Here is a 121,896-nt window from a genome sequence, read left to right as displayed (position 1 = left end):
TGCTCCGTCAGTCGACCCGAGTCACAAGCGAATATTTTCAGAGAGGAGAGAATCTAACAACATACCAGATCGGCGCTATTTTGGCCTGCACTACCACAGTTTGCCGTTAAATTTATATTTGGCAAGGTGGAAACTGCTTTTAAATGTGTCTTTGTGTTATCAACAAAATTGCAAAACATTTTGAACCCATAGATTTTAAGCAGTTTAACACTTGTAGCATCAACGGGGTCAAAACTTACGCGAAGCAAAAAGGGTGTCAAAAAATTTGGAAAAACAACTTCAACCGGCTGTATCTCGGCGATAACTCAACTGATTTGGATGATTCTTGTTGCATTCCGGAAGAATGTCAAGAATCACCTACAACAGGGTAGATCCAAAACAGATGCGTCTACCCTAAGTTACAATGAAAGAGGCATTTCCAACTTTTTCAAGGATTCAAAGAGCCGGTGAAGTTGCATTTCCAACTTTTTTGACGCCGTTGGGGCTACAAGTGTTGAAAACTGAGCAAAACAAAGCCGATCGCAAACTATTTAGACTCAGCGACTGAGCGACATAACGCAATCGGTCTCTCTGAACCATTCGCTGTACTACCCTAATGGAGTGAGAATGAGAGCATAGAGAGAGTATTTAGTAGCGATTGGTGTGGAAGTGACAAACGGTAGAAAAAGGGTCAGAGCAATTTTTCGTCGCGTTTGAAATGTGATCGCGAGTGAATGAGTCTTTTGGGAGCAATCAGTACCCTAGCTTGAAAAGTCATTTTACTTTGCTTTTCTTTTTTTAAATTACATAATATAATTACATAGTACATAATATTTCTTCAAATGAAGTTAAATTTAAATTATTTCTGTGATTTTCAAGCTCATAAAATATTGTGTGTTCAAGGACTGTGGGTGGTGTGATATTAAATAAAAACCGCTCGATATATCGACAATTTCCAAAATAACATTTTATTCTCCTAATACAATCGATTCTTCTAGCTCTTATACTGGTTTCTCTACGGAGAATGATCGTCACAACTACAAGGTTCTTTGATACTTTGACCAGATTGAATTATTGATTTACTTTTTCTTCTTTGCGGTTTTGACACAAACACCTTTTTCCTAATTCCACATCGACTTGGTTGATAGCTTGGTTATGCACTATTTTATTTCTTTTAATATTGATTTCGAGAGTAAATAAAAAATCTTTCAAAATCGCTTATTTCACCTCGACGACCGCCGTCGCAGCTCCTCCCTCGTTGGTGGCGTGCATGGCGGCCTCGATGTGTTCCTGCAGGGTGGCCTCACCACTCAGCGTGGGATGTCGGTAGCCCTCGAGGAAGTAACAGGTCAGTCCACGTGACTCGGTAAACTCCTTTGGCATACAGGAGGGATCGCGGGGATTCAGTTGGAACTCATAGCCCGGATGTTTGATGAGCCAATCCTTGGTCGTGGGGCTGATGTTGACCTTGCAGGCCTCACTGCCGGACTCGAACTTGTTGGCGATGGTGACGTTGTGGCCAAACAGGCAGTATCGGGGCATTTTTCTGCCGACGACTCCGGCGAGGACCGTTCCGGTGTGGAGTCCGATGCGCATCTGGATGTGCTGTCCGTCGTGGGTGTTGTACAGCGAACAGGTTTCGATCATCCGCAGGGCCATCCAGGCCACCTTGTGGGCGTCGTAGATGCTGGCCCGGTGCAGACCACTGGCCACACAGTACGCATCGCCGATGGTTTCGACCTTGTACACGTCGAAAAAGCCGCACAGTTCGTCAAAGTGCTTGTACAGACTCTCCAGCATGTTGATGACCATGAAGGGGGTAGCTCGCGAGCAGATGCTGGTGAATCCGACAATGTCGCTGAACAGCATCGTAACGTCCGGGTAGGTCTTGGCGTCAATCTGCGCTCCCAGCCAGAGCCGCTCGGCGATCTCCTCCGGGAACATCAACTGCAGCAGGTTGACGTTCTTCTTTCGCTCCTTGGTGACGGCAACGTTCGCTTCTTCGATGGAACTCTTCAGCTTGTCCATTCGACGTCGCAAACCATCCTGGGCGCGAGCCTGCTCTCCAACCAGAATGACCTCGCGAGTTGCGTCGTGCAGCGGGATGTCCGAAATGAAGAGTCCGTTGCAGGTCAACCCTTCCAATCCGTCCAAAAACGGTGATCCCATGAACAGCAACGAGTTGGACTCTGGGCAAAATACCATCTGACCCTTTATCTCCAGCCCCTTGGCGAAAAAGTCCGGCCGACCGGGGGGAGCTCGCAGTGCAATCATGAACGGAGTATTCGTACGGCGTACAATCTCGCGGAACTTTAGCGACAGTCCACGTGGACGCTTGAACCGAAAGTACGTACAAGCCGACAGTCCGCTCGTGGCCATGTAGTTCTTAAACAGCCGACTAAACCCCTGACCAACCTGAACCAAGTTCAAGTTCTCATCCATTATGAAATGCCACGGAAAAGCCTTGCAGAAGAAGTCGTTGTCCATCTTCAAGTCGTGCACATCCGAAGAAACACTCTCCCTCAACATAGATTTGCTGTCCGGAACCAACGGCGAAACCTGCTCCTCCAAGTAGTCAATCTTGAACAGATAACGATACCGCGGCACGTCCCCATCGATCGGTTCCATCTCGATCTGCGGCTCGTAGCCAAACAGCTGCCGACTCAACGCCCTCAGACATCCGAGCAGCAGCCAAGCCAGCACCGGACGCTCGGAGGTGAAGATCAGCTCTCCCTCGCCGGCGCAAACGAAGCCCGTGTCGGTAATGTCCTCCTCCTGCAGCTTCAGCACGTCGTACACGCCGTCCAGCGACCCAAGGAACTCCTGCAGGTTCGAGCCGAGACACTTGAAGGCACGCTCGATGAGGCCCACGCACGAGGTGTGGATGATCTCCTCGCCGAGCAGGACCAGGATGTCGTACGCGGAGGCGTCTGCTTAAAAGGGGAACGAGAAGGAATTACATTTTCAAGTGTTTTTTTATGTGGAGTTGAAAATATTCTATAGAACTTTTTTTCTGAAATAAATGTTGTATAAACTATATCTGATCATATCATTCTATTTCAGTGACTCATTCAAAACCAAAAAGGTGAATAATTTTATACCGTAAACCGGGGTGACTTTGATAGGATTTCAATTTGATTTGGAATATTTTCCACCAGGTAAGGTTATTCTCAAGATTATTATTTTTAAAACATGTACTGGGGTAGGCCACACAAAGTCCATGCACTATTTTGGAAAAACAGTTTTTTCAATAGTGTTTAGAAAAATAGTTACGTTAAAAATTCTTAGTTTAAATTCTGGGGTGACTTTGATAGTCATAGTTTTTCTTGTTAAAATCATATTTAAATTGTTCTAATTTTATTTGTACGTTAAATATATCATCACTAAAGTAGTTGATAAAGATTTTAGGAAAAAAAATCAATATTTATACTTAGTTAACTAAGTTTATAAGCTTTTAAGCGAAATACATATAAATTTTGGGTAAAATTGTTAAAAAGTCGGAACTTTGCCTGAAATTTGTTCAACTGAAATTGCCTATAAATTTAGAAAAAAAATTAATTGTGTTCCAAAAACACACATTATTTATTATTTACAAACTTATTTAACCTTTTCCTAGTGGAAAATTGTCCAAAGAATCCGAAAATGCATTCCGTTTTCCGATTCGAAATTATGTTCATTGAGAAAATCAAGACACTTTGAGAAGTTTAAAATAATGACTTTCATCGACATTTTTTAAATTATAGAAAACTAACAATTTAAACTACTCAACATTTTATGAAAACTTCTTCTTGAGGTATTTTGAACACTTCTCTACCACGGTCAGTATGATTCTTAACAATTCCGTACGTATTTTAATTGTACTCTTCATTTTGCGGAAAAATCTCAAACCTATCAAAGTCACCCCGGCTATCAAAGTCACCCCGTTTTACGGTACCTTATTATATTTATAAAAAAAAATATTGAACCTCGCTAAATTACCCCGACGGTTGTTTGGGGACTGTCCGTTTCCGATTTTCATAATTCTGCAATATATATTCCTTCTTCATAATAAACAACTACTCTCACCATTTGCAGTGTAACAAATCAAAATATAGAATTGTATTTTTTTGGTTTTATGTTTAAAAAATTTGTGTTGCCAAAAACGAAACGTAAATTTGTTTTGTCAAAATTCAAAGTGTTCAAACAGTAGAAAACAGTTTAGAATGCATTTTCCAGAAATTTATTTGTTCCTTCAAACATATTTTGAATATTTGTAATATTTCCATGAACAAAACTGCAAAAAGTTTATTTTTTGCTAGAAATGTTTCATTAGAACTTTTGTTTGCAAAGCTCAGCTATAAATGCTTCTACATATTATGTACAAATGATATGATAAATCAATGATTCAATTTAATTCGGTTTTATTGGTGAATAATCAAGATACAATCAGTTCTTTTGCAATTCATAACAGAGTTTTGGAGTTCCTTTCAGCTGTGTGTTGCATCATAATCCATTTTGGAACAGTTATTTCTAAAACTAAGGCACTAACAAGGCACTAACAAGAGCAAGAAAAATTTAAAAAAAACTTGCTAAAAAGATAAATCAATGATAAAGAATATTTTTCCGATCTGTGGTTCCAAAATTTAAAATTTACAAATTGTTTAGAAGTGCCAGATTTTATTTTGTTGTATTTTTATTCATAAATAAATTGAATGCATTGTATTTAAAATAGTTTTGTTTTGAAGATAATTAGTTTTGTATATATAAATTGATATATTCTGCAGTAATTTGTATAACTTGAAATAAAATCTGGCTTAAGGCTTTGGAAGGCATCATTCCAGATCGGCCGTTTGGCGGCCATGTTTGTTTTATAAAAAATATTCAAATCTTGATTCAGAATGTTTCAATCAAAACATTGGTTTCTTAGTGTTGTTTGTAGAAGCATTCTACATATCGTGATTATTTTTTCATTTCAATTTACTATTTCTGGACCCTGTATTCAGAATCATCATTGACAGTCATTGCTCCAAAAGTGAAGACACCTTCTACGACCTTAATTAATATGATAACAGTCAACTTAATGGTCTGGTTGATACTGGTCCACTGTTCTTTCCGAGGGGGTGGATGGTCTGGGGGTGTGTTTGATTGGGCGGATTTTTGTTGGGTGAGGGGTTTAATGTGTGGCCGAGGGTCATTGTGTGGGCTGTTTATGTATTGAGAGTGCTTATGTATTTTTTGGTGGGGTTCTTTTCGCTTTTATGTGTTTGGGTGGAGTTTTGCATTTGGGTCGTGGGTATTGAGGTATGATGGGGTGTGTTTGTTCTTTATTTTGAAATGCTTGATAAGCGGATATCTTTAATTGTACTTGCTGGATTATATGGTTTTTCTGCATTGGGGTTGCGGTCGGGAATGTTTAGTGATTTGTAAATTTTTGTTCTTCACGGCGGAGGGGGGATTGCAGGCGTGGGTGGGGGTCCACTTAGGGGTCATGTTTCGGTCGTTAGGGGTCAGTTATTTATGCCTTGGTTATAGGGGGGTGGGTTGGTTTTATAACACTTTTCGAAATTGCTCTTGTTTTTGTGGGTGGTGGGGGACTGTGTTTGTCCAACGGGGGCGCGTGAGGGGGGGGTGGGTTGGGGAGGTTGTGCGTGACTCGTTAAGGGCATACCCCTTTGTATGGGACGTCGTTTGGACCTCACCAATCTGCCTGAAATTTTCAGGGGTTGTTTGTACATATAAAACTAACATCTGGCCAAAATATGAGCACTCTAGGTCAACGGGAAGTGGGGTAAATCGGTACACAAAGTTTGAAGGTTCAAAAGCGTCAAAAATCTTAAAAAGGCTATAACTTGAGCAAAATTCAATTTAATTTCCAAATATTAAAAATGCATCTGAAAGGGCATAAAAAATGCAACAAAATGCAGGGTAGAGCATCCAAATTGGTTAATTCTAAAGGGAGTTATTGGCATTTTAGTGAAAAAATAGCATAATTTTCAAACTCAAATAAAAAAGTGTTCCATCCAGATATCAACTCGGTTCGACCTGCAGCTTATAAGATACATCTGGGACTACCATTTGAGACTGAGAACGCTTTGGGTAAGGCAGTTTAACATATTAAATAGACACTTTTACTTTTAGTGAATTTTTTGGTTGTACATTTTTGCTCGGGGGACCCCTTAGATCCCATTTTTTGGTGATAATTTTATGATATTCGTGTTCCTGAGATAATTTCACATCAGAAACATGCATAAAAATGTTTGTTTCCATCCATTTTAACCCTTTAAAAAATGAAAGTTAAAAAAATTAATAAGCTGCATTTTTTCTGGTGTCATCTAGTATCCTTGGAAACGAACTTGATTTTCAATAAATGTGAATCGAATTTTTTTTTAACTTTCATTTTTTAAAGGGTTAAAATGGATGGAAACAAACATTTTTATGCATGTTTCTGATGTGAAATTATCTCAGGAACACGAATATCATAAAATTATCACCAAAAAATGGGATCTAAGGGGTCCCCCGAGCAAAAATTTACAACCAGAAAATTCACTAAAAGTAAAAGTGCCTATTTAATACTGCCTAACCCAAAGCGTTCTTAGTCTCAGATGGTAGTCTCAGATGTCCCCTACAAGCTGCAGTTCGAACCGAGTTGAAGTTGAGTTGGATGGAACACCTTTTTATTTGAGTTTGAAAATTATGCTATTTTTTCACTAAAATGCCAATAACTCCCTTTAGAATTAACCAATTTGGATGTTCTACCCTGCATTTTGTTGCATTTTTTAAGCCCTTTCAGATGCATTTTGAATTTTGAAATTAAATTGAATTTTGCCCAAGTTATAGCCTTTTTAAGATTTTTGACGCTTTTGAACCTTCAAACTTTGTGTACCGATTTACCCCTCTTCCCGTTGACCTAGAGTGCTCATATTTTGGCCAGATGCTAGTTTTATATGTACAAACAACCCCTGAAAATTTCAGGCAGATTGGTGAGGTCGATGCGAGATGGGTATGCTTTGCTCGTGGACTCGCCTTTAAACATGATTGAAAGTTTACCAAGGTTCAAAGAAAATCTTTTCTAGCGAATATGATTGACTGATAAAAGGCCATCTGAGTATGCTTTGATCTCGTTTTTCACTGCAAAGTTCTAAATAACTTAACAAAAACTAATAAAATGGTTTGCATTAAAATAAAAGTTGGTAGAATAATTTGCAATGTAACTAGAGAAGTAGTTTTTCTTGTAAATTGAATAATTGAAAATAACGAGGATTTTTTTAAATGCTTTAAAAGTCGGTTTACTCAATTAAATCGAAAAAGAATATCGTCTGAATTTCCGGCTTCTTTTTACAAGTAAACTTAGAGCATCGCATTTTTTATTCTAAGATTTTGGGTGTAAATAAGGACGTTGTAAATATTGTTGAAGTTTATGTCGCCCTTGAATATCGGCCCGAAAATATTTGAAAAAAAAACTTTAAATTGTCAATGGAATGTTCACTCAACTAAACCACTGTTAAATGCAGTTTCCTGTGTTGATAATCTTTTTCAGCATGATTGAATCAAATAAAAATGTTTTGATTTTTTGTTAAATTTCAATATTCCGTAAACCACGTGGACACTTTATTGAAACCTCAGTCACTTTTTCACTGTTTTGCTTGTTTTTCACATTTTCTGCTAGAGAAGAATGTGTTATGTTATGGGATCTTCCTGAAACATCAATTTTTGCATAAGGGTTTAATAACAGTTTATGTTATTATAACAAAATTTGTTATTGGTCTGATATTGGTTGAAAGCTAAAACAACTTTGGAATAACATTTTTTGTTATGAAAGAATAACTCCAACTGTTATTGGGATGATCGGATTAGTTGTTAAAATAACACAAAATAATAACAAAGATTTGCTCGAAGAATAACTGAAAATGTTATTAGTCTGTTATTACAAAAACAATCCAATAACAAAAAAATCATAACGACGAATAACAAATTTTGTTATAAATAACATAAAATGTTATTGGCCTAGTGTTTTCAAATATCAAAAAATGTTATTCCCAAGTTATTTCCGTCTGCTCGGGTTACCAATGTTCTTAAAGATCAAAAATTGGTTGTAAAATTGATTTTTGGCGAGTTTTAAGATCGAAGCCCGTCTAGAGGCGGGGTTAGGTTATAGAGGGTTAGTGCGTCCATACCGGGAATTCCCGGGACAAAATTCCCGGGATTTTTCCAAAACCGGAAATTCCCGAATCCCGGGATTTTTTTTATATTTTGAATTTCCCGGGAAACGGGAAAAAATATTTTTTGAATCCTGGGAATTCCCGGGATCCCGGGATTTTTTTGAAAAGGTCATAAAATCTATATTTTTGTTATGTTTTTAAGCTTAAAATCATAGAATTACTTAATACCACTAACTGGTGATAATATTATGCTCACCATCGATCTGGTTCAAGTTATCCTGCACATCAGCCAAATAATCATAGTGTGGATAGATGGATAATGAGTTTCGATCCGTTTTCCTGTAATTATCAAAATAAACGATCCGACTCCATTAATGAATGTTTACCAACATTGGAGGGGGAATGCACACACTTACAATTTAGCCAAACCAGGCCACCTGTTGCTGTACTTGTCAATCAGCGACATCAACGCTTCGTAAACATCCTCGTTCTGCACGTCGTCGTGAGAAATTCCGAAGTGGACCCGAAGTTGATTTCCCGAGGAAGAGGGAAAATCCCAAAGAAGAAGAAGAAGAAGAAGGGAAAGGTCAGCGCTCATCGATTGGGAGGGAAAAAGATGGCGGCCACAGAGTGTGAAAAAGCTCCGGCAAACCTACCGAGGGCGCCGTCAGCAGCTGGATGGCCGCGTTCAGCTGGGACAGCGTGAGGGCATCGTCCGGGATTTCGCTCAGCTCCTCGTCCAGGTTCCAGCTGTGGGCGTCCGCGATCGAGGGCTGCCGCTGGAAGGACCCCGTCGGCGGAGCGTGTCTCGTAAAGGGGCAGGTCATGGCGGAGAAATGCTGCTGCTGGTGCTGGCGGGTGAAAAATTTCGGATCGGATTAGGTCACCAACTAGCACTTGTGGGAGTTCCACTTGAATTTGGGGTTTTTTTGATAGAAATATTCACTTTAGAGTAGGGTGAAACCTTAAGACACAATTTGAAACACTTGCACCTAATTCACCTTATCAGTTTGATCGGCACCCGAAGCAGTGCAGTCGCGGGAGATGTTCTTTTTACTGCAAAACTTATTCTACTGGGATATACTGCCCACCAGGACGAGAATGGAGCAGCAAACGACGAAGTAACAGAGTATCGATTCACATAGTATGGATGAAGCTTTTTAACAAAACAAGATTGTTGAATTTCATTTGATATTTTATCTTTATGAACTACAGTCCAAATTTGGTAACATTAAAAAAATATAAAAAGTTCATTCCGAAAAAAGCACAAAATCTTTCTCCTAAAAATCTAAATCATTTGATTCGTGTTCAATCGAACTCCCTGAGAAAATACCTATGGAGTTATTCTTTAGGATTTTTTTTCAATTTTTTTTCGATATTCTAACATTCCCTATGTCAAAAGAATCCACTTACATAACTAGTTGAGTAATTCTCGCTGAAAGTGGACCACTATTTACACAAGGTGCTAAAAAATCAAAAGCAATGTACTTTTCCAGTAGCCCCCACCAAGTTATGAATGAAACCATGTTTGGTTGGTTGAATTTGTCCTCACATCGGCGCCACGAAGCTAAAACATTTTTTTAAATTGATAATTTTTTGACTTAGGCGCGTCTACAAAATTGCTAATAACTTTGCAAAACTTCAACAAACCCTTGATGTTTAGGGGTGTTTTGGAAAGGAAATGAGCAGAGCTTTCGAATGAAGCTTCGAATGTCAGAAAAATACCGTTCTATACATTTTTTAGCCACAAAACACCAATGTATTTTTAAAAGTCATTTTTGAAGGCCGGCGCCCCGCTTTATCGAAAAACTGACAAATCCATTCGAAAGCTGAGACGATTTCACATAAAGGACCAATAAATCTAAGGTGAAGGTGGTGCTGAAAAGACAGAATGCGTAACGTGATTTTCGAAAGCTCCCCACTGCTCCCCACTAATACATCTGCACTACAGCTGTAAACATAAACAAAGTAGAAGGATATGTTCAAGCTCAAGCGTGACATATTTTTTGCTGCTGAAGTGAATTATTATGAAACATTTTGGATCTGTTGATGTTGATGTTTTAGATGAAAAATTAAGTGCTTCGCACTTTTTTCTTCGTAGACTAAACGATGGGCGGCCAAAAGAGGCCTTTTTTGTTTTCCACGTGATGAAAAATTGTGTCAAAAGTGGGTGGAATTTCGTGAATCAGAAGAGCAACCGAATGGAAGTTCCGAGATTATGTTTCTTTGATGTGTAGTGATAATATCGGAGTATCCAATATTATTTGGAAAGTACTATTGATAGTTATTGATAATTCGTCGCTAACATTTAAAAAAGCGTCATAAACATAGATTTTGTAGACATAGCGATTATAAAATTTATCTGAAATTTGATTCCAGATCCGAATTCAGCGACCAAAATAATTATAAGAAACCATACTCTGGCCTCCAGAACATTTGCCGCATGTAAATAATAGGCCGTGCTTGTTAATTCCGAGAAATTTGTAAAATTGGCACTTTTTTTTCTCACTAAAATTAAAATATCTTGGCACTGGAGTATCGAAATTACGTTTTCTTTTAGAGAAAAATGTTCGTGGTGAAATTTCCTACATGCTACATTCATTAGTTCTACTGAAAAAAAGTCCACCCAATTGTAAATAAGCATTTTACAAAAAAAAAATTCAATTGCCTGGAAGAACCCAAAAACATGAATATTGGTCAATTATCGAAAGTCAATTTTGATCCTTGGACAATAAACTATCATTTAAAAAGTGAGCACCTATGTTTTTTGACAAAACCTTAAAATGAGGCAAGCAAATTGCAACATTTTGGGTGCCCGAAATGCGAACGGAGCGCTGCGCTCGCAGAATCAAAATAAGATTAAAAAAGATAGGAGGAACATACACCTTAGATTTATTGGTCCGTTATGTGAAATCGTCTCAGCTTTCGAATGGATTTGTCAGTTTTTCGATAAAGCGGGGCGCCGGCCTTCAAAAATTACTTTTAAAAATACATTGGTGTTTTGTGGCTAAAAAATGTATGGAACGGTATTTTTCTGACAAGTTCATTCGAAAGCTCTGCTCATTTCCTTTCCAAAACACCCCTAAACATCAAGGGTTTGTTGAAGTTTTGCAAAGTTATTAGCAATTTTGTAGACGCGCCTAAGTCAAAAAATTACCAATTTAAAAAAATGTTTTAGCTTCGTAGCGCCGAGGTAAGGACAAATTCAACCAACCAAACATGGTTTCATTCATAACTTGGTGGGGGCTATTGGAAAAGTACATTGCTTTTGATTTTTTAGCACCTTGTGTAAATACCCAAGCAACACACTTTGTCAGATAAATGTATTTCCTAACTGGTTGTATAACCGATCGGCCTCGTTACCACAACTTGTTCTACAACTCCTGTGCATTGGAAAAAGCGCACTTTTTTCTGTTGTATAACTTGCCAGAATAAGATGCAAGTTATCAGAGTAAGTTGTACAAATGTATTTGACAACACTGTGCTAGCTAACAAGAGATTCAACGAAAAAAAAGGGGGCGTGGTTAACGGCTGTGCTGTCAAATCAAATCGCACACTGAAAAGGAAAGATAGATTGAAAACAGTTGTCTAACCGTTACCCAACTTACATGTAAACAAACGTTTCTTATTAGAATTTCAATCAACGACGAAGCTAATAAAAAAAAAGTACGCTTGTTTCTGCCAGATTTATCGAAAATAATTCGAAATTGAATTTAAAAAAGGAAAAACAATCATGGCACGCAGTCTACCTGTGATTAGTGTGAAATTCCCTGCATGGCGAACTTTAAGATTTTCCTTTTTTGATGAACTTCGTCTTTCCCAAGATTCGATCCGATGACTTCGACGATTTGTTGTTATCTCCACGGCAGGTCCAGGCGCGCTTCCACATCTCTCCACAAGGCTTCATAGTAAACAAGCTGGCCCAAACGTCAATAAGAAGGCTGCTGTCTGTTTTGTTAGCTAAAGAACTCAACTCCAACGAAGGCTGTCATTGGAATTGAAGTTATATAAGTTTGTTTCAAGTCAGTTTTTATAACTCCATTATGTAACTTTGTTATAACAAACCGTTACAACTGTCATTTCGATTACCGTACCACGGAGTAAAATTGAAAATTGGTGTGATTTTAATTTGTTGTTTTCTCTATCATGAACTCCGTAAGCTGATATTTTTTGTAGCTTTTACCGGCGATATGTTTATAAATAATCGGTCAACAATTAAAATTATTGCAATCTTTGATAAATAAACATTATTGAAACTCTAAATACCTCACGTACAAATTTACACCACCTAACAACACGCAATGTCAAGTTGAATATGTTTGTTGATTATCAGTTATATAACCTATTCTATAACATTTGTGTAACAAAGCGAGTAAACCTAAAGTTAATTATAGAATGGTAGGCCACGCCCATTTTTCAGAAGATGCCGTCACATGACAATGTTAGATAAGCAGTGTAACAAACAGTGCAATTCAGAAAAAATAGAAACAAGGAAAAAATAATAACTTTTTAAAAAAAATTAAAATTGAATTCCCAACATACGCATTTTTTCGAAAAAAAATATTAGGGGACCTAAAATGATATCTTTTGTGAACGAAAAGCAGACAATTTTCTACAACTATTCTCTTTTGAATTTGTTGATCGGACTGCTGGTTTAAATTAAGTGAAAAAAGAGTTTTTTTTTCAGTTTAATCTGCCCTTTTTTTCAACAAGCGATATCTCGAAAACTTTTGGTTTGATTTTTCATGTAAGAAAGTGAAACTTTCATGAAATTTTCTGTCGAAATTTAAATTCAAGATTAACTTTTTGAAAGGGCTTATATATTTATTTTGAACATTTTCAAATGTTTGTATAGATTTTAGAATTTAGAAATATTTTTTAGCGAAAAGGGGCAGAAAATCACACAATTTTTTTAATTGAAAATCGAACCAATAGTTCCCGAGATATAGCTAGTTGAACAATGGAGGTTACACTGAGTACACCAATTAGATGACACTGAGATAAACTCTTTTTCACAAAATTTAAGCTGTAATTCAGCAACAAGCAGTCCGATCTACTAAAAGGAAAATATTAGTTTTCTCCGCTCTTCAATTATTTTACAGCGGTGCTTTTCTTTCAATTTTTTTAAATTAAAAAAAATCAGATCAAATTTTGTAGGGACAACCCCCCTCTCCCCCCCCCCCCAAAAATTCATTAAAAGATTACACAAAAATTGCAAAAAAATAAAATAAACTTTTTAAATAGTTTTCATGATTCGAAATAAAGTTTTAAATCATTGTTTTTTTTTCAGTCGAATCATTAATCCAAATAGGAACATTAAAATTAATTACTTATCAAACAAAAAGTGAATAAAAGTTGTTGAAATTTACAAATACTCAATTTGCATAAGTCTTGGGGTTAAATTAATTATTTGAGACAGATATTTTCTCTAAAATCTATAATCTATGATCCTATAATTAAAACAATTGATCAGAAATTAATTGATGATTGAGGATAAAAATAGAGATTTTATTATATTTTTTTGGAGTTGCATAGCTGTGTGCCTTAATATTATCTAAATTTAGCTTTAAATTTTTGTATTCCATTGTTTAAACTTTAAAACCATATAAAAATGTCAAAATTCACGTTTGGAATATTGCTTTTAACTATTTTATGGAACATAAAGCATACATTTGATTATTTACCGTAAATCTGGGTTTTATTTCATTTTTGGAATATTTTCCAACTGATAAGGGTTTTCTCAAGACTTTAATTTTTAAAACACGTACTGGGGTAGACCACACAAGGTCTATGCACTTTAAAAAAAAGTTTTTTCAATAGTGTTTAAAAAAAAAGTTGCGTTGAAAATTCTTATTTTGAATTCGAATTCGAAGCACGAATTACAAGTTTTCACATTTTACATGAAATTTGTTCAACTGAAATTGCCTATAAATTTGGAGATTTTTGTTAATTGTGTTCAATAACACATATTATTTACCATTTACAAACTTATGTATCCTTCTCCTACCCGGACAGACGGTAATAACAAAATTCATGCCATTTCAATAACAAATACTGCTAAAATAACAGAAAATGTTATGGAATCTTCTTGAAAAATCCATTTTTGCATAAGGGTTTAATAACAGTTTAAGTTATAATAACAAAATTTGTTATTGGTCTGATATTGGTTGAAAGCCAAAACAACTTTGGAATAAATTTTTTTGTTATGAAAGAACCCAAGTAACATTTTTTCCAGAAGTTCTACAAGAGCTCTTCAAGATAGCTACAGCATAGCAGTTTGGACCGCGGTAGGATAAAATTCTCTTCAAAACTTCTTCAGGAGTTTGGAAGAGTACTTGAAGAGAATTTTATCCTACCGCGGTCCAAACTGCTATGCTGTAGCTATCTTGAAGAGCTCTTGTAGAACTCCTGGGAAAAAATGTTACTTGGGAATAAATCCAACTGTTATTGAGATGATCGGATTAGTTGTTAAAATAACAAAAAATAATAACAAAGATTTGTTCGAAGAATAACTAAAAGTGTTATTAGTCTGTTATTACAATAACAATCCAAAAACAAAAAAAAATCATAACGACGAATAACAAATCTTTTTATAAATAACATAAATGTTATTGGCCTAGTATTTTCAAATATCAAAAAATGTTATTCCCACGTTATTTCTGTCTGCTCGGGTAGTGGAAAATTGTCCAAAGAATCCGAAAATGTATTCCGTTTTCCGATTCAAAACCATGTTCATTGAGAAAATCATGACACTTTGAGAAGTTTAAAATAATGACTTTCATCAACATTTTCTTAACTATAGTTAGGCCGTTGCAAATATTTTTCAAAGTTTATGTCGTACGGAATGGTTTAGAAAGTCAAAGTTTATACGTACGGAATGGTTTAGAATCATACTGACCGTGGTAGAGAAGTGTTCAAAATACCTCAAGAAGAACTTTTCATAAAATTTTGAAAAGTTTTAGAAGTTAGTTAACTGTAGTTAAAAATATGTTGATTAAAGTCAATTTATATGTATTTTGTTAAAAAGCTTATAAACTTAGTTAACTAAGTATAAACATTGATTTTTTTTGTTAAACACTATATCAGCTACTTTAGTGATAGTACATTTAACGTACAAATAAAGTTTGAACATCTTAAATATGATTTTAACAAGAAAAACTATGACTATCAAAGTCACCCCAGAAATTAAACTATGAATTTTTAACGTATCTATTTTTCTAAACACTATTGAAAAAAACTTTTTTTTCCAAAATAGTGCATGGACTTTGTGTGGCCTACCCCAGTACATGTTTTAAAAATAATAGTCTTTTGAAAAACCTTACCTGTTGGAAAATATTCAGAAAACAAATTGAAATCCTATCAAAGTCACCCTGGTTTACGGTACTTTGAACATTTCTCTACCACGATCTGTATCTGTCTGTACCAATCCGTACGTATTTTATTTGTACTCTTCATTTTGCGGAAAAAAATCAAACCTATATAGTCACCCCGTTTTACGGTATTTCAAATAAAGTATTCCTTAAAGTTAAATAAGTTTTTAGAGTGAGAACCTTTCTTGTAAATATATTAAGATGCAGCCCAGACTCGATTCTAGACTGTATTTCTAATCAAACTTCAATACTCTTCCGTAAAGAAAATCATCAGTAAAAATATTAGGTTTGTTCCGGGTCCGAACAAAAACCGAGTCTGCGCGGTTCTCGTATTTACTTGTACTCTCCTATCGGAATGTTTACATTTGTTCGTTTATTTCTGTGTAAATTCTGTTGAAAATATGTTGTTTTGTCTATTGACACAACAAATTCAACTATTTAACAGTTATAATTTTTCAAGTATTTATTTATTCTATGTTACTATTCAAGTTGCAAATTACATAAAAATAATAAACAAATGCGGACTAAGTAGCTAGTCATAACAAATTCATTTATAAAATAGTTCATTATCATAACCCCCCGATGTTTGGGACTAACGACCTTGCGTCACCACCGCCACTCCTTCTCACCCCTCAACAAAACAGCTTTATTTACATTGTTTTTCCAGCTTTCAGTTGGCCTACATTTTCCCGAATCGGCTGTTGGTGCTGCTGCGCACGAATATGCACCCCACAAATACAGCCGCAAAAAGTTCATTCAACCACCCACACATGAACCGTCTCACATTCAAGTCCTGCTCGACGTCGGGACGAAACACGGGACCTACGACACAGGACAAAAGTTGCTCAGACGTTGTTTCGTCAACAGCGTTGTGTTTGGTTCTACCTGAAGTCGATACAATCTAATCCAAGTCCATAAATTCCTTCAAAGTGATTGGAAACGAAGAAATTCTTCTTCAAATTAGTCCACGCCAACGAACTTCAGCAAAAGCCTTGCATAATGACGACTTAGAAAGCCCAAATTAGGTGCAAATTGAATCGATTTGTGGACGGCAAAAGGTGTTTTCTCTCTCCTCGCCTTGTTGGATACCTTAAGGTTGAAGAAGATAGTGTACAGTGACGGGAGTGAACATTTGAGTGCAATTTGTATGGAATTGTTGTCGGAAAGGGTGGTGGTGCAATGGAGACGCACGGTGAGTTGTCAAGGGGTGTCACGTGAATTGAAGACGAGGGGGGAGTGCATTTTTCCGTTGATGGTTTTTGTGGTTTGGGCACTAAACGATGCTGTCAGCAGAGTTCGACAGGTGCAATTTGAATTTGATGATATCGTTAAGTGGGGCAAATTGAAATCTTTAGTTATAGGAATTCTAATGCTGGTAATACAAGAATGTTGTGGTGGTTTGAGTACAGGAACCAGACATAAAAAGCAATAAAGATTAAACATTTTTAAAAAGATTTTTTTTGAGTTGAGGAACAGTGAAGATTATGTTTAGCCAATCCTTTTTCGAAATACAATAATTGATTGAAGATGTTTTTTTCAAGAGTGATTTGGCTCAAACCAGAATTAGAGAAATCATATTCCGATGTAAAATTAGACCGCATGGACCTGAGGCCAGAATGCGGGCCACCGGAATATTCTGAATTTTGGAAAGCTCATCAGATGTTTTAAAAAATGAGCTGTTTCATTACGTTTTTCAATTAATCGAATTGCAAAACTGAATCCTGAAACTTTGGGAAAAGTTGTTCGATCCGCATCCGAAATGATATTTGACAAACAAAATAAACAATTCGTGAAACATCAAACTTCTTGGTTTAGTTAAATATTCAATATTAAAATATTTGTTTCGGATATTTCAGTAAATTTTACGAAACATATCCAAAATTGGTGATCAACCTATGATTTTTTGAAAATAATTTATTTTATTTTGTGCATTGACCGAATGTACTGGGAACTTATTTTTGTGTAAATGAGTCTCTGCCAACTCACATGGAATCTTAACAAGTTTCCCGGCCCTCTTCGATTTGCGTAAAACTTTGTCCAAGGCGGTGTTTACCCGGGCAGACGGAAATAACAAAATTCATGTAATTTCAATAACAAATACTGTTAAAATAAAAGAAAATGTAATGGAATCTTCTTGAAAAATCAATTTTTGCATAAGAGTTTAATAACAGTTAATGTTATCATAAAAAAATTTGTTATTGGTCTGATATTGGTTGAAAGCCAAAACAACTTTGTAATAACATTTTTTGTTATGGAAAAATACCTCCAACTGTTATTGGGATGATCGGATTAGTTGTTAAAATAACACAAAACAATAACAGAGATTTGTTCGAAGAATAACTAAAAGTGTTATTAGTCTGTTATTACAATAACAATCCAATAACTCAAAATTCATAACGACGAATAACAAATCTTGTTATAAATAACATAAAACGTTATTGGCCTAGTATTTTCAAATATCAACAAATGTTATTTCCGTCTGCTCGTGTAATCATTTCTTTTGACCGTCCTAGAGTCATTTGGATGACACACAGGGATGATTTGTCTTTGTACCCGAGCAGACGGAAATATCTTGGGAATAGCATATTTGAAAATACTAGGCCAATAATAATTCCCGCTCTCGACGGTCCCTTCAATATCGACAACGAGAGGGTCCACTGTAATATAACAGGATTTGTTATTCGTCGTTCTGATTTTTTTTTGTTATTGGATTGTTATTGTAATAAGGCAGCAAAAAAATAAAAAAAATATATAAAAATTTAAATTACAAGCCTAGGTTTCAACATTTGGATGAAAAAAGTGTTTTAAAATGCATTTTACACGCGTCCAGTTGCTTTCCAATCATAAGTTTTCAAAATATCGATATAACGACGGAATTTTTTTTTCGCGAGAAAAAAAAATGTCGTGGTACTGTACACTGGTATTTCATGAAAATTAAACATGTTTTCAAAGGAGTTCAAACATGGTAAATATGATTATAAACGCAGGAAAACGCATTTAAACTGGGTTTCAGTTGATTAAACTTTAATTTTCATTAAAAAATTTAAGTTTTTCGAAAAAATAAAAAATTGTCTAAGCGACATTGAAGTTTGGACGTCTGAAAAAAGAAACAGGAAAATTGTAGTTTTCTAAGTCTCAAACATTCCCACATTTTCTAATGCCAAAATCTCAACAATTAATGGTCCTACTTTCAATGTTGAATAACATTTCATGATCTTTTCGAAAAAAATATTTTGATAATTTGGGAATCAAGACTAACATTTCTAGAGGGCCATACATTCAATATTACGCCCATTTGAAATGTTTGTCTTGATTCTATAAGTTTCGGGTTTTTGTCCCATAAAACATCTCGAAAATGGAATAATACGGATTTTAGGAAATTGAGATTTTGTGAAAAAAAGTTAATAAAAAAAATCGCAATTGTTCCGTGTTTCTATTTTTTGAATAGTCCTCATCAGTGCTGAAAATGTCAAGGGTCTTGACGCGAAAATCGGTGACGCTGACACGAATTTTTCAGATCCAGTCACTGAACCGCAAAACCGTGACATAAACAAACCCGGCGCAGTCGTGAGTGCCCTAGTTCATTGAGCAGCTGCAATGCGAGGCAGTAGTCGACCAACGCTCATTCGACGTTGCACGCACACACATAAAGAAACAAGTTTTTACACAAAAAGATTGTATTTATACTTGGAAATGTATTTTTGAATATATGTTATGGTTGTTTGAAGTGTTTTTCACAGTCTTGAACCATTCAATTGTTTAAAAACAGTCAAAATAGTGTTTAAAGAGGATTTTACGAGTCAGTCATATGACACGAATTGAGTGAGTGTAGCTCATTTTTTCACGTCTCGCATTCTCCAGCAGCCGACCGGCACGAGTCAGGCGGCAGTGGTTGAACGGACACAGTAGGCTTACAGTCACATGCTAGCAGTGAACTGACATTTTGGTTTGCTTCATGTGTACGCTGGGTTGGAAACTTTTTGCAGGCCTGGTCCTCATCACTATCTACGATTTTACCCAAGACACCAAATTGATCAGAAAATTTCTTCGAAAGTTACAGACTTTCGAATATTTACGTACCATTTTTGAATGGACATCTGCCAAAATTGTATGGAGACTTGTATGGGTGAACCAATGACACAAAATGGCTTCTTTGGTCATAGGGAAGTTCCCTACAAAGTTTGAGCCAAATAAAAAAAATCAAATAAAATCCATTTCCATTTTTTTTTAATTTTGATCCCTGATCACAAATTTTAAAAGACATATTTTTTTTGTAAATTCCAGCCTAATAAGTAGTGATTTTGAAATGTGATGTCCAAGGGACTCTAATAATAATCATTTTTTTGTTTCTTTATATTTTAGTAATTCAGGAACTAAAAGACTTCATTTGAATGTTTCACAGACGATTTTTTTTTCTGAAAAATATATTTTCAGACATTGGCACTTTTGGGCATTATTTTATTCAAAATCGATTATTTATTCACAAAATTGAATAAAAAACTGCATCAACTTGAACACAAAAAGTGCTAAGTGACAATAACTTAGAAACAATACATTTAAAAAATGTAAAAAACTTTTCGGTTGAAACACTGATTTTACCTATAAAACAATTCTGTAACCATGTTTTCCGCTTGAATTTTGATTTCACAATACACAATTTTTAAAGTCACTGGAATCAGCCTCAAGCTAAATTTATTGGTTTGGTATTTCATATATGTTTTCCTTTAGTATAGTTGTATATGGCTTACTGCAGTTTGAACCACTTTTCAATTATTTTGTATACACAAATTACCAGCTTTTGTAAACATGCTTAATTTTGGTCTAAACAAGGTTATTTAAAGTGTTTAAATATTTTACATACTAAACTTGTTATATTTTGAACAAAAACGTTCAGGCTTTATGTGAAATTGCTGTAACTGATAGAAAATTAATAGTTTGGATGAATAAGAAACATTTTGCTTAAGATTTCTTCAAAATGTTGAAAGGAGGTTCATGTTACCCCTAACATTTTGAAAATACTGTTTAAAATATTTTTTAAACGCTTGGCATGACTCGATGAGTTCATCTGATTAAATACCCTTATCAGCCAAACATAGTTGAAAGTTTAAGCTCTCAATTCATGCAAAAAGTTTATAGTTTTGTGATAAATTAAGAAAGTTATGTGCGATACAAAAAAAAGGTACCAGGTCTCCAAGTTCAAGTTGTTTTCTTTGACTTTTTTTATTATTGAACTTTAAACTACTCTAATTAGATTAGATTAGAGATTAGATTGAACTTTAAACTACTCTGAAATATTTAGAATATTTTAAATTTAAGATGGAGGCTAAAGTGGTGATGCGATATTGAAAAAATGCAGTTGTTTATTTAAAAGGCAATCAACCATTCAAATTTGCCTAAGATGGGGACGCAGAACTCGAATGTGATGTAAAAACTAAGAAAATAAATAAGTAAGAAAAAAGTGTTGATGACTCGATTATCCGAAGACCCGTACAAATATTCGGATAATCGAAGCTTCGGATAATCAAGTCTGGGATGCATCAAAAGTTTTTTTTTTAAGATATTGTCGTATTATATATCACTTATTATTATCAATAAAACTTGATAAATGTTGGATATGTTGGAACAATTTTCAAAACAGAGTTTATAATTTTATGAGTTTCAAATATAATTTTGGAAGACACTTTTTGCCATTTTTTTGCTGAGCTTGGGAAAATTATGAAAAAGTTAATTAAAATTCATTGTAATTTATTACATTTAATTTATTTTTTTTCAACTTTTTGCCTCTGAAACCCACGCTGACATTTGCGATTACCGATTCAGCAGCAGTACACGGCGATGATAAGCAAAGCGCCAAGCCAAGCTCTCAGCTCAACAGCCAGCATTATTTCCCATTCTCATCAATTCTCAGTTTGCTAGTAAGCTCGCTTCTCACGAACGTCGACATCGCGGTCGCGGTTTGCCTTCTCTTGTTACAGTTTCATTTTACACGTTGCACTGTTCGGTTCGCGTTCTCCAATCCGGATGAGTTTGCTGTTTCTGTTGTTTTCTTCTCTCTCCTCATACATCGAAGGCAGAATAGCTTGTACGGCTTTTTGGTGTTAAGAACAAAGCGTTTTTTAAATGTGTTAAGAACCGGTTCAGAATGAAGATGCTGATTTGTGTGCTGTTATCAATTAAAGTTATTGTCCCATTACGCTTGAAACTGCTTGTAGATGTGTGAATTACAGCACGCAATTCCAAACAGTTTATTTATCGTATCAGCTTCATCATTCATCCGCCGCTGCCAAGTTTGCTCTTCCAATTCTCGCAAACTTTTTTTTTCTTCAAAATAAATAATTCGGTGAAGGCAAATAGGCGTTTCACGTGTGGTCTAAAAATACTTTGCACAAATTGATCACCTCGTGGGACGGGTATCAAACGTTCTCTCTTTCTCTCTAAAATCAACAGAAATTGTGGCAGTTTCAAAACAGTTGAATCGGTAATCGGTTACCTCCATAGGACAAGCTCCACCAACTAATCTATGGTAGAAGTCCAGCTGAACCGGCAGCAGTGATAATGGCGCGCGCTGATATAGGAACAATCGTAAGTGAAGGTTTTTTTTTGTTCGAATTCGGGGTTGGGCTTAAGAAATTGGGATTATTTGTTTGATAAACGGAGAGCGAAAATTGTAAAATGGAATAAACATGTGCTGATAATAAGCTGAGAGTGGCAAAGGTCGCTCGCTCGGTTGTTATCTCAGCTCTTTCAACTTCAACCGATAGGGAGATTTGTGATAACTGATTTGAAATTATCTGAAATTGGAGACAATCGTTTTACAATATCGTTTTTTTTTTCATACCATAGTAAAGAGTTTTTTTAGAAGGTCCTATAAGCTATTGTCTTTCATATGTTCATCCCAAGTAACATTTTAGGCTTTATCAAAGCTGTCACAACCGCTATAAAACCTATCAACCAAAACCAACATTAAAACCACTAAGTCGTAACAGCCTCCCCAGAACCCCGATAAAACTCTGTTATAACCCAGAAGGACCTCCGCAAAAGGTTGTCACGGCCTATTTATAAAACCCAAATAGGAGTTCGCGGCTTTACAACTGAATCCTAACAACATCCTCAAAGCCTTGATAAAACCATTGTTAAAACATAGTCAGGAGTTATGGAAAAATGACATTTCATACGTCTTCAAACGTCTTCAAACGGTTTTATTTTGGCCAAAAATAAGTTTTTGTCTTGCCGAATGATAAAATGGAGATGGTTTGCAAAAATGGCGATGATAAATAATAGATATTGGAGGTACAGTCATCCCACATATTCGGAACACCCACAAATTTGGAACACTTTTGTGATAATTTCGCAATAGCATGCCAAATGCATCTTTTCTGTCGACCCTACTATTTTAGGACCTTTATTTGGACATTCTCTTCTCTGGTAAAAGTAGTACTTTTTGAACAACAAACTTCATTTCAAGACTATTTTATCCTGAGCAGCACAATACTGCCTCCAAATTGCCTGTTCCATAATTGTGGGTTGTTATTGTGCCTCCCACAATTGTGGAACACCTGAATTTAACTGAAAAATTCACAAAAAAAGTTATCAGACCATTCATAAAACATAACTAAGCTTGAGTTTCGTTGGTTTCAGGGCGTGTAGTCATTATTTTGTAAAAATTATGTACTCATGGAGAGAATCAAAGTTTGTTTACATCCGTAAGAAAAAAGTGTTCCGAATTTGTGGAATTCAGGGTTCAAAGTTTTTCTTCAAAAACATGATATAAAAGTTATAATTTACAGTTGTTCGATACAGCATTTAAAAGATCGCAAGAGAAGCTTTCAAATGAAGGTAAAAGCGAATCATTAAGTTCAATTATCGATTTGCTATGATTTTTTGAACATTGGCCGATCTGTAAACTGTTCCGCATATGAGGGATGACTGTAATCAAAATAATTTGAAAGCCTATTTCTCGCAATTGGTGGCTCAAATTCAGCTGCGGTTGAAATCTTTGTGGGGTCCGAGACGAGAACTCATTTTTAAAATCTTTCTTAAATTGGCTTAATCCCTCAATATCAGGTTAAATTTTCAATGAATTTGCTTAGAATACATATTTTTTTGATAATGTAGTAAGTTTCAATGCATAAATAAAAAAAATACCCCTTTTTTAAGTACTCAAATTTTCATAATTTGCTATATGGATATCAAACGAATCGAAATTTTACATGCATTTTTACTGTTTTAGAGTTTTTTTTTTTAATAAAATACAAAAAAAAACAAAAAAATACCGTATTTTCTCGAAAATACTCAAATTTTTATCATTCGCAATCTTCGTATCAAACAATTCGAATTTTTGCATGCATTTTCACTGTTCTAGAGTTTTTTGAATGAAATACTTAAATTTTCACAAAATACCGTATTTTTTCGAAAATACTAAAATTTCTATACTTCGCAATAAGGGTGTCAAAAAAATCGAAATTTTGCATGCTTTTTAGAGTTTCGAGTTTTTCTGAGTATTTCATTAAAAAAAAACTCCAAAACAGTGATATGCAGGTAAAATTTCGCTTTGTTTGATACCCATATTGAAAATTATGAAAATTTTAGTACTTTCGAAAAAAACGGTATTTTGTGAAAATTTTAGTATTTCATTCAAAAAACTTCGAAAAAGAGATAATACATGCGAAATTTCGAATTGTTTGATGCATATTGCGAATTATATAAATTTGAGTATTTTTTGAAAGAAATCGGTATTTTGTGAAAATTTTAGTTTTTCGGTAAAACACTCTAAAACAATAAAATGCAAGCAAAATTTTGAATCGTAAAAATTTTAGTATTTTCGAGAAAATATGGTATTTTTTGAATATTCAAGTATTTCATTCAAAAAACTCTTCAACAGTAAAAATGCATGCAAAATTTCAAATCGTTTGATACCCATATTGCGGCTAGAAAAATTAGAGTATTTTCGAGAAAATACGGTATTTTGTGAAAAGTTTAGTATTTCATTCAAAAACTTTTAAAATAGTGAAAATGCAAGCAAAATTTAAATCGTTTGGTACCCATATTGCGAATAATAAAAATTTGAGTATTTTCGAGAAAATACGGTATTTTTGAAAATTTATGTATTTCATTCAAAAACTCGTACACAGTAAAAATGCATGCAAAAATTCAAATCGTTTATTGCGAATAATAAAAATTTGTATTTTGTAAAAAAGTTTAATATTTCATACAAAAACTTTTAAAACAGTGAAAATGCATGTAAAAATTCTAATCGTTTGATACCCATATTGCGAATTATATAAATTTGAGTATTTTTTGAGAAAATACGGTATTTTGTGAAAATTTTAGTATTTCGTTAAAAAACTCGAAAACAGTGAAAATGCAAGCAAAATTTTAAATCGTTTGATACCCATATTGCGAATTATAAAAATTTGAGTATTTTCGAGAAAATACGGTATTTTTAGAAAATTTAAGTATTTCATTCAAAAAACTCTAAAACAGTGAAAATGCATGCAAGATTTCGAATTGTACCATATTTCAAGAATCAATTTAATTAGTTTTGTTTTGTCCTGAAATATTTCTGCTAAAACTTGTTTCTTCTTTTACAACCACTAGATCATTTCTAAAGTTTTTTTTTTTTTTGAATAGGTTTTTTAAACATATGAAAGACAATAGTTTATAGGAACTTTTTTTTTAAACTCTAGATTTTGTACATTTTTGGGCTCTTCTGGACAACTGTTACTGCCCATGATCGCAAAAATGTCCCATATGCATTTTCATCGTTTTTGAGTTAATTATGCAGTTAAGTTCAAAATCGTGTAATCTTTCAGAAAAGCCTATAACATCCAGTACTTTGTTCTAGAAATCAGGAGAAAATCCAGTTTTTTCGCGAAAGCTTAACACGTAACCTTATGTGTGGGACAAACTTCAAATGCGTTTTTCTCAGCTTGCTGTTTTTGCATATGGGACATTTATGCGAACATGGGCAGTGTAGAGCTTGTCAAAATGAACATTTTTATTCTTAAACAACGAATTTTGAACAAGTCTATCAAAAGTAATGGGCAAAAAAGTTTTAAATTGAGATGAAATGATTTAAACAAAAAAAACCTCCGAAGTATTTTTAGCAGATGTACTTTAGAATGTGTTCTTTAAGATGCTTTAAAAAGCGAGGTCAAACTCCACCACCGTTTCAAGTTATTCACATTTCAAAATGGCGTATTTTTCGTCGTGTTTTGGTTATAACTTTCGTTAAAAAGGTCCTCTACAAATATCTAGAAGACACCCACTCGCTACGACATAAGCCTGAGTTGATAAATTCATAAAACTCATTTTTTCATACACATCTTAAACTAAATCATAAAAATGGATCTGAAAACTTCCCGTTTAAAGATAGAGCTTTGTGCTCTTGAGCAAAGTTGCTAACAATTTTTCTGAAGACACCAAAGCGCTATCTCGTCATCCCGCCAAAATAAAAAATTCTGAACCAACCTAAAATTTGGATCACCCTAATGTCTCTATTGACACTGATCATTTGTCTTCAAGACACCAACGTGTGGCCGCTCAATTTGGTCACGCTAGATTTAAGTTTCGGACCACTGTGCAGTGACACAAAATGGCTTCTTTGGTCATTGGGCCTTCCCCCCATAAAGTTTGATCCAAATAATAATAATAATAATAAAAAACAAACAAAACCCATTTCCGGTTTTGAGAGAGAATTGCTCATTACCTTTATTAATTTAAATTCTTTCCCCAGGCCAAGTTCGCCATCCCTCGGATGCTCGCGTTCTTCGTGACGGTAACGCTCTACTTCACCCTAATCGGTAAAACCGAACGCAGCACGGTCACCTCCACCATCCTGAAATGCCTCCCGATCGTGACGCTATGGATGTTCGTCCTGATGAGCGACTTCGAGCTGAAACGATCCCACCGCTACAAGCTGCTCATTTTGGCCGGGCTGGTCGCTTCCTGCGCCGGAGATTTGCTGCTCAACTATGACCTGTTCGAGGCCGGAATGGGCGCCTTCGGGGTGGCCCAGATCTTCTACGTGTCGGCGTTCGGATTCCGGCCGCTGCGACCCTGGGTGGGACTTCCGCTGTACGGCTTCGCCATCGCTGCCGTGGCCATCATGTTCCACAATCTGCCGACGCTGATCAAAATCTGTCTTCCGATTTACGGTGCCCTGCTGGTCACCATGTGCTGGCGATCGCTGGCCAGAATTGATTGCTTTAAGGTATTATGAGTTGTTTCCGTTTGACAGTTGCTTACCTTCGCATTGAACTTTATGGGTGCCAATGTAAACAATGCTGAAGGTAAGCAACTGTCAAACGCAGGGTTGGGATGAATTTCAACTCTTAAAACTAAACATTTCCAATCTTTCCAGAACATCCTGCGCGTGGCTTGCGGCCTCGGCAGCGTCCTGTTCGTCATCTCCGACAGTATTATCGCGATCGACAAGTTCTACACGCCGGTGGCCAACGCTCAGACGGCCATCATGGTCACGTACTACGTGGCCCAGTTCGGGATCGCGCTCAGTGTGATCGAGCAGTCCGTCACTGCCAGTGGCGGTGCCGCGGCCCCCAAAACTGCCAACTCCTCCAAGCAACGCCAAAACGGTACGAAACAAAAGAAGAGTGCCTAAGACAGGGGGCACCTAGCGATCATTGGATTGGTTCATTGTTCCTTGCCTCTATTGGGTCACAAAAGCCACACGAGCATTACACAAATACAGACGCGCATCTTGCAACAGAAACATCAATCCATCTGTGTGCGTGTGATCGTTCCGCGATCGACAGTGAAGACAGCATGTTGCATCCACCAATACATCTTTAGTGGGATATTGAACATTACCTGTAGCAACTAGAGAACTCTTCGAAATTTATTATTTTATTTTTTGTTTCTTATTAGACGAAGACGAAGTAGACAAACATGATATTGAGCAGGTGTGATTTGCGAAACTGTAAAAAAAAACAAAAACCTTATTAGACTGTGATTCTATATCTTCCCTCGAAACCTTGAGGATCATTCACCCGATGTGGAAACAAACAACAATTGGCAAAGTGCAACGCAGCAAAAATCACCAACAACTTGAAACGGTTTGAAATTTTTAGAAAACAGATTGGTAGCACACAACACAACGATTTCAACGTCACCTTATGTAGAGCAGAATGAATAAAAACCTACCTTTTACCCGATCCTCTTAACTAATCAACTAAAACTTATTACAATGTAGAACTTGAGACTGTGTAGAACTGTTGTTTAGTGGTTTAGAACTATTTTACTCTTGAAAAATACAATTTAATTGTTCATGAATAGTGCGGATTGTTTTAAATGAATAATGATGACAACTCCAATGAACAATTATTTCGAGACAACTTAATTTCAACCGACTTTGATCATAGTATTTAAGTATTTAAGTATTTAAGTATTTAAGCATTTAAGTATTTAAGTATTTAAGTATTTAAGTATTTAAGTATTTAAGTATTTAAGTATTTAAGTATTTAAGTATTTAAGTATTTAAGTATTTAAGTATTTAAGTATTTAAGTATTTAAGTATTTAAGTATTTAAGTATTTAAGTATTTAAGTATTTAAGTATTTAAGTATTTAAGTATTTAAGTATTTAAGTATTTAAGTATTTAAGTATTTAAGTATTTAAGTATTTAAGTATTTAAGTATTTAAGTATTTAAGTCTTTAAGTATTTAAGTATTTAAGTATTTATGTATTTAAGTATTTAAGAATTTAAGTATTTAAGTATTTAAGTATTTAAGTATTTAAGTATTTAAGTATTGAAGTATTTAAGTATTTAAGTATTTAAGTATTTAAGTATTTAAGTATTTAAGTATTTAAGTATTTAAGTATTTAAGTATTTTGAAATCTTGGAATTTTAGGATTTTAGAATTTTAGAATTTAACGAATTTTACAAATTTTACGAATTTTACGAATTTAACAAATTTTACCGAATTTTACCGAATTTTACGAATTTTAACGAATTTTACCGAATTTTAGGAATATTACGAACTTAATGAATTTTACGAATTTTACCAATTTTACAAATTTAACGAATTTTACGAATTTTACGAACTTTAAAAATTTTACGAACTTTACGAATTTTACGAATTTTATGAATTTTACGAATTTTAGGAATTTTACGTATTTTACAAATTTTACGAATTTGTCGTACTTTACAAATTTTACGAACTTTAAAAAATTTATGAATTTTACGAATTTTAGGAATTTTACAAACTATACAAATTTTACGAACTTTACAAATTTTACGAAATTTATGAATTTTACGAAGTTTACGAATTTTAGGAATTTTAATAAAATTTTACGAATTTTAATTAAATTTTACAATTTTTTTCAATTTTGTGATTTTTTTCAAATTTTACGATATTTTTCAAATTTTATTTTGTTTTTTCAAATTAGGCCGTTGCAAATATTTTTCAAAGTTTATGTCGAATTTGCGAATTTTACGAATTTTACGAACTTTACAAATTTTACGAACTTTACGAATTTTATGAATTTTACGAATTTTAGGAATTTTACGTATTTTACAAATTTTACGAATTTTACGTAATTTACGAATTTTACGTACTTTACAAATTTTACGAACTTAAAGAATTTTATGAATTTTACGAATTTTACAAACTTTACAAATTTTACGAACTTTACAAATTTTACGAATTTTATGAATTTTACGAAGTTTACGAATTTTAGGAATTTTAATAAAATTTTACGAATTTTAATTAAATTTTACAATTTTTTTCAAATTTGTGATTTTTTTCAAAATTATCCATTTTTTTTAAAGTTTTACGATATTTTTCAAATTTTAATTTTTTTTTTTTCAGATGAGGCCGTTGCAAATATTTTTCAAAGTTTATGTCGCAACCACCCCCCCCCCCTCCCCTTTAAAAATGGCCTGAATAATCAGGGGGCAAAAAAAAATTTTTTTCGAAAAACTTCTTAATTTTAATGAAAATTAAAGTTTAATCAACTGAAAACCAGTTAAAATGCATTTTCCCGCGTTTATAATCATATTTAGCATGTTTGAACTCCTTTGAAAACATTTTAAAATTTCATGAAATACCAATGTACAGTCCCACGAAAAGTTTTTTTTTTACGAATGTTACAAATGTTACGAATTTTACAAATTTTACAAATTTTACAAATTTTACAAATTTTACAAATTTTACAAATTTTACAAATTTTACAAATTTTACAAATTTTACAAATTTTACAAATTTTACAAATTTTTCAAATTTTACAAATTTTACAAATTTTACAAATTTTACAAATTTTACAAATTTTACAAATTTTTCAAAATTTTCACAATATTTTTGAATTTTGTTGAATATTTTAGAATATTTTTTAATTTGGTTCAATATTTCTGAATATTTTTAATATTTTTGAATATTTTTGAATATTTTTGAATATTTTTGAATATTTTTGAATATTTTTGAATATTTTTGAATATTTTTGAATATTTTTGAATATTTTTGGATATTTTTAAATATTTTTGAATATATTAGAATAAAAAAAAATATCATCATAATTTTTGATTGAGTGCAATAATTAAAAAAAAAAAAGTACAAAGAAACATTGCAATGGGCAACGGGTGAAAAACGGATCTTTTAATGCCGTCAGTTTCTGCCTATCGAAAGTATCATTTTTAATTTAAAAAAATTACGAGGAATCGATTAATGGTACTCTCATTAGCGGCTAATGACGGGAAGTGGTCCATTTTATCCCATTTTGCCTATTTTAGGGTGTTTTTCTCAAATATCTTCAACTGCCGTAGTTTTTATGTAGAAAATCGTGAGGAATCGATTTGTGACATTTTCATTGGCGGCAAATGACGGCAAGGGCCCATTTTGCCCCATTTACCCCATTTTATGTGTTTTTCGTCAATATCTTTACTTGACGTTGTTTTTACACTTTGAAAGTATACTATTTTATGTAAAAAATCACGAGAAATCGATTGGTGACACTCTCAATGGCGTTGATTTGCAATAACGTCAAGGAAACTAAAAAAAATATATTAAAAGAAATGTTTTTTTTTTCTATGACAGTTCATTTATTTATCTAAAATCTATTTCATTCCTATTAGAAATGCACAATTAAAAAAACTAAAATCAATACTTTCTAAAAACTACACATTTTTCTTACTTAAACTAATCGCTCTGAAGGAACATACCTATATCTGCCGGAGATAAATTCTTTTTTTTCTACACAATTTAGCTACACTCGCGCAAAACTTTACTAAGATTACACATAAAGTTTCTGTAATTGGAAGATTTGTGTGTTGGAAGATCGCAATCAATTGCTCTATGAATGATTAAAACTAAACTTATGCCTAATTTTGCAAATAAAAACACGTTCATAACCTCTTAGAGAGGTTCATGATCAATAACAAATGCCTTTTATAAACTCTGTTTTTTCTGATATCAGGTTAAAATGATAATTTTTGTAATACTTAACACGTTCTCTCACACTCGCTCTTAAATGACAGTATATTCGACAATATATTGGCACATGTTTGTTTCGATTTTGAGGATGTTTTAAAGGAAGTAAACTGAACACTTGGAGATCGTAAATCCGTTGAAGGTCAATTTTACCTCCTGGAATACTAGCAAAATACTGCCACTCTCAGGGAAGACTCAGCCGGGTTTGGAAGACTTCATTCTTGAAGATTGTTTTTTTTTTCGTTGTAAAAATAGCTGCCCTCTTCCAGTCTTGTAACTTCAGTACGATTATTTGTTTCCTTTCCAAAAAAAAAGTTCACCCAACTCCCCCCAACTAATCGGTCACGCCCAGATGGACCAGCTGCTGCATGCACCGCTGCATGTACTGCGGGTCGGGAAACATCGAGTACTGCGTCTTGTGCTCGACGCTGTTCCACAGGACCACGTCCTCCCGGCCGGTGGTGGCCGACCGGCCGATCGAAAACAGCAGCCGCCGGTCGAACGCGATCTTCAGGTAGCGCAAGATCTTCCGCCCCAGGATGCCGTCCGGCAGGAAGCAGGTGCGGGGGAAGCCCACCGCGAAGAAGGCCCGGCCCGGGTGGGGATGTTCCTGGTTTTGGATGCCGGAAGCGATGCTACGATGGGAGATCATTAGTTCATGATTGAAATCATAAATGATTGTGAAAATCTTACTTGTACGTTATTTGGATTGTGTTCTGGCCTTCGTGGCCGGGAAGACTTCTTGGAATGACGATCCAGGACATGGTTCCGGGGGGTTGATCGCCGATTTTCTCCCCGTACACGGACATGCAGATCGGACACTCGATGTAAAGGCTCTAAAATTACAAAATCAAGAATCATTTATCAAAAATTCAACATTCGTCAATCGTCAAAAACCCACCTTCTGATTCTCCTTCTGTTGGCCCAGGATGAGCTCGTTCAGGCAGTTTAGGTGCATCAGATGTTGGCACCGGGATAGGGATACCGTCGGGTTGTGGCCGTTGTGGCGCAGCTCCTCCATGCACATCGGACAGGGCTGGGCGTGTGGCCATTGGGGAGGTTCGACGACGCGGACGAAGCGCGAGATCATGTCGCTGGCGGGGTCGACACCTGGAAAGAAGGAATTGAATTATTGGTTTAGGTTGTGTTGGCTTCAGTTTTGATCGAAGAATAAATCTAGAGTTTTTTTTATTAGGTCCTATAAACATATGAAAGACAATAGTTTATTGGTCCTTTTAAAAAAAAAACTCTGGAAATCTTTATCGTAGTTTTAAATTTGTAATGTTCTTTTACAAATAAATGTTACATTCATAGAACTTTGGGAAAAAAGTCGTTCAAAAACCTCGAAACTTTTTCGGTAAATCTTATATCAAATTCGAAAAGTTTACAGAACTTAAGAAATTGAATCCACGAAGAATATGTTCCAGAATAATTTTGGAATTCAATTGGGACTACAGAGTAAAATTCCCACCCATTTCGCTAGCATTTGACATGGTCATCACCACGGGTCCATATTTTCGGTTCAAGGATCAGAAATCACGACACGCTAGCTGCCAGCGTGTTCGTCGATTGCTTCACCCAGCGAATTAAATACTTCGTGAATTTCTTTGCCTACTCCGTCCGTCGACCCTAGTCACACAAAACATTCAAAATATTTTTGATAACATTGATTTTAAGCTAATAAATGATCAAAACAAACCCGAAAGCAGACTATTTGGCCTCTCTGAGCCATTCGCTGTACTACCTGATTGGGGTGAGAGGGAGAGCAAAGACAGAGTATTCAGTAGCGATTGGTGTGGTAGTGACAAACGATAGGAACTTATCAGACCAGTTTTGCTTCGTGTCCGATTTGTGCTCGCAAGTGAAGGCGTCGATTTTGAGCAGGCCCTGGTTTCACAGCACAATCAAAAATATCTGAGAACGAAGATTTTAACACTGTGCCCTAAGGCTACGCCCATAGAATAACGGAACCAACTAACAAAATTTAATCTTATGTAAGATGAATCTTATGTAAGAACGCCATTTTGTGTAGCTTTCAAATTCTCACCTTTTGACTTTCGCAGATCCCCAAAATTCGATTTCAATCCTGAGATATTCAATAAAAATCTAAAAAACTCCGTACATTGTTGTCACTTTTTTTTATTCAATAAAAATCTAAAAAACTCCGTACATTGTTGTCACTTTTTTTATCTTGACACCCCTTGAAAATTGCTGCAAGTGCGACAACTGGCCAAACGGAGTTTACATTTCGAATACATATTCGAATTCAAGGAAAAAAAAATATCTCAATTTAACAAAATAATCAATAAAACAAAATAGCATACAAATGTATCAAGAATGGATTTGTGAGAACCCTTTTTTTATTTGATAAATAATCAACAAAACTGCACAGTATGTCAAATGTCAGAACCCTAACCGGTGCTATTAAAATTGTATATCAGCAATTACATTACATTTTTAAACATTTTCTTCAAATTGTAACAAAATTTCAGTTATTTTTACTTTGGGGCACTTGAAAGACGTGTAGATGAACAATCTTAAGCAATTTTAAAACTGATTTTTCGTAAGTAGGTCGAATACCGATGCAAAAAAGGCTTTGTTTACCATTGGCTCTTACGTTTTTTTAAAAACTAATCCGAGATTTCTAGAGTAATTTTCGAAACAATCTATGCGCCATGGGTTTCCTATGTACATAGGACCTTTTGAAAAAAGAAGCATGATTTGAAAAGAGCATAAACCGAAAAAAAAGGTTTCCGGCTCGATCAACATTTTTGTGGAGATTCCTTGGCCAACATAATGAGACCCGTATTTTTTTTTTTTTAGCCTTTGGGGTGGCCTACACTGCGTTAGGGTGGTCATTTTCGTATATTTTTACAAAAAAAAAAACATTTTTTTCAAAAAAAAAAACCAAAACTCCTCACTATTTGAGCCGATTTGAGCTGTCTTGGACATAAATAAAAGGTAATTACACAGTAAAAATTTGTAAAAATTTGGAAGGTTGAATATTACCTCTTTATGATGTAATTTTACCTCAATTTCGACTGAAGAAGTGACATTACACCAGGAAAGTGGTAAAATTGGGTCCTAAAATGAAGCTTAGATTGCTGATATTATTGTTTACAGCGATAAAGCTTATTTTTCTGAGTACAATGACCTTTTGTACGACAACAAAGAGTTTAAAATAGATTTTTAAATCAATTTGGAAAAATTAACCTCGCGGTCCTTCTAGACAGAAAAGTTCCTACTTGACAGCTCGTTCCAAGGGAACCATAGTTGATCCATCGAAAAAATGTTGTCTTGACAAAAAAAAATGCATTAAAATGAAAAAAAGTGATCAGAAATGGTTTTTAATCGTGTTTTTTACGGTTGTACATAAAAATTGACATAGGGCTTTAGTACCCAATTACACATTTTCATAGGCGAAATTACACATTGTTTCTGACGTAAAAGATGTACCTCTTCCCAAATGTAATATTGGCATGTTTTTTTGCTGTGTTAGCCTCTCGAGAAAAATAGTTTCGAGTCTCAAAAATCAAGCCTAACATTTAAAAAAAGGCTTGCAAAGGCAAAATTTTCGGAATTGAAAGACGCAACTTTCAGTACCTACCCAAAAAAATATAGGTCATCTCTGAAATTGTGCTATGTAAAATTTCCCGAGGAATCCTATAAAACGGTCACGGTCAAAACGGTATTCTAAGTTTGCATACGATTTTTTTAAAAGTAATGCTTGATTTTTGAGACTCGAAACTATTTTTTCTTGAAAAACCAACTAATTCACTTCACTTGCGTCCATGATAGCAAAAATCCGTTAAAATGGCGCGGAGTTATGATTTGTTTTAAATGTGGTTTTGCCACCCTTGGTCACCCTAATGGCCAAACAAAAAAATACGGGTCTAATTATTTTGGCCAAGGAACCCCCCCAAAAAGTTTTTGAGCCCGATCGGAGAACTTTTTTTCGATTTATGCTCATTTTAAATGGAATTGCTGATATAAAACATTGAATAAAATGTTTATCTGTTTTGTATGTTAGATTTAAGATGTGGGTCTCTTTCGATCAAAATTGCCGATTTACTGTGTCAATCCAAATTTGTTAGTGAAAAATACATTTTAGAAGCAATAATCGATCGCTAAAGTTTTGATCAGCAAACATAGATGTTAGAATCAATAGAGTCTTCTGGGTCGAATTGGGACAGTCTGTATTTAAACATGTTTCTAAACAATATTTTGATTTTTGTTTTGAGTTTCGATTTTAACACAAGAGAACAACACAATTACCTAGTAAATAAATTTTCTATTTTTCAGCTTTTAGGTGCTCTAAAATCGTCCGGCCTTATTCAAAATTTAGTGAATGTGTTCATGTCTATTTTAAAAAAAAAAAATGGTCATAAAAGTTTTTGTCTTTCATATATTTATAGAACCTTTTCTAATAAAAACTCTGGATTTGTAAAATTCTTCCACAAGCTATACTGCCGTTCTACGCATAATTGTCCCATGTTCAAAAAAGTGCAACTGAGAAAAACGCGATTGAAATTTTTCAATCGATTTCTGTGTTTCTACGCATAATTGTCCCGTGGGTTCCTATTCGCCCCAATTGTCCCTAATCGCCCAGTTAGCAGTTTATCACTCTTAGTTGTTGTCCTCTTGCTAAACAACTGGTAAACATGACATAATGATTCGTAAAACTATGGATTCCGTGATAGAAAATACTTGGTGGGACAATTATGCGTAGAAATGCAACGATGGGACAAACAGACTTGGTGTTGTTTTCACTGAGTTTCCGAACAAAGTACCTAATTTTATGTGTTTTTCTGAAAGTATACGTCAAACTAAATTCAAAAATGACAAAAAGTCAAAATCGTCCAAAAATGACATGGGACAATTATGCGTAGAACGGCAGTATAGTGATGGTCGTTATACCCTCGTTAACCTCTGATATTTAGGTGCAGGAATTATCAAACGATAGCTTTTTCTCATTTACAAAACTTTTGTGTACATTTCATGAGAATTTTATAATCATATGGAAATGCAAAAATTTAAATAATATTATTTTAGCATAGATTTGAATCTATCAGCTGCCACAACAAATCGTGGAAGATGTGGCATTGAAAAACTTTGGAGACTAATTTCAACGACATCCGTCCCGTTACTCACCCACAATCGCGCCGGGAATGTTCTGCTGCGACGACACCGACGAGCCCGCCCCCGCCGTCGTAAACACATCGTCACTTCCCATCGAACAGTCCAGCAGATCCGACACCGACCCCAGCGTGGTGCTCTTCCTGCTGTTGCTATCCTTGCTCTCGTGACTCAGGTACGTGGACACGGTGTCCACACTGGGCCGCCGGCCCGAGTTGATACTGGACGCGTCCGTCTCGATGAGCGACTCGCCCCGACTGCGGGACTTGCTCCGCTGGCGCTGGAACGACGGCATGGTTCTGCTCTGGTTGGCACTTTGGTGCCGCTGGTGTCGGATCGACTGCTGGTGGAAGTTCTGGGGGTTGTGCTGGAGCGAGGAGGGGGCGTTGGTTGGACTCATCGGGGGGTATTCCTGGAGTTCCTGGTGCTGGTGGTGCTTGCTGGTGCCGAAGATGTTCAGGTTGTGCAGGATTTGGCGGGCCAGGTTGGTCGGGGTCACGGGGACCATGTCGAGTTGCTTGCCGACTTTGAGGGTTTTGGTGGGTCGTTTGGAGGTTGGGTGCGAGGAGTTGGGGTTGCAGAGTACGGGTTGGGACTTGGACTTGGAGTGGAGCGGGGTGGAGGAGGAGGGTTGCGAGCTGGAGCTGCTTGAAGAGGACGAGGAGGGTGGGGGTTGTTGGAGTTGGTTGGGTTTTGGGGGGAGGAGGGGTGCGGAGTTTTGTGGGTTTTGTTGGGTTGACTGTTGGTTGGTGGGGAGTTTGACGAGCGGGTACGGGGCTTGCTGTATCCGTCGTATGCTCCGGAGAGGTCCGTTTTGATGGCGTATTTGGGTGAGGTTCAGGAAGTTGATCGTGTACGGTAGACAGAGGTGGGTCTTGGTGAGGTCGATGGTTTGATCACCCCGTGCCCAGGCCTCTTCGATGACGCACTGGACCTCCATGGTGTAGCTGTGCCAGTCGTTGCCGGAGGATCCGCACCACTCCCACTTGGTGCCCTTGCCGGCGGGCGAGCTGGGCTTGTAGAACCCTCGGCGGACGTTCGTTACGGCAAACTCCTGATCCTCGCAGCACTGGGTCATGGTGCGTACGTTGACGTAGTACTGCTCCAGGGCTGGGTCGGCATCGCTGAGCAGGACTCGGGTCAACTTCTTGCCGTGGGCACGCTCCAGATGCTGGGACACTGCAGGGCTGTACGGTAGCCATTTGGACCCGCGCGACTCAAACTCCCAGACGACCACTGCGTGGCCAGAGTTCGTCATTCCGCTAACCTACTTTCTAGGGCACCCCCTGATTGACTGATTGATCGCCGATATCGATTTATGGCGCACGGCTCTCCACTTCAACTCCAAATTGCTGCCACGGTTCAGCTCAGCTTATCCACTTTGGACATCACCTCCACAACTGGCTTGGCCACGCGCAAGACTCGCGCCGCCTCCAAGATTGGAGCTTATTTTCAACACAGGATGTTCAATATTAGAATTTCTTCGCTGCTGCTGCTGCTGCTCATGCAGATCATCGAGTTCATTCAACCTCCTCTTGATCCTCCTGCTGCCCAGTCCTGGCCTCAACAGATGGAGGAAACGATCGCGCCCACACACACGCAAACCACCTTAAATCGGAGCGCCCCAAACGAGAGCACTTATGATCGGGCGCGATTAACACTCTCTGGTGGGCAATTAAAAACCCCAAATCCACCATTTAATAACCAACCACCCTCACACACACACACCCCCTTCTTCACTGCCCGAACGCCACTGATCACTTTCCGATCTTCACCAAATCATTGCTAATCACCTCACCCACCACAAACTGCACTCGTATTCACCGATCGATCGCTTGACGCATCACCTTATTGCACCCATTTTTGCAATAGTTCAAATCGCGCAAAAATGGCACCCGTCCCAACGCATCGGCAGCCTAATTTTAATTGACTTCTCCGGAATGACGACCAACGAACTGCTGCGGAGCTGAGTTGCGCGAGAGCTCTAACAAAAATCAAGATGGCGAGATTTATTTCTCACCCACCACCACCAACTGGACTGAGTCAAGTTCGTAGTCCAGCAGGTGAGCCGAGCTCTTTCTCACGGCTCACAAAGTTGGTTCACTTGTTTTGTTTGCCCACCACGATCGTGCACAGTGATTGCGATTGATGAGGTGACGAACCATTACACTACTACCACTATGCCTTGCCTTTGGGTGGGATATGTTTTCGTGGAAGCATATAAAAGGGAGAGAGAGCATAAAGTGAGCATACACATAACACACTAACACTGATCGGGTGGTACGGTTCTTTTAAAGAAAGTTTCAGGATTTACTTTTTGATTAGAGGCTTTCTTCAATGCAAAATTAAAAACAAGCATCCGGGTTTTTTTTTGTAAAGGTCTAATAAACTAGATTTTTAATGGTTTTGCCCTTGTTGTTTTTAAATACCCTCATCTGGGCCGAATCGGGACTACAGCCTGAATAGGAACGGTAATTTTAAGAGCGCTTAAAAGCTTGAAATTTGGAAATATATGCACTATTATTAGTAATCTGTGTATGTTCTATCCGAAACCAATCTAATATATTCATATATTGTGCAGTAATAAGGCTAAAACAGCTGTCCCAATTCACTCCATGCGTCCCATTTCGCCCCAGATGACGGTACCGCTTACTTCAGGCGGTTTATAAAATAAATAAAAATGTAAAAAAGATAATTGGCTCATTGGACCTTGTCCTAAACAAAACTTCAAGTATGATAACGGTTTTCAAACTCGAGTAACCGTTTTTTTTCTACTAAATCAATTTAATTGGAACAAACAAATACCACACAATTATTTTATTAAGGAATCAGAAAATGAGTTCTTTCAGCATAATTATGAACAGAAGAGAGTCTTACAAGCTTGGAGTAGTTCAAGATGCAAAATAAACCCCCAGACACCAATTAAAAAAACCAAGTTGACTTTATAGCTGTCGGCCACCATTGCTAGTACCAACCACTAGTATCTTCCTTTTTATCTACAAGGTCTTCGCCGCCCTGGGCGAATGAAAGTATGGCACGGAGCGACGGCGCCGAATACCCATATTTACTCAAAGAATTTTAGAGCGCCCGCAGCGGGATTCGAACCGGCGACCTCTGGATTGTGAATCCAGTGCGCGGTCCGATTGATCCACACGGTTGGGACAACCAAATACTTATTTAAAAAATATTTATATAAAAATAATTTAGACAAATTAAAAAAAAAACAGTCAGTGTCATTCATGTTTCAGCTATCTTAATTTTATTATTTATAGATATTGCTAAAATATCTCAAAAACGAAGTACATCCTAAACGTCATATTCATGAAAAGTAGAATCAGTAAAAAAGGTGTACATAGTACAATTTTGTTTGTTTTCCTTAACTTCAGCAATAAGAAAATTTGATTATTTAAATAAAGTTTAGGCAAAACTTCATAAATAGCATTTTTTACATTCAGTGATAATTCCACAATAGTAGTTTATGCAACAAGTTGCAAAAAGAGGATTTTTTCAGCACGAGTCGTACATTTATCCAACGAGGTTCACCGAGTTGGATAAATACGAAGAGTGCTGAAGAAATCAAGTTTTGCAACGAGTTCCATACAACATTTTTTGCAATTCCGAAAAACACTTATTGAGTGAAATTTTAAGTTAGATTTTCATGTATTTTGTCAATAAATCGTTTTAATCAAAAAAATGTTGAAAAGTGTTACTTTTCGAAACAAGTGCTGAAAAGTTCAACTTTTCAGCACCCATTTCAGTGCTGAAAAGTAGAACTTTTCAGCATTTATTTTGAAAAGTGTTGCTATTCGATTCTGTTATTTTTGGTACAGAAAAGTAGGCTATTTCGTCGTTCAAGAATGACAGGAAAAGTAAGTAGTTTCACGACGGAATTGCAAAAAATAATAATACCTACTGTTGGCGCCTTTCAGCACCGAATACCGGCGACCTGAGGTATTTCACCCCGCGATGCCGCGGGTACCTGGATCATCACACTTTCACCACCTGGCACTGCACTCACGTACGCACTTTAGATCGCCACCTTTCTATCCAACGGCTGGCATCTTCGGATCAACTTGGAGTTGGGGGATTTCGGACGGATTCCAAATAAATTCACTTTTGCCGCACACACAATTTTATTGGGTAAAAGGACGGGGAACAAAACAATTCGCGCAGCCTTTGTTGTGAACGCTCCGATGGTTCTTGGGGTACTATTTTATTGGTTCTTCTTCATGAAGTGCTGACCGTTGGTAAGTCTTGTCTGGTTCTCTCTCAGAGAGATCTAATAGCGTAGTGTAAATAAGATTAGGATTAGGGATGCAATTCACACTTAAATTTGGGTTAGATTAAGGACTAGAATTAGGTATTTACAATTTCTAAATCAAAGGGGAATTATGATCAGCAGCGTGATCACCTTCATTGCAAAATGCTTCTTAAATTTTATATCAAAAATACATAATTCATAAACAAAATATAAAAAATAATCATTTCACATTAAATGCAACTGATGAACATCGTTATTTTAATCAATTTTACAATGATTTAAAAATTACAACTTTTAACTTTCCACGTTGTCTTTTATTTTAGAGTTGAATAATATTCTTCAACAACCTTTTTTGTAATTTTGTAGAATGAAGACATTTTGCTGGAAATGTATAATCAACTCTCTGCACATTATCTTCAACAAATAACTCTAAATCTGAGAGGCAATATTTTTAAATTGGAAACTGCTTCCATAATGCTTGTTAAAAACCTTGAGAAGTGTTTGAATTTAAAAATTAAAGCTCAAATGCAATAACCAGCGATTTATCAATTAAATATTTCAAATTTCACGGCATTTCACGGTATCTAAAAAATTTCACCGCTCTGAAGCAAATTTCGCAGGTTACGCGGAAAAATCACCAGCCCTAGTCAAGATCGAGGGAGGGAATTAGAAAACAAATAAATTTAAATTTTCAACATTTTGAAGCAAAAAAATCACATTTAAAAACATTCTGAAGTGGTGGGTCTCGTGGCGCAGGGGTAGCGGCTTCGGCTGCCGATCCCAATGATGCTATGAGACGCGGGTTCGATTCCCGCCTTATCCACTGAGCTTCTATCGGATGGTGAAGTAAAACGTCGGTCCCGGTTTCTCCTGTCTCGTCAGAGGCGCTGGAGCAGAAATCCCACGTTAGAGGAAGGCCATGCCCCGGGGGGCGTAGTGCCAATAGTTTCGTTTTTCGTTTTTCGAAGCTAAAAAATTACATTAAAAAATATTTAAATATTTTTTTCCCAAAAAATAAAATTTTTAAACTAGTCTGTTTCGATTAAAAATACAAAGTTTTTTTTTGGAAAATACATTTTTTTACAAATTACCGTATTTTTTCGAAAATACTCAAATTTTCAAAATATGCGAACGAAGTGAAATTTGGTTTGCTTTTTCTCATTAATTTTTTTTGAAGCCCTTATTGCAATTTTGGAAAATCTTAGTATTTTCGAAAAAATACGGTAATTTGTGAAATGTTTAGTAATTTCTAAAAGCAACTCTAATAAAGTAAAAAAGCAAGCAAAATTTCGCTTCGTTTGATACCCATATTGCAAATTATGAAAATTTGAGTACTTTCAAAAAATATGGTTTTTTCGATAATTTTTGTCCTTTCAAAAAGAAAACTCTCTAGTTGTGAAAAAGCAAACCAAATTCCGCTTCGTTTAATACCCATATTGGAAATTTTGTAAATTTGAATATTTTCGACAAATACGGTTTTTGAGAAAATTTTAGTTTTCAACATTAAAAAACTCTAATAAAGTTAAAAAGCATACAAAATTTCGCTTCGTTTGTTATCCACACTGCCAATTACAAAAAAATCAATACTTTCGAAAAAATACGGTATATTGTGAACAATTTTGAGTACATATTTTACTTTAAATATTCTGTGAAAGCATTAAAGTTTTAACATGATATGGTTGAATGAATCGATTTTAGAAAGATTAAAAAAATGAGTTATCGTCCATTATCGGCGGTGTTATGAATCTCAGATATTTGGTAACATTTGAGAAGCTTGGCTTTAATAATGACCTATTTATTTCTTCAATTAAAAAAATAAAAGTTATGAAATCTAGTCATGACTTATGATAACCCCGCTACAGAATAAAATTCTCTGTCGAGCCATACTGTAACTGCGACCAATTAAATAAATCTCTTTAACTTTGATTCCAAGGAACTTCTCCTGTTAAAACAAAAAAAAAATCCTCAAAGAAATAAATTAAAATTTAACCGAAAAAATATTAAATAAAATGCCATCTTCACACGAATGTAAAATATATGTTGTTAAAGGGAGCGTTCTTTTATTACGTAACGCAACAAATCGAACTTTTGGACCCACTCCCCCCCTCGTAACAAAATTTCCATACAATTTTTTTGAAAATTTGGCCTCCGACCCCCTTCCCCCCACCTGCGTTACGTTTTAAAAGAATGCTCCCTTAAGAGATTAAACTCGTTTTCTCACTTTTTTCAAGAACTGCTCATGTTTAAAACAATGCAAAACTCTTAAATGTTATTTCAAAATGTTTATAAGCAGTTCACTTTTTTCACGGAACTTCTCATGCATAAAAGAATGCAAAAAGACACAAAAATAAATAAAAACAATATCTTTGAATACTTCAAAGAAATGAATATAATACTCATACACATCATAAAAAAATAACCATTTATTTACAAATTACTCCTCATATTCGTAACAATGCGAAAAAAACTCACAGAAATAAATAAACATGAATTTCTTCACTTCAAAGAATAATTCTTTCATTGTTGTTTGGAAGAATGCAAAATCTCTTTTTTTTTAAATTTGATTTTGAATAAATTATTTGTTTGAAAATTCAATTTTTTTACTGTTCACGTTCAAAAGAATGTAAATTCTCACAGAAATGAACAAAAATCTTCTTTTTGAATAATTCAAATAAGTGGTAATGTTTGAATGATTGTTAAAACTCACGAAATAAATGAACTTTTCTTGTAACTATTGCAACTTCTGATTTATTTTTTAAATTTTGATTTCTGTCAATTTTTGTTATTTCCATTCGCTAAAAAAATGTTTTTTTTGATTTTTTTTTTATTTTCATCAACATCAAATTCGAGTGCTATGACCCATTTTAGTCAAATTTGATTTTGAATGGTTGGTTGCGTATATTTTTTTTTTATATTTCATCACTGATGTTTTGGCCGCCATCTTGGACTTAAAAATTCTTAATCACCTACACTGAAATAAAAAAAAGTACCAAATTCCTAAATTCTAGGAATTTTGGCTCCTTTCCTTATTTAGTAATTGGGTTTTTTGGATTACTTAATAAGAAAAGGAGGCAAAATTCCTAGAATTTAGGAATTTGGTACTTTTTTTTTTATTTCAGTGTAAGGGGTCATACCAAAGTAAGACAACGAAAAAAATAACTTTTTTTCGTTATTCGATTATCCGAAGTGAAATTTTGCGATGGCCTTCGGATTATCGAGTCTGGACTGTAATTATGTTTTGCCTATTTATTTTTTTCATTATTTTGTACATAATTTGTAATGAAAGAATGTATGGGAACAGCATGTAATCCCATCATGCACCTAATGTTGACATATCTACGTTCAATTACAGCACCTTAAGGAAATTTTCAACTGCACGGAGAAAAAAGAGTTCCCAAAATCGTGAACAAGCGTTCATGAAAATGGGAACCTCGAACAAAGTGTTCAAATCTCATGGTACGATTTTGAAAAACGTACCATGAAATTTGAACACTTTGTTCGTGGTTCCCATTTTCATGAACGCTTGTTCACGATTTTGGGAACTCTTTTTTATCCGTGTGAAGTCGAGTGATAAATAACTCAGTCGGAAGTGAGCAAGCAAGTTTCAATCAATAGTTTTGCAAAATAAGTTGCATTGCCCTGCTATGTGAATTCCGTTATTTGTTTAAAAGGACAGAAAATGCACACGCACACACCCTCAAATGCCTCAAACTGTAATGCAATCTGGCTGCATTCATCGCCCGAGGGCAAAACGCAAATCAATGAGAGAGAGCAAAAAGAAGGGTGAGAAGTGAGCATAATTTTTCCCTTCGCGTTCACGTGCACGTGTGCGTGATATGTTTTCTTTTTCGTTGCATTATTGCTGTTCCAGTATCTGTTTTTATGCTTCGTTTACATTTAGCCAGCAGACACCATCATCAGATGAGATTGGTGCATGTGCAGTGCACACGGCAGATGAACAAGTGTTTGCCACTTGCTCTATCTCTCTCTCACTCACTCTCCCCCTTGGGACACATAACTTTACTTTGCTTCTTTTGCAGTTTCAGCTCAATGCGTCCTGTTGGATTCAATCGCTGTGATGATGAGTTTGTGTGGGAATGATGTTTGTTCTATTCGTACGTAAATATTTAAATTTCGAGGGGTTGAAAACGACTATGGTGGAGGGTGTTTTGTATCGTTTTATGTCGTTGCTGCATTTTGAATGATGTTTGAGTAAATGTTCTTGAATCTTAGGGGAATTTATCTTATTGTATTATTTTGTGTGGGAAAATAATTCGCAAGGGACCTAAAGAAATAATGGAATTAACCGTTTTCCCACGATTTTACCATTTTTTTGGTACAGGCAAAAAAAATAAAGTATCGTGGTAAGTCAATTCCAAAACTTTAGAATTTCACGTCACACTGTAAACTGTTTGAAATAATTGCAAAAATGTATTATTTTATTATACAGTTCAGACACGATTATCAGAAGGCCTTGGCTGCCGAAAAAATTCAGTTGTTCTTTTTCCGGCAGAATTCTGCCGAACTCGAAAATCAAAAATAAGTGTAGCCGCTTAATCCGTGAAATTTGCCCTTGGCCCGTGAAATCTGGTCAACACCGAGAAATGCCGCGAAATTCGAAAAATCACTTGAAAAATTGCTCCTCAGTGTTTAGAATATTATTTTTTTCGGTTAAAACAAATCAACAAGTAGAGCATTTTGAAAGCAGCCGTTAAAAAAATTATTAAAAAATTAAAATTTAAAAAATATCTATCGAATCTATTCATAAATTCATAAAAAATATGTATCGAAATGCTGAATTTCACATATAATTCAATAAAAGAAAACACAAAGCAGTTTGAGCTATTTTATTTTTAAATTTCTGTTAAATTTAGTAAAATAACGATGCATAAGTTGCATTGTATAACGTGAGTAAAACTTCAAAAGGATGTGAATATTTGGGTAGAATTTAAGTGTTTTATTCAATTTTAAAATAAAATACATGTTTATAAAAATTGCATTACTATCCATACCAAATGTTTCGAAAACTGTTATAAAACCTAAACTGATTAGAAATTATCAAATATTATAATTCTACTTTTGGTGAATTAATAATGATTTTCGTTTGGAGAAACTTTTGCAAATTCTTGCGATATTAAAATTTTAAACTCTTTCAGATGTAAAACTGGACAAAATTGAACTCATAAAAAAATTGCAACTTATATTATGTGTCAGGGGGTAATATTTTGTAGTTTTGAACTATTGTTAATTCTCAAATAACTTTGCTCTACACAATAATACTACAATAAAATATTTTTGCACTTGTTTCAAGCAGATTTTCGAGTATCGTGAAATTGCCGTGAAATTCCAATGTTTTGTAATTGGCGTACCGCGAAATTTTAATTTTTGAGCCGTGAAAAATCACTAGCCCTAAACAGGGACGGTCGATTGACAATGACAGAATTGGTCTGTCTCCAATATCCGATTTTTTTTAATGTTTAGACACATTCTTTTCATGGTTTTTTAAATTGTCGTTCCAGAGATTTGTTTTTATCAATATTCAAATACACTGAGGAGGGATTTGTTAAATTTCAAAAACAAAATTTCACGGATTACCAGACAGATTTCTAGCTCGAAACTGTGAAGAGATTTAAATTTAGTGTCAAAGAGATTTTTATGTTAATTAAAACGCTAAATTTGATGGCATACAAAAAAATCGGAAAACATATTTCTAGAGTTTCTTTTGAAAAGGTCTCATAAATTATTGTGTTTCATATGTTTATAGGAACTAATAAAAAAACTCTGGATTTTTTTTACAGTACAAACAGGTAAATTATAGCAATGCAACAAGTTGAAAATAGAAGATCTACATTTATCTTAAAATAATCCAATCGATAGAATCAAGAAATGACGAGTTTTACATTAAGTTTCATACAACTTTATGTCGAGCCATTTTGAGAAAAATAATTCGCGACAAAAGAACAAAAGAGTTGCATAATAATTTTAATTTGTCAATCTCAGAACGCAGAATCTTGAAACACCAAAAAATATATGAACAAACTTATTTTTGTTAGGATGCAGTAAACTAGAGCAAAAAGCCAAAGCAAAAATTTATGGCAAAAAAATAAATCAAAAATAGGTATTGCAAAATTTAGAAATTTAGATTTAAATACTAAATCAAATTAAAATTTAAAAACAAAAACATCAAATTAAAAAAATTGAAAATTTTAAAATTTCTTTTATTATATGAATTTAACATTAAAATACAGTTCGTACTAGATGCTCCTCACCAAAGCGTCACTCAGAAAAACAGAAGCATATGTCTAACCCAAAAAATGACTCCAAAAATACTCCAAAGTTATCAAATTTTCTGTTATCTGAGCCTGTGACAAAATGGTAGCCTTTAAGGATTTTTTTCCATTTTGTAAAAGGTCCAAAATTAAAGAAATTTTTTTTTATTTAAGAATTTGTGAAATTAAATTTTTGTTCTTTTGATTGTTCTTAATATTTATTTTTAATTTAGACTTTTTTTCAATTTTAAACTTCTTGAATTTTTTGAATTTTTGGAGCATAACTTTAGGAATCTTGGATCTTTTGAATTGTTGAATCCAAATCTTTAAATTTTTGGTTATTAATTTTTAATCCTATAAAAGTAAAAAATATTTTGAATTTTTTAGTGTCTGAAAATATGAAAATGTTGGAGCTTTCATTTTTGAATGTTTTGATCTTTTGCCTTCCTCACTGAGGTAAGGCTATAATCCTGCTCTAAAAATGAACTTTGTATAAATACGTCGTAGACCCACCTTCATGTATACATATCGACTCAGAATCGAAAACTGAACAAATGTCTGTGTGTATGAGTGTGTGTATGTGTGTGTGTGTATGTGTGTGTGTATGTATGTATGTGACCAACAAACTAGCTCATGTTTCTCGGCACTGGCTGAACCGATTTGACCCGAACCTGTTGCATTCGACTTAGTTTAGGGTCCCATAGATCGAGTTTTATACAGACTGAAGTTTCGATAAGTAGTTCAAAAGTTTTCACATATATCCGGATCTCACTTAAATGTATGTAAACTATGTCCGGATCCACCATCCGACCCATCGTTGGTTAGGTTATCAAAAGACCTTTCCAACGAGTCCAAAACATTGAAGATCTGGCAACCCTGCCTCGAGATATGGCCACTTAAGTGATATTGATGTACTTTTTGGAAGCCGGATCTCACTTAAATGTATGTAAACTATGTCCGGATCCACCATCCGACCCATCGTTGGTTAGATTATCGAAAGACCTTTCCAACGAGTCCAAAACATTGATGATCTGGCAACCCTGTCTCGAGATATGGCCACTTAAGTGATATTTATGTACTTTTTTATTCCGGATCTAAAAAATAGATGAAATTTGTGTGCAACCATTGTTGGTAATGAGTGAGGAAGGCTCCAACCACATAGGTGGATTAAGTTAGTTTTTATTTTTAAGCCAAGAATGTCGAAATTTAGAAAAAAAACATATTTGAGATTTGAGCAAAGTACGCCCACCGGTACATACCACAATTATCATTTTTGTTACTTCTAATGTCTATATCTTCGGGAAATGTTTGAAATATGATTTAAAGTATCCAGCATAAAATATACAGTAAATAAGGTTAAAAAATTCGATCAATAACAAATCGAAGTTTTTGCACTCAACAAATAAAAAACAGATTATCGTGATTTCTGATAATATTTTTTAAACTTTGTAACTTGAAGGTTATTCTATCCCTCTCAATTAATTTATTCATCATAATTGCCATCCGCGCGAAATCTGCGCCATCCGCATCCGAAGGAGAATGACGTTTTTTTGCACCAGTTATTTGTTAAGAAAAATGGCCCAACATAAATAATAAATATTTTTCCTTTATTTCAGCAGTTAATCAAGCAAGGTGGATCTTCTGAAGAAACCCCGGAAATCTTCAAAATCGATGATGTAACAATGGCCTATAGAAAAAATAGCTTGGACGGATCGCAGCGGGCGCAAATTGTGGAAAGTACAGTAAAAAAGTGTTGATGTTTTGTTCAAATAATCCTGAAAAATGTGTGTGTTGTGTTCGGTAGAATCGTGAAATAAATTGAATAAAACACCTTTTTTTTACTTTAACTTGGGAACAAAATCTTGTTCATCACATTCTAACAAAATTCTAGCAGGATTCTAACAGAACCGGTTGATTTCGCCGATTCCTGCTTGAACCGGTTATTACATTTGAGCTAGAATTCCCAAAGAATTCTTGAGATAATCTAGCAGGATGATGGCAGCGTTCTAGTAAGGATATGTTCGCTCTGTAAGATTTCTGTAAGAATCCTGCGAGAACGCCGTGACTGGGATGGACTCAAACCACGACTCAAACGATCCAAAATTCACAAAATTGATTTAGAAATCATTTTTTTTGTGTTTATGTATAAAGTGTCATTGTGCTCGGAAAAATAAACTTCAACGTTGTGTGCAAGAAAATTAGCAATCTTTGTTTTAAATATTTTTTACTTTTATTATCTTTTTAATTAAACTTAATTTTACAGTGTGATCTAATCGATGACAGCATTTTCGATAGTGCTCTACATTGATTAAGCATATTGCGCAATTAATACTTCTCAGACGCTATTTTTTTTAAATTTTATCTGTCTAAAAAAATTACGACATTTCCAAATCTTACTCCTGGCACACATCAAACCCACCCCTGCACCGTGTGCCTCACTCGAATTTTAACCCACCCCTGCCGGTTCCAACTGTCAACTCCGTCTGACATCTGCTGTCATTTTCATTCATCTCCCTTCTTCAGTCTCCTTCTCATCGTCGTCGCGACTCGACTCCGAAATTCCAGCCTCGTTCGGATCCGCCTCTTTTCCGCCGTAAAGTTCGGTTTTTTCGCCTAATTTCAGCCCCGTTTTCCGTTTCCGCGACCCATTGCCGGCCCGCCGGACGTTTCGGCCACCGTTTCCCGCCCGGGAAGGTGCTCGTTTTCGCGAAAACCGACGGAAATGTGACCATCCGTGGTGGAGCCGTTTCCTTCTTTTTTTTTGTTTGTCTAAGCTGTCACTTTGTTGTTGTTTGTGTTTTTGCGGTCGTCGGTTTTGTGTCTTGTTTTTGTTCGAGTCGCGGTTTTCGTGGTGGGAAGCAGTTGGGGAAGGAATCCGGCGGCTGCGGGGAAGCAGATTGACAGGCCAGGAGGATTGACCTTTCGGGCAAATTCTGCTAGTTCTGCGGAGAGGACTGCGTGGAATTCGGAGCAGGAATTTTGCGAACGCAGCAGGAATCGAGACGATGTGGAAGTGTCACAAGTGCGGCAAGCCCGTGTTTTTCGGTAAGAAATCCAGATTTTGCTGAGTCAACTTCAAAATGTGCAGTTTTGAACATTTCGCTTCCGGAAGTTTTATTTGCGATGATAATCGAAAAGTTGCATTTTTTTTCTCTTCCCTCCTCAATTACCAACTTCCAGCTGAGCGAAAACAATCGCTGGGCTACGACTGGCACCCGGAATGTCTGCGCTGCGAGGAGTGCGGAAAGCGGCTCAACCCGGGACAACATGCCGAAGTAAGTGGTGTGAATTAGTATTCCTGGCACGTGTGCCGCTTGGTCTTAGTCACCCCGAAGAAATCTTTCCTGGCGAGGGCCAAGCCCTCGCCGCGGTTGTATTTAGAAACTTTAAATCGTAGGGATTTATGAAACACACATCTCTCTCGCGGTCGCGGAGATTTGTTTGCGCAGATAACGCAAACACTCGTTTGAGCGACGATCGTTCTGTTGTGAATGTGTGTTTGAAGGTTTGTTTGTTTTCTTGCTCTCGCGATGATGAGTTTTGCGTAGGCAAATCGGGCGCACACGCATGCGATATCAGCTTTTATGGAGGGGGAGGTGATTTTGGTTGTTCTCTGAACTTTTTTTTTGGGAGGTCCACTTGGTGCGGCTTAAAGCAGAGTGCGAGCTCGTGAGCTGTTGAACAGGTTTTTTGGAATGTTTGTTCTTTGTTGTAGAGTGTCAAATCTAGAAGCAAAACGAAACACAAAATTCAAATGTGTGCATTGTTGAATATTTTTAATCGCTTTATGAGCTTTGAAGATTTTTGATAGAATAAATATTTACATATTTGAAATTTTAAATTAAATTACAAACATTTCCATCGATCTAATTGTCTAGAACAACTAAACCTACCTTTCAAGCAAATCAATAGGAAAATTTTCTCTCTCGAAAAATGTATTTTTACCAAAGGAAGGTTTAGTTTTTATGAGAACAAATGGTGAAACTCATTAGGATATTTTAATTTTGGCATATTGAAATTTTCACATCCTTCAAAAGTAGGGTAAATCTCTATGCATTTCAAGTTTCTCTCAAAAATTCAGCCCTTATTTTTTTAAACTTCAAATTTTATAAAAATACAGATAAATCTCATCACAGTTCACAGTTCCCTTTTTTATCATCAAATCTTATGCACAGAAGGGCAAGTTTCTTTAAATGGCATTAATAAAGCTGGTAACAATTTAAAGTTTTTGTCCCCTTCTAAGTTAGCCCGAAAAATAAAGGGGCAAAAAAAAACTTTTTTTTTCAAGAAACATAAAAATTTCAATGGAAGTTTAAGTACAATCAGCTAGAATTAATTTAAATTGCATTGCCCTGCGTTTAGAATTATTTTTAGCATGTTTGGGTTATTTTAAAAATCTTTTGAATTTTTGAAAATTTTCGATGTTTAAGTCAGGGTGGCCACTCAAATCGGGAAATCGGGAAAGTCGGGAATTTGCAAAAATCCACGAAAAATCGTGAAAAGTCGAAAATTTGTCATTTTTTTGTTAGAAAGTCGGGAAAAGTCGGCAATCCCAAGCATTCGTGAGAATGAAAAGGCTATTTAAGACCTAAGACATTAAAAACTCTAAAAAATATTGCATGATTATGGTGGCATGCATTTGACCCAAATTTTTATAATATTTTTTTATGAATCAACAGATTGTTATTTATTTCATCATTTCATCTAACTTGAAACAACAACACAGCCAATATGAAAAAGTTGAGTTGAGTTTGATTTCGACGATTACATCAGCGTATAGTTATGTTTTTGTTTAATTTTGCCACATTGCTTGAATATAAAAAAAACAAATCCAATATTTTTTTTTTAATTTTTGAACTAAATCCATTCAGTCATTTCAAATATAGTTTCCAAATGTTTGATTCCCTTAAACTTTTGTGTGATTATGGGTACCACAACTATAAATAAAGGTTGATTATCAGTTTTTGGATAACTTTCATATCGAAAAAATCCAAGATGTTTCGAACTGAATGAAAAAAATACGCTTTGAAAATATAAAAAAAAATCTTGAAATTGCAAATAAGGTTAACTAAATTTTAATCAGTTTTTTTTAATCCTTAGTTTTTTAAATATTATTTTTCTGAAGTTTTACGTCTTTTTCCGTTTTGTGCTCTCAAAATTCAAAATTTGTAAAAAGTTTAAAAAGCCTCCGCTTGATAAGAACTTTATTAATAAACCTTATACAAAGTATGCTAAATATCATATAAAAGACTTTACCTGTTTTTTAATTGAAATAAAATTTGTATTGGCTTGATTAAATTAATAAGAAATTGTTTGAGTTATTACAAATAAGTTTAGTCTTTTGTCGAATAAAATAAGTGGTAAAATTTGAAGTGTTATCAAACTAGATATTTCATTTAAAAAAAGTTTAAACACTGGCTCTTCGATAAATAGACATTGATTCAAAAAAAAAAAATTATATTAAAATTTACAAAGTTTTAAAGGATACTTGGTAAAAAATATATTTTTCAATTTCGTCGTGAAACTATTTACTTTTCCTGTCATTCTTGAACAACGAAATAGCCTACTTTTCTGTACCAAAAATAGCATAATTGAATAGCAACATTTTTCAAAATAAATGCTGAAAAGTTCTACTTACCAGCACTGAAATGTTTGGAAAAGTAACACTTCTCAACATTTTTTTGATTCAAACGATTTATTGACAAAATAAAAGAAAATTTGACATAAAATTTCACTCAATTGTTGTTTTTCGGAAAAACTTGATTTTTTCAGCACTCTTCGTATTTATCCGACTCGGCGAACCTGAAATGTACGACTCGTGCTGAAAAAATCCTCTTTTTGCAACTTGTTGCATACACTACTATTTAAACGAATTTATAGATATTTTTAAATTCTTTGAAAGAATAATAACTGTAATCAAGTGTAAATATGTGTAAAGCATATATATCAAACAAGCCTTATCCGAAAAACTTCGTCTTTTCCTTTTTTCGTTTGTTGACGTTTTTAGCTTTTTCCTTGTTCAGCCTCCTATGATCAAAATTTGATTTTACGCAACTTTTTCCATACAATCTGCAGATTTTCCGGAATCGGTTCCAGAGTGGCCAAAGTGTCAATTAGTTAGCGTAAGAACCTTCCTTGGGCTTATACGAACCCAACGCAACAAAGAGCGCCTCGATCCGACGCTCCGTATTGAACTGATTCGCGTTCGAACAAAACCGTCGAAATTTTTTATATATATAGAAGATATGATCAAAATAAAATTAAAAATTTTGTTGTCTTTAACTTTTTGCCATCATCTTTTCCATTGCCAGCTGAAAAGAAGTTTTAAAAAATAACTATATGTTTGGGAATTTTAAAAGTAAACATTGAAATAATTGGTACCGTAAATCGGGGTGACTTTGATAGGATTTCAATTTGTTTTAGTACTATTTTCCAACAGGTAAGGTTTTTCTCAAGATTATTATTTTGAAAACATGTACTGGGGTAGGCCACATAAAGTCCATGCACAGTTTTGGAAAAAAAGTTTTTTCAATAGTGATTAGAAAAATAGTTACGTTAAAAATCCTTAGTTTAAATTTTGGGGTGACTTTGATAGTCATAGTTTTTCTTGTTAAAATCATATTTAAGATGTTCAAACTTCATTTGTACGATAAATGTACCATCACTTAAGTAGCTGATATAGTTTTTAAGAAAAAAATCAATGTTTATATAATAAAATAAATAAATAAAATAATTAAATTATATTTAGTTACCTAAGTTTATAAGCTTTTAAGCAAAATACATATAAATTTTAGGTAAAATTGTTAAAAAGTCGGATTTTTTCCTAAAACTTGTTCAAACTAGTTTTGTTTATTAAATTATCAATTTACATTGCATTTTATACTGAATTCGAAGCACGAATCAAAAGTTTTCACATTTTACCTGAAATTTGTTCGACTGAAATTGCCTATAAATTTGAAGATTTTTTATTAATTGTGTTTCAAAAACACATATTATTTATTATTTACAAACTAGTTTAACCTTCTCCTAGTGGAAAATTGTCCAAAGAATCCAAAAATGCATTCCGTTTTGCGCTTCAAAATCATGTTCATTGAGAAAATCATGACACTTTGAGAAGTTAAAAATAATGACTTTCATCAACATTTTCTTAACTATAGTTAACTAACTTTTTACACTTTTCAAAATTTTATGAAAAGTTCTTCTTGAGGTACTTTGAACACTTCTATACCACGGTCAGTATGTTTCTAAACCATTCCGTACGTATTTTAATTGTACTCTTCATTTTGCGGAAAAATCGCAAACCTATCAAAGTCACCCCGTTTTACGGTATTGTTATGCTTTCGGTTATTTTTCAAAAAATGATTTTTCATGTTTTTACCCGGAATCAAAAATGATGGTTCCATTTTTGAACTGAAGTTTTCAGTTTTGTATTATTGAAATTTAAGATTTTTTTTTTTGCTTAAACTGTCAATGGTTTTTTTTAAACTCTGTCCGATGGTGTTTATATAGACTTTTTATAAAGAGTTTTTTATTTGAAATCATTCTTCAGACAAGAAAAACAATGTTTGAGGTCGGGAAAAAGTCGGGAATTTGAAAATGGGATTTGAGTGACCACCCTGTGCTTAAGTTTTTTTCGCTATAATTTTTGTTTTCGTCAAAACTTTCATTTTTTGAAAATTAATAATTGCAAAACAACTGAACTAGTGTAAAATGCATTTTAAAACACTCATTGCATGCAAATGCTGAAACTATGGCTTGTTACTTCAATATTTATATATATATTTTTTTTTTCATAATTTGAAATATTGGTATCAAAAAAAGCGAAATTTTACATGCTTTTTCTTTTTTTATAGTTTTTTGAAAATACTAAAATTTCAACAAAATGCCGTATTTTTCTTAAATGCTAATTTTTTTCATTTTTTTGTATTTTCGACTTTTTTGTAATTTCCAAAAAAAAAAAACTTGAATATGGTAAAAAAGCATACAAAATTTTGCTGCGTTTTTTTTTGCAAATTTTGAAAGTTTGAGGACTTTTGAAAAAGTATGGAATTTTGTGAAAATTTAAGTATTTTCCAAAAAAGACCAAATTTGAAAATGCATAACAAATTTCGCTTCGTTTGATACCCATATTGCAAATTTTGAAAATTTGAGTGCTTTCGAAAAAATACGGCATTTTGTGAACAATTTTGATATTAGTAAATTAGATATATTGATAAGAGAAAGATTAAAAAATTGAGTTATCGTCCATTATCGGCAATAAGATTATCGCCGATAGAATTATCGAAATGACGATAACGATAACCATTATCGTTATCGTTAGACGATAATTTCATCGATTAACAACCTCCACCTTAAAAAACTACGTGAACTTCAACTAATCCAACTTCCGTTCTGTCTTTCCCTTTCCAGCACAAAGGCGTCCCCTACTGCCACGTGCCTTGCTACGGCGCCCTGTTCGGGCCCCAGCTCTTCGGGCACGGAACGCGCGTCGAGTCGCACAAAAGCTTCGGCGCGCCGGAGCTCAAAAAGCAAACCCCCATCCGGTCCCCGTCGGGCGGGGCCGGCACCGTTGGACCCCAGATCCCGCGGGCCCACCTGGAGTCCAAACTGCGCGCCTACAACCAGTTCCACGACAGCAAAAGTGCCGAGGTGCGAAGTCGCGAGGTCAACGGGCGGCTGGTGCTGGAGGGTGCGCTGCGCATTTACTGGGGCGTTCAGGGCATTATCCATTTGAAGGAGGACGACGATCAGCGGACGGTGGTGACGGTGCGGAAGCGGAATTCGTACCGGTTTAGCGCGAGTTCGATGGCGCAGCAGGAGTTGGACGACCAGGAGGACAAGGAGAATCTCAACCCGGACCGGAGCGATCCGATGAGTTCGAGCTTGACGGAGGGCGGTGACCAGAACGATACGACGACCATTTCGGAGAGCATTTCGTACGACACGTTGAGCATTTCGTCGGATTTGAACTCGATCAGCTCGTCGAAGCCGAACTCGGGGGAGAACTCGAAGGAGGTGTCGCCGAGTCACGTCGTGGGCAACGGGACAAACAAGTACGTTACGTTGCCGCCGAAGCTGGACGTGAAGCAGCTCGAGTGGGACGAGATTGACGATCTGCTGCAGGTCGAGCGGAAGGTCGACGAGACGGAGAAACCTTACAGGACGATGCCTTCGCCGCTGCACTCGGCCAAACAGGCGTCGGCGTCGGATCACAGCGAAATTACGGAGAGTGTCACCGACACCGACTACAAGACGCTTACGCCGCACAGCAACTCGTCCTCATCGGACAGCAATAAGACGAGTGCCACGACGACCACGCTGAACGGGACCGAGGAGGACTTTCGGACGCCGGAGGGAACGCTGCGGTCGCACGACTTTGACGCGTTCAAGATGCAGATGAGTCAGGAGTTTATCGACGGGGCGGCGGATTTGGGTAGTACGGATGGGACGCTGAAGCTGAACCAGCCGATCGATCCGGCGAGGATCAACGACTCGTTGAAGCTGTACAACGATTCGGTGATGAACCGGAGTCTGTCGGAGGAGCAGTGCCGGAATGCTGGGGTGTTTTCGCTGCCGCAGGGGAATATTACGGGTGAGTTGTTATTGTCATTTATTTTGTACCGGGTTCAAAATTCTCTTTTACTTGCGGTTGGAAGAAAACCAAGCAAGCCTTGACTCAGTCCACCATCTTGAAAACATTCGACAAAACAAGACGTCAAAATTTCCGTGCAAAAAATCCTAAAAAATATCTCTCCCGCATCAAAAATGCATCGCCACCCGATGTTCTTCGAAACGACCTACAGCGCCGATTACACCCACCCGGTGGAAAATCGCGCCCAAGCCCTGCTCCGCGAACCCAACACCACAACCCCTCCAAGCTGCTTCTCTCCACCCCCGAACTGTCAACCCTTCGGCGACACTTCCCTCCCAGAGCACCAACTCCCATGTCTTATTCCCGACTGCACCACCAACAACTTCCTGCCCAACCTGTGCCACACCCACCCGTCCGTCTACGAGGACCTGCAGCAGAACGCCGCCTGGGCGGACCAATCCGGAGCTTCCCCCCTCAAATCCACCTACCAGGTCGACTACGACCACCTGCAGGAGTACAAGCTGGGCCCGCTTCCGGAGGACACCAAGTACTTTATCCGGGAGTGCAACGGAACGGCGTGCGGATCATGCTGCGCGGGAGGACTCTGCACCTGTCAGCTGTGTCCGGGGGGAGTGGACGGCTGTCGGGGGCAGTATCCGGACCATGGCGTGCAGAAACCGTCCAAGTTTCCAAGGGGGTACGTTAGCTCGAGTCATTGGCCGGAGCGGCCGTATCAGCAGGAGAGATTGATGAGCGAGTATCGGGACCGGGTGAGCAGGACCGGGCATTTGGTGCAGCGGGAGCAGCTGCATAATCACCAGTGTTGTGATCAGCCCAGCAATTGTCGGCATGAGTTTTACTTGAAGAAGTGAAATGAAGCGATAATAAACAGCTGAATTTTGTTTTTTGAGTTTTCATTAATTTTAACCTAAGTCAGGGTTTCTCTTAAAACTAAATACGGAGCTGAGAAGGATCGCTAAATTCTTTTTTTTTTAATCCTTTGATCTTAAATTCTTAAATTCCTAAATTCTTAAATTCTTAAATTCTTAAATTCTTAAATTCTTAAATTCTTAAATTCTTAAATTCTTAAATTCTTAAATTCTTAAATTCTTAAATTCTTAAATTCTTAAATTCTTAAATTCTTAAATTCTTAAATTCTTAAATTCTTAAATTCTTAAATTCTTAAATTCTTAAATTCTTAAATTCTTAAATTCTTAAATTCTTAAATTCTTAAATTCTTAAATTCTTAAATTCTTAAATTCTTAAATTCTTAAATTCTTAAATTCTTAAATTCTTAAATTCTTAAATTCTTAAATTCTTAAATTCTTAAATTCTTAAATTCTTAAATTCTTAAATTCTTAAATTCTTAAATTCTTAAATTCTTAAATTCTTAAATTCTTAAATTCTTAAATTCTTAAATTCTTAAATTCTTAAATTCTTAAATTCTTAAATTCTTAAATTCTTAAATTCTTAAATTCTTAAATTCTTAAATTCTTAAATTCTTAAATTCTTAAATTCTTAAATTCTTAAATTCTTAAATTCTTAAATTCTTAAATTCTTAAATTCTTAAATTCTTAAATTCTTAAATTCTTAAATTCTTAAATTCTTAAATTCTTAAATTCTTAAATTCTTAAATTCTTAAATTCTTAAATTCTTAAATTCTTAAATTCTTAAATTCTTAAATTCTTAAATTCTTAAATTCTTAAATTCTTAAATTCTTAAGAATCTTTTTTTTTCAGGACCCTTTCCTTGACCGTCTCTTGAGGTATTTTTTTTAAAACGGGTTTATTGCTTTCATTCCTTTAAACATAAAACGAGTTTTTTTTATCAAATACTTTCTGATTTAATTTTTCTTAATTAAAAATTAAATTTCTTAAATGTTGGTCGCGATATTTTTATATGGCGCGGATTTCGCGCGGTTTCGGGTTTAAGGTCGGCGCGGATTTGGCGCGGATTTTTTTTCGACTCTCCCGTAACAACCCTGAAATTCTTAAATTCTTAAATTCTTAAATTCTTAAATTCTTAAATTCTTAAATTCTTAAATTCTTAAATTCTTAAATTCTTAAATTCTTAAATTCTTAAATTCTTAAATTCTTAAATTCTTAAATTCTTAAATTCTTAAATTCTTAAATTCTTAAATTCTTAAATTCTTAAATTCTTAAATTCTTAAATTCTTAAATTCTTAAATTCTTAAATTCTTAAATTCTTAAATTCTTAAATTCTTAAATTCTTAAATTCTTAAATTCTTAAATTCTTAAATTCTTAAATTCTTAAATTCTTAAATTCTTAAATTCTTAAATTCTTAAATTCTTAAATTCTTAAATTCTTAAATTCTTAAATTCTTAAATTCTTAAATTCTTAAATTCTTAAATTCTTAAATTCTTAAATTCTTAAATTCTTAAATTCTTAAATTCTTAAATTCTTAAATTCTTAAATTCTTAAATTCTTAAATTCCTAAATTCTTAAATTCTTAAATTCTTAAATTCTTAAATTCTTAAATTCTTAAATTCTTAAATTCTTAAATTCTTAAATTCTTAAATTCTTAAATTCTTAAATTCTTAAATTCTTAAATTCTTAAATTCTTAAATTCTTAAATTTTTAAATTCTTAAATTCTTAAATTCTTAAATTCTTAAATTCTTAAATTCTTAAATTCTTAAATTCTTAAATTCTTAAATTCTTAAATTCTTAAATTCTTAAATTCTTAAATTCTTAAATTCTTAAATTCTTAAATTCTTAAATTCTTAAATTCTTAAATTCTTAAATTCTTAAATTCTTAAATTCTTAAATTCTTAAATTCTTAAATTCTTAAATTCTTAAATTCTTAAATTCTTAAATTCTTAAATTCTTAAATTCTTAAATTCTTAAATTCTTAAATTCTTAAATTCTTAAATTCTTAAATTCTTAAATTCTTAAATTCTTAAATTCTTAAATTCTTAAATTCTTAAATTCTTAAATTCTTAAATTCTTAAATTCTTAAATTCTTAAATTCTTAAATTCTTAAATTCTTAAATTCCTAAATTCTTAAATTCTTAAATTCTTAAATTCTTAAATTCTTAAATTCTTAAATTCTTAAATTCTTAAATTCTTAAATTCTTAAATTCTTAAATTCTTAAATTCTTAAATTCTTAAATTCTTAAATTCTTAAATTCTTAAATTCTTAAATTCTTAAATTCTTAAATTCTTAAATTCTTAAATTCTTAAATTCTTAAATTCTTAAATTCTTAAATTCTTAAATTCTTAAATTCTTAAATTCTTAAATTCTTAAATTCTTAAATTCTTAAATTCTTAAATTCTTAAATTCTTAAATTCTTAAATTCTTAAATTCTTAAATTCTTAAATTCTTAAATTCTTAAATTCTTAAATTCTTAAATTCTTAAATTCTTAAATTCTTAAATTCTTAAATTCTTAAATTCTTAAATTCTTAAATTCTTAAATTCTTAAATTCTTAAATTCTTAAATTCTTAAATTCTTAAATTCTTAAATTCTTAAATTCTTAAATTCTTAAATTCTTAAATTCTTAAATTCTTAAATTCTTAAATTCTTAAATTCTTAAATTCTTAAATTCTTAAGTTCTTAAATTCTTAAATTCTTAAATTCTTAAATTCTTAAATTCTTAAATTCTTAAATTCTTAAATTCTTAAATTCTTAAATTCTTAAATTCTTAAATTCTTAAATTCTTAAATTCTTAAATACTTTAATTCTTTAATTCTTTAATTCTTTAATTCTTAAATTCTTAAATTCTTAAATTCTTAAATTCTTAAATTCTTAAATTCTTAAATTCTTAAATTCTTAAATTCTTAAATTCTTAAATTCTTAAATTCTTAAATTCTTAAAACTCTTAAATTTGTTAAATTTGTTAAATTTGTTAAATTTGTTAAATTTGTTAAATTTGTTAAATTTGTTAAATTTGTTAAATTTGTTAAATTTGTTAAATTTGTTAAATTTGTTAAATTTGTTAAATTTGTTAAATTTGTTAAATTTGTTAAATTTGTTAGATTTGTAAAATTTGTTAAATTTGTTAAATTTGTTAAATTTTTTAAATTTGTAAAATTTGTAAAATTTGTCAGATTTGTAAAATTTGTATATATAATTTTTTTAAAATTTGTAATTTTTTTAAAATTTGTAAAATTTTTCAAATTTGTAAATTTTATTAAATTTGTTAATTTTGTTTAAGTTGTTAAATTTGTTAAATTTGTTAAATTTGTTTAATTTGTTAAATTTGTTAAATTTGTTAAATTTGTTTAATTTGTTAAATTTGTTAAATTTTTTTATTTGTTAATTTCGTTAAATTTTTTAAATTTGTTAAATTTTTTAATTTTTTTAATTTTTTAATTTTTCTTTTTTTGTTATTTTTAAATGCGTTAAATTTGTTAAATTTGATAAATAGAATTTGTTAAATTCGTTAAATTCGTTGAGTTCTTCAAATTCGTTAAATTCGCTAAATTCGTTAAATTCGTCAAAATCGTTAAATTTGTGAAATTCGTTAAATTCGTTTCATTTGTTAAATTCTTCAAATTCGTTAAATTCGTCAAATTCGTTAAATTTATTAAATTCGTCAAATTCGATCCATTAATTTCGTAAAAATTGCTGAATTAATGAAATTCTCTAAATTTTTTAAATTTGTTACATTCGTCAAATTCGTAAATTTCGTTAAATTCGTTTATTTCGCTAATTTCGTTAAATTCGTCAAATTCGTTAAAATCGTTGAATTCGTAAAATTCATGATATTTGTTAAATTTGTCAAATTCATTAAATTTGTTAAAATTGGTCAAATTCGATTAATCCGTCAAATTCGTCAAATTAGATAAATTCGAATAATCAGACAAATTTGTAAAATTTGGTAAATTCGTTAAATTCGTTTATTTCGCTTATTTCGTTAAATTTGTCAAAATCGTTAAATTCGTTAGAATCGTTGAATTCGTAAAATTCGTAAAATTCATGATATTAATTAAATTCGTTAAATTTGTTACATTCATCAAATTTGTAAATTTCGTTAAATTCGTTTATTTCGCTAATTTCGTTAAATTTGTCAAATTCGTCAAATTCGTTAGAATCGTTGAATTCGTTAAATTCGTAAAATTTATGATATTTATTAAATTCGTTAAATTCGTCAAATTAATTAAATTTATTAAAATTCGTCAAATTCGATAAATTTGTTAAATTCGTCAAATTTGTGAAATTAGTTAAATTCGATAAATCTGTTAAATTCGTCAAATTAGATACATTCGAATAATCAGACAAATTTGTCAAATTCGATAAATTCGTTTAATTTGTTAAATTCTTCAAATTCGTTAAATTCGTCAAGTTCGTTAAATTTATTAAATTCCTCAAATTCGATAAATCCTTTAATTTCGTCAAATTTTCTGGATTCATTAAATTCGCTAAATTTGTTAAATTTGTTACATTCGACAAATTCGTAAATTTTGTTAATTTCGTTTATTTCGCTTATTTCGTTAAAATCGTCAAATTCGTTAAAATCGTTAAATTCGTAAAATTCATGATATTTGTAATATTTGTCAAATTCATTAAATTTGTTAAAATTCGTCAAATTCGATAAATTTGTTAAATTCGATTTTTTTTTTAAATTAGTTGAATTCGTTTATTTCGCTAGTTTCGTTAAATTCGTCAAATTCGATAAATCCGTAAAATTCGTCAAATTCGATTAATTCGAAAATCAGACAAATTCGTTAAATTTGTAAAATTTGGTAAATTTGTTAAACTTGTTACATTTGTCAAATTCGTTAAATTCGTTTGTTTCGCTAATTTCGTTAAATTCTCCAATTTCGTTGAACTCGCTAAAATCGTTGAATTCGTTAAATTTGTAAAATTCATGATGTTTGTTAAATTCGTCAAATACGTGAAATTCGTTAAAATCGTTAAATTCGTAAAATTCATGATATTTGTAAAATTTGTCAAATTCATTAAATTTGTTAAAAATTCGTCAAATTCGATGAATTTGTTAAATTCGAAAAAATTGTTAAATAAGTTGAATTCGTTTATTTTGCTAGTTTCGTTAAATTCGTCAAATTCGATAAATCCGTTAAATTCGTCAAATTACATTCGAATAATCAGACAAATTTGTCAAATTCGGTAAATCCGTTAAACTTGTTACATTCATCAAATTCGTTAAATTCATTAAAATCGTTGAATTCGTTGAATTCGTAAAATTTATGATATTTATCAAATTCGTTGAATTCGTCTAGTTGATTAAATTTGTTAAAATTCGTCAAATTGATAAATTTGTTAAATTCGTCAAATTCGTGAAATTAGTTAAATTTGCAAAATAAGATGAATTTGTTAAATTCGTTGATTTTGCTAGTTTCGTTAAATTCGTCAAATTCGATAAATTCGAAAAATCTGAAAAATTTGTTAAATTTGTCAAATTTGACAAATTCGTTAAATCGTCACATTCGTCAAATTCGATATATCCGTTAATTTCGCCAAATTCGTTAAATTCGTTGAATAAGTTAAATTTTAAAATTCGTCTAATTCGTCGGATTCTATAAATTTGTTGATTTCGCTAAATTCATCAAATGCGTTAAATTTGTTGAATTCGATAAATTCGATAAATTCGTTAACTTCGTTAAATTCGTAAAATTTGTTAAATTTTTTATTCCTAGAATCACAAAAATTCAGAAATTTTGAGTTTTTTATTTTGGGTCCAAAATTTCAAGATTTAAAATTTCTTGAATTCCTAAATGTAGACCATTTTTTTTTCGCCATCTTATATTACAGAAAATCTTTAAACATGTTTTTTGTCCTTTTATAGGATAAATACTCAATTTTTGATTTTTTTTAAAGTGATCTTATCTTGTTCTTATAATTTTGATTTTTTTTACTTATAAATTTTTCATTTCTGAATTTTTATTTTCAAATTTTCGCCTTTTTAATGTTAATTTTGCAAATTTTATTTTTTTGTAAATTGAAAATTTGAATTTTTGAATTAGTAAGTCTAGAATCTTTGAAAAAAAATTGTACTTTTACATTGTTGAATATTTGTTTCAGATTTTGTTTTTGATTTTCTGATTTACTGAAATTTTTTTTTTATATTTGAATGTTTTTGCACATTTATGGAGTTTTGCGTTTCTTCCGAGCTCCGTACTAGCCTTATTTGGGTGAAAATGCCTCAAATAATTGAGGTTCTGGAAAAGTTCAAACATGGAATTTAAGTGGTCCTGGTCATTCTAATTTATTTTAACCTAGTCTTCCCTTCATCAAATAAAAAAGCCTTTTTTCGACAGTCTCGCCCTTCATTTATTGAGCCCATTCAAATCGTGCGAAGAACCTTCCTCCGCCGTCCGCTCCTAATCGTAAAACCCGGAATTCCTCAGCCGCATATCGTGGTCGAACTTGGCGTTCCGGAACACAAACTGGCAGCTGACGGCCGGGATGCACTGGCTGAGCGGTTCGCAGCTCGTTTTCCCCCCGCACGGGCTGCAACACGGGCCGCACGGAGCGACACAGCTTCCGCCGCCGCAGGGTCCACAGCACGGTCCATCGCAGCAAAAGCTGTTCGGCAGGCAGCACGAGTCGAAGGGGAAGCCGATGCAGTACATGTTGGTCGGTTTTTTTTTTCTGGGGTTTTCTTGAAATTGACTGGAAATTTTGACGTCCGCTGCGGTCCGAAATGTTTGAAAGAATGATGGAAAATTTGGGCTGTTGTTGGCAATGCTAACTAGATTGTAGTTACTTTGGTTGAAAATCTTTTTGCTTTTCTTCACACAGATTCATTCCACGTGGAAAATGACGGCACGCTCAAACATCCGGACAACATCTCGTCTCCAGCAAAATCTCGAATTCTCAACGGAGTTGCGTCCCCAGCCAACGGTCGCACCCAGATCGCGTACCAGCGGCACCAGTCGGACTCCGCCTCGATAACCTCGCCCGGAACCGACACCGACACGTGGACCGGCGATCGCGGCCTGCTGCGGTCCAAGTCCCAGGGCAACGCCTACTCCGGCAACAGCTTCATGGACAGCGAGGACGAGGGCACGGAAACGCTGAAGGCGTCCGGCCGACCCCAAACCTCGATCCACATCAAGATGGACTGTTACGACGAGCTCAACGGCGTCGGTTCCGCCGCGGTCGTGGTCAGTCCCACGGACGAAAGCATAACGACGGCCAGTCTGACGGAGGTCACCAGCACGGCGATGACGGCGTCCACCACGGTCACCACGACCACGACCGAGGACGACGGGGTGGTGCTGCGGAAGGCGCCCAAAACGGGCTCGACCGCGATCAAGCGCCGGTCCGGCAATCGACGCTCGCGGACCAAGCTGAAGCGGCGCTGCTCGATCAACGGGCACTTTTACAACCGGGAAACGTCGTTCTTCACGCCACCGCACGGCTCGCAGATGAACGTGTGGGTGTCCTCGATGGTCAATACTCAGGAGGTAACCAAATCGTAATAGTCGACTTCCCAAATCTACAAATTAATTCTCCTTTCCAGGTGATACAACTGCTGCTGGAAAAGTACAAGGTCGAAAGCCGGGCGGAGAACTTTGCCCTGTTTGTGATCAAGGACAACGGGGAGCAGCGCAAGCTGAAGGAGGACGATTACCCGCTGGTGACGCGGATCATCCTGGGGCCGCACGAGGATATCGCCAAGCTGTTCCTGATGGATGGGCAGCAGACGCCGGAAATTAGGTACGGGATTTCGAATTTAATCAGTTAAAACTAAAATTTTCTAATATTTTTTTGATTTTTCATGAAACGCATTGGAATCGAGCAGTAGCGAGGTGGCGCAGTTTCTCAACCTGTCGATACCGGAGTGCCGAGCGATTCTCGAGCGGTACCACGAGGAGGAGCAGCGGGAGCTGCTCCGGATAAGGACGAAGTGAGTAGTTTCTTGTAATGTAAATTCAATCTTTTGTCAAATTTTATCTTAAAAACAGGACAAAAGGGAATTTATTTGTCTTAAAAATAAATTGAAAACAAAAAGTACAAGATGGGTATGTTAGAGACATAACCGAAAGACATAACACAATTAAGAATAATAAGCGTGTAGCATTAATAAACAAAACGAGCCAAACATTTCATTAGGGCACAAAACCAAAAACCGCGATTCGAGAAAATCGCTTGCAAAAAGTGGACAACTTGTTTCAATTCCAATTTAAAAAAGAAGCTTGACTGATGGTATTTTTACTGATGATACGATAAAACACATCATTATCCTCAACTCTGCTTAAATGCTTCTTAATTTTTATTGATTTTAGCAATAAAACTCATAATTTAAAAAAAAAATCGTTATTGGGCCCTTTTAACATTCCAACTGTTGTTCATAATGGGCCCTTTCTAAATGCAATTTCGAAGAGAGCTGAAAGGGCACTAAAGCGCTGTCACCGGATTGTTGTTTTGAATAATGTTTACGGGCCCTTTTGTTTAGTAAGAAATAATGAGGAATTCAGTAGAAACTTTGATTATTGGTGATGTTTTGTGATTGAATAGTGTAGATAAGGTACAGTCAAACCTCGCATAAGAGCGCCTCGCATATGCAACTTTGCATATACGAGTCATTCCACCTGATTCGGTTTTGTCGCAAGAGTTGCATATGCGAGGTACAGGGCCTATGGGATTTTGGCTATATGGGAGACATGGCCTATATTGTTATAAAAAATCATCTTAACTATGCAAATTTATAGTGTTTTGGAATCGTTATGAAGTCAGCTATACAGCTACACCAAATTTACAAGGTTTACGATGTTCTAGGTCGTCCGAAACTTCCTCAAGTTAAGGCCTATGTGTTCACCGCCGTACAAGTATGAGGTAGGCGATTGTGACTGTGGTTTTTGACCTCAGATCATATCCGAATAGCCTCAGGGAGGTTTAGGGACTAGTCTACCGATATGTGGTGATGTTTTGGGTCTTCTGTAGAGTCCCGGAAGTTATGACCGATGGGTCTACCGCCGTAACAATATAGAGGTTAGTGGTTTTTTACCCCAGATCATATCCGAATAGCCTCAGGGAGGTTCAGGGACTAGTCTACCGATATGTGGTGATGTTCTGGGTCTTCTGTAGAGTCCCGGGAGTTACGACCGATGGGTCTACCGCCGTAACAAGATAGAGGTCAATGGTTTTTGACCTCAGATCATATCCGGATAGCCTCAGGGAGGTTTAGGGACTAGTCTACCGATATGTGGTGATGTTTTGGGTCTTCTGTAGAGTCCCGGGAGTTACGACCGATGGGTCTACCGCCGTAACAAGATAGAGCTTAGTGGTTTTTTACCTCAGATCATATCCGGATAGCCTCAGGGAGGTTCAGGGACTAGTCTACCGATATGTGGTGATGTTCTGGGTCTTCTGTAGAGTCCCGGGAGTTATGACCGATGGGTCTACCGCCGTAACAATATAGAGGTTAGTGGTTTTTTACCCCAGATCATATCCGAATAGCCTCAGGGAGGTTCAGGGACTAGTCTACCGATATTTGGTGATGTTCATAGGTCTTCTGTAGAGTCCCGGGAGTTACGACAGATGGGTCTACCGCCGTAACAAGATAGAGGTCGGAGGTTTTTGACCTCAGATTCTATTCGGATAGCTTCAAAGAGGTTCGGAGACTAGTAAACGTATATCTGAAGATGTTCTAGGTCATCTGTAGAGTTCCTGGAGTTACGGACACTAAGGCCGTAACTCCAGAGAGTCTCGTAACTCCCGGGACTCTACAAAAGACCTAGAACATCACCAAATATCGGTAGACTAGTCCCTGAACCTCCCTGAGGCTATTCGGATATGATCTGAGGTCAACAACCATTGACCTCTATCTTGTTACGGCTGTAGACCCATCGGTCATAACTCCCGGGACTCTACAGAAGACCCAGAACATCACCACATATCGGTAGCCTAGTCCCTGAACCTCCCTGAGGCTATCTGGATATGATCTGAGGTCAATAACCTCCGTTCTCTATCTTGTTACGGCGGTAGACACATCGACCGTAACTCCCGGGACTCTACAGAAGACCTGGAACATCACCACATATCGGTAGACTAGTCCCTGAACCTCCCTGAGGCTATCTGGATATGATCTGAGGTCAAAAACCACTGACCTTTATCTTGTTACGGCGGTAGACCCATCGGCCGTAAATTCTAGGACTCTACAGGAGACCCAGAACATCACCACATATCGGTAGACTAGTCCCTGAACCTTCCTGAGGCTATCTGGATATGATCTGAGGTCAAAAACCACTGACATCTATCTTGTTACGGCGGTAGACCCATCGGTCATAACTCCCGGGACTCTACAGAAGACCCAGAACATCACCACATATCGGTAGCCTAGTCCCTGAACCTCCCTGAGGCTATCTGGATATGATCTGAGGTCAAAAACCTCCGACCTCTATCTTGTTACGGCGGTAGACCCATCGGTCGTAACTCCCGGGACTCTACAGAAGACCCAGAACATCACCACATATCGGTAGCCTAGTCCCTGAACCTCCCTGAGGCTATCTGGATATGATCTGAGGTCAAAAACCTCCGACCTCTATCTTGTTACGGCGGTAGACCCATCGGTCGTAACTCCCGGGACTCTACAGAAGACCCAGAACATCACCACATATCGGTAGCCTAGTCCCTGAACCTCCCTGAGGCTATCTGGATATGATCTGAGGTCAAAAACCTCCGACCTCTATCTTGTTACGGCGGTAGACCCATCGGTCGTAACTCCCGGGACTCTACAGAAGACCCAGAACATCACCACATATCGGTAGCCTAGTCCCTGAACCTTCCTGAGGCTATCTGGATATGATCTGGGGTAAAAAACCACTAACCTCTATATTGTTACGGCGGTAGACCCATCGGTCATAACTTCCGGGACTCTACAGAAGACCCAAAACATCACCACATATCGGTAGACTAGTCCCTAAACCTCCCTGAGGCTATTCGGATATGATCTGAGGTCAAAAACCACAGTCACAATCGCCTACCTCATACTTGTACGGCGGTGAACACATAGGCCTTAACTTGAGGAAGTTTCGGATGACCTAGAACATCGTAAACCTTGTAAATTTGGTGTAGCTGTATAGCTGACTTCATAACGATTCCAAAACACTATAAATTTGCATAGTTAAGATGATTTTTCATAAAAATATAGCCCATGTCTCCCATATAGCCAAAATCCCATAAGCCCTGTACCTCGCATATGCGTGCTTCGCATAAGAAACCCCCATATGAGTTGCATATGCGAGGTTTAACTGTATGTGAAACATAAAAAAATCTTCAAAAGTGTACTGAACAGCAGCCGCGGGACCGTATTAAATATTGTTTTTTGACGAAGTTTTTCTCTGCAGAAATCCTTGGTGAAAAGTAAACCAAACTTTTTTTTGAAGTGAATTAGTGTTAAGAATTTATGAAAAGTTCACTTTATAACACAAAAAGTACGAGAACCTAACGAAAAATAAAAGGGCACATTTGAACATTTTTTTTGGTTTGCAGTGAACATGGTTATGTGCCCTTTTGAGTTTTTGATTTTTTTCAATAGGAAATTGTTTGCTATCAATCTGATTCTTGGAGGGCATGTAGGGAGTGTACTAATGAATGGAATAGTGGAATAATCCAGAATGTTTACGTTTTGGTTTTGTGCCCTAATGAAATGTTTGGCTCGAAATTAATGTTTAGCACCTAAAATTCTTTTCTTTGTGATAAATTTTGCTGTTTTGAAAAGGGCCGTCTTGTTTAAAATGGTGCTCGCTCCGCAGCGCGCTGAAGTGTGAAACGATTTTTTTTATTTTCGAAAAAAAAAGATTTTTAAAAAGTGTTGAAAAAACACTCTTCACAAACTTCGATTTGCATACCCAATTCTAAAAGTCTGAATTTTAAAATTCTAAAATTCTGAGCTTCTCAAACAGGGTTGCTCAACCTTTCGGCCCGGCGGGCCAGATCTAATTTTTCTGAAGCAGTGGCGGGTCGGAACAAACGTTTGATAACAGTTGAAAGTAATTTTTTTTTCATGAACTTGTTTTTATAAGGGAGCGTTCTTTTATTACGTTACGCAAAATTTAGGATTTTTGACCCCCCTCCCCCCCCCTTCGTAACAAATCGTAACAGATGAGCAATCCCCCCTACCCCCCCTGTAACGCGTAATGCAAGATCTTTTTGCTAATTTTTATGAATTCTTGTATGGAAATTTTGCGTTACGTAACAGAATTTTTCAGCACACCCCCCCTCCCCCAATTTTCGTAACATTTCGTAACAGACACCGACACCCCCTGCCCCCCCCCCTAACTGCGTTACGTAATAAAAGAACGCTCCCTAAGGATCTTTTAAATTATTCAAATCGACGTCAACATTTCAAAAGGCATCATGTACATTTTGACACTTTCTGGGTTATTGCATATTCTGAAAGTACTCCTTATAAGCTACCTCTCCACCAAAAATGAGCAAAATTTATTTCAGTAAAGTGTAATAATGATTTTAAATAAAAGTAACATAAACAAAATCTCTGGCATCAGCAGTGCCTGTTTATACAGCCCTGTCAACCTGTCAAATAAAAGACTACATGAACCTCGTGACGAAAAAAAAGCATCATGAAAAAGACGCCATGTACATTTGCCGACGAAAAGCGAATCATAACAAAACTTCCCCTCCACTTGCAAAAGGCGCCATGTACATTCGGCGAAGAAAAACGAATCATAACAAAGCTTCCCCTCCAATGACAGCAGGGTGATATAGACGTTGGTGATTTCAAAAGAAGTTATGTTTGTTTTTCTTAAATATAATGACGGAAATAATGTTTTATTGAATATGGATGATCAAGTATCGATAAAAGCAACGTTTTTAATCGTTTGTTATCATTACAACATCTTTTTTGGCTTTGATATTAAAATGGGAATTGAAAAATGATGCTCAAAACCGTTTTTCTCAAAACGCACGGTTTGTACATGATGCTTTTTGAAATGTTGGCGTCGAAATATATAAACTAGTGTAGCAAATAAGTTTCATTTATCTTGATTTTAAGAAAGAAAAACAAAGATAAATTTAAAAAATAAGTTTATTTTTTATGTTGTTCTGTTTCAAATTGTATTGTTATTGTTTTTGTCGATTTCAAATAATACCCTGATATCATTGGCTTAAAAAAAACATTCCTATTGAATTGGTCGCTGCAAGCTTTATTGAAGTTTAATTTCCTAAACAGAACAATATTAAAAAAAAGGCATGAAAAAATTTATTAAGCGAAAATACATCGAATAGTTTTCAATTCGTTATTCTTTGATATTTTTAAACAGTTGAAGTTTAGAAAAAAATAAAATATATTTTTGCAATCTGATTTTTTGACTCAATTTTAGACATTTTTGAAAGTTTTCCTGAAAAAATACATAATTTTTTGCTTATTTATATAAATTGAAAACAATTTTAATCAAGGTTATTAAAAAAGAACAACTTCAATTAAAAGTAAGGCTGTTGCAAAGTTTACATTTTTAACCATCTACTGTCCAAATTTTTTTCGAAAATATTTAGTTTTCTTGTGTTCAGGAGGTCATTTTGCGCAACTTTTGTTTTACGAAAAACTTTACTTCTCTTGTTTTATGTTTTTCTTGTTTTATTTTTAGTATTTTAATTTGCATTTATCTTGGTTGGTTTATCTTTGTTTTTGGTAGTAGGTATTTGGCCTATTTTTCCACCTTCTATCATTATGTTTTGCCTTTCTAATTTTTTTTTTATGTTTTTTTTTAATTTTTAGCTTTTTTCACATTTACTGTCCTAGAATGGCACCATTATAAATTGAATTGTAAAAAATGCGTATAGACATAGTGTGGTACACTACAAAAATTACTTCCCCGAACAGACGGAAATAACTTGGGAATAACATTTTTTGATATTTAAAAATACTAGGCCAATAACATTTTATGTTATTTATAACAAGATTTGTTATTCGTCGTTATGAATTTTTCGTTATTAGATCGTTATGATAATAACAGGCTAATAACATTTTTAGTTATTCTTCGAACAATTTTTGGTTATTATTTTTTGTTATTTTAACAACTAATCAGATCATCCCAATAACAGTTGAAGTTATTCTTCTATAACAAAAACTTTTATTCTAAAGTTGTTTGGGCTTTCAACCAATATCAGACCAATAACAAATTTTGTTATGATAACATAAACTGAAATTGAATTCTTATGCAAAACATGATTTTTAAAGAAGATTCCATAACATTTTCTGTCATTTTAACAGTATTTGTTATTGAAATGGCACGAATTTGGTTATTACCGTCTGCTCGGGTCTTACTTTTATTTAAAATATAGGAAATGGTAGTAAAAAAACAGACCAAGTTGACGCCTAAAAAAAAACATTTTTTTAAATATTTCCAAAGTCATATAAAACAAGTCAAACTTCCAACCTTAAAATTTTCTAAAATTTTAAGAGTTCTGCTTTCCAGTGCTTTTTAAAGATCAAAAATTGGTTGAAAATTTGATTTTCTGCGATTTTAGCGATTTTATAGATCGAAGCGGAGGCGGAGTTGGGTTGTAGAGGGTAATATTACTTTCAATGAGGTTTTATGAAAGTTTTAAGAGAGTCTTGAAACCCCAATGGCAATGTCATGCCAAACGGTTTTATCGCATGCTTCTTTAAAACCAAGGGTGTTTTAGCTGTCGAGTGCCATTTGGCATGCAGAAAGCATACTTACACTTCCCTACTAACCCCGAGTAGGCCGCGAGTAATCGGCTCCCCTCCCACTAACAGTTACACACAAGATCCTCTGTAATTACTCTTAGCTTTAAGTAAACTGTAATTACAAAAGCCGACTCGGTCCTAACCAGGTCCCAGTACCGAAAAGGACCTAATAAAAATAATTTTATGAAAAAAGCTTGCTTAAAACCATAAGCTCCTAAAAAAGCATTTAACGCGGCCAATTAGCAATGCATAATTATGCTTGTTCTGATTGTCCGCCATCTTGGTTGTAAAAAAAAGAAAAGTGAAAAAAAATGATTTAAATTTGATGAACAAACTTATTTATGCTGAATTTCTGATATAATTAATAAAGCGATAGAAGTTTAAAAATAATTTGAACATTTTTTTCAAATAATTGCACTGACATATTTTTGAACATTAAAAACTATTATTTCAAAAGAATGATTTTTGATGAAGCGAGTTGATTTGTTTGGCTCTATTTCCCTTACATTTGTCAATAAAATTTCAACCACAGCTGAATTTGAGCCACTAATTGCGAGAAATAAGCTTTCAAATTATTTTGATTACCTCCAATGTCTATTAGTTATCATCGCCTTTTTTGCAAACCATCACCGTTATATCATTTGACATGACGAAGACTTTTTTTCCCAGAATAAAGCCTATTTTGCATAAAACGTTTGAAGACGTATTAAATGTCACTTTTCCATAACTCCTGACTAGGTTTTAACAAGGTTTTATTAAGGCTTTGAGGAGGTAGTTAGGATTCAGTTGTAAAGCCTTGAACTTCTAGTTTCTCTTCAATGGTTTGGTTTAGTTTGAAATATGCATTGATTCTTATGTAAAATTGTCCGAGGAACACGATGGTGATCAAATTAAAAATATATAAAAATAAGGAATTAGTGAAAATCACGTTTTGAACCATAAACTGCAAAGAAACAATATTGTAGGACATTTGAGGATGGAATTTTTTTTTTATGAGTTCCTTGGACAATTTCCTCTAAAATGCAACCAAAAGAAAGTCTTCTGGTCTAACAGTTGGAAAGTTACGAGTAAAAGAATAAAAAGTTTTTTAGAAAATCTCCAAATCGGTGAAGGTCCAGTCCTACAGTGTACCCAGTTGACCTGGAATGACCCATATTGTTTTAATCTCTATTTCCTCCCAATCCTAGATACGCGGAGCTCAAGCGACGGATCGTCCAGCGGATGGAATCGCTCAAGGTGAGGCTGTAAAACGATGCAAGCATCGTTGAGAGCCATCCCGTTCAAAGTCGACTCGTGAACCACAACAACAACAATCAGAATTTAATCAGAATTTCGTTAACATTTAAGCAAAATGTTTACCCGCTTCTCTAGCTTTTTTGGCGCGCAAGCGAAAGCGAAACTCTCGGACGATCTAATCATTTCAGCTAGTGGAAAAGCGTTAGAGTTTAAGTAAAAGAAGAAGTTAAAAAAAACAAGTTAATCAATTATTTAACCAACCAATCATCTACACACACAAGTATATCAAGCTCTAAAATAATATATTTACGAACTTTTATTTTTTAGAATTTTAGTGAGGAAAAATTGTTTCTAGCATTCAACTAGTTGCGATTTGAATTTTAACACTTTTGTTTTGCATTTTATTTTTGAGTTTTAGGCTCTTCAAATTTGTTTTGAGGAAAAAGATAGAAATAAACCGAATAGTTAAAACGCAATTTGTGTACGTAATTCAATTTAAAATTCGTATTGAGTAGAGAGAAGTCATTTCGTTCAATCAGTCATATCAGTTAGGATTGTGTTGAGCTTTTGTAAAGAAAACAAAAATAAGAATCAGGAAAGGGAGTAACAAGGAAAGCTTTAACTCATGTGCGGTTAAATAAAATATTGTTAGAAATTATCTGGCAGCAGCAGCAGCAACAGCAATCCTCAGACACCACAATTAATAAAACAATAAACTTTACATTTGTAAGTAAATCGCACAATACACACGGCGACGGCGTGCCCGGAACAAATTAAAAACAACTAAACTCAACTAAAAACCACACACAAATCGCTCAACGTTCAGTTCCCAGCGAAAAAGAAAAGAGTAACAGACTATTAAAAAATCAAATCAGCATGTAACCATCTTCTTCATTTCATACACCGTAAATTAAACGGCCGGAAAAGTGAACCCAATTGAATCATAACGAGAAGCAATGTGGGAGACTGAACGAACAACGGCAGCAGCAGCAGCAGGTGCAACAAAACAATGTTCAAACCACCCCCCAAAACCGACTGAGAAGAATCACAAAATAAAGCAAAAATACAATAAAAAATGATAGATTGTCTTGTCGTCGCCACAAATCAGGAAGAACCGCGTCGTGTAGCAAATCTAAAAAGCTGCCGCAAAAGCGAACAAACCGAAAATTAGCACTGATATAATATGGTAATGATGGCAGGAGCAAAACTCAATTTAAAACGCTGCAGTTGTGTAACTCACTTTTTGGCAGAAAAGAGAAAGAAATAAAACCTATCTCATTCAGAAAAGTAAGCGATGATTTGTGTGATTTTTATCTCATCCGAAAGCATGACTCTTCTTCGAACGACAACTAGAAGGGAGGTAAGTCAGGATGTGAACTACATGGTTCAAGAAATTATGAAAAACGAAAAAAGCATGACAATTTGAGCTCATTTGGTTAAGGTTTAGTGAGTCCACCATTAGCCTGAAATTATCATAAAATTTTAACCCTCTACAACCTAACCTAGACGGGCTTCGATCTGAAAAATTGCCAAAAATCCATTTTTCAACCAATTTTTGATCTTTAAAATGCATTGGAAAGAAGAACTCTTGAAATTTTAGAAAATTTTAGGGTTGGAAGTTTTACTTGTTTTATGTGATTTTGCCAATATTTTTAAAAATGTCATTTTTTAGGGGTCAACTTTGGCTGTGTTTTTACTAACATTTCCTATATTTTCAGTAAAAAGAAGTATGCAGTAATTTTTGTAGTGTCCCAGACTGCCTCTACGCATTTTTTTGCTATTCAAATGATGATGGTGCCATTCTATAGCAGAAAATGTGAAAAACATGCAAAAAATTGAAAAAGTGACTGTAAAAACGTGAAAAAATTAGATAGGCAAAATGTAATTATATTAGGTGGTAGAACGGGCCAAATACTACCAAAAACAAAAAATAACTTAACAAGATAAATGCAATTTAAAATACTAAAAATAAAACAAGAAAAACATAAAACAACAGAAGTAAAGTTTTTCGTGGAACAAAAGTTGCTCAAAATGACCTCCTGAACACGGGAAAAATAAAAAATTTGGGCAGTAGAGTGTTAATCAATTATTATTGAAAATTTTAACTTTTTACCTATTAAAGAAATTTTCCTAAAATCCATTCATTGTTTTCCATTCTTGAGACATCTTATATTTACTTCGTGGACTTCAATAGTTAAATGGATTTATTTGATGATAAGTTTTTCTTATATATTTCTAATTACAGTCCAGACTCGATTACCCGAGGCCTCGGAAAAAATTTCACCTCGGATAATCGAATCACGACATATTTTTTTTCGCTGTCTAATTTTTGATTGTCGAGCTTAGGTATGACCTCTAAACTACGCTAAAATTATTTAGAATTTTTAAATCCAAGATGGCGGCCAAAATGGCGGTGATGCAATATTGAAAAAATGCATTTTACTTATTAATAGGCAATCAAAAACTTGAATTTGACTAAAATGGGGTCGTAAAACTCAAATTTTATGTTTAAAACAAGAAAATTCAAAAGTACGAAAACAAAATTTCTTCGTGATTCGATTATCCCAAGTCCCATACAAACCTTCGGATAATCGAGGCTTCGGATATTCGAGTCTGGACTGTATTTAAATCAAAATGTTAAAATTTATTTCAATTTTAATTTAAAAACCCACCTTTCAATCAAAGTTTTACTAAGGCCGATGCAATTTTTTTCAAAGTTTTTGTCCCTCGGCTCTGGCCGAAGGGGAGGAGTGCAAAAAAATAAAAATTGAAATAACAAGCCATATATTTCTTAAAATCTGAAAATATTTTTATCGTAAAGATCAGATAATTTGACATTGGAATGACAATTTGCACTTGAAAGTTTGACACATGTGTGTTGAAATAGAAATAAAAATAAAAGTAAATAAAATGATTGAAGAATAAATTTTGGGCCAATTTTCTCAGGTGCAGAATAAACTACCGTTTACATAATTTTTATTAATACCAATATAAATGTTTCAAACTATCAAGTGCAAATAGTCATTCCTATGTAAAATTGTCTTATCTTTACGATAAAAATATATTCAGATTTAAAAAAAACTGACCTAACATTTCAAAACGGCCTAAAATGCTTTTATAGCGGAATTGGGGTTTAATGGAACCTAGATGATTTTTGCGGTGCAAGTGGTTATTTTTACTGGTTTCCTGGGACATTTTTACATAAGTTAAGTGCATTTTGGATGGCCGCATAAAGCCTCCGCTTAAAATACAGAGCGATTTTCAAGAAAAATTGTTGAAAAAGGGGAATTGGGGCAAAATGGACCCTTTGCCGTTTCGTGTGGTGGATGAAATCATCACCAATCGAATCCCCAAACTTTTTAAATAAGAGACACTATTTTTAATGCTTAGAATCCAGCCGCGTTCAATTAAGTCCGATTTTGGGTTCCATTTCCCCTACTGTGCGTTGTACATAAAAATTAACATATGGCTTTAGGACCCTATTGTAGCTTGAAACCGTGAAGAGATTGAAATTTGGCGTCGAATGAACTATTGTGTAAAATTAGATGCCCGGTTTGATGGCGTACTCCAAATTCCGAAAAAATGTATTTTTCACAAAAAAAAGGTAAAAAAATAGTTTTAAAATCGCTGTCATTTCCCGTTACTCAACTGTCAAAAGTCGTGAGACATGGAAATTTCATGTACTTTTCGAATCTGAAATAACCCAAAAGGGTAATTTATGTGTTTTTAGTAACTTTGCAGGGTTATTTTTTAAGAGTGTAATAATGTTCTACAAATGTACGAGTCACAACAATCGTCCAAAGAGTCATTCTTATACTAAATTTGCTAAACTTTTGGAGAAAAAAAACATTCAAAGGCACACGATAGAGTTTTAGGGGTTAAAAACAAAAAAATGGATCAAAATCATGACTTTTTCAAACTACTTTTTTTGTAAAATTCCGATAACTCGTGAAAAATACATACAAACCCGCTATGTTTATATACAAAAATGTTATTAGCATTTTTTAATTCATGTGATTTCGCAAAAAAAAAAAAACATTAAATTCAGAGCCCATAATGACAAGGAGGTTCGTCGCTGACGCGCATTCAAATCGTTCGCCTGGTTTGTCTGTTTGCTCCGGATTTCGACCGTGGGAGATCTTAGCCTGCTGCTTGATGTGTGAAACGATGATGACTTCATAACAGTTCCCAATAAAACGAGAGAGATGAAAAATATAAAACTAAAAAAAAAACCCGCCACCAAACTGCCTTGAACGACCTTTCCTTTGGCGCAGCAAGTGCAAAAATGCGCAACTGGTTTGCAGCTGGCGGCAAGTGACTTTTGCGCGAAGTTTGCTCCGCAAAAGTGCATTCTCCGATGCCCCGATAATGAGCGACGTAAGCTGTGAGCCATAAAAAAATGGCTGATGACAAAAATAAACAATTTTGATATCTCGTGCGGTATTCTTCGTGGTTGCGCGATATGAAAGTGAATTTGTACTCCGGGCAAGTGGTTTGGGGGTTGTTCACTAAATTACTGGAGATTACATGACGATTGCGAAATATTGGCCGGATGTCGTCTCGATAGATTAGTTGACAGCTCGCCATAATGGCCGCGGCTGCTATAAATAAGATGTAATCGACTTGACTTTTTTCAAAAGATCAAAGGCATGAACGAAATAAATAACAAAAAGAAGAAATAATAATACAAATTTATGCTGCTTTTGCATTTTGATCAACACAGGTAGTCAAACTAAGAACCGGTCTGCCAGAATGTTCACAAAAGATGACTGCAAAAAAACGACGTACGTGTTGTGTACACACTTGAATGAGCATTTTGACCAAATTTGATGGACTCAAAAAACCATGTCTTTTGATCACCGAATAACGGATCAGTTCTTGCGGTTTTTTGGAACGAGTTTGGATTGTGCTGTTTCTTCTTTAGATCTGTGACACCTTTAACACATCATCAAGAGAATTTAAAAATAAATCAATAAATTTTTTTATAATTTGAATGAATTAAAAAAAGGTAAAAATTTCATGAAAAATAACCAAGCTAAATTTTTCAATATCTCGTGAAGGAGAGGCGGTATGACCCCTTCTATAGTTTTGAACATTCGGAAAAGAAGTGTTTTTCAATATCTGCAGTTTGAAATGGTGATGGTTTGGACATTTGGTGTCAAGGGGACTTTTATGTAAAATTAGATGCCCTATTTGATGACGTACACAGATTTTTTATTGAAAAAATACAAAAATAGTTATAAAAATTGTGCCATTTTTCGTTACTCAACTTTAAAATTGTTTGGTACATGTTATTCTATGGGAAACTTAATGTACTTTTCGGATCTGCTATAATCCAAAAGGGCAATTTTTATTAAATACTTTGTAACCTATCGCTTGTACGTAGTACAATCTCTGGTCACAATGCTTCGCAAAATCCTGTCAAACTGAACCGTAGGGACAAGTTAGGATATTGTAATCAACCATTACACTTAAACAACATACAAAACATGGTATCCCTATTCCTAAAACGGTTAGCACGACTCACATCTCTTTGAGCAATTTTCGAAATACGCAAGAACAAAGACCTAAAATTAATAAAAGGGACTTCGTCATTTTGAATCGTCCTCATTTGCCGCTACCGACCAGAGTCCGTTACACATAACTACTCTGGTCAAACGAAGAATTTGTGAACGTTTTGTAATCTAAAGTGCTGTGAATATCTGTTAGGGGGAGAGGGGGTAATATGCACCCCCTAAGCGCAAACTGTGATTTCTCAACCATTACAGCATTACTGTGGAAGAATTTTGTTTGATATTCTAAAACAACTATTATTCTTCGTCATCCATGTGAAAAAAGTCGTTCGAATTGTTCGAAAATATCAAATTTCTAAAAACATTTTTGATTCATTTCAAACAATCATGCGGGGCAATATGCACCGCAACAACGGGGCAAAATGCACCACAACATGGGGCAAAATGCACCGGGTAAAAGCAGTTTTCACTAGTCACCACTAGATGACACCGCTGTTTTTACAAAGGAGCTTCACAGCGGTGCATTTTGCCCCGAAAATTTAATTAAACATGCATTTTTGATGTTTTTGGACTCAAATATCTACAGAACAATGAAGATTATGGCAAAAACTATATACCTTAACACTTACAATATCAATAAATGCTTTTTATAAAAATGTGGTAAATATCAAAATCAAAACGTTAAAGCTAGAACAAGTTATTAGAGATGAACTCCTTTCTCAGAACCTCCAAGTTGTAGTGCAATACATAAGCCTTCTTTTTTCATTTTTATATACCGTGTTTTTTTTCTAACTTTGCAAGATTATTTTTTTAACAGTAACAATGTTCTACAAAGTTTGAGAGCAGACAATTACAAAAAAAAAAGATTTATATACATAATTGGTTTGCTTTTAACCATAACGTGTTATCGCGATTTTACGAAAAAAAAATGTTTTGAAATAGTTGGTCGTCATTCGCCGTTTAAGATCACACAAACAATGCAACAAAGAGAAATTAAAAAAGTAACTATTTTGAAACTTTTAGTAAAAAAAACATATCAACTTGAAAACTGTAAGTAAAATGATCATATAAATCCCAACATATTTCCAAATTTAAACAACTTTGACATTTTGATTGAAATTATGTTGTGTTTAAATTATTATCCCCAAATTAAAAAAAAAATGTTATTTAAATATCTAAATTGAAATTATTTTAAACATTCCTCGAATTCCTGAAAACCGCTATCGTTATTTCGATAATTCTATCGGCGATAATCTTATCGTCGATAATGCAAATAACTCATTTTTAAAATCTTTCTAAAATAGATTAATTCAACCATATTATGTCAAATTTTCAATGCTATCGCTAAGAATATATTTTTTTGAAATTCTAGTTAATTTTAAGGTAGAACATGTACTCAAAATTGTTCACAAAATACCGTATTTTTTCGAAAGTACTCAAATTTTCATAATTTGCTATATGAGTGTCAAACGAAGCGAAATTTTGTTCACTTTTTCACTTTTTTAGAGTTTTTTTTAAACTAAAATTTTCACAAAGTTCCGTTTTTTTAAATACTCAAATTTTTGAAATTTGCGATATGTGTATCAAACGAAGCGAAATTTGGTTTGCTTTTTCAAAGCAAGCAAGTTTTTTATGGAAAATATTTTTTTTTCACAAAATACTCAAATTGTCATAATTTGCAATATGGGATTGATTCCGAAGCGAAGCGAAATTATGTGTGCTTTTTCTTTTTATTATCTTTTTTGTTAAAAATAAAAATTTGTTTGGAGATTAGATTACATTAAAGACTAAAATTTTCACAAAATACCGAATTTTTCGAAAATGCTCAAATTTTCATTATTTGCAATATGAGTATTAAAGATTAGATTAGACTAAAGACTATAATTTTCACAATTTACCGTTTATTTTTAAAATACTAATATTTTCATAATTTGCAATATAGGTATCAAATGAAGCGAAATTTTGTATGATATAAATCATACACAATTTGAATGTATGTATGAAGCATGCATAATTTTGCTTCGTTTGATACCCATATTGCATATTTAAAAAAAAAATCGAAAAAAACTATATTTTGTGAAAATTTTAGTATATTCAAAAACCTCTAATAAATTGAAAAAGCATATGAAATTTCGATTCGTTTGATACCTATAAAAATTTGAGTATTCAAAAAAAATGCGGTATTTTGTGAAAATTTTAGTACTTTACAAAAAATTATTAATAAAGTGGAAAAACATACAAAATTATGCTTAGTTTTATACCCCTGCAAATTCAGAAAATTTGAGTATTTTCGAAAAAATACGGTATTTGTGAACAATTTTGTGAACATATTTAGGCTTTGGAACTTACTACATTGTCAAAAAATATATTTTTATTGAAATCTCTGAAAATTTAACATGATATGGTTGAATTAATCGAATTTAGAAAGATTTAAAAAATGCGATGGATTATCGTTATTGTTCCGTAGATAACGATAACCATTGTCGTTATCGTCAGACGATAATATTATCGACGATAATTTTATCGATTCACAACCTTGGTATTTAGGTGTTAGTGTTAGTGAAAGTATTTACTTTTTAAACACTTTTTCAAACGTGCCACCTCTACAACAACTATTGCTTAGGTTTTCTTAATTTAAAATTCACACTTAAACCAGATTCACAATAAGCAAAAACTCGTTTTCATCCATATATAGTCAAGGCTAAAAACCCAAAAATAGCATGTCTAACGGCAGATCGGCGGTCACGAAGCCGGATTCCTTAAGGGAAGCGAGATATTCAAGATGGCGACCAATATGGCGGCTATATAGAGAAGTTAACAATATCACAGTATGAAGGTTAACTAATTTCGGGCCGCTGAACCCGAATATGACCATGAAAATCGGTCACGGCGACCTGGGAGCGTGTATATATATTCGGGTTCAGCGACCCCAAATTAGTTTAATTTGATCGGTCACAAGCCTGTTACATGTTGTTTAAAAATACTTGAAGATTCTCTCTTCGCCATATTGGAGGCCATCGTGGATTACACGCTCCCAGGTCGCCGTGACCGATTTTCATGGTCATATTCGGGTTCAGCGGCCCGAAATTAGTTAACCTTCATACTGTGATATTGTTAACTTCTCTATATAGCCGCCATATTGGTAGCCATCTTGAATATCTCGCTTCCCTTAAGGAATCCGGCTTCGTGACCGCCGATTTGCCGTTAGACATGCTATTTTTGGGTTTTTAGCCTTGACTAATATTGTTCAGCCGCCTAACCTGATTAGCATCTCGCCGTATAACATAATGGGCGCCGCAGACGATGTGACAAACACGGCTTCTGGTGTTTCTGAATTCTTAATCAGGCGCAAACATTTTGAATGGTGCATGACTTTAGCTTGTCACTAATGAAATGAAACCTTCCTCTTCTTTACGGTTACGATCGTGCTCGCATTAAATTTAAAATATCAGAACCCACCTCAGAAGAATATCGAATCTCATCTCGAATCGCCGAACCCCGCACCGATCTCGCCCGACTCTTTGCCATAAAAATCGATGACTTATGGCCGCGAATGGTCGGACGCGTGGGGGTCAATCGCCAAAGTTAACGAGACTCCACCACCAGCCAAACCAGAACCACAGAGTCAGAACGTTACTTCGCTATATCGCCTTACCGGCCGCAAGAATGTTGCGGCCACTGACGTTGACCTCTGGAGTCGGGCAAGCACTCAGAAGCAGGTTTCACCAAGATTTGAGGAGAAAAACGCCTGTTGGTCGTTTGCTAATTGGTGAAAATGAGATAAGAACAGCAGCTTTCGTGGAGTTATTCATCATTAAACGGGTGTAATTTAATCGCTGCGTGATTGGAATGCCACTCGGGCACCTTATAAGCGACTTAAGATCGCTGCGCATACAATGTTGCGCGAGTCCCGAATGAATTTATGACATTGCGAACAAATTTGCGTGCCAAACTGTAACTTACCGGAACACGGGCGGTTCTCCCTTGACCGCCCCCCTCCTGGTCAGCATTCCTAATCAACGAATCACCGTTCGATCCGTAAACACAGCGCAACGCGTTTGCCATAAACCACCCCAGCGCCACAATCTGAATCGTTTGATTACGACTATCAGTCACGTGAACGCGACGCGGTTCTTGCAGTTTTAATAATACGAATATCCACAGACGACATGTGGTGGGAACGATACAATGTTGCACCACTCCCAATAGATAAACATTGGCGGCGGCGACGGCTGTCCCGCACCGTGGTCTCCAGGTGTGGACCTAAGAAATGGCTGCGATTAGTGTGCTTTTCATTTTACACTTTCGCGATCGAAAAGCCTGCGGGTGGGGTGCACAGACAGTGGGATGATGGTTTTGCGGGTCAACGAATTTGAAAAAGTTTGAGCGTCTCAATGGCAAATTAGTCCAATTTAATAAAAGATTACGAGCCTAAAAACCTGCAGGTCAAAAAATCTACGAGATCAAAAGTCCAAGAGTTTCAAAAATCCGCATAGACTCTGAGACGCTTAGACCTTGTGACGCTTGGACTAACCTAGCCTAAGAGTTTAAGCGTCTCAGAGTTAAAGCTTTTTAGCTTCTAAGCGTCTCAGATTCCAACGTCTTAGAGTCCGATCATATCACAGTCCAAGCGTTTCAGAATTCCAGTTTCTCAGAGTCCAGAAGTCTCAAGGCCAAGCGTCTATTTTACCAAGAATTTAGAGTGCAAGGTTTCAAGTGTCCAAGATTCCCTGAAGTTTATGTGTATACGATTTCAAGCGTTTCAAGTTCAAAAGGTCAAATTCCAAGAGTCTTAAGTCGAGGCGTCTCCGAGTCCAAACATCTCAGAGCCTAAGCATCTCCAAGGGTTCAAACGATTCAGACTCCCAGCATCTCCAGAAGTTGCAAGTCCAAGCGTCTCAAAAATATCCAAATATTGTGCAGTATACAAGTTAAAAATGATTTCCCAATTCGCAAATACATTTCAAGTATAATATTTCAAGCGTCTCAAAGTCCAAGAGTCTCAGAGTTCAAGAGTCTGAATTTCTTGTGTTTAAGCTTCCAAGCGTTTAGAAGTCCAAGCGTCTCAGACACCAAGCCTCTAAGAATACAAACATCTCAAATCTAAGCGTCTCCGAGTCCGTGCGTCTCAGAGTCCACTAGTCTTAGAGACCAACAGTCTCAAAGTTCATGAGACTCAGACTTCAAGATTACGAAGTTCATTTGTTCATGTTTCCAAGCGTTTCAATTCTGAGCGTCTCAGATTCCAAGAGTCTAAAATTCTAATATTCAAAGTCCAAGCGGCTCAAATTACATGCTTCTCAGAGTTCAAGAATCTCAAAGACCAAGCGTCTCAGTGTCAAAATGTATCAAAGTCTAGAATTCTTAAGTCTAGACCGAGATCTAGACTGTAGAATCCGAACTGAGCACGCATCACTTGAGCGCTACTTGTCAAACTACGCTCTGGTAACTCACGCTCTCAGCGAATGCAACGCTAATTTTCGCCTGCTGTCAAATACTCTCAGAAGCATGACAATATAGGGGAGCATGGCTTATAATTGTTAGGTTATGTCTAGACTCTACACAGTGTTTCTCAACCGGTGAGGAATTCCCCCTGGGGGGGGAATTTGGCCATTCTTGGGGGGGAATGAGGATGCAATAGAAATGTAATGCCTTTGAGCGATTTTGCAAAAATAATCCATGTCTGAAACATTTTTTGAAACTATCGAATTGGAAAGAATATTTCAACTTTTAAAATAAAAGCACTTTTTATATATTCACGGGCAGACGGTAATAACAAAATTCATGCCATTTCAATAACAAATACTGTTAAAATAACAAAAAATGTTATGGAATATTCTTGCAAAATCCATTTTTGCATAAGAGCTTAATAACAGTTTTGGTCTAATATTGGTTGAAAGTCAAAACAACTTGGGAATAACATTTTTTGTTATGGAAGAATAACTCCAACTGTGTTGGGATGATCGGATTAGTTGTTGAAATAACAAAAAAATAATAACATTAAATCTTAAATTATGAAATTTGATTAAAGTTTGTCCAAGTTTGAGGGGGGGGAATGAAGTTCATGAAAATTAGCCAAGGAGGGAATGGAACGAAAAAGGTTGAGAAACACTGCTCTACATAGACGTCTCTGTTTCCAAGCACCTTAGATCAAGATTTCAAGCGTCTCAGAGTCTAAAAAACTCAGATTTCAAGAATTTGAAGTTCACTTGTTGATGATTCCAAGCGTTTTAAATACCAAGAGTCTCAAATCCGAGCGTCTCAGATACCAAGAATCCAAGATTCTAAAAATTTCAAAGTCTTAGCATCTCTGAGTCCGTGGGTCTAAGAGTCCAATAGTTTCAGAGGCCAACAGAGACTCAGACTTCAAGATTCTGAAGTTCATTTGTTGATGATTCCAAGCGTTTCAAAGACCTAGAGTCTCTGAGCGTCACAGAATACAAGAGTCTAAAATTCTCAAACATCCATAGTTTGAGCGCCTCAAAGTCCAAGCGGCTCAAATTACAAGCTTTTCAGAGATCAGGAATCTCAAAGTCTAAGCGTCCCAAATTACAAGTGTTTCAGAGTATCAGCAACTCAGATTCCAAACGTCTTAGAGACCAAGCTTATCTGATTTCATGCGTCTCAAAGTCCAAGTGTCTCAAATTACAAGTTTCTCAGAATCCACCCAAAGTATCGCAGAGTCCATTCATCTCCTAGTTTAAAGTATCCGATTCTGAATGTCTCAGACCCCAAGTGTCTTAAAACTCAAACGTTTAAAGATCAAACATCTGAAAGTCTATGCGCCTTGAAGTCCAAGCGTCTAAAGTCACAGGTGTCTCAAAGTCCAAGTTACCCCAAGGGTTTCTGTCTTAGAATTCAAGCGTCTCAGAGTTCAAGCAATGTGATTCAGCGTCCAAGCTTATCAGATTTCATGCATCTCTGAATCCAAGGGGAATCAAAGTACAAGAGCCTCGAGTCCAACTGTCTAAGCGTCCAGGACCCCACCCCCCCCCCCCTGGTACCGCCAGTGATTCTGAGTGTCTCGGAGCCCAAACGACTCAGAACTCAGGCGTATCAAGGTCCAAGTGTCTCAAAGTTTAAGCAACTCAGTTTCCATGCGTCTCAGAGTTCACATTTCAAAAGTCTCAGATTCCCAGTTCGCATACTTGAAGAGTTTCAGATGTCAAGAGTCTTTGGGTCCAAGCGTCTCAGAGTCTAAGCGTCTCAGAGCATCAGAGCCTAAGCGTCTCAGAGTCCAAGTGCCCCAGAATTTAACCATCTCTGCGCCCAAGCATCTCTGACCTTAAGAGGCAAAGGGGTTTAGAGTACAAATGTCTCAGAGTCCAGCGTCTCAAAGTTCAAGCGTCTTAAAGTCTAATCGTCTAAGAGTCTAAGCGTCTCAAATAATAAGACTTTCAAAATTTAACTTCTCAGAATCCATGCGTCTCGAAGTCAAAACAGCTCAGAGTTTAAAAGTCTCGGGTTTCAAGCGTCTCAGAGTCCAGGCGTCTAAGAGTAGAAGAGTCTAACTAAGTCATGAATCGAAGACCTCATGAGTGTATAAGACCAAATATACAAGCTTTTTAGAGTCTAAGCGTCTCAAATCAAAACACTTTCAGATTCTAAGAATCTAAGCATCTCAAAGCCAAAGCAACTCAGAGTTCTAAAGTCTCGGGGTACAAGCGTCTCAAAGTTTAAACGTCTCAGAGTATAAGCGTCTCAAATCATAAGACTTTCAGATTATAGAGTCAAAAAAACTTTAAGAATCCAAGTCCCCAAGAGTCTAATAAACCAACAATACACGACTCCAAATATTCAAGCGTCTCAAAATCTAAGCGTCACAAAGCATTTTAAATCTGAGACGCTAAGTCTTTGGGACGGTTGTTTAATGTTCATAGATAAGTTTGGACTTTTGGACTCTCATAGGAACGTGACGTTACATCGTGCTGCCATCTGTTTTTTTAAGTGCAAGAGTGAAAAAGTGCTGAGTCATCGTCTAAAAATAGACTGCGTCCTATTTCGCCCAACAAAATGAAGTCGACAAAGTAGTCGGTTTCGATGGAGAAAAAGTGGAAAACGGGGTCTAAAAATAGCGACGCGTCCCGTAGCGTAAGCGTCTCATAGTCCTTGAGTCGAATGTTCCAGTACTCTTAGTGTAAACATTACTTATCAGTTTAAAGGGGTTACATACATGAAGAAAATCTCAAAATTTCATAATGCAGAAATTTATTAAATCCACTTAAAAGATGATTTTCAATCACTCCTGAAAGTTTCATAAAGATATTTCATGATTGAAGTGAGTAACAGAAGATTTAAGCTTAAAATTTTGCCATGCGGAAAGCGAACTGTCAAACTTTGTGAGCATTTCAGACGAAGCCCGATTTTGAAATTTTGCATTTAAAAAAAATACAAAAATCAAAAACTGGCGATTATTTATATGAAAAACATAAAAATATTTTTATTTTTTTAAATAAACTTTTTGAAAATCGGCCTTCGTCATGCACACGGGACCGGTTTAACGAGTCTTCACCAAATTTTTGAGTCGTGTTGGTGGAAGCAGTGCTGAGATATCGTGGCACCCGTTTTTTGAAACTGCTAACTTCAAATAGCTATATCTCGGCATAAAACAACCAAATGTCTTCAAATTTGTTTTGTTATGAAATGAAAATGTATATTTTAATGCCTTGAAAACAGATTAAAAAAAAAGTTTGACTGTGTGCTTATAACAACCTTTGCCATTTTTGGCGATTTACATGTATGTAACCCCTTAATGGCTTCAAAGTATGAGCTTGTCGAAGCCCTTTATCTTTGAAAACTACAATGTCGTATACGTCAAAAATCCAATGCTGAGCAATTCTTTACGAAAAATGCTGAAAAATCAAAGAGATCAGAAAGTCTCCTACTGTACCTTAATTTTTAAATAGTCCTCATCATTACCTTCAATTTTGCCGAAGACACCAAAGCGATTAGAAAATTTCTTCAAAAGACACAGATTTTCGATTAATAACGTTTTGTCATCTGGGATGAATCAGAGTACAAAAAAATCTGATATCCCGAAAATCTCTAGACTTAATATTTGAACCTCCTACTTCGACAGATCAATAGTCAAAGCGGCTCAGAAACAAAATTCTATGATTTAGAAAATCGTCATTATGTTGGCTTGGATTTTAAGAAACAAAAAATGAGATGTTCAAATCAGAACAGGATATCCAGTCTAAGTTAGATCATTTGTGAAAGTTTGTTATTACAGTTTCATCCAATATTCTCTGACGACCCATACGACAACTTTGTTAATTATGGAGTTCGGCTGTTGCGGAGGCTCCCATAACTTGGACGCCCGCCACTTTCGATGGGTCTCTTCGCAGCGCTTCGCGGCGTTCGCTATGAGAATCTTGATTAAAGTAAATACGACTTAAAGAGCGAGGCGCCATCATGCTGGGACGCCACAGCTTCTGGGCGTTTTGAGTTTTGCGATACACTCCACTAGTCAGGAGTGGTGCGCAGTTTTGGAGTGCAATTAATCAACATGGATACTCATGGTTGAGAGGATTACGGCACGCGGTCTTGCAATCTCGCGGGAAAGTGATTAAATATTTAAATGAGTGTAGTTTTGAGCGCGGTTGTCACAGCTGGTAAAAAGAGTTGGAATTGCATTTCAGTCTTGTATCATAATACCGATAAATGGATTTAATGATTACAGAATCAATACTCCCTACCGATTGAGACGGCTTTGTTACTATACAAAACAAGTCAGTTCGTTGAGCCCAATTTTATGGCCTGCACATGAAATCACGTACGAATCATTTAATCGTGCGCCGTAAACCCTACGCCGGCAAGAATGTTACATGTGCCCTTTCTGGGGTCGCAAAATTGCCCTATTCTGTTAACCCTTGGTTAGAACGGTCCATTCTGATAATTTGATCAAAAATGCATTTTGACAGGTTGCCATAATGGCCGCTTGCCAAAATGGCTACCTCAAACAAACTAACAAAACAATTGTTCCAGATTCGCTTTAAGGGATAGCCCTGCCTAGGCTGATGATGTATTTATTAGAGGAAAACGCTCGGAAATGAAACTCTTTCAACCGAGGAGGTTCGTCCCAGGTGCGTGCGTGAGCAGCATAATGATGCGTTGTTGTTGCCCTCGCGCGCGCGCGCCTGCGCAAATCTTCGGCCGATTTATCCGCAAACATACGTGAAATTATTACGCTTGGGCGATTTATTCCCATAGCTCATGTGCTGTTTCTACCTTCAGGGACTTGGAGAAAATTCAATGAAATCATTTAACTTTTCTAGAAAAAGAGGATTTAATTTTTCCCTCCGTGCTTCAACACTTTTAGTTATGAGTTGGCTGAACTTGATATCTATATTTTCATCGCCCTCAACAACAACAGAAAGAGGTGTAAGTTCAGCCACATTTTTCTCCGCTCAACTGCTGCCATAGCCGGACGGGAGAGTCCCTCCGGATATGGCCAACGGGAAGACACGGGATGGCCAGCTTGAAGCCGCAGGCGCAAATCATATTATATAGGCTCTAATTTGCGCCCCCACCAAACAAAGTCTCGGTCGTCTTTGGACGGTGCGCTCATCATAATCATCAGCGTGCCATAATTATTATTAGCAATAATAGCGCTTTATGGTGGTGCCCTATTCCTGGATGGGAGTCACACGAGTGGGTGAGACTTTGTATGAGGTTCTTGAAAAAGGAAGAATCCTTCAGCTCTAGGCGTTTAGACGGCGCGAATTATTCCGGAATGTGGTCATAGGTGTTGCTTCAAAGTCAGCGAGCATGATCTTGAAAGAAATGGTGGTTTTATGGAGGCAGTATAAGGCTACAGAACTTGAATAGACTGTTTTATTGGACAACAAATTGTCGACTTTCAACACATTGTAGAATGGTTTAAAATTTTTTTTGTCTAACAAAACTTTCAAGTATGCAGTCACTCACTTACGATTCAATCATCTTAAGGTGAAACGGGACGCCAGTTCTTGGATAACTTCTGTTAAACTTAAATCAATTACTGAACTCGACAGATTGCTTCTTATCAACCTATTTAGCGTTTGCATTATAAAAAACAGTACTTCGTAATTTACGGCATTTTCCTTAAAAGTGCTTCCAAAAACTCGACGCGTGGTGTGTTTGTTTTTAATACTACAGTTTTTATAAAACTCCAGTTCAACTGAAAGAAATTGGTTAACTCGACAGATTGCTTGCTATCTTTATTTTTACCGTTTGCATCAGACATAACTTGTTTAACCTTAAAGGTGCTTCCAAAATCTCGAGTCATGGTTTCAATATGGCGCTGCATTCCTGTTTCACCTTAATCGTCGAATCGACTTGGACAACGCTCACTGTTCTAATTAGAGCCAAATCGATCTAGAAATTCTTTATTATTACAGTCCAGACTCGATTATCCAAAGTTTCAACTATCCGAAATTTCAATTGGGTCCTCAAATTAAGTTTAAGTTGCTGATATTATTGTTCACCACGATAAAACTTATTTTTCTGAGTACATTGAGCCTTTGTTTGACCACAAAGGGTTCTACATTGATTTTTAAATCTTCGCTTCATTGATTTTTAAATCTATTCTGAAAAATTAACTTCGTATTTTTTTCTACTTTCTCACTATTAACATCAAATTCGAACTCTTTGAACCCATTTTAATCAAAATTGAATGGTTGATTGCCTTTTAAATGACCAAATGCATTTTTTCAATACTTCATCACCGCCTTCTTGAATCTAACATCCTAAATCACTTTAGAGCAGGCCTAACCTACGGCTCGCGCACAGGATCCAGCCCTTGAAGCCATTTCATCCTTATTTTATTTTTGCATAATTACTTATTAACAATGTTGTTTACTTGTCAAAAATATTTCCTGATTTTTTCCTTCCTAATTATTAAAACGAATATTTTTAGTTTATGCTTCTTCATGAAAAATGAATGCGCAGTATCCATTTTACTTAACTCAAATACCTACGATTTCAAAGACCTCTTTTTATTCCTTGTTTTTCTCGTATTTTCCAGGTCTGAGATTGAAACAATCTCTTATTATATAATTTCGAAAATGATCCATTTCTTATTGAAAAATAAACGTAGGAATATGTTTTTCAAAGAGTTAATATTCAATTCGATTAGCTTTTTGAATAACCTTTCTGATTGCGGCAATATATTTTTTTTTACTCTGGAAAGAATAACTCTTTGTTGTCACATAAAAAATAGAAAAATAAATAAATATTTATTAGCCTCAAATTATTATAAAAATAATTAGGATTTTTCTTTTAAAAAATCAATAAAAACATAAGGCTTCATCCATAAAGTACGTCACGCTAAAACCAGCCAAAATTTACCTTTGTCACGCTTTTCCTATACTTACAACACGCAATGTCACACTTGCTCAGACCCCCTCCCTAGAGCGTGACATACTTTATGGATGACGCCTAATGGCTTCAAAACTTGTGTGAATATTTTTTAAAATTTAATCCTTTTCGCTACTTTAATAGTTGTTTATGCAACAAGTTGCAAAAAGAGGATATTTTTCAGCACGAGTCGTACATTTATCCAACGATGTTCACCGAGTTGGAGAAATACGAAGAGTGCTGAAAAAATCAAGTTTTGAAACGAGCTCCATACAACATTTTTTGCAATTCCTAAAAACACCCATTGAGTGAGTTTTAAGTCAAATTTTCATTTTTTTTTGTCAAAAAATCGTTTAAATCAAAAAAATGTTGGAAAGTGTTACTTTTCGAAACAAGTGCTGAAAAAGTTAAACTTTTCAGCAACCATTTCAGTGAACTACTGAAATGTGAAACTACTTACTTTTCCTGTCATCCTTGAACGACGAAAAAGCCTACTTTTCTGTACCAACAATAACAGAATCGAATAGTAACACTTTTCAAAATAAATGCTGAAAAGTACTACTTTTCAGCACTAAAAAGGATGCTGAAAAGTTGAACTATTTAGCACTTGTTTCGAAAAGTGATACTTTTCAATTTTTTTTTATTAAACGGTTAATTGACAAAATACATTAACATTTGAATTATAATTCCAATGGGTGTTTTTTAGAATTGCAAAAAATGTTGTATGGAACTCGCTGCAAAAAAATGTTTTTTTCAGCACTCGTCGTATTTATCCAACTCGGTGATCCTCGTTGTCGTGCTGAAAAAAATATATTTTTTGCAACTTGTTGCATAAACTACTATTATCAATTGTCAGCCGTTTTCGATCGATTCTTGATCAATTTACGAATTTTCAGATTCAAAAATGCTTTGAATTGTTTATCTGAAAAACAATTAAAATTAGATTTATTTAAGAAAAAAAGGTAGGTCGAAGGTCGCGATGGCTGTTATGACTAATTGCAAACTAATCAGATGTTTTCTGCTTTTTTTTTGCAAATATCTTTGGCATATCACTTAAATTCTTCTTGTTAAAGTCGTTTTCATTTGTTTTTAGGTTAAGTTATTTGTCTTTATTTATACAATGATCATTTGATGTACTCTAACCTAATTTTTAGTTAGTTTTAAGTTTTTTTGTTTGTAGTTTTATCATATTCGAACTTAATGATGTCTCTGTATACGATAAAAGGCTTGCCCTTATGTATATTTTTGAAATAAAGATACAAATACAAATGCATATTTTGTTTTTTTTTTCGTGTTGTTTTCGTGTTATCGAGTCTGGACTTCATTATTTTTTTCTATTTTTTTTAAAATAATATCAGCGATGGAATAATCATCATCAAAATAAAATCATTGGACGTTCATCCAGAGAAAAAATCCCAAGAGAGTATGGCTGTTCTCTCTCGCCCACGAAAGATCGGTAGAAGGAATCTATAATCATCATCTTGATTATTCGGCGGAATATCTTTTTCACTACTACACTAGCAATTGTAACGTCACCACATGACCTTGTTGGATGGCATTGACACCACAGAAATAATTGTGGAAAGCAATTAAAAAAAAACGATTAAATTTGAAATAAAATCAGTCTGGACATCGATAACACAATTCTACATTTTTGAAGTTGATGTCAGTAAACGCTTCAGTTTCGTCAATGTAAAATAGAATTGGGTTCCTTGAAGACGCTCCAATAGACAGAATTGATTTTTGGTAGATTCCTTGCCAGTAAATACATTTTTTCACATTTTTTTTCGTAATATTAGAGGGGAACCAAAACATAAAATAAAAATTGTAATGGTCTTAAAATCATAGCCATGAATTTTTATTACGAGCAGGTGGATATTTAAAAATCATTTTGTAAATCTTGAAATAAGACGAAGTCTCGTTTTAACTACACAGCCACCATGTAATGTTATCGAAACTAATTTCACACCTTTAACGATAAAATAAATGTTTTTTTTTTCATCTCATAAATGCATCCAATCAGTCCCAAAACGTGCGTCTGTAACTTGACACCTCCGCGACAGTTGCCAAAGGTCTGTCTGAGCCTATTGCAAATTTGATTCCCCGCTGCAAGGCCGTCCGCGCCACAGGGGTCTAGATCATACCTGACTGACTGAGTCTGAGTCTGCACTCCAAACCAGCTTCGCGTGCCCAACCGATCATTACCCTCCAACGCGTGTTGGGCTACAAATGACTTGAATGCCCCGCGTGCGCGCAAATTATAACACAGGCGACGAACCTCAAAATTTGCGCGCGTCACACGTCAGCTCTTCGTCAGATGCTCTACGATGGTCTGGAGTTGGCGCTCGTTAGTGAGAGATGCAATGTCCATCAGGATGGACGGACGGCCGGTAATTCATGATTTTTATTCGTCCCTGTAGGCCGCATGGCGCGCACAATCCGGCCAATTGGGGCTCCGTTCATTGATTGGATTGTGGAGTGTGTTTTATCCGAAGAGTGCAGCAGGTGGAATGACCTTTTGGTCATTTCGGTGTACTACACGAGTCGCCAATTACTCAAATCAGGACGGATTGCAGAATTGGTCTCCGATGACCGTTCGAGGAGTCTTGTGCGAGGAGACCCTTGTTAGGCAAATCACGAGCAGCGCCGAGCTGGTTTCTAGTGGGGCCATTTCGGATACATATTGGAACAAGCTAATTAACCCAAAGAGGATTCGAGAGACGTGAAAAGAGCCGCGTTTGTTTTTCCCCTCTCTCTAGTCTGCGATGGTTGATGTCTTAATTAGAACTCGCGCCATCGCATCGAGGCGGCTAGAAGAAGACATCAACGGCTTGGGAACAACTCAACAAAAAAACCAGCTCAGACGAAGACGTTTCAACCTCGTGTAATTGTACATAATCGCTAATCGTCTGAGGATCTTCCTTTGATTCGCGTTCTGAAAAGATCATCTTTCTTCGCGGTTCCAGGCGTTGGGATCGCACCTCGGCGCCGTAAAAGATCACCTCACCGTCACCTTACAATGAAACTACAAATTAAGCGAAATTTATCTTCTCTATGGATACGGATGGGTAAAGATCAGAACTGTTCGGTAACCGGGTCGGAGCAATTGTTGAAGGTGAATGGTTTTATTGGTATTGATAGTTTCAACTATAAATACTATTTAATTAAAAATAATTTAGTTTCATCAAGGTATGATTGATTTGGGCTCAAATAAAACAAAACGAGAGCACGCAATGTAAACAATAACAAACACGTTTTGTTTGGTTGACGATTCTGTGCATTGTCCTGAACTTTGGTTGAATTTGAGTTATAATTACAAATGTTTACGGTAGTCGCACATGTACGTGTGTCAAACGCGATCTGACCTGAAATCCCTTTGCCCTCTGTCGCACTCACATCAATTTCAGGGTGTGTCAAGATAGCACGACAAGATTGAAACTTCTTTCGTACGAAAAGTGACAAAAATGCACTGAGTTTTTTTTTCGGTTTTTATTCTCAGGATTGAAATCGAATTTTGGGGATCTGTGAAGGCCAAAAGGTGAGGCATTGTGAGCTGCACAAAATGACGTTCTTAACTCAATTTGGCGTATCGACGTACGACAAGTTAGCACGACAGCGACGAAGTGCAAATAGTCATTCATATTTTTTCAAAAAACTTTGAAATTTAAATGGAAATTCAAGTATAATCAGCTAAAATCAATTTAAAATGCATTCCCCTGCGTTGAAAATCATTTTCAATATGTCTAGGTTTATTAAAAAATCTTTGGAAATTTTTGAAAATTTTCGATGTACAGTACCACAAAAAGTTTTATTTTATAATTTTTATTTTTCTCAAATCTCAAATTTTTAAAAATTTTTGATGTACAGCACCGCAAAATGTTTTTTTTATAATTTTTATTTTTCTCAAATCTTAAATTTTTTGAAAACTAATGTTTGCAAAACAACTGAACTAGTCTAAAATGCATTTCAAAACCTTTTTTTTTTTTCATTCAACTGTTGAGATTATGGCTTAGTATTTCAATTTTTGTATTTTTTTTTTACCTTTTTTGCCCTCTCCCCTCAACAACGGTCATTGCCGAAAACTTAAAAAAAAAGCATCTGCCTTAGTGCATTTTTGATGACCGCATAAAAGCCTCCTTCTATAAAACAGAGTGATTTTCAAGGACTTTTATTATAAATGTAGAATTGAGGAAAAATGGATCCTTTACCGTTTCGTACAGCGAATAAAGCCATTACCAACCGATTCCCCGGATTACAATACATAATTTACATATGGTTATGAGACGCATTTTTAAATCTACCATGAAAGTATTAACATCATTACCATAGAAAATGTAACCAATAGATATCGAAAGTTGAATAATGAGGGCTAATTAGACGATTCTGACAGAAAAACTTATTTTTGGCAAAATTCAAACTTTAAGAGGCTTTATCTCAGCAATTAGCTGCCCAATTAACGAAGTCAAAAAAAATTACAAAACAATTTCTCAGCCTTTTTTTTGTCATATTTTCCGTAAATGATTGGGATATTTTCCTTGCAACCATTTTTGTCTCAACAGTTTAATCATTAATGTCACCATTGTCAAAGACACTAAATCTATCACAAAATCCCTTCTCAAGATACAAATGGAGCCTACCATTTCAAAAGGGCAAATAACTTTTGTAAACAATAGTGTATCCCTTTCACTCAAATGGCAGTTTACATAAGGTGTGAAAGGGACACGCTCTTGTTTAAAAAAGTCATGTGTCCTAATGAAATGGCAAGCACGAAATATTCGAATATTCACACGTCAATTTTGATGACCAACCTGCAAAGTTGCCTTGTTTGGAAAAAAAAAACTAATGACGTAAAATGGCTTCATTTTTTATTTTATCGAAATAGTTTCATCCTAATAAAAAAAATGTTAATTTCTAGAAAACTACTCAGTTTAAAGAAACTCCTAGCCAAAATAGAAACCTATGTAAAGTTTTCTCAGAAACGTGAAGGTGAGGTCAAATTCCAGAATAAAATATCCAGCGATGGACGAATCTGCATCACAGGAAAATCTATTGACGCTCATCAAGAGAGCAAAAATCGAAGAGAATATAGCTCTCTTCTCTCGCGCACGAATGATCGGTAAAAAGAAACCCACAAAATCTTTGACTGATTGATTTTCAAAAGTTCGGAAGCGATTTTTTTTGGTGTTTTTCCTCCTCTATCTTTCGCGGGCGAAGAAATTTCGCAAGCGAAAAAGAAACTTTTCATCATTAGTGAAAATTGCGCATTTAGTTGTTCTTTGTGAAATTTTTTAATCAAAAAGGACTGGATTGAGCTGCATCGGTTTGTGGTTCCCAAGTTTTTGCTTTCAAACTGCAGAGGATTTAGATTTTCGTTTTGATGGTATCAATAGCCCACATTTTTTTAAATTTGTGTGTAACAGTGAAAAGGAATCAATGAAATCAGAATTAAGAACAACTTCATCCAACTTTAACATTCCGTCATCTTTTGATGCCACAAAACATGTCCTAGCCATAATAAGTGCAATTTAATTGTGTACATTATTACCGCCGACAACAATTTCAGACCAAAAAAAAAATCAAACCATCCACATTAACGACCCCCGGGTCTTTTGTGGTCTCTATTGCAAGTTTCTGCTCGAACCTAGGAGTCCGAAGGCTTGAATGGGGAGAGCACCCAAACCTCTTTCTACTCCAAGGAACCTTCCACCCCAGTGTTTGAACTGACGACCTTTGGATTGCGAGTCCAACCGCCGCCAGCGATTCCACCGGAGTAGGCTTGGTTTGGTGTGTTGTTTGTACTTATGGCAAACACCTGGAATGACTTTTAAACGGCCTAACAACCAAGGCCGGGACCGACATTTTTCTTCCTCATCCGATGGAAGGTTGGAGCAGATGGGAATCGAACCCAGAATCATCCGCTTACAAAGCGGACAGCGTAACCATTCGGCCACGCACTGCCACAATTTCAGACCACCCGCCGCGATAAGGTGACAATTTTGAACACCATCCGAGTAGAATTGCCATCGTCGTTCGATCGTTTCCGAGGAACTCGTTAAGGGTTTGCAAATTCTACATAAAGATTACTAATTGATGTGATTGTCGGCCAATCTCGGCCGGTCAGTGGCACTGAACTCTGGGGGTTGATTGGTCTGATTGTTCGCGATTTGTTTGATTTTTTTTCCGTGTGGGACTTCCTGGATGTTTGTGCGCGAAGGTAATTTACGAGCCTGCCGCGGCAGTTGGGTTCTAGAATCCATAAAACTCTCATTAATCTGGTTGGATCAGCGTGGTGGAGTCGATATCTGGCAATCGGTGCTTAGAATCGAGCAACTTTTCGATGGCAAGAGATCTCACACCCTGCGCAACTACCAAAAGGCAAGTGATGAAGGGAGCCGTGATTGATTCTTAAATTTGATGAAGATCGATGGCACCTCTTAACGCCAGCTGATGACGCCTTAATTCTGCCGGTTTCTTGCAAACGCCTCTCGTCGGTGACGGATCTCGCCGTAGGTGGTAAATTAACCGCGGGGTTGATTGATTTTTTTTTTCGTACTGAGAAATTATGAAATTAATACAGCTACGGTCGATCTGTGATGCCAGAGTTGAGATGGCTTGGCAAATTTGTAACTTTTTACACGTTTTGCAAACAAAAATTATTCACCTAAGAGTGAACTAGGACTCTTTTGTCATTTTTACTTTACAAAATAACCATAGAAAACTTAACAGTAAATGCCTAATAATTCGATGATTTGATTCAAAAACCGTGTCCATATTACAGATTAAGATTTCAACTCTCACTGGTAATTATAACGTCTTTCCTCAGTTAGATAAGTAAAATCATCGAAAGAGGAAATGCAGCCAATCCCCAAGACGGTGACAGCGACAGAAATGAATTATGGTCATTATTTGCAAATATAATGATATAATAATAGTACCAATAATAAGGCGACATAGCTCACCCCGAACCTTCTTCTCGCAACCTCCAGACCTACCAAGAAACCTCCAGGACAGCAAACCTTCCCACCCCGTTCGAATCCGAAACCATGAAAAAAAAATAATAAAAGCGGGAAAACCCGACGAGACATATAGCATAATTTGTTTGATTTTCTCGCCAGACACAATATTTTATGGCGTTAAGCTTGCCGTCACACGCCGTTCAGAGTCTGGATGAAGTTCTTTGAGTGGTGGTGTTGTGTGCAGTACAAACTTTTGCAGGACAGAAAGACACACACGTTGCAGCAAGCGAATGGCCAACCAAATGCATCAATATGGTCCGAGAAAGATCCCAGCTTGAGGTTGAACCTTGGCGCGTGAAGTATGGAGTGACCATTTGCCAATTGAGGGAATGGAACGTTTAGAAAGTTATGAGACTGGAAAACTTATGAAATTCAAGGCTAAATTCAGAATTACAACACCTAAACTCCCAAGCTTTAGGTGTGAACAAAAATGACAGATTTCTGCTCATGAACAAGAGATCTGTCACTGAATGGGACTGCTCGATATTTGACAGAACTTTCTGTCAGCGATCATTTCCGAAAACAAAATTTGACACACAGCGCCTATCATGATCGTCATTGCTTGGCGACGGTCGGTGAACGTAAACACAAAGACGAAACGAACGAAAAATGAGCACCACTCAAGCAGCCGCCCGAACGAGACAACGTGCTCTTTCTCTTTCTCTCGTTTTTCGTCTCTCTCTTCCTTGTGTTTGCTGCGTGGTGACAAAAGTCATTTGAATGCGATCATGGGAGAGATGATCGGGATTTCGGTAGAATGTCAAACGACCGTTCTTTCTAAAGGCCGTTCTTTGATTTTGTGAGTGACTTTGCGTAGCACTCATTCGTTTGTGTGTGAAACGAACGAAAGCAGAATGTCAACATCAGGTTGTCGTGGTGAAGACGATTGGAGTGTTCTGTCACCTATCACAAAAAAAAAATAGTCGAAATTTCGTAAGCACTGCTCAATGAGCAAATTTCGAAAGTTAAAAAATCACGTATTTTGAGAATTCATTGTTTTAGCACAGACTGTCTGTGGTTTTAGTAATAAGAAGTCATTTTTTTAAACAATTTTTTCTAAAACGTCGTAACCATAATCTCAAAAATCCTTTCTCAAGATACAGATTTTCAAAAATTCATAGGTCAAAATTGGATAGAGTTTCATCTAAATAAAAGATAAATAAAAATCTCGAAATTGCAATCGAAAAATTGCAACATTTTAGAAAATTTCTCGCCATCATCGAAAATATCATAATACTTAAGCCATCTAACAAAATAACAGCTGACATATCACGCTAGTGACCACTCCGCAGATTGTCTTTTGCATGTGATGGATGCTGAGACAAACAAAAAAAAAAGAAACCCAAATCGATGCACTTTAAGCCGCTTAACCTAATCCGAATGGAATAACCTTCAGAGACCTTGTATTTTGTGTCAATCATTTCATTCTGCTCAATGCTCATTTGTTTGCCAAATTGGACACCTCGAAACAAGGGGATAACTGTTTTCTTAGCACCACACACTTAAAAAAAAACCTGACTTGGCGAGGGGGGCCCTAAGGATATCCTGCAAATGCACCCAACTCAGATCGAACATCAGACAAAAAAAAACGAGAATCAGGTTCGTCGCCTTGCTAAAGCACCTCAAGTGCAGCAGAGTGCGGCTAAATTTGGCCAAACTGGTTCGATTTGACAAGCCGACATGCAACGGCGGCGGCGGCGATCGATGTCGGTGGACCAACTCAAACTGGATGGGACTCATTGGCCTCATTGGCCACTGATGCAGCGAGCACGGATGAGTGCGCTTCTGGAGGGAGAGGGATGATGGATTTTTGAGAGAGATAATGTGGGTTTTGTGTCGAATTTGAGCAGTGATTAAGATGTACGTAATTTAGACTTAACTTTTGTAGAGCTCCCATGATTTTTTGAAAACTCTCATCATCTTATTTCATCAACATTTACAACAACAAACAACAACAAATCGATCAGAAAATCCGCTCCCAAAATACAGATTTTAAAAGGTTCTGAATGCATTTATGTACACAGAAAAAAGTTTAATTTTGGAACGTTGAAAATTTGGTTGGTTGAATATTACCTCTTTTTTGAGTAATTTTACCCTAAAAAAATGTGAAACTGATGAAATTTAACCATTTCCTGATGTAATATTACATACATTACACTGAATAATTTTTTTTGTCTATGAAAAGTACAGTTAAAAATGTTTATTTTGAAGTTTGAGAAATATTTTCTTAAATTTAATATTTTTTTAAAATAATTTTTCAGTTTTCTTCCACGAGAACTGAACTGAGAAAAAGGTGAAGTGAAGAAAATAAAATTTAACCAAAAAAGACGAACTCCTTGTCACAGTGTCCTGATGCAAACAATGATCGAGCTTGAGCTGTCACAGCCCTGTGAAATGTGTTGTCCGACATATCGGGCGGTCAGTCGAAAAAACCAGCTAGAAGTCGTATGACAAAAAAAACTTTTGCTAGAAAGAGATAGCAAATCTGATGCAAACAAACCCGCAGCTGCCATGTAAACATTCTTTTGATTTGTTGGTAAATTTCTAGAAAGCCTTATTGTCAAGCTTGCGGTATCTTTTTAACAGAATTTTAATGGTTCTAGCTGTCAAAATGCTAAGCGTATTTTTCAAATGTTGCTTCAGATTTCATCTTATCCGTTAATTTTAAAAGGTGTCCACATTCATTGCTCTTTAAATAAATCATTTAAAATAAGATCTTATTCTTCAAGCAAAAACTTTACCCCCATGATTAACTTATTTGTTTATTTTTTATTGAAAGTCCGCCGAGAACGTCAGGAATGCAACATCCGGCCAGTTGGAGGTTTTATAGCTGCAAATAAACTAAATACACAAAACACACAGATCTGAAAGCGCCAAGAAACTGTTCCATAGCTGATTTGATTGCCATCATTATTAGTCGCTGCAAATCAAACCGCTGTCGATGTTGCGGAACGGTTAGAAAAAAAGTGTCACAAAACATGTTTGTAAATGTGCACTGTCAAAAAAAGTTTCAAAATTCATTGATTTGTAATTTCCCAAACACATAAATTGCTCACCAAATTTTAGCACTGAAAAAAATAACTTCGCCATAAAATTTTATAGTGCACTCAAAGCAGGTGAATGATTGCGATGCAGCAAGATTTTTGCACCTTTTCAAGCCATCGCGATGACGGGGCGATGACGTCGTCAAGGCCGTTCACTTTGGCCAGCCCGGAATGGCCGTAGGTTGGTGGACCCCAGACGCGGCAGTTTGAAGAAACTGGTTGCATATTTTACGCGAGTCAACCCCCCCTCAGTGGCACATGCCATAATGGTGGATGCCATAATTAGGCGGTGACATTTGCGCGCGTTTGACAGTTTGGAACGGAGCGAGCTGTCAAAAGCGTGTTACACGTTTGAAAAGTTTGACTGAATCATGGGTGAAGTTCGGTTGAGAAACTTTATGGAATGCATTTTTTAATGAAAATATGGTTAATTTGAGACATTGTTGACATACTGGGGGCACATTTTTGCGGGTTCAATTTTGTGCAGAGGTGGTTGATCTGTCTCTCGGTGGTGTTGAACAATTCTCAATTCCGTTCAACAGTGCGAGGAAAAACACTCTCGACTGACTACATTACAGTAACATCTGGCTGGTTTGACTCTTTTAAGTTGGGTTCTGGATAAGTCTTACAAACCCAAGAGGGAGCTGTCTCCTATCCCTCGCTTGGTCCAGACCAAGATCCTGCATAAAGCTGACAGGCAAAAAATGTCAAACCAAAGAGGGTGTAGCTGCCAATCCCTCTGTCAGACCAGGGAGTAAAAGATAAACAAACCCAAGATACTGATATTGGTGAACACAAATAAATGCCATCAAATTTCAATCGCATTTTCGGTGTTCACCTGAAAAACCTTGAAATTAGTTATGCGGAATTGTAATTATTTTTCTTATCTGGTCTGTCACTTTTTAGGTTGACATTGTCAGTGTATTGTCAAACTGCCAAATCATCGAGCTGCCACTGTAAAATGCAATGTCTCCAGTTCAAAGAAGGTGGACGCGTGTGGCTATCATAATTATGAAATATGTGAGACGTGTCCATATGTAACCACCACCATCACCACCTTCTTGGCGCATTGCCACAGATCAAAACAGAGTCAGATTGCCAGCAACAGTCGCGGCCAACGCGCAGAACAAGACAACTGGAAGAAGAATAAAAAGTTGAGCAAAAAGTGACTGCGCGTGTTCTTTTGCGGTTTTTGGTTTGTTTGCCAGAGCTTGGTGCATTAGCCGTGAGGTGTCGCCTTTGGGTGACACTTCTTGTCTGTTGTGTGCTGGCGTGATTGATGCGAAATGACTTTTCGTTCTGTTGTCCAGTTTGAGGGGACATTTTTATTTGTTGTTCAGAACTCTTACAAGACATATTGAGGTTTTGGTCAATTGGTATCTCAATTTACATTTTATTAAGAATCGTGCTGTAATTTTTCCATAATGAACACAAATACCACCACAGACAGTTTATCATACCGTAAAGATCTCATAAACAACAACAAGAGCAAACCGTCGAATTAGATCAAAACTTCCTGTTTGCGCAGGAGGACCACAGAGAAAGGGGAAAAGGTTAAAATATTGCACTTTTTTTGATGATCGAACCCCAATCACAGGAGACTCCCCCCTCTTTTTCCATCGATCTCATAAGTTCAACGTGAAGCGGAAATGTGATCGATCGTAAAAACGAACAAAATAAAGCCCCCAAACTGCGACAGGTGATCAAGTCTGGAAGAACTTTCCGCGCCCGATCTCCCATGAGAATAAATTAGTTGATCTGCGCGCGGTTTCTGCGCCGGATCGCGGATTTTAATCAACGTTTAACGACCCTTAATTCTCAATTTTTACCCAGCCCTAATGAGCCAACTGTCAGTGGATGATAAACTTTGACAGTTATACGGTTCGGCACGGGAGGAAGAAAGGGTTTTGTGTACACCGGTTGTGCGCAGTCAAAAGGGAGGGAAAAATGGCGGAGGTCAACCTAATGGTGGAGCACACACACACACACGGCTACAAGTTCTCCGGTTGACATTGAAGACCTCACGTCTTAACTTTGGTTCACGTCTTCGTCATCTTTTCTCCAGGGCAGAGGCGTATCTGGGGTTTAGGATGAACCCATGTTGGTGAAGTTAAATCAAAGGATTTAAAATTTAAAAATATGAAAGCCCCTGGTGAGGATGGCATTTTTTACATTTTAATTAAAAAATTACCCGAAGCAACTTTAAGTAGCTTGGTCAAAATTTGCAACAAATGTTTTGATTTGGCATATTTTCCCAGTAGTTGGAAAAATGCCAAAGTAGTTCCGATATTAAAACCGGATAAAAATCCTGCTGAAGCGTCAAGCTATCGGCCCATTAGTTTGCTTTCATCTATTAGTAAATTATTCGAAAGAATAATTCTTAATAGAATGATGACGCACATTAATGAAAATTCAATTTTCGCTGATGAGCAGTTTGGATTTCGCCTTGGGCATTCAACTACTCATCAGTTGTTGAGAGTTTCAAATTTAATTCGAAGCAACAAATCTGAGGGCTATTCTACTGGCGCTGCTCTTCTAGACATAGAAAAAGCATTTGACAGTGTTTGGCATAAAGGTTTGATTGCGAAATTGAAAAGGTTTAATTTTCCGATTTATATCGTGAAAATTATTCAAAATTATTTGACGGATCGTAATCTGCAGGTATGTTATCAGAATAGCAAATCCGATCAACTACCTGTACGTGCTGGCGTCCCTCAAGGAAGCATTTTGGGTCCAATTTTATACAATATTTTTACTTCTGACTTGCCTGATTTGCCCCCAGGATGTCAGAAATCACTTTTTGCTGATGATACAAGCATCTCCGCCAAAGGTAGAAGCCTTCGTGTCATCACAAGAAGATTACAAAAAAGCTTGGATATTTTCAATTCTTATTTGAAAGAATGGAAAATTACTCCAAATGCTGCAAAAACTCAACTTATTATTTTCCCTCACAAACCAAGGGCTGATTTTCTTAAACCAAAAAGTCATCACATCATAAAGATGAATGAGGTAAATTTAAAGTGGGAGGATCAAGTGAAATATCTTGGACTTGCTTTTGACAAAAACCTTACTTACAAGGATCACATTGAAAGTATCCAGGTTAAATGTAACAAATATATTAAATGCTTGTATCCACTTATAAACAGGAATTCTAGACTTTGTCTCAAGAATAAACTGTTAATTTATAAACAAATTTTCAGACCTGCCATGCTTTATGCTGTGCCGATCTGGACAAGCTGTTGCTTAACCAGGAAGAAAAAACTTCAGAGGATTCAGAACAAAATTCTGAAAATGATACTGAAACTTCCTCCCTGGTTCAGCACCAGTGAACTTCATCAATTAGCCGAAGTTGACACTTTGGATGTTATGTCCAATAAGATAATTGATGCATTTCGACAAAAATCATTGCAGTCTTCAGCTGCATTGATCCGCTCTTTATATAGTTTATAAGTTAGTTTTAAGGTATCACTTTTCCCTTTTGTACATGTAGGACCTCCTACATTTGAAATCACTGAATAGCGAAAGCTACAATATTTCATGAATAACTGAAAGTTGCTAGTATTTAAAATTGAGGTGAAAAGTCATCGATTGTGATTGGACACTCAATAATATTTTAACTGAATGAATGTACATGGAAGAGAAAATCAAAATAAATATAAATTAAAAAAAAAAAAAAAAAAACAAAATCAAAGGATTTTTAAACCAGCAAGAGCAGTCCTACTTTAATATATATTGAGCAATTCCATCTAAAATCAGGAATTTTTCTGGTACTTTTGTATCCGACCCTTTCCGATTTCAATGAAACTTTGTAGACATGTTATCATAGGTTTATAAGCCATTTTTGTGTCTATGGAGTAGGATGTAACAAAAATGACTTTTTGGCAGGCATTCAGGGGTTTGTTCCGGTGGGCATACTGAGCCTAAATCCCAAATATGAGCTTGATTGGACGTAACAGGAGCTGGCGCTCCGCCCTTCAATTTTAAATGGGATTTAACCCGTAAAAAAAGATTTTTTCAAAAATGTCACTTTTTGAGGCATTTTGGCCACCAATGCGTTTACCAAAAACATCACTGGCGTGTAGGCCAGATCCTTGCGCATCTTTTGGTATATATAACATTGAAGTTTGGAGCATCCTGGAGCTCGGTACAGACCTTCAAAGTTTGGCATTTTTTCGAAAAATCTGCCCTGGCAAAAAAGATATGAGTCGCACCTCGCGACGCCCGAGACGCCATTTGATTTTGCTGGGACCGATTTTTCGAAAAAATGCCAAACTTTGAAGGTCTGTACCGAGCTCCAGGATGCTCCAAACTTCAATGTTATATATACCAAAAGATGCGCAAGGATCTGGCCTACACGCCAGTGATGTTTTTGGTAAACGCTTCAGTGGCCAAAATGCCTCAAAAAGTGACATTTTTGAAAAAATCTTTTTTTACGGGTTAAATCCCATTTAAAATTGAAGGGCGGAGCGCCAGCTCCTGTTACGTCCAATCAAGCTCATATTTGGGATTTAGGCTCAGTATGCCCACCGGAACAAACCCCTGAATGCCCGCCAAAAAGTCATTTTTGTTACACTCTACTATGGAGCCAATTATAGTGTAAGTTATTTACATATTTTGGTATTGTGTAATTTAAAAATAAAAGCCGTTGCATCGTATCAAAAATTGGCCAAAGACAAACTTATAGGAAATTGACGGGCTTTCAGAGAAAAAAAATACACTGAAAAAAAAATACTCGCCACGCCAATTTTCAACTTTAAATTTTTTTTCTCGCTCAAAATGTTTGAGGAAATAACCTAAGGTAAACTTATGGGTAATTGGACGAGCTTTCTGGTAAAAATATTTATGAGATGAACAATCAAGTCTAACATAAAGAAATTGCCAAAAACCACAAAACCCTATTTTTCAACATTTATATTTTTAAAACCGCTGTATCTTCACAAGAACTAGATATAAAAAAATGGTCAATATTTATGTAATATTGTCTGGAGAATCGATTCCCACTATCGGTTTTTGAAAATTTTGACGTATAGACACCCCTTAAAAACAGTTTTAGTAAATGATTTTTGTATTTGTTTTAGGAGAGACATACCATCCTATATTTATCGTGAGGATTTTTGAAATATCTTTGGCTTTTTTTGTCAAAAATGTTCATCGAAAAAAAAATCGTGACATCATCTTAAAATTTAATTTTAACAAATAATGTCTGTCTTCAAAGTTTAATTGAAATCGAAAGCACCAGAAAATTTTCTGATTTGAGCTGGAACTGCTCTATTTTGAAAAACCGGTTAAATTAAACCTTTAAAATATATTTTACGTCAAGCTCTCTAGGTCAACAGCACAGACAAACAGAATAATATCTTGTTTTTTATCCATCAATCAACTATTTAACGACCAATTTGAATGATTGAAAACTCATCACATTGAAAAATTTAATTCACCACAGATCAATTATGGACTTTTTTTATTAGGTCCTTTCGAGAAATAAAACCTTGACAGCAACTGCACGGAAAATTTAACTCCATGTTGCAAATTTGATAGCTCGATAAACAAATTTATACATTGAGTCTATCCCGCTTACTCCGATGGACATTAACATAAAGTGTGAAAGGGATGCACTCAATTAGAGCGTATAATTTCCCGGGGTTACAAAATTCCCGGGAAACGGGAAATTTTCAGCAAATTTCCCGGGAAATTTTAAATGTATCAAAATTGTTGTAATCCTGGTTCTGATCAATACTTTGCAACAAAATTGTATAGAATAGAAACTTAAATGGTCAAAATAAGTGTGAGGATCAATTAATGTCTTGACTGCTTGTAAAAAATATGCAACATAAGAAAATGTATATATTTTCTATATTTATAAGATGTCTTTCAATTCGTAAAAAATATCAAGAACTAATTTTAAGTATTTTTTTTGTCAAGATATAGGCAGATATTTTTAAATCACAGTGTTTGGACAGTAAGTAAAATGAATCAATGATCCAAAACCATACAATTGCTTTAATTTTTTTTCTATGATCAGTTTGAGAGAATTTGATAAAGAATAATATTGATAATCAAGTTGAAATAAAAAAAAATAATGCGGAAAATAGTGTTTTTATGGCAAATATTTTTTATTTTTTTCCATGTTGCCAATTAAATTTTTATCATATTTGGTCACGGTCATGGTAAACATAAACGTAAAAAAAACTTAATTTTGATCTGGAGGGGAAGAGGCACTTTATTTTCAAATTATATATTAACAATTTTCGTTTTAAAAAACGTATCAATATTATTAACTAATTATTTTCATTTCATAATATCGTAATTTGTTTTGTCCAACAAATCTAAAGTAAATTTTCAAAACAATCTATGAGTCAAGGGTTTCCTATGCAGATAGGACCTTTAAAAAATTTAATCTAGAAATAAACAAGATCTATTCCCAGTTTTGAATGCTTCAAAAATTTATATCATATAGAATACGACGGTAAGTTCAATAAGAACAGTAAATTGAATTGAAAACTTAAAATTAATTTCTTTCATTATTTTTTTTTGTAAATTAAAAAAAAAAATTCAAAAAAAAAAGAAAATATGTTTTCGAGCAAACCCAGGAATAACAAATTTTAAAAATTTAATTTACGAGCCATGATTTCAACATTTGAATGAAAAAAGGTTTTTGAAATGCATTTTACACCTGAGCAATTCTCTACCAAAACCGGAAATGGATTTTATTTGTATTTTTTGATTTGGCTCAAACTATGTGGGGGCTTTCCCTATGACCAAATAAGCTATTTTGTGTCATTGGTTCACCCATACAAGTCTCCATACAAATTTGGCTGCTGTCCATACAAAAATGGTATGTAAATATTCAAACAGCTGTAACTTTTGAGTGAATTTTCTGATCAATTTGGTGTCTTCGGCAAAGTTGTAGGTATTGTTGAGGACTTTTGAGAAAAAAATAGGTACACGGAAAAAAAAATTTGCAGATTTTTTTATCAACTTTTTTTTCACTAAAACTCAATTTCCCAAAATACGTATTTTTTTATTTTCGAGATTTTTTGATATGTTTTAGGGGACTAAAATCCGCAACTTTTGAGCTATAGAGAAACATGGTCAAAAAATCTGCCGCCAAGTTATGAATTTTTGAAAAAATTGTGATTTTTGGAAAAAATCCAAATTTCATGCCAAAACAAATTTGAAATCAATTTTTAATGCAAAATTGAATTTGCAATCGAAAACTACTTTACAATTTTTTTGATAAAGGGCTTCGTTTTCAAGATATAGGCACCGAAAGTTTGATTTTAGCAAAATATTTGCAGTTTTTCGATTTTTAAAAATAGTGACCATGAGCGACCATTTCTAAAAATATTTTTTTTGAAAAGTTCAGAAAATTTGCTATAAAATTGTCTTAGAGACATTGAAGATTGGACCTCGGGTTGCTGATATACAGCCGCTTTAAGAAAAAGAAACACGAAAATTGAAGTTTTCTAAGTCTCACCAAAACAACCCACCATTTTCTAATGTCGATATCTCAGCAACTAATGGTCCGATTTTCAATGTTAATACATGAAACATTCGTGAAATTTTCCGATCTATTCGAAAAAAATATTTTGAAAAAAATTAAATCAAGACTAACATTTTAAAAGGGCCAAACATCGAATATTACACCCATTTAAAATGTTAGTATTGATTTAATTTTTTTCAAAATATTTTTTTCGAAAAGATCGGAAAATTTCACGAATGTTTCATGTATTAACATTGAAAATCGGACCATTAGTTGCTGAGATATCGACATTAGAAAATGGTGGGTTGTTTTGGTGAGACTTAGAAAACTTCAATTTTCGTGTTTCTTTTTCTTAAAGCGGTTCTATCTCAGCAACCCGAGGTCCAATCTTCAATGTCTCTAAGACAATTTTATAGCAAATTTTCTGAACTTTTCAAAAAAAATATTTTTAGAAATGGTCGCTCATGGTCACTATTTTTAAAAATCGAAAAACTGCAAATATTTTGCTAAAATCAAACTTTTGGTGGCTATATCTTGAAAACGAAGCCCTTTATCAAAAAAATTGTAGAGTAGTTTTCGATTGCAAATTCAATTTTGCATTAAAAAATAACTTCCAATTTGTTTTTGCATGAAATTTGGATTTTTTTTCCAAAAATCACTATTTTTCAAAAATTCATACCTTGGCGGCAGATTTTTTGACCATGTTTCTCTATAGCTCAAAAGTTGCGGATTTTAGTCCCCTAAAACATATCAAAAAATCTCGAAAATAAAAAAATACGTATTTTGGGAAATTGAGTTTTAGTGAAAAAAAAGTTGATAAAAAAATCTGCAAATTTTTTTTCCGTGTACCTATTTTTTTCTCAGTTATCCTCAACAATACCTACAACTTTGCCGAAGACACCAAATTGATCAGAAAATTCACTCAAAAGTTACAGCTGTTTGAATATTTACCTACCATTTTTGTATGGACAGCAGCCAAATTTGTATGGAGACTTGTATGGGTGAACCAATGACACAAAATAGCTTATTTGGTCACAGGGAAGGCCCCCACAAAGTTTGAGTCAAATCAAAAAATACAAAAATTAAAAATGGTCGAAATCGGCCGATTTCGTAGAGAGTTGTTCACCTGTCCAGTTGTTTTGAAATCTTTAGTTTCCAAAATATTTAATAATTTATGAAAAAAAAGTTTTTGCGATGCCATTAAAATTCAAAATATTTTTAATCCAGCTCAAACATGCTAAATATGCATTTTAGAATGTTTTCAGTTGATTAGACTTCTATTTTCATAAAAATTTTGAAGTTTTTTTTTTATTTTTCGGACAATTTTTGAAGGGGGAGGGGGCGACATAAACTTTGAAAAATAATAAATATTATTATAAAACATGTTGTGAACAAGCGAAAATTCAAAGTGAAATTCGACTGACTGACTGACTTTTGTCAGGCAGTCTTGTTTCAGGAATTTCTGAATGAAAATCAAAATAGTAAGGGAACAGCATGTTAATTCATCAGTCACCTAATGTTGGCACATACGCCTTTTGACGTTCAATAGAGCTCTTCTAAAAGGCGTTTTCAGCGAGGCGTCACTCTTCACTAAAACGCACAAAACGAGCGCAAAACACATCGTACACAATACAAAGTAAGCAAGAAAGTTTCCATCAAAAACGAAAACACTTTGTTTATAAAGTAGGAAACAGCAAACTGGATGTTATTTGGTATCAGTAATACCAAAAAATACCATTGTTTGTTTTTTGTACTTCAACAGTTTTTGTGTAAAGCACTCCAAATTTAACTAATTGAAATTTGCGATATAAATATCGAAAAAATCAAATCCGATGTTTTAGAATAAATAATTTCAAATGTTATAAATTAAAAATAACATTTAAAAAAATCCAAACTTACCAATAAAAGTTCTAAACAGTGAAAACCTACCCATATATGCGCGTCGTTTCAAGCCAATTTTGTATTTATTTATGTTTTTTTTAAACAAAAATTAGTTCAAACAAAACCCATAAACAATTCTAGTCGGGTTTCGTGAAAAAAAAAAATGAGAACTTATACTTTTAGTTTTTGTTGCCAAATTGCTAAGTTGCTAAGTTTTGCCAACAATAACGATTAGGGTCAAGGGTTCACGAATACCAAAATGTTATATTGATACCGTAAACTGGGGTGACTTTGTTAGCCCGGGGTGACATTGATAGAAATTTGATTTGGCCACTAATTTTGATACATCCAATGTAACAGTCACATTTTTGCATATATGTTCGATAATAAGCTATCCCTTAATGCTTACATGCTCAAAATTCTCAAAAATGTTTAGATATTAATTTGACGGGCATTTGAAAAACCTATCAAAGCCACCCCGGGCTATCAAAGTCACCCCAGTTTAGGGTACCAGATAACAGTCTCACTATGCATTTTCCTTGTTATTTACCCATGCTCGGAAAGGATAGACTAGAAAATGTGTCAAAAAAATAACTTTTTAAGTTAGTCTTCAAAACATCGAAAATCTGGCAACCGTATCGTGGTATCTCGATACTTAGGCGGAATCAGCTGATCACTTAGAAGTCGGTCACCACCCGCACCCAACCCTCCTTACTACAGCCCTGCCCTCCCGGTTTAATCTTTCCGGCTCGCAAACTTTGGTAATTCGATACCGAGAGAATCAACCGAGCGCAGTTCTACGCCCAACCAGTCTCAACGAAGAAAAAAAAAGGTCGAGCAAGAATTTCGCGATAAGCCGCGATGGCCTTTCTTCCCGGTCCTGGTGGTGGTGTCCCCCTTGGTTCTCATCATCAGCAGCAGCAGCGAATTCCCCTCCGCTTTTGCAACTTCTGACGCGAAGGCCAAGAAGCGACAAGTCGGGGTCTACCCCTCTTCAAAGCAGCGCGCGGCGCGGTTCGTGTTTTATGACCGGGGATCAAAATCTGAGCGTTTGATGTACTTATGGTACCTTGGACTTGAAAAGCTTCAGGTTGTGTTCGTCGGTCGGTGCACAATTTCATAGGCCAAGTCTCACAGGCGCGGAAGAACACGAGCCCGGAGAGATCATCTTTCTAATAGAATAATTTAAATATTAGTTACAGTTGATTTCTTTCTCTTTCGGGTGATTTGAGGTGAACGTTTTTTTTTGCTTGTGCTTTTCAAGCTTTTTTTCCTCCCAAGATCTTTACTCGTCTATTTCTCAAGCTATGCGATGCGAAAGTTCGTAACCAGGGCCCTGAATGTGGGGTGAAACCTTTCGGTTAATAGTCACCGGCTGTGGTATACAATTGCGCTGAGGGACTCTTTATCTTGATTGTTTTGAGGAAAAAAAGGAATCTTCTAGGCAGTGATGCCAGATTTATCAATTTTTTTCCTTCAATTTTTCTTTTTAAACTTTTGCAAAAGGAATTCGTTAATACTTTTTGAAGCTTATGTCCATCAAGGTCTAAGTCGTGATGCCAACCCGGCCAACCGAAATCCCATCATACTGCAACAATAGAAAACGATAGCAAAGGCCACGCTGAGCCTGGATATCTAAGGCCCCAGCTTCCTTCGGCTGCCTTGGCCTTAAAAGCATTCGCTCAATTTCTTCCACGATTTTTCAACTGGCTGGAGTGATCAACGCAGCAAAAAACGAAGAGCCGTGCAGAATGGGTTCTCCAAGGTTTAACCGTAAAACCGCGCGCGCCGCGATATCTAGAATCAGCCCCGCGCAGAACACTATGGGACAGTGAGATGGCCAACTCGCGGAACGAATCGCGTGGCCCTGGCCGGTAATGACCGACGCCATTAGAGTGCCAAGACGCGGGAGACAGCTTATCAATTTTCCCTCGGATGAATTTTCCACTTTGGTCCCTCTCGCTCTGAAGATGATTTATGATTGCTGCTGAGGCTGAGGCTCTCGGGAAACAGATTTCTGCGGGAACCGTTTCTTTCTGCCACGGGGCGATCTTAAAAGTGCAAAGAATAGAACACGCGGGGTCTGACATGTCAATGCAATCGGGCGGGCGAGAGACGACGTTCGTCGTTAGTTGTCGCGGCTTGTGATTTTAACTGGTGACAACGGTGATTTGGAGTTTATGGGTTGAGCACGGTGGTGGGAACCTTTGATGAAAATTTGTTACGTTTGAAAATTTAGATTTAGGTGCCTCATTGGGAAAAAATAGGTGCCTGTTGAGAAGAAAAAAATTTCAAATTTTAGCTATTTTTTTCTCTTTTTTGTACAAGAGCAAACTTACGTTTGCTTAAATCGGCATTTTTTTATTTATTTGTTTATTTGGATGATCCATCCAAAGGAGTGGTAAAAACTGAGATATAAAAATCTGTATCTATAGAGAACGGATTTTCTGATCAATTTGTTGTTTAACAAAGTTGCAGAAAATGATACGGACATTCTCTTTTTAATTTATCACTTATTCGGTCGTTGCAAAAAATAATTACAGTTTATGTTGAAACCCCACCCCTTCCTCCTGCTCTTACTTTTTCTTGCTTTAAAACTTGAAAAAAACAATTTTTGATGAAAATAGAACTGAAAACGGCTGAAAAAATCATGTTTAGCAAAGAGTTGAATACTTGTTTTGCAATAATAAGTAGGATTAATACGATGATTGCTGAAAAAATGCAGCAATCCAAACAAATAAAAAAATATAAAAATTGTAATTGCAGGCCATGGTTTTAACATTTAAATAAAAAAAGTCTTTTAAAATGCATTTTACACCTGCCCAAAGTTCTGCAATCTTTAGTTATCAAAATATCAAGGTATTGGCGGAATACTTTTTCTTCGAAAAACAAACTTTTTGCAGTACTGTACAACGGAATTTCACAAAAAAATAAAATATTGTTGATCGATATCAATTATGCTAAATATGATTTTAAACGCAAGGAAATGCATTTCAAATTATTTTCAGTTCATTAGACTTCTTTTTCCATTGATACTTTTGAAGTTTTTTGAAAAAAAAAATTGTTGTCTCTCGATTTTCCGGAACGATTTTGAAAAGGGGAGGGAAATAAACTTCAAAAACAATTAGCAACGGCCTTAGGTGCCATAGATTTTATCAAAATCTAATTTTTTGGGAAAAAACATCTTGTTAGAAAGATCGTATGAAAACATAAAATGCTGCTTTTTAGGTCTCGGAACCAAAAAGCCTATGTTTGAAAATATATTCATCGGTTTCCTCAGCGCTTGAAAATTTTAGCGATGCACTCTTTTTTTCTTAAAACTACCTTTCCTATCCTATCCTGAAAACAAACTATTTTTGGACTTGAACCTATATTTGCGACCGAAAGAACTAAAATATGATAAAATAATACGGAGGTTTTGTGAAAATTTAGAGCATATTCAAAAAATGTATTGTTACATTCATAATGTATGAGAAACTCCCGAAAATTGATACCCATATTGCAATAAGTGAAATTTAGAAAACACATAAGCAAATATCACTTGAAGTTTAAGTCCCAAAAAAAAAAATGGGCAAAAAAATAAATAAAGAGTATACAGATTTTTAAGCAAAGATGGCGTTACGCATAGTGCACGCCCGATTGATAAGGCTGGTACAAATTTTATTCAAAGTTTTTGTCCCCTTCAAAGTTGGCCCGAAAAATCAGGGGGCAAAAAAAATTGTTTTTTCAAAAAACTTCGAAATTGCAATGGAAATTAAAAGGCAATCAGCTGAAATCAATCTAAAATGCATTTCCCTGCTTTTAGACTATTTTTAGCATGTTTGGGTTAGTTTGATTTTTTTTAATTTTAAAAACAAAATTCGATGTTTATTATCGTTTATTACATTTTTTGAAAACTAATAATTGCAAAACAACTTAAATTGTGTAAAATGCATTTTAAATTTTTTTCCCATGCAAATGTTGAAACTATAGCTTTGTGTTTCAATATTAATACATTTTTTTTAATTTCAAAGTTCGAATATCCGAAAGTTTGTATGAAACTTCGGATAATCGAATCACGAAAACAAATTTTTTTTCGTATTTTTTCATTTTCTTGTTTTTAACATAAAATTTGAGTTGTTGATTGCCTTTTAAAAAATAAAATGCATTTTTTTCAATGTTGCATCACCGCAATTTTGGCCGCCATCTTGGATTTAAAAATTCTAAATAATTTTAGCGTAATTTTGGGGTCATACCTATGCTCAACAATCAAAAATTAGTCAAAGAAATTTTTTTTTTCTTGATTCGATTATCCGATGTGAAATTTTTTCGAGGCCTTCGTATTATCGAGTCTGGACTGTATTACATTCGTAATTTTTGAAAGTAACGAAATAAGAGATTTTTTTTAGAAAATTCGCGGTTTTGAAAAAAAATAGTATTTAAATAAAGTAGTCAAATGTATATAAAATTTCAGATCATTTCATACCAACATTGCAAATAAATAAAAAAAATGTTGTTTTAAATACGTAGTTTTGTTAAAAAAACGAGTATTTAAAAAATCATATTTTCGAAATGTGTCATAAATTCCCGATCATTTTAATATCAGTTTTGCAATAACTTAAATGTCGAGTATTTTTTTTTTGAAAATGTGTAGCTTTGTGATAGTGGTGAGTATTTTTTAAATTATTATGGTGATTTGAAAAATTTATGAGAGATTCCAAGTGTTTTGAAAATTAGTTATTGAAACTTGCGTAAAGATCAATAAACGTAGCATTTTAAAAATACAAGAAAATACGTATTTTTGTAAAATGACGTCATCCCGATTCCAATAGATTATAATTTTGTGAAGTTTGAATGATTGATATTTTAGAATAGTTGTGTTCAGTAAAGTTACTGAAAAAGTGAGCAGCATTTAAATTTAAAATATAGCTCCTAGACTCAAAATATTAATTGCAAAAAATAAAAACACGAATTCAAATAAGTGGAGTTTATTTGATAGATTTTCTTCAGCTGAATTCACGATTTAGCTTTGTTTATTTTACGGAGATTTTAGAAATTAAATTTGCTGAATTATCTAATTCGTGGTGATTTAGCTAATTCGCTGAAAGTTCAATGAGCAAAATAGGTAAAATAATAATGAGTCATGGTTTGAATCAAAAAGGAAATTTATAATTATTTGCTTATATTGGCAATTAGCGGCGAGAAATATTAAACTAACCTAGGACAGAAAGAGGAGAGACAGAATTGAAGATCGCGACAACAGTTTTTTCAAACCGCTAATTGCCAATATAAGCAAATATTTATAATTAACTTCCGGTGATCAAAAACAATACTGTAAAGCAAAAGGAAATTTAAGTAATTTCATACAAAGTTTAGGCTTTATTTCTTTTTTAGCAGTTTTAACCCATTTGTAAGTAGCTGGTACAAATGTTTAAATTTAAAACTTTTGGTCACCCCCTCCCCCTTTCTCTCCGCTCCTCAAAATCAGTATACAAATAATTCTGTAATTTCAATTTGCATTTAGATTTTTTTTTGCATATTTGGGCTTATTAAAAAATCTTTTGAATTTAAAATCGCGAAAAATCATTGTCGTACTGACAATATGTTTTTCGTACTGACAATATGTTTTTCTAAAAGCTAATAATTTCCTATAAGATACATTGAAGAATTGTCTTCTCGTTTATGATATACAGCTCCTAAAATATTAAGAAATAAGTAAAGTTTTCCCAAACAGCACTTAATTGTCAATAGGTCTGGAATAAAAGAAATTTGGACAGTTCCCTTTTCTTTAAGTTAAAAACAATAAATTAATTTGAAAATAAAACAATATGTGAATGAATTATGAGATTTTAAATTATTCTACACATTACAGTTTATTTTTGTGCATTCGACATTCTGTCCATTAATTCACCTTTTTGGATTCTGACCGCTTAAACCTTCCTACAAAAGACAAATTCACGTATTTTCAATCCTTCAATCATTCATTCATAAAAACGATCAAAACGGTGCTTCTTGCGGATGCAAATTGCGAGTCCTTTGCGATCGCCGTTTAAATTCATGGAGCTTTCAAAGCTAAACTCTCATCCGCAATGATCCCGTGAGCGAAAGCTCCTTCTCTTTCTCCAAACCTAAGCGACTTACGCTCTCCAATTCTCTCTCCTTCTCCCAGTTCTACCCGCAAGCCCTTTACTAACTCTCTTCTCTCATTCCAACCACGCGCTTTGTTTTCAACTCTCCCAGCAGCAGTCTTTGCAGCAAGCACTTCTTGCGCCTTACCAGCCATACAAACCAAAAGTCGATCTTTCGCTTGATCTTAAACCCGCGCGCGTCCGCGTCTCAACTCGCCCCTTTCACCAACGATCGCGCGACAACTCGACCCAAGTCTGGAGTCTGTTCTTCGCGCGCGCTCCATTCGCTGTTGCGCCGGCAACCTGGTCGGACGTTTCTTCGCGTTACAAAGTTCTCGGTCGGATCGCGGTTGATTGCGCGCGCGCGGGGGCGTTCCAGGCAAAACCCTTGAGTACAGGATTGCGAGATTTCCGGACGAGGGGTGTGTTGTTACGTTAAGATCAGATCAGATTTGTGAAGTTTTGAGGTTACGTTCTGGGCTGTTGACCAAGTGTTACAAAGTGTTCCGGTGAAGTTGCAGCCGAGGAGTTTGCAACGGGTTCGGCCCACAGTGAATGATATTTTTAGCCTGGCCCCGAAGGGGTTACAACGGGCACCCACGCGTCCATTGACAGAGAGAGCGAGCGGAGTTGGCCTGGTAGTCACGGCTCCTGGTGAGGAACGTTCCGTGGATTACGAAACAACCGCGAGAGGCTTGTGCGTGACCCGGTACCCCGGGAAGGAAGATACGAGGGAGGTGGTAATGAAGGATGGTATCGATTGGCCAACCCGTGACGGTTGAGCCTGGTCGTGGTCGTCGTCATCGTCGCTCCACAACAGTTGTGTGTCAAAGGACCATTAAGGAAGACGAGCCGGAGAGGTCCCTCGGCGGAAGAACGGAGTCGGTGAACTCCGCGGTCGTCCGCGGAAGGGGCGCTTAGAATTTACTGTCGCGCACGAGTTTGGCGAAGAATTTGACGACCCCGAAGAAGGGCCAGACGGGGTGGAAGAATCGAAGAAGCTGATTGAAACGAAGAGATTAGAGAGCCCGTACGGAGCGAGGTGTCAGTTCTAAATTGGATGTGAGTGTGTCTGTGTGTGCGGCTCCACGTTGTTTTGTGTAGATTTTTTTCACCGTGCAAAGGAGCTGGCACGAGGAGCAGGGTGTGAAGGAGCGAAAAAAGGTAAAGAGTGAACGACAGAAAATAACAACGGCGTCGAAAAACGTGATTTTGGCGAAACAACCAAGTTAGGATCCGATATCCTAAACCTCTCAGCTATTCGGGCAGTGAGTTCCCCCGCGAAAGGGAGGTTGGATTTTGTTTTAAACGGTGTTGTTGGGTGATTCGCGGAATTTGGCGCTGCTGCTGCTGCGGCTCCAAGAAGGTGAACTGATTAGCGGAATTTAGTCGGAGAATAGGAAAAAAACCGTCTCGAAACCGAGCCGAAGGTGAGTTTTAATTAGATTCTTATGCCGTTTTATTGACGCGCGTTTAGGCGTTTTGTTCTGATCTATTGATCGCGAGTGGACTTGGACGGGGCGAAATCTTCTTTGGAGAGGGGAATCACCTCCAGCTTTAAGAAGCTTAGTGACGTGCTGGAAATAGCTTAGAGGAATCTTGATGTGGTTTAGCGTGTTACAGCGAACGAGAGGAAAAAAAACTTTTTTTTGGGATTTGGTTGCTGACACGAGATTGACAGGCTGGACTTGGCTCGGGTGTTGTGTTAAACTGCCGGGAGTAGATCGCATCTTGGACGTTAAATACTTCCACCAGTTGACTTGTAATGTGTTACATTAGTCAATGCTTAGTGTCTGGTCAATTAAGCTGAGTTCAAGGTCATTTGAATAACGTCATGATTCGAATTCCCGGACGCTTCGAAACCCGGACACCTCATCTTGTTTTATCAATTCTTTGGATATAAGTTCGCATTATGAATGTCAAAACTGTGTTTTTTGATGAATGCTAACATCAACTTTCATTTAAAGTTTGTTTGAACGCTGTAGTTAATGTCAAAACAATTAAATAAAATAAAATTATAAGATTACCTAAAATGCGAAACATTCCACGTGAAAAATTTCATAGGCGTCCGAAGCACCGGGAAGGCAAAGCAGAAATTTATGGTTTTGATTTCCTTAAATTCTAGCAAAATTTTTATATAAAATATCGATTGTTTTGATGTTAACAGCTAATTTGAGACCTAAAGAATGCCATTCACTAACATTTCAGTCCAAATTTGTGCGATTCATTAGCAAAAACGATGTCCGGAATTCGAAGCAAAAGTGGCCGGATTTCGAATCAGCTTTTATCAGTGTCCGGGATTCGAAGCACAACAAGTCATTTTAATTTTCAAATTCTGATGAAAAATGGTTAGAAAAGACATATTCTGCATGCATTATCTTAAAACTGGCTGTAAATACTACATCCTGATGATATTTCTCCATTTCCAACTTATTACATGATTTTTTGTCAGCTATAACGAAAATGATATTCTACTAAGTGTCCGGATTTCGAATCATGACGTTATTTAGAAGTTATGGGTGTTACAATGCGACGTTACTCTGCTATTTCCAATCGAGCTGTCAAGTCAGGTTTCCAGTTGAGCAACAAGATCATGCAAGAAAAAGATTGGAAACACTTTGAAATAATTTGTTGTTTATAATCTTTTATGATTATCTTATTCAAAAGAATAAAAAAAATGTTTTAAATTTCATATCTCATTTCATCTATTTCATCCCCCCCCCTCGTGGACAATTGTCCACACAAAAAAAAAACTTTTTTGTATGGATCGTGGACAATCGCCCCCCATAAAGTGTTCACGTGGTTTATGGATGGTCCCAAAACCAAATACATTTTTACTATATATAAGAGCTTCTGGAGTCAAATACAAAAAAAAATCACGAAATATCGTTTTTTTAGACCCTATCAGGTCTGAATATTCAAAAAATATTCTTTATCTAGTGATGGGAAAATGATTTTAAGGGCCATACTGCAGGCCTAAAAGGATTAAAAACTAAAATTGAATAAAAAATCAATCTACATCTTTATCTTAGCGAACTATATTGCAAGATTCATACTGTGGTGTACGGTGAAGCAATTTTTCAAATGATTTTCACTACATTAAATTTTTAGTGTGCAATACAGAATGTTGAAAAAAAAATATTTTTTAGAAAAAAAAACTCTTTTTTTATTAGAAATATAACCCAGAGTTTTGTATAGTATTCACGACAAAAATAGTTTCTTGAAAAAGAAAAACAACCAACAAATTTAGAATAAAATATTTTATGCAAATACTGAAAATTTTATAATTTGCAGTTGTAGGTTTCAAATGACGCAATTTAATATATTTATGTATAAATTTCTAATATTAATTAAAAAATATTTATAAAGTTTTCATGATAGTTTGAAAAGTTCAAAAAGTTAGTTAACTATAATTATGAAAATATTGATGAATAGCATTATTTTTTCTAATTTTCTGAAAGTGAAGCTCAAAATAAGTTCAAATCGAAAAATATAGTGCAATTTCGGATTTTTTGGACAGTTTTCCACTAGGAGAGAATAAATGTTGTTTGTTTTTGAAACACATTTCGAAAAAAAAATCCAAACTTATAGGTTTTTTTAGTAGAACAAACACCATATAAAATGTGAAAACTTTTCATTAGTGATTCGAATTCAGTTTGAAAAGCAATATAAATAGATAAATTTTATAAACAAAACTAGTTTAAAACAATGTTGAGCAAAATGCTAATGAACAAAAATGCATAAAATTTATATGTATTTTGTAAAAAAGACCATAACTTAACTTAAATAAAAACAATGATTTTTTGTAATTGTGGTGGAGGCGTAAAAAAATTGAACACTTTACATAGCTTTTAAAAATATGAATATGACTATCGAAGTCACCCCGGAATTCAAAATACGAATTTTTAAAGCGATAACTTTTTTAAACGCTATCGGAAAAACTTTTCCAAAATAAATACATGGGCCTTATTATTCAGAGGCATTCCGTTTTTCAAAACACTCGATTTTGGCAACAATTCTTCAAAAATTCCCGATTTTAGCAACATTCAAATTTGATATTTTTGGTTTATTAATTTCAAAACATAGTTAAATTTGATTTTTTCAAAATAAATTTATTTTTAAAAGCAAATAATACACACTTAGATTTTTAACCGAATTCGGTAATTGATAAATCGGTAAAGTTTAGATCGGTAAACCATCTGTCAAAATGAACAAAATTATTCCGAATTTTGGTTATACGATGAACAACAATGAACTTTATTGCCGAATTTCGGTAAGTTTTGATCGAATTCAGTAGTTTTCTTTTACCGAACTATTCAGCAGTTGAAAATTCGGTAAACTTTACCAAATTCTGTAAAAAATCCAAGACTGTATCTTTACTGTAAACCATTTTTTTTAATTCAAAAAATTATCTATTTCGGTCATTCCGTGATTTTTTAATATTTCCAATATACCTGTTTTGGCAATATAAAAATCACGTTGTGTTGGGATGGTACTACAGGCGATCAAACGTCAAAATTACTCTCCACTAGAGGGCGCTGAAACTTGGGGTGATGTTTACATTATAGTTAAATAATGAAATAAACACCAACATCAATATAACATTTACAGAGTGGTGTTCATTTTGTAAAAGGGAAAGTATTCCAGAAATGATGGAAAAAGTAGTTTTTTCTTTTTCGTAATTTTGTATATTTCTGATTATATTGAACCAATGCTGAGATTTTTCTTGAACTTTTTCAGCATTTTTTACTTTTTTATGGACCATGGTTTGTTTTGTTTCGATTATCTGAAGATTCTCAGAAACCCTAATAGTTGAACTACGGAAACTCAAAAGTCCGTTTACTCCAGTTTGGACTGTAAAAGAAAATTGTCTAGAATTATCATTATTTGAAAGCATTTTGTTTTTATAAACAAACATAGAATCTATGTTGGACGAGGATGGAGACTATTTCTTTAAATAAAAAAGACGAAAAATTTAACCCAAAAAATGGTGCACTCTATAATAAGTTCATAAGGGTGCTTTCTATTTTTTTATAATTTTTCGACAGTTTTTTAAGCTTATAAACAAATTATTTAAAAAAAACCTATAATGGCCTATACAGAAAAAATATGTGAATTTACTCGACACGGAAAAAAATGAATCACATATAAACTCAGTTGATGTAAACTTGAGATTCGACGTAAACGGTGGAATCACACGTAAAATCATGTTTTTACGTATAATGTGTTGCAAATTTACATCAAATTAAATTTAAATTTAAATGTTTAATGACGTTCAAAAGTGTTACATCATAAATGGAGCCAAACATTTCAAAAGGGCACAAAACTTTTGTAAACAATAGTGTATCCCTTTCACTCAAATGACAGTTTGCATAAGGTGTGAGAGGGATACACTCTTGTTTACAAAAGTTTTGTGCCCTAATGAAATGGAAAGCACTAAATGATGTAACATTCGGAAATATTTTTTTGTGTGTATATACAATCA

At 35.2% G+C, this 121,896-nt stretch overlaps 4 protein-coding genes and 1 long non-coding RNA gene across 11 annotated transcripts; 2 read left to right on the top strand and 3 right to left on the bottom strand.

Annotated features, from left to right (window-relative positions):
- Positions 1-922: 922 nt before the first annotated feature.
- On the bottom strand, positions 923-9,255 carry LOC120419623 (head-specific guanylate cyclase). Of its 4 annotated transcripts, none has more exons than XM_039582364.2 (5): positions 9,119-9,255; positions 8,774-8,968; positions 8,534-8,607; positions 8,374-8,456; positions 923-2,912 (listed from the first exon to the last, which is right to left on the bottom strand). In XM_039582364.2, exons 2-5 carry the CDS (start codon positions 8,942-8,944, stop codon positions 1,198-1,200), a joined length of 2,043 nt encoding a protein of 680 aa, XP_039438298.1. In that variant the 5' UTR covers positions 8,945-8,968; positions 9,119-9,255; the 3' UTR covers positions 923-1,197. The 4 variants fall into 4 exon arrangements, with proteins under 4 accessions (XP_039438298.1, XP_039438299.1, XP_039438300.1 ...); XM_039582365.2 differs by having other exon boundaries at positions 9,064-9,205; XM_039582366.1 differs by having other exon boundaries at positions 923-2,909; positions 8,774-9,189.
- Positions 9,256-16,292: 7,037 nt separating this feature from the next.
- On the top strand, positions 16,293-27,580 carry LOC120419624 (lysoplasmalogenase-like protein TMEM86A). Of its 4 annotated transcripts, none has more exons than XM_052706696.1 (5): positions 16,295-16,679; positions 21,935-22,069; positions 26,223-26,699; positions 26,850-27,081; positions 27,374-27,580. In XM_052706696.1, exons 2-5 carry the CDS (start codon positions 22,043-22,045, stop codon positions 27,412-27,414), a joined length of 777 nt encoding a protein of 258 aa, XP_052562656.1. In that variant the 5' UTR covers positions 16,295-16,679; positions 21,935-22,042; the 3' UTR covers positions 27,415-27,580. The 4 variants fall into 4 exon arrangements, with proteins under 4 accessions (XP_052562654.1, XP_052562656.1, XP_039438301.1 ...); XM_052706695.1 differs by lacking the exon at positions 16,295-16,679 and adding an exon at positions 21,420-21,569; XM_052706694.1 differs by lacking the exon at positions 21,935-22,069 and having other exon boundaries at positions 16,293-16,679.
- LOC128092573 (uncharacterized) lies at positions 19,313-69,936 on the bottom strand. The gene is made up of 2 exons (XR_008211891.1): positions 69,833-69,936; positions 19,313-19,481 (listed from the first exon to the last, which is right to left on the bottom strand). It is a non-coding gene; the product is annotated as an uncharacterized LOC128092573 (long non-coding RNA).
- On the bottom strand, positions 30,526-38,088 carry LOC120419627 (protein deltex). The gene is made up of 4 exons (XM_039582381.2): positions 36,081-38,088; positions 31,831-32,039; positions 31,623-31,765; positions 30,526-31,564 (listed from the first exon to the last, which is right to left on the bottom strand). Exons 1-4 carry the CDS (start codon positions 37,321-37,323, stop codon positions 31,264-31,266), a joined length of 1,896 nt encoding a protein of 631 aa, XP_039438315.1. The 5' UTR covers positions 37,324-38,088; the 3' UTR covers positions 30,526-31,263.
- LOC120419622 (serine-rich adhesin for platelets) lies at positions 49,123-74,023 on the top strand. The gene is made up of 7 exons (XM_039582361.2): positions 49,123-49,640; positions 49,776-49,870; positions 55,005-56,187; positions 63,914-64,581; positions 64,638-64,834; positions 64,920-65,024; positions 72,980-74,023. Exons 1-7 carry the CDS (start codon positions 49,601-49,603, stop codon positions 73,038-73,040), a joined length of 2,349 nt encoding a protein of 782 aa, XP_039438295.1. The 5' UTR covers positions 49,123-49,600; the 3' UTR covers positions 73,041-74,023.
- The last annotated feature ends 47,873 nt before the right edge of the window (positions 74,024-121,896 follow it).

Source organism: Culex pipiens, chromosome 1, assembly GCF_016801865.2.
Source record: "Culex pipiens pallens isolate TS chromosome 1, TS_CPP_V2, whole genome shotgun sequence".
NCBI classification, from domain to species: domain Eukaryota; kingdom Metazoa; phylum Arthropoda; class Insecta; order Diptera; family Culicidae; genus Culex; species Culex pipiens.
This window is presented reverse-complemented; position numbering and strand designations above follow the sequence as displayed.

Bases quoted from the DNA above. Each gene is read 5' to 3' on its own strand.
- LOC120419623 (XM_039582364.2), bottom strand. From the start codon at position 8,944: ATGACCTGCCCCTTTACGAGACACGCTCCGCCGACGGGGTCCTTCCAG. The intron at 8,608-8,773 runs GTAGGTTTGCCG...GACGACGTGCAG, and splicing joins AGCTGCTGACGGCGCCCTCG to AACGAGGATGTTTACGAAGC. The intron at 2,913-8,373 runs GTGAGCATAATA...TCCCCTTTTAAG, and splicing joins TAACTTGAACCAGATCGATG to CAGACGCCTCCGCGTACGAC.
- LOC120419622 (XM_039582361.2), top strand. From the start codon at position 49,601: ATGTGGAAGTGTCACAAGTGCGGCAAGCCCGTGTTTTTCG. The intron at 49,871-55,004 runs GTAAGTGGTGTG...TTCCCTTTCCAG, and splicing joins ACCCGGGACAACATGCCGAA to CACAAAGGCGTCCCCTACTG. The intron at 65,025-72,979 runs GTGAGTAGTTTC...TCCCAATCCTAG, and splicing joins CTGCTCCGGATAAGGACGAA to ATACGCGGAGCTCAAGCGAC.
- LOC120419627 (XM_039582381.2), bottom strand. From the start codon at position 37,323: ATGACGAACTCTGGCCACGCAGTGGTCGTCTGGGAGTTTGAGTCGCGC. The intron at 32,040-36,080 runs GTGAGTAACGGG...CCTTCTTTCCAG, and splicing joins CATTCCCGGCGCGATTGTGG to GTGTCGACCCCGCCAGCGAC. The intron at 31,565-31,622 runs GTAAGATTTTCA...CTCCCATCGTAG, and splicing joins ACAATCCAAATAACGTACAA to CATCGCTTCCGGCATCCAAA.
- LOC120419624 (XM_052706694.1), top strand. From the start codon at position 16,635: ATGGAATTGTTGTCGGAAAGGGTGGTGGTGCAATGGAGACGCACG. The intron at 26,700-26,849 runs GTATTATGAGTT...CAATCTTTCCAG, and splicing joins CCAGAATTGATTGCTTTAAG to AACATCCTGCGCGTGGCTTG. The intron at 27,082-27,373 runs GTACGAAACAAA...GTTTCTTATTAG, and splicing joins CTCCAAGCAACGCCAAAACG to ACGAAGACGAAGTAGACAAA.